We start from the raw sequence: 144,179 nt of genomic DNA on the forward strand, positions 1-144,179 counted from the left end.
GTAATTTATTCAAAATAATAATAATAATAATAATAATAATAATAATACTTACAAACATAAATATAGGGCCGTTTGGGAACTTTATAAAATAATCTAAAAGGCAAAAAATCACTAAAAAGGTCAAAAAATCAATAAATACAAAGATAATCAAAGGTTCTTTTCGATTCACTATACTTTTTACATATATTTTCATAAAAAAAATTGAAAAATCATTCTAAATATATATTTTTTTTCAAGTCATATTTTAGCCCAAAAAAATCAAAAAGTCACTAAAAAAATCTTATTTCCAAACGACCGGGAAATATAAATAAAAATATTTAAAGTGTGAGTCTGCCTGTGACAAGGGGTGATAGCAACAGGTTAGAGGTGGACAGACGTGAATTCGGGTCGGGCGGGTCGAGTCAGATTGGGCCGATGCTATATAATACGAGACATTGTGTCTGTCCAAGCCTGGGCCGGCTCTAACATCGGGCCTCTATATTTGCTTGGTCCAAAAAATAATTATAAATCCCAAGTCCATCCCACCAGGTTATATGTTAAAAAAAAAACTAAATTATTTCATAATTAAATTCAATCATACATTATACTTCGTAAATAAATATATTGATATCAATGTCATTATAAATTGAAAGATTTCTTAAATAAATTTAATTACACATCATCACAAATGTGAGTTTTAATAAAATCAACAAAAATAAAATTTAGATCCTAACAAAAAAAATATATTTTAACATGTTCTAAATAAATAAATAAATAAGTAATTAATTTAATAGCAGGTTGACTTAAGCTGAGATGAGTTAAATGTATAAATTTTAAATACAACTTATTAATATTTCAAGTTGAAAATATTGATTCAATCCCACTTTATGAACTAAATTAACTTTTTCAAACTACAAAAAAAAAAAAAAAAAAAAAAAGAAGAAGGGGGACCGGGTTGGGCGGGCCAATGGCCGATGTGTAGCCAAGGAACAAAGAATAATACTATGTAATATGTATCATGAAATATGCCTAGCATTACTCGGGAGCAAACGAACACAGGCAGGTAGCTGTCTGGTTGTCTTTAATATGATTAGGTAAGTATGTGGTTCAGCTTCGTCAGTCTTGGAGGTGTCACTCTCAGGTTTCCAAGGTCTGTTTCAATCTCTATTTGTTCAGATTGATCATGCAGATATGTATACTTTACTTGTTTTGTCCTAAAGTCAGATATTTTGTAAATGGGTCTTTGAATTTTTTTCATTGTAAAACCCTACAGCGGGACAAAAGGATGATAGTGTGCTCTTCTTAATTATAGTTTCTCCCAATTAGGGTTTATGAACATTTGGATGCAGCCTTTTTATATGGCCATGTTTCTATATTTATTTGTTTACCCCTGTTTCACATACAGCAATTCTTGCAATTGCTGGGTTTTCTTGGTTGGATCATTGAATCTTTATTGGAATGTATATTGCATAGTTCATCCCAAATCAAGAAGTTTATTTAGTGGGCTTTTAATACTGTGTTTGATCACGAATTTAGTAGTGATTTGCAGATGGGAAAGAAAAGGGGAGGGAAATGTGAAATAAAATTGAGATGATCTCCCCTCCATACTTCATATCTCCGTACTCATCTATATCCCTTTTGTGGGCTCAAATTCATACCCATGTGTGTTCTGAACCGTCTGCCTTGTAGGTCCTGCAAAGGACATCCATGCAAAAAATTAATTTAAACACAAGAACAAATCACGTTTTGTTTTATAAAATGAATGACAAATATGATTGTAAACTTAAACCATCCATTTTATAAAACAAAAAGCGATTGTTCCCGTATTTATAGTTGTCTGATAAAGCTGATTTTTTTGCATGGATAGTCTTTTTTGCAAGGCCTATGAAGTAGACTGTTTAGATCATCCGTGTCTGCTCGGTTAGAGCCTGCAAGAAGGGTATGGATGGGTATGGGGAGATGAAGTATGAAATTATCCCAATAAAATTAGTTTATATTTCATTCATAATTTTCTCTCCATTTACTTTCCCTACGCAAATTCCTATCCAGATTCATGATTCAAATATAGCCTAAAGCTTTGTGGAAAATCTACGCAGCCAAAAGAATATGGAGAAAATAAAGTGTATGATGTAGATTCAAACTTGGAGTGGTGTGGGTCACACCGAGAGTAAATCTTGTTAGCACATTTCACTTTTGGGGTAGTTATTCTAGGTGAGTAGTACTACTAAAATGTTTGTTGTGATTCTTCTTTACTTATCAATGTTGTGCTGCAATTATTTGAGAACTGGATTGATCATGGAAAAAGAGAATGGAGCTAACCAATGTAATCCTGAATGTGATGCTAAATTATTGTGTTGTGTCTTCTATGTTGTTTTGGGAGAGAAGTTGCAGAATGTGTACATTCATTGAAACACCTTTATAAGGGAGAATAGCTTTGAAGCTAATTAAAATTTCTTAATTACATTTGGTGAGAAGGTGATAAATTTGAAGCTGCACATTTATTGTTACTGAGAAGGTATGCACCTTTATGGTTACTGAGATGTCATTGAAACTACAGACCACGTAGCTAGTGGAATTTTGTGTCATATTGGCAAAGAGGCCAAAGGTTGGGGCTTCTTATCAGTCAAAAAGAAAATTACTGGAGTATGTAATCAATACAAAAAGCTAATGTAAGTAAGAGTACAAAATGTGTTCAAGAAGAAGAATTGAAGTATCCAAATATAATGAATATGAAAAAAGACGCAAATTGGTATATAATATATGGTCTAAGAGATATATTATGTCTTATAACTATCTTGATATACACAATTCACCTCTCATTTACTAACTCACTTTACATTTACGATCCCCTAAAATGTCTTTAGCATGTTGTGATTACCAGAATGTACAGTTGGCAACTTGTTTGAATGCTTCAAGGAAAATGACCCACGAGGAAAATAATTCCACGGAAATAAATTCCTTGAAAGAAGGGCTTAATGACTAATCTAATAAAAAATCAACTTGTGCATGCATGGCCCATTGAATTGCAGACAAGACCTTAAATCTTTTATCTTCTTGAAAAAGACTCATATCTTGAAAGCCTACCAAGACTAGTTTATTCCTCTGACTAAATGTTGATATTTAAAATTAGTTAATGTTGTTGGCTCCAAAATTAAACCAATAAGCCCACCTGGCTCTTTGTGTCCTTTTATTTTTTTCTATATGGTAAAAAATAGGTCATGGTGTATAGGTCAGCTCTCATAGTGTTTTTGGGATATATCAGATATATTTAGTTGGAAATTTGAGGATGAGTGACGTGCTATTGTATTGTAGCCATGTGCATGTTGAATTTGTATGATGAGAGTATATGGGTATCATGGAAAAAACTCTCTTGAAGAGTTCTAATAATGAACAACAGAATTGAATGAAAGAAGAGTGGTTTCGAAGTGGTTCATGTTCTTTCTTGAATAATGGGATCAAGAATTCAAGTATGTTTGCTGGTTATTTCCGTCCAAATTTTACTAGTAGCAGCGCAGATGAATAATCTGGACTGTAAGTTCAATTCTTGTGTCCAAGTTTTTAGTTTATTGATGTCACTACACTAGTTACATATGTTCTTAGTTTTTTTGTGTCTTGATTAATACAAACAAGAATACAGACCTGCTTGTTAGATAATGCATCCTCCAGAAACACAAATAATTCCCGCACTGAATTAATGATGGCATATGCTAGACCTCTTTCTAGTTTCTTTCTCTTCACACCATACCTTACTTACACTTGAGTTGATTGCTGATAAAAGGTGAAGAAAGACTAGAACTTTGTACATCCTAGGAAAAATTTCCACAATACAAAGTTGTAGATCAAATCTCTAGAATACATAGTTGCATATCTGCTACGCGTTAACTGCTTTCCAAAGTGATTTTTATTTTTATTTTTATTTATCAACTACCATCTTTATCTAGTTTAGCAACAAGTTCTCAGTCGCATACTGTTTTGTGGTCACTCAGAAGCAAGATTTGAAGTATCAAATGGTCTTGATTATTCAGAAATAGCCAAGATAGTACTTTGAACTAGAAAGTACTTAGTCAAACAAAATATGAGAAGACAAGTACTTTCAGCTCATCCTTTTGTTTTTGGGTTACTGGCCACTGTTGGGTTCTCATGTTCCATGCATTGATTTCCTTAATCCTCATAAAAATTTCAGTTTATGTCCGATGCAGTTGCTGCTCTGAACGCTCTCAAAGTAATCTGGAAGAACACACCACTCAATTGGGTTGCGTCAGATCCATGTGGCAACAGTTGGGATGGAATTCATTGCACCAATTCACGTGTGACATCTATGTAAGTCCCTATTGTGTTTTACCTTTAATGCTTACGGAGAGTTGCTTATTCTACTTTTTGAGAATTAAGAGGTTAACTATAAGTTTTACTTCCAGAACATTAGCCAGTGTGGGATTGACTGGTCAGCTGTCCGGAGACATTCAAGGGTTGTCTGAATTACAGACTTTGTAGGTCTTCTATTTTCATTATCCCTATTCTCTCGTAAATAGATCCAATTCCAATTAACTTACGGAGAATCATTCAATTAGTGTTATTCATTTGGGACTGCTGTGCTTCCTTGGTTATTCAAATTTCACAAGCCTTCATTCTTGAAGGAGTTTTGAGCTTAAATATCCTTGGCTGTGTGAGACGCTAATGGGAAATTGCCCCTTGCTCTTTATCATTGAACAGTGCTCCTTGTAGGCTCTATCTAATACATACTGAGCAGTGGACTACTATGGTCGTTTTTTAACTCTTTTGTTTCCTATTTTCTGCTTTTGTTTTCATTTTTTTTGGAAACTCAAAACAAAAACTTGTTTGGTATATGGTTTTTGTTTTCAAAAAAATGGAACTGATTCCAAAATGTTTGGAAACAGAAAAACGGACTTTTCACTTATTTTCAAAACAAGTTTTCATTTTCTTTTTTCTCCCCCACCACTTCGGGCCACCACCTACCTAGCAGCTTGCTGCCAGAGAGCTCCAGCAACCTTTTGGTGACTCGACAGTGACAGCACTTCGGGCCCCCCACCCACCGCTAGCCGGCTTGCAGCCAGAGAGCTCCAGCAACCTTTCGGTGACTCTACAGTGACCACCCAATCACCACCGTGACCTCCAGCAGCCTTTCGGTGGCCCTCTAGCCACCCTGACACCTTTGGCCACATTCCAGCCTTCAAGCCCGGCCACCCCCCCACCACCAGTCACCACATCCATCCACCCTCCACCATGGGCCACTACCTCCAGCAACTCACCAAACAGTTTCTCTATTTTGTTTTTATTTGTTTTCAAAACATTTTTGTATACCAAACAAGTTTTTAGTTTTTGTTTGTTACCCAAAAAAAAAAAAAAAAAAAGAAAAAATTTGCAAACAGAAAACAGGAAAATGACAACGTTAACGAATGACCCCCAATATTTCATTTTCATTCTTTAGGAGCTTCTTGCCCACAATGGAATCCATCTTCAGGTCTTCGCAAATGTTTGTTAGGACCTAAATTATTTTGTATTACAAGAAGAATATCACAACATAATATATGTAGGATATGGCACCACGGATAATAACATGGTAATTATTTGTCTTCTTGCTTTGTTGTAATGCCTACTCTCTCTCTCTCTCTCTCGCACGCGCGCACACACACAAATGCTTCATGACACTCACTAGATTGGTGTCACGGTTCATATTTCACTTAAATGCCTGATTGATGTGGTATAAAATGCTACCTAGACAGTGTTCTCTACTTTATTAATAATAACTGTTTGGAATTGTCTTTGTTTATTCTCCTCTTTACTGCTACTTCTACATAAGAATTGTTAAAAGTTACTTCTGACTATCAGCTTGTGCATATAGGGATCTATCAGACAACAAAGGTTTGACAGGATCTCTTCCTCGATCAATTGGAAATTTGACAAAGTTATCAAACCTGTAAGAAATTTTTTGATTATTGTTATACTATGTTGAATCTGTTGATTACTAAGGTCAGTACCCCGTTACAAAACAATTACTTCTACTTGCATCTCAGAATGCTGGTTAGTTGCAGTTTCAGTGGTCCAATTCCAGAGACAATAGGATCTCTGCAGCAGCTGAGAGTTTTGTAAGAATTTGGACTTTGTTATTTTTGTTTACTATGAGAATCAATATATGCGAAAGCTTAATATGGAAGTATCAGCCATTATTAGGTTCACATTCCTTGTGACATGATTCCATTCTCTGACATAATGATGAAATGACAGAAATCTAAATTAACTTGGTATAAGTTCAAGTTGTCAGATAAATTATTTAGTCCATGGTTGTTAGAATTTTACAATTCACTATTTGATTCGTGTAGTTGATCCTTAAATTGAGTGAATTTTACGATTCAGTTGTGATTCACTGCTATTCAAGCGATTCAGTTTTGCTTGCATAATGCATGAAACGGCATCATTTTCACAAAATAATAAAAGAGATCAACTAATTATATTGATATATGTGATTTTACATGTATATACATATATACTATTTAGTTATATTGATATTTATTTCATTTTAAACACTATATGTGTTTTTTTATATGTATATATGCGTATCTAAAATTATATATTATGCTAAATAAAGCGAATCATACAATTCACGATTCGATTCATGATTTAACAACAATGCTGTTAAGTGATCGACATGATCAGTAAAATGAGATGGACATTAACTACAACCTTTCACATACTTTTGACACAATGATTGACTGCTCTTTCCATAATTTGATCTTAAATATTTCCTTTACAAAATTTTGTTGAATTTAGGAAATAAGGATATTATATTTATAGTAGTTTGTATAAAATCCGTGATTGTATAAATCACAGATTTAGTGCCTTAATTATTTTGTTTCCTTGTTTGTAATATTAATTCATTATATATACATGGCTCTACCCCATTCAAAGGTAAGCCAATACCATTCTTTTCATTCTTTTTGGTATCAGAGCCAAAGAACAGAAACCCTAGCCTTTCCCTCACCTCTGTCGGCACTGCCCAGCACCACCTAGCACCATCGACAGCCTCCTTTCCTCTCCCCAAGCCTCTGACAGCCTACCCACCTCTTCTAGACCACCCAACAGCCCCTCCCCACCACTGTTTTCCCCTTGGCAAGTCTCCATCACCCCTACCAAGGCTTTAGTAGCTCTCAACCTGGTCTTTCCCTGGTCCTGAGTGCTTTGGCAACCCTTCTAGGGTGATCCGGGTTCTCCTTTTCCTGTCTCGGTTTGTTGTGAAGCACCTTCTTCTGTTCTCTTGATTCATCGGGCTACCGGGTTGTTCGGTAACATTTATTTGGATAAGCTGTTGAGTTTTTCAGCTTCTTGAGTTTTTATTCGGATTGTGTTGCTGTGTGTTGTGCAGCCTTTATCATTCCACCATGACTAAGCCACCTACTGTCATCTTTTCTGAGGTACCCACAAAATCCATTCTAGTTAGTTATGATTTTTCTCTTTCTCATAACACTCTTGTTCATCATATTACGAGTGTGGTGTTGAATAGAAAAAAGTTTACTGCATGAAGCCGTTCTCTTAAACGCTATTTAGGGGGAAAAGAGAAGGCTTATTGGCTTTTATCTATTATTACCCAACCAGATGAGACAAACAAACCCTACATATGGCCACGGAGATATTGATAATTGTTCTATCTTGGGATGGATGTTCAACTGCATGAAGGATATGATTTATCACATGCAAGGTTTCAAAATGCGGTGTTATGTAATGGTTGCGGCTGTTACGTAACAGTTGTGGCGGTAGGCACCACGCGTTACCCCCGATTTTGCTCTGTGATTGAGATTCACAGGTGTATCGGCGGCCGTAACGGCCCATTATGCACCGTTACATTCTTTTTTTAGTTGATTCTTTTCAATAAAAAGCAAAAGAAAAGGCTAAAAAACTATGGATGCTGTTGTACATACCTTTATTATGATTGAACAGATTTTGTCTTTCCTCTTTTCAGCCCGTAAAAAACTTTGAGGTGAGATTTCATAATATTCAGAATACATCCACAAATTTTGAGATCTTTAGATACTCTGCAACTGCAATTGATTCAAATATTTAGGTTTACAAATTTTCAACCATCTTTAAAAAGAGTGGTTCATGGGAAGATGAAGACAAGAGAAGAGGGAAGAGGGAAGAGATGAACCTGTGTTGAGGATGAAGAAGGAGATGAATATTCAAGGCTGCCTCTGTGTTGAAGACGAAGAACATTTGTGAAACCTGTAAGTGACTCTGTGTGGAAGACGAAGAACATTTGATCTGTTGTCTTTTTTTTTTTTTAATTATTTTTTTATTTTGTTTGTTTGGCTGCCTCTCCGGCTATAGCTTCAGAACCCTTGGGAACATATATAATCAATTGTTTTTCTTGGGTGGTCTCCAACTGGCATTTTGATTTTGTTTTTGTTTTTGTTTTTGTATTTTTTTTTTTTTTTTAACAATGATCTCTGGCTGGTATAAAGTCTAAAAATTTTATGATGATATCTTTAGTAATTTTAATTTAAATATATATATATATATATAGAGCTATGCACTTACTTTTAGCATTTTATATATAATTAGTGATTGATTTTTTTTTTTTTAAATAATATCTAAAAATCATAAGACCTATAATTATATTAATACATTATATATATATCAGTTTTTATTGAATTTTTTTTTTTCTTGCAGGTTATTCAAAAAGATAACAAATATTCAACTGATTGAACCCCAAAAAACAACTATGTATGAATTTTTTTTCTTTATAATTTTTTTTTTAATTTTTATATGATTATATTAGCATGTAAATTCCAAATGTATAAATAGTGTTTGCATTTTTTTTTATAATTATTTCATTTAATATTTAACTATAAATATTTTTTATTTTGTTATTGTAATGTGCTGTGACAACAATGTCGAAGGCACAATTTTTTTTTTTAAAAAAAAAAAAATCTTTTTAAAAGAAAAAAAAAATCAATTCCTCAAAAAAAATTCTTTATAATTTATTTTTTAATTTTTATCTGATTACATTAGCATGTAAGCTCCAGATGTATAAATAGTAGTTGCATTTTTTTAATAATAATTTCATTTAATATTTAATTATAAATATTTTTTATTTTGTTATTGTAATGTGTTGTGACAACAATGTTAAGGCCCAATTTTATTTTAAAAATATCTTTTAAAAAAAAAATAATACCTCAAAAAAAATTCTTATAATTTATTTTTTAATTTTTATTTGATTGCATTAGCATGTAAACTCCAAATGTATAAATAGTGGTTGCATTTTATAATTCTAAAAAAAACATATATGATTTTGTTCGGTAACTGCATATTGTGAAGTTTTTTGCATATCGGTAAACCCCAATAGGATTCTAAAAAATATGATTTTGTCCGGTAGACCCCAATAAATATGATTCTAAAAAAAAAATATGCGTATCGGTAAGTTTTTTGCAAATTGTGCGAAAAATAAAAAAAATTCACAGTTCCGGTAATCGCAACCGTTACGCTGCGGCCTTATACCCCGCAACCGCTCCACCGCCACTGCCACCGTTACCGTTATGGTAACCGCAACCGCTTTTCAAAATCTTGATCACATGTTGACGTTGTTTCGAGTCTATGGCACGCCTTGTCACAGATGTATGTTCATGCTCATAATGATGTTCACATCTTTGAGCTTTATCAGGATATTGCTCATGCCTCTTAGTCTACTTTGGCTCTCTCTGTAGCGGAGTATTTCGGATATCTTCAGGCTAGTTGGGAAGAATTGGCTCAGTTTGAGCTCTTAACTGAGTTATTGACGAGCACGGCCTCTCTTGTGTCCAAGCAACTTGCCCGACAGCACACTTACCAGTTTCTGATAGGTTTAAATTCTGAATTTGAATATCTTTGAATTCAAATTTTAAACACATCACCCATGTCATCTTTCTATGAGGCCTTTGCCACCATTGACAATGATGGGTGTCGTTGGCGATTGGTTCAGCCTAGCCATCCTCTGATAGCTCCAATTTTATTTGATCAGATGGCTCTTGCTGCAAATTCTAGTTCTAAGGGGTCTAGTGGTTTAGTTGTTTGTCATCATTGTGGTGCTCCTAGCCATGTTAAGGTTCGTTGTTTCAAACTTTATCCTGAGTTGAGGCAACGATTCTCTCGCACCCGAGGCACTGACGCTCCTCGCACTGCTGCTCTAGTGGAGACCACTCCTATTCCTGCCTCTCCTTGTGTCCCTCATTTACAGTAGTTGTAGACTCAAATTGGTCAACTTCAGGAGCAGCTTGGATCTCTCACTGCTCGTTCTTCTGGCCCATAATCTTCCTCTGCTACCACCCTTGCCACAGATACTTCTATTGCTTTCCATGTTCGGTTTACTAGTCCCTCATGGGTTCTAGAATTTGGGACTAATGATCATATGATAGGTGAGTTTTCCTTTCTTTCCTCTCCAGTCCCTACTACTTCCACCCAATGTGTTTGTTTTGTTGATGGTTCTTCATCCTCTATACGTCATAAGGGTATTATGTTTTTATCTTCTGATATTACTCTATTTTCTGTTTTACATGTTCCTAATTTTTCTTATGATCTTTTATCTGTTAGTTGGCTTGCCAAAACTTTTAATTGTGCTATCATATTCTTACCCTCTTCTTGTCTTTTACAAGACCTGAGTTCGAAGAGGATTTTTGGCAGGGGTTATGAGCGTGATGGGTTTTACTACTTTGGGGATCCACCAGACCAACCTTCTTTATCTACTTGAGCTAGTCTTCAGGCGTCTGTTTTGCCTACTTCCATATCTTGTGTTTTTTCAGTTCAAACTTTAGAATTATGATACGCCTGTATGGATCATGTCAATTTTCAATATTTATGTCAATTTTTTCCCTTATTAAATAAAACTTGCGGAGATTTTAAGTTTTATTGTGTAGTTTGTGAGTTATCTAAACATAACCGTACTAGTTATATAACTCACATGATACGTGCCCCTAGTGTTTTTGATTTTGTACATTTTGATGTTTGGGGCCCTTCTCCTATCGATGCTATTTCTGGTCATAGATATTATGTGACTTTTATTGATGATCACACTGAGTGTACTTGGGTTTATCTGCTTCGCCGTAAATCTGATGTGTTCCCCATTTTTGTTCAATTTTTGCAAATAGTTAAAGACTTAATTTCATACAGTTGTTAGGAACATTCATTCTGATAATTGTGGAGAATAAATTTAAAATGAATTTTGTTCCCATTTTAATCAGACAAGTATTCTTCAACAACTTACGTGCCCTCGCACCCCTAAACAAAATGGTGTTGTTGAACGTAAAAATCGTTGTATTATGTCTTTTGTGTGGTGTCTTCTTCGCGGTATGGGTGTTCCCAAATTGTATTGGCATATGGCTGTCCTTACTGCTGTCTATCTGATTAATCAGACACCTAGTCGTGTGTTGCATGGTCTTACTCCGTTTCATGTCCTTATGCTCAACACCACTTTGTTTCCTCTCTTACCATATGTCTTTGGGTGTACTTGTTTTGTTCAAGATCGGAGTCTCACTCGCACTAAGTTAGATGACAAATCTATTCGTTGTGCCTTCTTAGGGTATTCTTCCATGTCCAAAGGGTATAGGTGTTTTAATCCTGTGTCTGGTTAGTTCCACCACACTTTGGATGTTACTTTTTGTAAGGATCTCCTATCTTTTGGTACTAATCCTCCTTTATAGGCTTCCACTTCAGTTGCTTTCAGTGTTCGCTTGGTTCCTATTTTGGATGAGATTGTTTCCCCTCCTCATTCCCTACCTTCGCCCCCATCCTTCCCCCCTATTGCAAGTATACTCACGTCACCCTCACTCTTAGCTACCCTTTGCCGCCTCTCTGATCTTTGGGTCAGGTAACTCTTCTCCTTTAAATACGACCCCTCCATCTCCTCATCGTAACCCACCTTGGGATTAGCATCCTCCAGATTGTTGGGGTTATTTGAGTTGTACTAATGATCCCATTTCCCAGTATCCTTCTTATGACTGAGTTTTAGATTCCTATTGCTCTTTCCTTAGCAAGCTTGAGTTAGAGTCTATTCCTCGTTTTGTGTTAGAGGTCCTTCAGAATCCCAAATGAGTTGTGGCTATGCAAGCTGAGATGGCAACCTTAGAACATAATCACACTGGAATCTTGTACCTTTACCCCCTGGGGAGAGCACTATTGGCTGCAAATGCATGTTTACCATTAAGTATCTGGTTGATGGCCCTGTTGATCCTTACAAAGCCCGTTTGGTGGCAAAGGGATTCACACAGCTTCCTGGTAAGGATTTTAGGGCTACTTTTGTGCCTGTCGCCAAGCTTACTACTGTCCGTCTTCTTATCTCTCTTGCAGCATCACACTCTTGGCTTCTACATCAGCTTGATGTCAAGAATGTGTTTCTTCATAGGGATCTTCTTGAGACGATTTACATGGCTCTTTCTCCCGTATTCCGAGCTGAGGGGGAGTATTTGGGAAAAGTTTGTCAGTTACGCAAGTCTTTGTATGGCCTGAAATAGTCTCCACAAGCATGGTTTGGTTGCTTTAGTTTTGTTATCATCTCCATGGGATTTGTTCAGTGCTACTCAGATCATACTTGTTTCATCCGTCATAATTTTGCAGGTCAGTGTGTAGTCTTGTTGGTTTATATGGATGATATTATTCTCATAGGCGATGATTATGGCATTGGTCAAGTAAAGAAGGATTTAGGCTTTGATATCAAGGATCTGGGGTGTCTCAAATATTTTCTGGGGGTTGACGTGGCTCGTTCACGGTAGGAGATTTCCTTGTCCCAAAGGAAGTACACTTTTGATCTATTTCAGGATACTAGAATGTTAAGGTGTAAACCTAATATCAAGCCCACATTAGAGTCTAGCGAGTTGTTGCTATTTCAGGATACTGGTATGTTAAGGTGTAAACCTAATATCAAGCTCACATCAGAGTTTGGCGAGTTGTTGGAGAACCCGGGCATGTATCAGCGTTTTGTTGGCCATCTCATTTATTTGACCAACACTAGACTTGACTTGACATTTGCAGTTAGTATTGTGAGTCACTTTATGCATGCACCTTGTACAGAACATCTTGATGTTGTTCATCACATTTTGATGTATTTGAAGACTTTTGCAAGTTTGCGATTATTCTTTATAGCTGGTTCTTAATCAAGCTCTCTTGTTTCACTAATGCTGATTATGCAGGACCTAGAACAGATAGGCGTTCCACTTCTGGCTTTTATACTTTCTATGGTGATCATCTTATATCATAGAAAAGTAAGAAGCAAGCAGTTGTTTCTAGATACTCTGCAGAGTCTGAGTATCGGGCTATGACACAGGGAACATGTGAAATTCTATGGCTTCACTCCATTTTGGCAGAGTTGGGATTTGAGACTACTTCTTCCTCTTTGCTTTGTGACAACAAATCCACGATTATGTTATCTTCTGATTGGGTACTCCATGAGCATAGCAAGCACATCGAGGTTGATATACATTTTATTAGAGAAAAGGTTCAGACTAGTATTGTGAGTCCATCCTTTGTCTCTTCTTCTGAGCAATTAGCGGATATGTTCACGAAGTCTGTGGGTCCAACATTGCTCTAGTCATCCATTGCTAAGCTATGTTTGTTGAATGTCTTCACGCCAGCTTTAGGGGGAGTGTTGAATTTAGGAAATAAGGATATTATATTTATAGTAGTTTGTATAAAATCCATGATTGTATAAATCACGGATTTAGTGCCTTAATTATTTTGTTTCCTAGTTTGTAATATTAATTCATTATATATACATGGCTATACCTCATTCAAAGGTAAGCCAATACTATTCTTTTCATTCTTTTAATTTTTCATTGATAATTTGATAGTAACGCAAAATGTTATATTACTTTCCACAAATTATTTCAGTCATGTGTATTATTTGGGCTTCCTATAAAATCCTAATAGTTGCACCTTTCAAGAACAAATGCTCCCACCCCCCGACTTCTCTAGGTGAACCTACTTACTCCTTCATGCTTTCAAAAGATGAGAAAAATTTGAGCGTGGAACCATTTTTTGTTCCTTTAAATCTTGCATCAGAAACTCCAATCTTTTAATTCATATCATCATGTTTTGATTCCAGAAATTTTCTGCTGAACTGTGCATGTACTGAATGTTCTAGTTTGGCTTACCTTTTATTGTGCAGTTTGCGCCTTGGCCTATAGTTCAATTGTTTCATTCTGTATTCTACAGGTCTCTGTCTTCCAACAGCTTCAGTGGACCAATTCCACCTTCAATTGGTAATCTCTTTAATCTTTATTGGCTGGATCTGACTGGCAATAAGCTTTCTGGAACAATCCCTGTCTCTAATGGGAACACACCTGGTCTGGATAAGCTGGTTAAAGCAAAGCACTTGTATGCCTAATCTCTCTCTCTCTCTCTCTGTATTTAAGCTAACTAAAAATCTATTTGTTGTTTATTTCCATACACTAATGACCTTAGATTCTTTGTACTATTCAGTCATTGTGGACGCAATCAGCTCTCTGGTGAAATCCCACCTCAGCTTTTCAATTCAAATATGTCTCTGATACATGTGTGAGTTCCTTTGGATCAGCTATTTATTCATGAGTCTCTGGTATGCACTTGAATGACAGAACAACAGGTTATGCATTTATGCCGTTTGCTTATCTGTATGGCAAGTATAAGCAACAAGCTTTCAGGGTGACAAAGAGAACAACATTTGTTACGAGAATAAATATTTTAAATATACATTTGAATGAATTCATATATAATGACAAGTCCCACTCAATTTTTCCTTTTGACAGTTGAGAGAAAGGGTGCTCTCTTCTCTTTTTTTAATTTTCAATTTATTTAAAATATGATGAGGAATGTTGGACTTAATTTCTGGGCATCCCATTTCTCTCAATCTGGGCACTAATTTCAATATCATCTTGTGAATTAATTTGAGCAGGATTTTTGATAATAATACACTCAGTGGCAAGATTCCTTCAACGATAGGACAAGTGCGGACTTTGGAGATATTGTGAGTATATCACATACCCAATTAAAATCATAATAAGATGCTAGCTGTGAATAATAATACCCATTAAACTTTTTGATTTGAGTATGTAGTGGCAATGCATTTGCCTGGATAGGAACTCATTGGTGGACCTATCCCATTGAACTTCAACACCTTGTACATTTATTGAGCTGAGGCAGACAAATTTTTTTATTTTTTTTTATTTTTCATTTTAAGCTTAGTTAAAAAAAAAGGCTTCTATACTCGTTTCCAGGAAGTTAGCTTATCCTGCATTAGGTTTTCAGCTTTACAGCCTTTACTATGAGAGCCTTTTGATTTTTCACTTTCAGGTTCTTGTCGAACAATCAACTCACTGGCCCTTTGCCTGATCTTACTGGCTTGATTTCTCTCAACTACATGTAAGTGCTAGCAATCTTGCTGACTTAGGAAAAAAGGCATCATGATTCTCAAGCATTTCATTAGTGGATGTCTTGTTAATTCCGTCTTTTCCTGCTTCCGAAGCTGATGCTTTTTTCCCACTATCATCTTGTTTTCATAATTATGTTCAATACATGCTACTTTGACCAAAATATTTCTTGCAGGGATTTAAGCAATAATACTTTTGACAAGTCAGATTTTCCTCCATGGATCGAAACCTTACAGTCTTTGGAAACATTGTACGTCTCTCTCTCTCTCTCTCTCTCAACAAACATACATGCATGCATTCACATACAAAAACAACATAGCAGAATTTCTTTGAACTATTTAAGGTTTGCTATTGGGGTCCTTTTCCATTATTTAGCTTTATTTAGGGCCTTATATTTTGTTGCATCATAGTGGATTAGTTATCATGCCTCTTCAATCATGTGTTTTGGCCTTCTCCTTGTCTTTTGAAGTCCTTCAACTTGAAATATTTCCTTCCTTACTATTATTTCCTTGGTCTTTGCTGCAGACAACAGAAACGTTGCAGTCAACTATTGTATAATGTTCTCAATTTTGGGTGAATGAACTTGTTTCAACTTCATCCAAGCATATTGCATTTCATTTAAGAAAATTATAGAAAATGTGCTTAGGATAGCCTCCACTATATACAACAATGCATGGCTACGCTGATGACCTTATAGACCTCTCAATTTAGGCTCTGTTTGGCCACAACTAAAAAAATCACATATTTTAATAAACTATCTCTAGTAATTTTTGTTTTTAAACTTTTCAGGTCCATCTTGTTTAGGAGGATCTATAAAGTTTAAAAAAATAATAATAATAATTTAAAAATCCAAAAAAGTTTACTAAAGATGAGATTTTTAACCAATCTTTTTTTTTTGGGTTTTTTTTTTTAAATAAAATTTTCAAGTTCCTCTAATCTAGCAGAACATTAGTTGCTAAAAAAAACAATTACTAAATTCCACCTAGTCTTGTATGTATATGGTGAACTTTGTTATCAGAATCTTACAATTCACGATTTGATTTGCAATTTTCGCAAAATAGATACGAATCTATGGGTGAATCTATTTTGGAAGTGATCTCTAGTGAATCGCACGATTCACAATCGATTCACGATTCGATTCACTTTTTACGATTCATGCAATTCTTGAAACTATCATATCCGACATATTTCGATTCTTTTTTTCTCTCTTTTTTTAATTAGAATGACATAATACAACTTGTAATAGTGTTTAGTACGAAAATAACCAATTGATGTAGGACGAGTAGGGATTACTTTCCCACAATTAGTGAGGCCGGGTTAAGTATACTGGTAGCAGCAACAATAGACTTGTAGGATTGGATTTGGTGAGATTTTATGACTGCAAATGTATTTAAAAAATGGGAGTTCAAGGGTTTGTAAAAGGCTTGGGTTTTAGGAATGAAAACACAAGTGTTTAAGGGCAGTTGGGTAGTTGGGTGGTTGTTGTAAGTACTGTGAATAGTGACGTGAACAGTAACCTTGCTGGATAGAAGAAGAAGAAGAAGAAGAAGAAAGAGAAAGAGAGAAGTGCTTCACCCTCACAAGGGATAGGCCAATCACACAAATACAATCTCAAATTTTCAAAATATCAACTTTGCCTGAATCATTGAGATTACACATTTATTTAAAGGCTAAAGGCTCTCCTAATTCTATAAGGACTATAACTCAAATTTAGAAACTAAAAATATATAGCAACTACTAATATTTTAGACCAACTATGACTTCCAATTCTACTTCAATCATAATAGGAAACTTTAATGACTTCTAATTCTACTTCAATATCAAAATAGGAAACTTGAATTTTTGACCACTAAGATTATTTTACACATAATAAAATTCATATGTAATAACCCATTTAATAATTTGACCCAAAATAAAATGCATGGGCAACCTTACAGCCCATGTCCAACAAAACTGAAATTACCATAATATCCTTAACTATTAAAACCTACTACAATGACATGAAGACTCAAAATAATTCCAAATTTTTAAATCTTGATATCCTAAATGTACTTCATGTGAAATTTCAAATTTGCTCTTTTTCTTCTTTCCATGATTTTCATCATTCTTCCTTGCATTCGAAAAAACTCGACCTCGAGTTTTATAATGTTGAAGTATAAGGAATATGGATTCTTGCACTTGCAACCATTCAAATTGATTGTTTTGAATGAATGATGAGAAAATCAAAAAGTTCAATGTTGTCATCACTCCATTGACCACATCAAATTTATTAGGAATAATAATAAACTCAATTAAGGGTGTGCACGGGTCGGATTCATCCATAAACCGTTATTCATCCGAATATGATCGGTTTGAGTTTATTGGAACCATTTTCGAACCACAAAACAGTCGAAATCGACCGCACAGCATACTCGTTTAATCGGATCAGTTGTGGTCGGATCAGATGGGTTGGGCATGTTATATTTTGGGCTCAGTTGATGGTTGTGGCCGAGTTTCAACAACAGGAGCAACAATATTTGCATCAACAGGAGGAGCATCACTGAGAGGTGGATCCATTATCTAGTACCTAAAAAATAAGTTAAATGGAATTACACTCATATAAATCCAAAAAATAATGTTAAATGACTTTGAAAAGCCTAAATCAAACATCAACAAATTATTTTGATTTGAAAGTCGTAAATCGAAAAATCAAAAAAGAAAAATAAAGAAAATATTGAGTACTGGAGTAAAAAACTAAAAATCAATTTTTAGACCGAAATTAAAAACTAATCTAGAATTAAAAACTAAAAATCAAACAGTACTAGAGTAATATAGAACCACAACATACCTTGTGTTCTTGTTAGTGCGAGATTCGGGATTGTTGAACTCGATTTAGAGAGAAGAACAGGTCTGGTTCTGTTCTCTCATGTTTTGGAAGTTGTGTTGCGTGACTTCACTTCCGCTGAAAAGGAGAGAGAGAGAGAAGAAGTCATCTTTTGGTTTTGCAGAGAGAGAAAGAGATGGAAAAGGAACCATTTTTTTGGTTTTGGAGACAGAGAGAGAGGGAGAAGAGAGAGAGAGAGAGAGAGAGAGAGAGAGAGAGAGAGAGAGAGAGAGAGGAAATAGTTTTGTTTTTTTGGTTCTGCAGAGTTTTCAACTCTTGGGAAGTTGTGTGACTTTTTATTGTTAATGATAGAGTTAGGTGAGAAAATCTCAGCGTGAGAGATTACATTGGGAATCCAAACATTTGTAATATTTTATGTATATATAGCGGTTTGGATCGGGTTATACGATTTCGATAAGCACAAATTTGATGACCGAACCATAATCCGTAAAATCTATATTATTTAGTCCACAGCCGACCGTAACTGTATGCAAAACTGTCCACGTGACCTTTGGATTGGGCGGGCCGTTCAGTTGGATAGGGTAGTGCGGTTCCATGCACACCCCTAAACTCAATGTGAATTTCATTTTTCTTGTGAAGAGCAAAATGTTTAGTTGCATTCACCTCATTTTCTTTGACTTCCTTGGCTTTCGAACCTTGATCATGACAATCTTTCATGCTTTCTTTAGTAAGCAAATTAATTTTTGTCTTTGTTTCTTCAATATCCTCAATGTTAGCCTCTTTCATAGTTTCTTCAAAATCTTTTACACTATCAACCTTTTGCTCCTGGATATTAGTCTTCTGTAAAACAGCAGCCAACAGTCCTTCCATAGATGCTCTCAATCCATTGAAAGTTGTTGATAGTATGCACATCACTCTTTATTGTTACAACATCCTCCTTAATTATTGCGAAATCCTTCTTTAACATCGAAACATCTTTCTTAGGAGCTCTATAATTTGTTAATGAGGCTTCAAACTTTCAATTTAATTCAATACTTTTCAACATTGTAATAAAGAAAGAAATTTCATCGAAAGATTGGTAACGAACAAGGTAGGATCTTGAAGCTCTGATACCAAACTGATGTAGGACGACTAGGGATTACTTTCCTACAAGTAGTGAGCCCGAGTTAAGTATACTGGCAGCAACAATAGTAGACTTGCACGGCTGGATTTGGTGGGATTTTATGACTGTAGAAGTATTTAAAAAATAGGAGTTTAAGGATTTATAAAAGGGTAGGATTGTGGGAATGAAAACACAAGTGTTTAGGGGCAGTTGGGTGGTTGTTCTAAGAACTGTGAACAGTGGCTTAAACAGTAACCTTGCTGGATAGAAGTAGAAGAAGAAGAAGAAGAGAGAGAGAGAAGTGCCTCACCCTCACAAGGGATAGACCAATCACACAAACACAATCTCAAATTTTCATAATATTAACTCTGCCCGAGTCATTAAGATTACACATCTATTTATAGGCTAAAGACTTGCCTAATTCTATCAGGACTATAACTCAAATTTAGAAACTAAAAATATTTAACAACTACTAATATTCTAGACCAATTATGACTTCCAATTCTATTTCAATCTTAAGAAGAAACTTTAATGACTTCTAATTCTACTTCAATATCAAAATAACAATAAAACCCATATATAATAACCCATTTAATAACTTGACCCAAAATAAAACCCATGGGCAACCTTACAACCCATGTCTAGCAAAACTGAAATTACCATAATATCTTTAACTACTAAAACCTACTATAATGACATGAAGACTCAAAATAATTTCAAATTTTTAATTCTTGGTGCCCTAAATGTGCTTCATATGAAATTCCAGATTTCTTTTTTTCTTCTTTCCATGATCCTCATCACCAATATATATACATGATTTGTTGTTCTTTTGGAGATCCGGGAGGTTTTAATAGGATCCAATCAGATTGAGTCAAACCCAACATGTTTTTAATATTTTCTTCTCATTTTGTTTTCTTAAAAAGAAATCATAATGCATATTTTAAAGATGTTTATGATTAAAGTCACTTGAAATATAAATTATCTATTGCTATTATATTGAAAGAAATATACTTCAATATTACATGGATGAGGTCTATTAAACCTAATGGTTCTACAAGTTCTTTAGTATTGGCTCATTGTTACTTGTAAATGTATATATGCTTATGAAATATCAGCATCGTTGTTACGTTATTGTTACTTGAAAATTGAGAATTTGTCTTTGTTTACTTTCTTTATTAAGAATGATTGAGAAGCAATGTTTATAAAAAGAAAAAGATAAGATAGTGATCTTACATAGGAACTACTGTTAATGTCTTACCTACTAGACCATGTAATCATTATTCAAAATAACATTTTCATTTATTTGAGTCTAAATATTTTATAGTTATAAGATATATTTAACAATCAAGTGTGTAGATATATTTTTCTAAGTAATTTAGAAAAAGTGACCGAATCTTTATGGTTCACAATTCGATTCGATTCGATTCGAGATTCGATACAAGGCCATTTCGATTCATGATTCAATTTACGATTTGACAACTATGATGGTGAATACAATAGAGAACATGAAGAATGTTTATATCTTTTCCCTTACTCCAAGTTGCTCAACATCGTCTTAAAAAAAAAGAAAGGCAAGTAGAACATGTGTTGAGGTGATAAGGAAGGGTGATTTCCATGAACTTAACTGATGATATGACTTTAAATAGTGCCAACTAGTGGAAATTGATTCATGTAGCTAACCCCAAGTAATTGGAACAAAGGCTTGTTGAGTTGAGCTGGAGTTGGTATGACTTCTGACATGACCTGACTTTTTTTTTTTTTAATCAGCAAAATGAATCTTTGTTGATAAGAATCAAGGATAACCTTACATCATACATCAATAAAGAGGATACAAAGATCAAAGGGTAGTGCTATAAGCATAACATCATAATCAAGTTATCCCAACTAGGTTGGCACAACCGAACATGTCCAATCATTTGCAGCACCAACCGAAAACGAAGGTTGAGGAGAAATCAATCAAGAGATAGAAAACAACTAGTAACAAGGCTGAAACAAATAACAGAAAACAACTAGAAAACTTCAACTGATGCACAACTCACAGAAGGATCACAAACCATGCACCTGCTATCTTCTATGAAAACACCTTTGTCTCTAATGGAATATAGGTTGTGCACCAACTCATTAAGAAGCACCGACATGGACACATGACACAGATACTTTTAGAATAGGAAATTATATTCATATATTTTATTCTAATTGGATGTAATGGGCTGTAATGAGCTGGTCCATAATTTATGCCTTATGGTACTTTTATAATTATGCTTTATTCTTAATATAAAAGGGGATGAGGTTTCTCTCATTCTCTATCTCTATCTCTATCTTTATCTCGTTCTCTTCTTTAAATTTACATAGTATCAGAGCCCAAACCCTAGCCTAACTCTCGTTACCCTTCTGTCATCCCTCTCTAGCACCACTGTCAGCAGTCCTTTCTTCCCTCCAGAAGTCCAGTCGGCCACTGTAGACCCTTCAATGGCCACTGTGGACCCTCACCCAGCCCAAACTGAACCTCTGACAGCCTTACCCAGGCCTTCGGCCGTGCGCCTGGGCTCCCCGACAACCTATTCGGCTTAGTCGGCAGCCCCTCTGGTCTTTTAGGGGCCTATTGGCAGCTCCTCTGGCTCTCTTGGCCCCTGTTGGCTTTTCTCTTCCCTTCTAGGCCTCTGTCAACCAACCTCCAGATAGGTTTCTTCTGTCTCCTGTAATGTTTTCACCCTGGACATCGTGGTAGTTGTGTCTTTCCTTCCACTATTATCTTCCGGGTTTGTAATTGGCATTGTGTTTGAGAGTTACATAGTAGAGTATCTATGGCAGATTCCTTTAGTAAGTCCACTACTTCTCAACCATCTAAGAGTGAGAGTATCTGTGGCAGATTCCTTCCACTATGTCTGATACCCTTAACCAGAGACTTAAGATCACCACCTCTCTATTCAATGATCAGAATTATCTAGCCTAGTCGCAAAGTCTGACTATTTTTTGAAGAGCAAAGGGAAGATGTGATATGTTGATGGAAGGATACATACATTCAGTATCACGGATCCTAGTTATGACTAATTGGAAATCACCAACTCCCTAATTATGGGTTGGTTGATGCATTCTATGGTACCTGAGATTGGCGAGGGCGGCTTGTCTATAGATACTACCCAGGATATTTGAGAGGCTGTAGCTACTACTTACTCCAGGAAGGGAAACTTCTTACAGGCTTTCGAGTTACATCACTCCATTGAAAGGTCGGTCCAAGGTGAGCAGACTATCCTCCAGTATTTTACATTCCTTAGAAATGGGTGGAAGCAGCTTGATCACCTTCAAGATTACAAACCGGTCTGTCCCACTGATTCTGTTGGTTAGCAAAAATTTGTGGCGCAAGAGCATGTCTTCAAGTTCTTGGAAGGCCTTAATGTGGAGTATGATCCGGCTCGAAGCAGAGTACTTGGCTTGGATGTGCTTCCTTCTCTCCAGGAAGCCTTTGCTTTTGTGCAGAATGAGGAGAGTCACCGCTCTGCAATGCTTCCTTCTGCTACTACTGATTGCTCGGCCTTGGTTTTTGCACCCCCTCGTGATGGAGACCGTGTGCCTTGTGGTTCTCGTCCTTCCTCTGAGAAGGATAATATTTTCTGTGACTACTGCCATAGAGCCCAACACACACGAGAGACGTGGCAGAAGCTACATGGGACTCCTTCTGGTGGCCGAGGAGACCGTCCTAGTCCTCCAGGGGGTAGGTCTGGTCAGACTAGAGGTCGAGGGGCTAATGCTTGGGTACATCTTGCAAACACAGTTGAGCAACCATCTTCATCTCCCATTGTCTTCTTTGCTACTGATGTTTTGGGGTTATTTTCCTCGGATTTTGAGATTGCTCTTTGCCACTTGCTAGACCGTCGAGCCTCCACTTCTGCTACAGGTGTACCCTCTTCTTTTTTTGCCAATTCAGGTAGCTTGGCTTCCTTCACATGTGTATTGCTATCTCATATGACTATACCATGGATTATTGATTCTGGTGCTTCCAACCATATGTCTGGCTGCTCTAATTTATTCTCAGAGTATAAACTCTCCTCAGGTTAGGAAAACGTGCGTGTTGCTAATGGTACTATTTCCTCTGTGTCAGGGAAAGGTTTAATTCATGCCACCTCTTCCCTTCCTTTGTCCTCTGTTCTCTATGTTTCCAATTTTAGTGTTAATATTTTATCTTTGAGTCGTATTACTCGTGATTTAAATTGTAGCATGACGTTTTTTCCTGATCATTGCCTTTTTCAGAACCTTATCACAAGGAAGAGGATTGGCAGTGGTAGAGAGGAACATGGTCTCTACATTCTGGATCAGACAGACAAGCTGACTCATTCTTCTATTCAGTTACCATCCACCAAGGAAGACTTTGGCTGTGGCACCATCGCTTATGACATCCTTCTTTTTTGTTACTTAAGCATTTATTTCCTTCTGTTTTTGAGAAAAATAATGTGTCAAATTTTCAATGTGATTCTTGTTAATTTGGAAAACATCACATAGCCTCTTTTGCTCCTTCTATTAATAAAAGTTCAGTTCCATTTTCTTTGATTCATTCTAATGTATGGAGTCCATCTCGTTTTGTTTGTGTCTTTAAACGGTTAAAAATGGTTTGTTACTTTCATAGATGACTGTTCTCGAGCAACTTGGGTATATCTGATGAAAGATAAAAGTGAGGTGTTTTCTGTGTTTTAAAACTTCCATAAAATGGTTTGTACTCAGTTTGGGGCGGTTGTCAAAATTCTACGTTCTGATAATTTAGGAGCGCGGGGGGGGGGGGGATATATTGATTCTGGTCTTGCTAGTTATTTCGCCACTCATAGCATTATTCACCAAACTTCATGCACTAATACCTCTCAACAAAATGGTGTTACAGAACGAAAAATCACCATCTCCTTGATGTGGCCTGTTGTCTATCTTTTAAGATGCGGGTTCCTCGATCCTATTGGGAGGTAGTGGTTCTTATTGCTGCTTATTTGATTAATCGTCTTCCTATCCAAGTCTTTCACAAACAAACACCTCTTCAAATTTTGTCTGGGTCTACCTCTTCTGGGTTCTCTATTTCTCCTAAGACCTTTGGTTGTGTTTGCTTTGTCCATAATCATAACCCCACTCGTGGTAAATTGGATCCTAGATCTCTCAAGTATGTTTTTTTGGGTTATTATGCAACCAAACCAAAAAAGGTTATAAATGTTATCATCCTCCCACTCGGAAATGGTTTGCCTCCATGGATGTCACCTTCTTTGAGTCTCAGTCTTACTTTCTCACCTTCCCAGTGTCACAGTCATCCCTTCAGGGTGAGCCTTGGTGTGAAGAGATTGTTCCACTACCGCCAGTGGTTAAACAGATTGAGAGTGATGAACCAGCAGTTGTTGTGGAAAAGGAAGCAGGCAAAGTTTATGTTAGGGACAAGGATCGACAAAAAGTCACCTGGATGCAAGAGACTACTTTCTTTCTTCTACTGCCAACTTCTCTGGATGAGTGTCCTTCTCTCCTGAAAACCTAGGTACTTCTGATCCTACTGCTCTTATTCTTGAATTTTCAGGTCTTGATGATCCCATTGCTAATAGGAAGGGGGTTAGGTCATGCACTCAGCATCCTATTACTAATCATGTCTCTTATTCTGATCTATCTTCCCCATATAAAGCCTTTTTGTCTAAAATTTCTTCTTTGAGTCTACCTACCAATTTTCAGGATGCTTTCTCTAGTCTTGTATGGAAACATGCCATGATGGAGGAGATGAGAGCTCTCAACAAGAATGGCACGTGGAAGTTAGTGTAGTTATCTAGAGGCAAAAATCCCGTTAGGTGTGAGTGGGTGTACACTGTAAAACACAAAGCGGATGGTTCCATAGAGCGGGTAGAAAGCAAAGATAGTTGCTAAGGGGTTCACTCAGACTTATGGGGTAGATTATAAGGAGACATTTGCACCGGTTGCTAAGATGAACTTTGTGAGAATACTACTCTCTCTTGCTGCAAATTTGGATTGACCACTTTATCAGTTTGATGTGAACAATGCCTTCCTTCATAGAGACCTAGTAGAAGAGGTCTATATGGATATTCCCCTTGGTTTTGCGGATGATAAGTCCAAAGGTAAAGCATGCAGGCTTCGGAAGTCACTTTATGGGCTAAAGCAGTCTCCTAGGGCTTGGATTGAAAGATTTGCTCAAGCTATGCTGAAGTCAAACTGATCACACCTTGTTTGTGAAACACTCCTCATATGGTAAGACCATAGCTCTTACTGTTTATGTTGATATTGTTTTGACAGGGGATGACATTGACGAAATCCCTCAGTTGAAGGAATACTTAGCCAAGGAGTTTGAAATCAAAGACTTAGGTAATTTGAAATATTTTTGGGCATTAAAGTAGCTAGGTCCAAGGATGGCATCTTCATATGTCAGAGAAAGTATGTACTTGACTTGTTAAAGGAAACTGGAATGTTTGGAGGTAGACCATGTGATACACCTCTAGAATTGGGCTAGAAACTAAGTGAGGATCAAGAGGGGGAGCCAGTGGATAAGGGAAGATACCAGAGACTGGTGGGCAACCTCATATACTTATCTCACTCACGTCCAGACATTGCCATTGCAGTTAGCATGGTTAATCAGTTTATGCCTGCTCCTCGAACTTCCCACTTAGAGGCAGTTATGAGAATCTTGAGATACCTGAAGTCTTCTACTGGAAAGGGTCTCTATTTCTCAAAACACGAACATTTCGGTGTGGAGGCATTTACTGATGCAGATTGGGCTGGATCAGTCACTGACAGACGATCAACTTCTGGATATTGCACATTTGTTAGAGGCAACCTAGTCACATGGCAAAGTAAGAAACAGAATATGGTTGCTAGATCTAGTACTGAGGCAGAATTCAGGGCTATGGTTCAGGGTGTATGTGAGTTGCTACGAATTAGACTATTGTTGGCAGACTTGGCGATCCATCAGACCGATCCCATGAGATTGTACTGTGACAACAAGACGGCGATCAGCATAGCTTATAATCCCGTTCAACATGACAGAACTAAGCATGTTGAGATTGATAGGCACTTCATCAAGAAAAAACTCATTAGTGGCACCATATGTTCTCCATTTATGAAGACTGGGGACCAATTAGCAGATGTTCTCACCAAAGGGATAGAGAGTAAACCATTTCATAACATTTTCAACAAGCTGAGCATGAGAAATATCTTCGCACCAGCTTGAGGGGGAGTGTTAAAATAGAAAATTATATTCATATATTTTATTCTAATTGGATGTAATGGGCTGTAATGAGCTGATTCATAATTCATGCCTTATGACACTCCTGTAATTATGCTTTATTCTTAATATAAAAGGGGATGAGGTTTCTCTCATTCTCTATCTCTCTCTTCTCTAAATTTACAGATACGACACGGACACACAGACATCCCAATTTTCAAGAAAATTAGGACATGACACATGTGAGGCATGCACAAAATATATATTTATTATATGTCATATATAAATATATCATTCAAAAATAATAAAAAAATGTAATATAACACTTATTCTATAAATTTACATTGTTTTTTTTCTTTTATTATTGTATTCTAAGTTATTTAGTTCAAACTTATAATTAGTTTCATGTGTGTCTAATCCATGGAAACCTGTGTCCTCCGAGGGTCCGGATCTAAAAAACAATTTAAAAAATAGAACACGTTTTGACGAGTGTCGGACACATGTCGGGAAGTGTCCAACGAGTGTCATTGTCTAACACAAACACGACATGGACATGTCACCTTTTTAGAAGTGTCCGTGCTTCTTAGCTTGATATTGTACAAAGACTAAATTTATATTATTTTTCATTCTCTTCTATTTTTTATTTTTTGGGTGAGTCAAGTTTCTAGGATTTTGTGAGAGAAGTTTGAAAAATGAACTCACTTATTTTCTTTGTTGATGTCAGCTACCTAAAATTTTAAGGTAAAATTGATGTAGGCATCAATCTTTCAATTTTGTGCTTGCAATTTTACAAAGAGCTTCGGCTAAAATGAGAAGGTTCAAAGCACTACAATTATGTTTCTGCTAACATTTTACTTGCAGAGTGATGGAAAACACAGGACTTCAAGGTCAAATTCCAGTTGCCTTCTTCAGCCTTCCACAGTTAATGAGAGTGTGAGTATCAGTTTAATCTTATATATTGCATTTCATATAATCATCTAGAAGCAAAAGTAATAAAATGATGTAACCTCCCTGGGTTCTAACATTATTGATTCTGAGTTGTATATCTTACATCATGCCCACTGTAATCAAATCAATTTTCTTTGGCATGTCATGTCAGTGTATTGAGGAACAACCACCTTAATGGCACTTTGGATATCAGGTCCAGCTATAGCAACCAACTGCAACATATAGATTTGCAGAACAATTCCATTGACTTTGTGCCGGGAATGCGATTTAAGTCTGAGTTAATGTAAGTAGTAAGACAGTTTTGGCCATTCCCTCAGTAAGATGGTGTCAAAGAACTAAATTAGTTCCTTTTCTGGAAGTTATATACCTGTGTGTTTGGATAATGGATTTGGATAAGGATTTGGAAAGGGAAAGGAAAAGGCAAGGGAAATGAAGAAAAAATTTAGCTTATATTTCATTCACTGCTGTAATCCTACGTCAAATTTATGATCCAAACACAGCTGTAATCTATTTGCTGTTCTTTGCTCTTTTCATTTTATAACCTCACTTTTCTATTATTTTTTGTAGACTTGTAGGAAATCCAGTTTGTGAGAGAAAACAAGGGATAGAACCATACTGCAGCATTCAACAGTCTAATTCCTCATATTCAACACAACCAAATAATTGTGTGCCCGTTACCTGCAAATCAGATCAAATATGCAGCCCCAACTGTAGATGTGCCCTTCCATTTACGGGTTCCCTAATCTTGGCAGCTCCTGCCTTTGACCTAGGAAACTCAATTATCTACATGTCTCTCGAGAATTATCTGATGAGTTCTTTTCATTCCCATCAACTCCCTGTGGATTCAGTTTCTCTGAGTAAAATTTCATATAATCCCCCTGTGCTAAGATTAAAAATGTTTCCACATGGTGTAGACTGTTTCAATCGAACAGGCATTTCTGAAATTGGGTTTGTGCTGCACAACCTAACTTCCTATCCTGGGAAGACTTTTGGACCCTTAGTTTTCATTGCTGATCAATATGTGTATTTTGCAGGTATAAAGTATATACATGTGAGAGAGAAAGAGAGCGAAAAAAGAAACATACTTACATCAATGCTATGAAGCACGGGTACTTCGAAAAATATGCCGTACCCGTACCGGGTACTTACCGGCGTACCGTACCTCGTATGGTACTTCTGCATACGTACCGGATACACGAAACACGTACCCAAGTTTTTTCTTCTTAATTTTTAACGTACCCAGACGTACCTAGTATATATCCAAGCCGTACCGTACCTCAGTTGAAACAATATATTCCTTCTACTACAGAGATAAAACTCATTTCACTAGATTTCTTTTTCAGTTTTTGTTTTATGCTTAGCATGATTTTAAAATTAAACTATGGTTTGTAAGTTGTTTAATATATTGATATTTAATTTTGATTTATACTTTTCCTTTTGGCATTAAATGTTAATTATAGGTTGGACCTTAACAAATTAAACCATTTAATTATTTTTTGCATTACTCTAAATTAAAAATAAATATTTTTTTACAAGCGTACCAAGCCGTACCCGTATCCTATTTTTTTTGAATTTTACCGTATCGACGTACCCGTATCGTACCAGTACCAGTACTCGTACCCGTACCTGTGCTTCATAGCATCAATGTCTTTTTTTTTACTGATAAAAAAGTATATCTATGTGATTTCTCATTCTAATCTCTCTCTCTCTCTCTCTCTCTCTCTCATGCAAAAGGATCTACAGGCACTAACAAGTCATTGAGTAGGGTCATTATTGGAGCAGCAGTTGGTTGTTCTTTGCTTGTGATATTGTCCCTCCTTGCTGGAATTTATGCTTTTCATCAAAAGAGAAGAGCTGAAATTTCTGATAAACAGAACAATCCTTTTGGTAAAATTAGGAGTTAATCTTGACAATTTATTTCCTGCTTTTCATCAGAACAATCCTTTTGATGTCATACCCATGCAGCTTCTTGGGACTCAAATAAAAGCAATGGTGGCGTTCCTCAGTTAAAAGGAGCTAGGTGTTTCTCATTTGAAGAGCTTAAGAAATACACAAACACTTTCTCAGAAGCCAACTGTATTGGATCTGGTGGCTATGGAAAGGTTAACTTTTATTTTCTTTTTCCTTGTCTTGGTACAACATACCTCATATATTACTGGTCTCCATAGTTACAGACTGAGTTTTGTACATTTCACCTTACCCAACTCCATCCCCAATGGAGATATGCCTTTAGCACTGTAGCTTATAAGGGAAAGACATTTGTACATTGATGTAGATTATCTACAAGTATATTTCTACAGCACTGTGATAGAAGTCTCTGAATGTTTTTTTCGAGTAGAATTGTATGCAGTTTCTTATTTATTTATTTATTTATAATGAAAAGTCGGTGACTGATCTTTGAAAATGTATGAACTATCGAGGCATATCATTGATAAATCTATTAATTACTAAACTTTTGTGTACTTGCAGACTTGTTCTGAAAATTCTATAAAACAACCATATATTTTTTCTTTCCAATACATGTTGCTTTGGTTTGTAGGGCAAAATTCACTGTACCCTTTTTTCTCCTCACAGTACTTCACCCCTTAAGATTCAAATATAGGCAAAGAGCCCTATTATGGTTTTGAACTAAAGTGCCACTGTTAATTTTCCGTTAAGAATAACAGAGGTGCATTGCCCAAATTGAGAGGCGGCAGTGGAAATATCACAAGTCAAATTCAGAAATTGAATCAAATGACCAACTTCCCCCATCTTTATCTTCTTCCCCAAATTAAACCCTAACCTTAATTGTTACAAGGGTTATCATTAATAGCAGTTGTGAAAAAAAGTAACCAAAAGGAGCTACAATGAGAGTGTATCGGGAGCTATCCTCAGAACTGAGGATTGAACAGAAGATTATTATTACACAGCTTGACGAAAAATCTAGGGGGAGTATAGTGGAGATTATAGAGGAATAGAATGCAAAGTTTCTCATTGAAGATCGATTTGGGAGGAGTAAGCTGGGCTGTCCAAGCACTTCAGCAGTTGGGGTCGCACTACAAAGGAGGATCTTTCTTTAGTAAGCATCATAGCAACTCTGCTATTTTCTGTTTATAGAAGTATAAGAATGATAGGGGTGTTTTTGTTGAGATGTCGAAGTGGGAGGGAGGTGTCAAAAAAGGCAATATTATTCTTCCGCGCGGGGTATAATCGTCGTGGGTGGCTAGACATAGCTACAATGCTTCGTAAAGTCATTTGCAATGATGCCGGGGCAAATTTCAAAGGCATGGAAGTCAGGGCTAACTTCATAGGAGTACAGAGCAAGGACACAAAGGAGATGTTTATGGATAGGAAAACAGGGGCGAACAGGGGTAGGAAGTTTGTCGACTTGTTCACTGTGAATCGGTTGAGTAGTTCAAAGATAGATTTGGAGAGGGTTGTAGTATGCGCAAGATGTGACTTTTCAAGCAGCTGGGATCAAATTGAAAAGGAGTTGAGTAATTATTTAAAGATGTCCATTGCTCTACGGCCATTTCAACTCAATTGTGCTTTGTTCTGGGCTAGTAATAGCGAGGAGGGGAGTCTTCTAGGAGCAAAGGGTTTGAGATTCTTTGACAAAGGTGTGGCAGTTAGATTGGAGACGTGGTCTGAGGAGAAGCATGTTAAACCAGAGGTTATTGTCTCTTATGGAGGATGGATTGCAGTGTGCGATCTGCCTTTTACCCTTTGGAATGATCAGGTATTCCAACACATAGGAGAGAGATGTGGTGGTTTGTTAGAAGTTGATCGAAGAACCATATCTTTGGATAATCTCTTTCAGGCTAGGTTGAAAGTTAGAGGCTTCGATTGTGGTTTTCTACCGGCGTTCATGGAGGTTGAGGTGGGAGGATGATCATCAATGGTGCATTTGAAATCTTTGTCCAAGACAGTGTGCCGCCAAGTGAAAGTGTGGCCAAAGGTTTTTCGACTAGCATCTTCAAGCGAACCTATCGCCGCCGACAGGGAAGCCGAAGGGCCGGGAAGGTCAGGGAGGACACATGGAAGCATGGAAAGGGGAAGTCGAAGGAGTGAAAAAGTTGAAGGGTTTGGGGACAGCTTCGGTGCTGTTGTGGAGGTGGGGGGAAGACCAAGGGATGGGGGGATTAGAGTGATACCGAATGGGCCACAAGTGGGGCATGATGGGCCAAGTAGTATTTTGGGCCCAATTGTCTCACTAAATGTGGGCCAGGAGATTATTTATCAGAAATCCAGCTCCTTTTCTCCAATGGATGGGCCATCTTCTAAGCAACATAAGGAGTATAATGACGGGCCTCAAAGTAGTGATGAGTTCAATCCCAATGAATTGGGCCTAGTGGGTTATATGAACGGGGTTCATATCTTGGAGAAGGGAATCCGAGTTGAATTTCAACCCGACTTGCTCGACGACGAAAGGCAACCACTTGGAGAGAGAGAGGATCAACGACGGTAGTCGTCTGGGATACAAGGGGGTGTCGACGGTGAAGGCGATGTGTATTTACAGAGGGATAGTCAGAATCGACTAACAAAGGATGAGATTCAGCTTGGTTTAGCTGATAGGGTGGACGACTCCGTTGAAGGGGAGCAGAGATTAGCGGAGGAAGCAGATGAGTGGGTCGGTGAAAGGATCGAAGAGGAGAATGATGCTGAATTGTTGAGTCGCAAGGTGGATGAAGGGTGTTTCGAGCCTACCAAAGTGTTGCAAGCTTTGAATATTTATAGGTCTAGGTCTGATGAGGGTTTAGAGTACGACTCTGGTTCAAGTTGTGAAGGAGATGTTGAAGAAGAGTTTGATCTTGAGCTTATTAGTCTTTTTACTGAGAAGGGCACTATTGAGGAGGAGGAAACTGAGGGGGTCTCTGAAACAATGGATCATGTCAGTGACTCTGTTAATCATGGTTCTACAGATCCGTCATCAAAGAGGGCTCACATTGTTATTCCAGACTCTTCTTCTCTTGGGGATGGGATAGGGGGTTCTCAATGTCTTGGTCTTGAGTGTTCTGTTAGGGGAATGGCTGATAAAGGAGCCATTCCAGATATCTCAAGAGCCATGAGGGATGTTTCTACCATTAATCTTGTGTCCTATAATGCAAATATAAATGTAGGCCATGTAAATGATGCTCAAGAGGGAGTTTCTGTTAAGCATTTGCACAGCAGAGGTTGCGTTTTTAGTGGTTTGAGGGATAGTGAGGCAGAGACAGAGCGCTGGTTGATGGAGTTAAGCAAGTATGCGTCATGTCCAATTGAGGAAAATGAAGTATCTCATTTCAAGCATTTGCTTCAAGTTATGGGGCCGTCCCTAGTAAGTTTAAATGGGAGGGATGATGTTAGTGGAAAGGATAATAGTGTCACTAAGGGGGAGAGTACTAGACGAGGAGGGGCTATGGTTAGAAAGGGGGCCAGGGAGTTAAGGAATTTGGTGACTGCAATTAATTACGATAGAAGGCATGTGGAGGTTAGGGGTGACAATGATTCTTAATGAAGATTGTTAGTTGGAACGTAAAGGGTTTGGGATCCTCGAAGAAGAGGGGGGTCATTAGGGATTTTTTGAGGAAACATCAACCTGACATTGTCATTTTCAAGAAACTAAAGTGGAAGTTTGTGATAGGACGTTTATTAAAAGTATTTGGGGAGTTAGCCATAAAAGGTGGGCTTTTGTACCATCAGTGGGAAGGTCAGGAGGTATTTTAATTATTTGGGATGAGAGGGTTGTGTCAGAGTGTGAATCATTAGTTGGCAAGTTTTCACTATCAATTAGGTTCAGGAATCTAGATCTCAGTGAGTGGTGGTTGTCAGGGGCATATGGTCCAAATTGTCCTTCCAGGAGAAAGGATTGGTGGGATGAGTTATATGGTTTATTTGGGTTATGTTCTCCCAATTGGTGTTTAGGGGGGGATTTCAATGTGGTTAGGAAGGTTTCGGAAAAGCTTAATGGGAACAGAATCAATAGGAGTACGAGAGATTTTGATGGGTTTATTAGAGGGTGCAAGTTGGTTGACCCTCCTCTATTTAATGCTAGATTCACATGGTCTAATTTACGGGAAAGTCGGGTATGTTGTCGACTGGATAGATTTTTATTTTTTTTTGGGTAGGAGGGGGTTTTCCCCAATGTCAGACAGGAGGCGTTACCAAGATTGGTATCTGATCATTGTCCTGTGATGTTTGAGAGTTGTCCTTTTAGGTGGGGTCCGGCTCCATTTAGATTTGAGAATATGTGGTTGGAACATCATTCATTCAAAGAGACCTTTGAGGAGTGGTGGAATACTGCTAGATGTCAAGGGTGGGAGGGTTATAGATTCATGACAAAGCTGAAGGTGATTAAAGAGAATGTGAAGTAGTGGAATAGGGAGGTTTTGGAGAACTTGGAATCAACTAAATGTCAAGTTTTGCGAAGGATTGAGGAGATAGATACTTTGGAGATGCAAGGGAGTGAGGTTGAGGCATTGAGGGGAAAGAGGAGGGAGTTAGGTTTGAAATTGGAAGAGTTTACTCTTAGGGAGCAGATTTTTTGGGCACAAAAAGCAAAGGTGAAGTGGCTAAAGGAGGGCGATGTTAATTCAAAAAAATTTCATAGGATTGCGGATGGGAAAAGGAAGAAGTTCATTAAGCGATTGGAAGTAAGGCCAGGTGTAGTGGTGGATAGAGAGGAGCAAATAGTCCAGGGAATTTTTTATTTTTATTCAAATTTGTTTTCGACGGATGATATTGTCAAGCCTGGGATAGATAGGCTTGAGTGGCAGCCTATTGATCAGGAAAGTACGATGTGGTTAGAGAGACCTTTTGAGGAAAAGGAGATTAGGGAAGCAGTTTTTGAGTATGAAAGGGACAAGGCTCCAGGTCTAGACGGGTTTTCCATGGTTGTCTTTCAAGATTGCTGGGAGGTGGTGAAAGGGGATTTGGTAAGAGTTTTCATGGAATTTTACAAGACAGGGGTGGTTAATTGATGTACAAATGCCACATTTATCTGTTTGATTCCTAAGAGAGATGGAGTCATTAGAATTAGAGATTTTAGACCCATTAGTTTGATTACATCACTCTACAAGATTTTGGGTAAGGCATTGTCAAAAAGGTTGAGATCTTCTTTAAGGGATACAATCTCTCAGACACAAGGGGCTTTTGTGCAAGGTAGACAGATTCTAGATGTGGTTCTAGTGGCAAAGGAGGTGGTAGAGGAGTGTCGGAAATCGGGGAAGTTAGGCCTTGTGTTTAAGGCAGATTTTGAGAAAGCGTATGATCATGTAGATTGGCATTTTTTGAATTTCGTGATGAACAAGAAATGGTATGGTGCGAGATGGAGATCTTCGATTAGGGGATGTTTGGTGTCTTGCAACATGTCGGTGATAGTTAATGGTAAACCAGGGAAGTGTTTTAAGGCCTCGTGAGGATTGAGACAGGGAGATCCTTTTTCTCCTTTTCTATTCATTTTGGTAGTGGATGTGTTAGGTAGGATGGTTGATAGGGCTAAAGAGGTAGGCCTATTTGAAGGCTTACAAGTCGGTAGAGATAGGATTAGTGTGTCGCATCTGCCATTTGCGGATGACACTATTTTCTTCTCTACGGGGGATGAGTGCCAAATGGTAAACCTTTTTTCAACGGTAAGGCTTTTTGGGGCACTTTCAGGTCTTAAGGTTAATTTAGAAAAGAGTAGGGTAGCGGGTATTAATGTTTGATTCAAGCCTGATTCAGAGAGTGGCTGAGTTACTTGGATGCGGGATAGAGACATTTCCAATGAAGTATTTGGGTCTCCCACTGGGAGGTAACCCAAGAGGTGAAATGTTTTGGAATCCAGTGGTGGAAAGGATAGGTAAGATGTTAGAAGGGTGGAGTAGGGCCTTATTGTCCCGTGGGGCTAGGTACACTTTGGTTAAGACAGTGCTAAGTGGGATTCCTATTTATTTCATATCTTTGTTCAAGATTCCGGTCAAGGTAGCAAAATCCATAGAAAAGTTGATGAGGGATTTTCTGTGGGAAGGGAACGATGATGGAAGGATCATTTCGTGAAATGGGAAACGATGTCCTTACCAAAGGAGAAGGGGGGTTTGGCAGCTGGTAATATAGTGGCTAGAACATGGCTTTGTTGGGCAGATGGTTATGGAGATTTCCAATTGAGCGTGGTTCACTATGGCATGCAGTTATCTAAAGTAAATATGGGTTGCATGATAATGGTAGGGACTCTCAGATGGTTTCTAGGGGTAATGGGCGTGCTCCGTGGAAGTCAATTTCTCATAGTTATCCAGTTTGGTCCCAATTCATTTATGTGAGGGTGGGTAATGGGGACATGGCAAGATTTTGGGAGGATGTTTGGGTGGGTTCTTTGTCCTTAGCCGTGTCCTATCCACTTCTGTATAGAGTTTCTCAGTCTCATAATTGTTTTGTTGCGTCCGTGGCTGGTTCTTCGTTGGCTCCTTGTTCGTGGAATTTTAATTTTTTCCGGAACCTTCATGAGAAGGAAGTTCCCGAGTTGATATCTTTATTGTCAAGGCTTGAAAATGTTTCTTTGTCTCCAAATTTGGAGGATCGGTGGGTTTGGAATATTCATTCATCGGGCACTTTTACTTGTAAATCCTTTCTGGACAAAATCATTGATATTCCGCATGTACCTCAGTTTCTGTTTCACAAAAAGATTTGGAAGGCATGTGCTCCTTGTAAGGTGAAAGTGTTCATGTGGATCTTGGTTCATGGGGGCACTTTGACAAATGATTCATTGCAAAAAAGGAGACCTTCGTAGTATCTTAATCCTCAATGGTGCATAATGTGTTGTAAAAGCGGAAAATCTCTACATCATCTTTTTTTGCACTGTTCGGTGGCAGGGCGTTTGTGGCATAGGGTGTTTGGTTTGGGCAATGTACAGTGGGTGGCTCCTGAAGGAGTTGCTCAATTGCTATTATTTGATTTTCAAGTTTTTGGAAGGTCGAAGAGGGCTAAAGTTCTTTGGAGTTGTGTAGTCTTTGCAATCTTCTGGGTCATATGGTTGGAAAGGAATGGGCGTGTATTCGAAGGAGGAACTTGGGATATAGATTATTTATGGGATAGAGTGAGATACTTGGTGTCTTTTTGGGCCTCGGAGAGTCCTGTGATCCGAGGGATTTCTCTTTTTTTGATTGCTTTAGATTGGGTGTCAGTTTGTTTTGTATAGTCGTAGCTGGTTGTCTTTTTGTCTTTTGGTTTGGTTTCTTTTTGGTTGTCTTCTTCCTTTTTCTTTCTTGTTGAGGATGCCTTATCCTCTCTTCTTTTTGGCCATGAGCCTTAATAAAATTTATCTTTTCTGTTGCTGATCAAAAAAAAAAAAAAAAAAATCAACAACCTCAGGCCACTGTCCTCTGCCCCCTCCTGCAACTCCTCTTCTTTCCCTAGCCTCGCCACCACTTCGTTTCCCCTCCCCAGTCCCTGCTATCATCTTGTCTCCCCCTCCCAGCCCCGTCCCGCTGCCATCACTTCCCCAGTCCAGCCACCCTGCCGCTCCATCTTCCTCTCTAACCACCTCCCAGAACCCCTTCTCCCCTCATTGCGACCCCCCATTTCCCATACCTAACCCACGCCGGCATCCATCTGCTCTTCGTCAGCCCCTCCAGCATGCCCTCTCTCCACAACCCTGCCACCCTAACATCCCATCCTCCTCCCCAACCATCTCCCATGACCCCCTCTTCCCTTATCGCAACCCCCATTACTCCTCCCAGCCCCCTACCTTCTCACTCCCATCTGGTAAAAATGTTATTAAATAATAAATTGGGTTAAAAGTTAAAATTAGATTATAGAATTAGGGTGTTGGGTTAATATGTGGTTTAATTTGTTAAATATGTGATTAAGATAGGGAGGGGTGACCATTAGTTCAATGGTTAAGACTTGACCTAATAATCTTGAGGTTATGGGTTCAAGTCTTGGGACCACCACTTTATGCATTATGCCAAAGGTTAGGTGTTTACTTAATCTTTCTCCTCCCAAACACAGATTAATGTCTACTAATTAGGCGTTTAGGGAATTATTTGTATTTGAGAAGAGAGAAAGAGAATATACATCAGGGTACGAAGGTTGTTTTGCCACTGTTGTTAACAAAGTTAGTTTTGCACTTTAGTCCAAAACATAAGGGGGCTCTTTGCCTATATTTGAACCATAGGGGTGAAGTGCTCTGAGCCAAAACCAAGGAAGGGTAAAGTGAATTTTGCCCTAGTTTTTATTTTGAGCATTATTCATCCATTTTATAAATTTCTGTAACAAGTTTCTTATCCATCTTGGAATATTCTTTTTGCCAAGTATTCCTTGGTGCTGTGTAACTTGCATATTCACAGTTTTCAATTTAATTTACAGGTATATAGAGGAACTCTTCCCACTGGGCAACTGGTTGCCATCAAAAGGGCTACACAAGGATCTATGCAAGGTGGTCTTGAATTCAAAAGTGAGCTTGAGCTTCTGTCCAGGGTTCATCATAAGAACGTTGTCAGCCTTGTGGGTTACTGTTTCGAGCAAGGTGAACAGGTGTTGGTGTATGAGTATATTGCAAATGGTACACTAAAGGAGAGTCTTTCTGGTACTTGTTTTCTTATCTTCTCCACCAATATAGATACTGATGGTACTTCTTGTGCATCAATTGTTTACTATATTATTAATATAAGGGTAAATTACATTGACCTCTGTTGGGGTTCAGAGGAAATACAGCAAGCCCCACAATTTTGACGTACTTGTATTGGGTTCCCTTAAAGTTTTAATTCACATAACATTTAGGCCCCTTTTCATCAATAATTCATTAGTCATAAGGATGGAAAAATGATGTCGTTTCTTTTACATTGAAATATATATTTTTTCTTGTTTATCCTTGTGTCTTTGCATAATTTGCATTAGTTCTATCATTCTAGCCTTACAAAAAGGGAGATCGGTGTAATTATACCAAAATTGTGGGACTTTCTGTGTTTTCTCCAGACTTAAGGGGTGGTCAGTGTAATTTACCATTAATATAATGACAATTTTTTATGTGCAAGTATTCATGTTCATCATCACTCTTTGTACAAGCAAAATACCTTACCTGAGTATTATGTAGTTGAAAAACCAGTAAAAGAAAATCAGGAAAGAGTAGAATATGGGATTCACTATCGTTGAAACTGGAAAAGAAACGTTTCTCCTCCAAAAATGACTTCTCTAGTCGGGGAATGATTAGATATTTACCTAAACCGTAGGTCCTTGAGTGGATCCCACGTTAGCCCCAAGCTATAGCCTCATCTTTCTTAAATCTCAGTTCAAACTTGAATGTTTCACATACCTCCCCTAGCAAAAGGAAAGGGAAAAAATATATTAAAAAAGGGATCCCCAGAGTTAGCTGCACTAACAGACCCACCCCTATGTTTTTTTGGAATATGTGCATTCAACTGACAAGTAATAACTAAAGTGCATATTACATGTACAGGGAAGTCTGGAATCAGGCTGGATTGGATGAGGCGGCTTCGAATAGCCCTTGGAGCAGCAAGTGGTTTGCAATATCTGCATGAGCTTGCCAACCCTCCGATCATGCATAGGGACATCAAATCAAACAATATCTTGCTGGATGAATACCTGAATGCAAAAGTTTCTGATTTTGGTCTGTCCAAGAGTCTTCTTTACAGCGAAAATTATCATATTACCACTCAAGTCAAGGGGACAATGGTCAGTAAATTTCCTTCTAAACCCTAGTTTTGAAAGAACAGAAAATTACTATCAATTAGAAGTTGGATAAAGATTTTCAAAGCATCTTAGTCATAGTTAAAATCTATCAGTTCTTGAAGTTGTCAGTTCTCAGTTATGAGAGATTTTCATGAAGCTGGTCTCAACTAGTCATATCCCATTGGTAAACGAAGAACCAAATCAAATAAATTAAAGCCCCCTATTGTGTTTCAATGAAAACAAAAATTAAAACATGTATTTTTTTGCCCATTAACAGCCATTTCTTTTTAAACCCCCCTATATATATGTGTATATATGTATATATGTATTTATTTATTTTTAATAGCTGGTTGAGGGAGAAAAAAATGAAAAAGAAGAAATCACATGGAAGAATATCTTGAAGAAAAAATAGCTATAGGACATTGGAGAATGGGGATTTTTTTCATTATGAACTTTAGTATGGAAAGATATTGTGCATTATGACTTGGAACATTTTTCTACTTTTTTATCAGTCCAATCCCTTACTATGTGCTGGAGGTAACACCATTTCATAAATTTTATAAGACCTACCATCTGCTATCTACATAACTTAGCCCTTGATTGGCTACAAGGCCACTATCAAATTTGGAAATTGATGGGTCGTTTTTCCCACCAAAAATAAATATTAAAAACCAAGTAGAAACTACTATTCCTTAAAATAGCAGTTAAGACCAGGTATCATTCCAACGGGGACAAAGAGGCCAAGTGTACATTAATTTCAGAATAATTCCTACATTAATTCAAGAAAGATTCAAATGGTGATGACTAAATTAATTAAAAACTAAAAATAAACAAAAGCAATATAAAATTGAGTTTAGATATGGAAGTGCAAAGGTTATTAAATTCACCACCAATCTTGTAAGTAAGATTTTTTTTTTTTTTTGGATAAATAAACAAATATTATGAAGAAAGTATCAAGATGTTGTAAAGAATACCAAAAGGCAACCCCACATAGGGACAAAACAAACCCTAACCAATTACATCATCCAAAAAATCTAAAAAAACAAACGTATTCGGATCAACTTTCCTCTCCATCCAACTATACAAAACTACCAAAAGACGACTCTCTAACCAAGAAGCACCATGATAAACCTCTTGAAAAGTTCGCCTATTTTGCTCCAACCAAACAAGCCACATCAAGTAAGCCACATCAAGCAAAACGGGGCCAACACCCACACCCATTGGCGCCGACGTCCAATCCGAGCACCCCGCTAGCTCCGAAGCATATCCAACATCCCCTTTGGTTGAACCTAAACACTCCCAAAGAGCGAACAAATAAAACCCCATAACCACGAAGCCACTGAACAATGAAAAAACAAATGATCCACCGACTCCGCATTTGCACAACACATGCAGTACCGATTCACTAAGACATGCCCACGCCGCAGCAAGTTATCCAACGTGAGATTCCACCCTAAGGCCGCTGTCCACATGAAAAAGGCCATCTTAGACGGAACACCCAGCACCCAAGTACTCTTTCAAGGAAAAGCCCTTCCCACTTCCCTCACCAAACCCCAATAAAATGAAGAAACTGAAAACCACCCCTTTGCACCCGCACCATTCCACACCATAACATCTTGCCCCACTCTAGTAATCCCTAACCCATACAAAAATCCCCACATCTCCACCAACTGAGTAACTTCCCAATCTTGCACCTGTTGCTGAAGCTGAACATCCCAAACGACGACACCTCCGTCCCCCATATAAGATGCCACCATTGCCTCCCGATCAACCGAATTATTGAAAATCAAAGGAAAGCAGTCCCCCAATAAAACCCCACCACACCACTTGTCCTTCCAAAACTGCACCTTCCTCCCATCACCCACCCGAAATCCTACCCAATTTCAAACTCCATCCTTCCCAACCAAATCCCTTTCCATGGACCACAACCATGAGTACCAGTCACATCCCCAGGAACCCAATCCCCCCTTCCCACCCCATACTTTGAAGCCACCACCTTTCACCATAACCTATCTTGCTCCTAGGCAAAACACCATAACCACTTTCCCAGCAAGGCTATATTAAAAGTCACCAAACACCTTTAGATTGATAGATTTGCCCCCAATCAACCAAATGATACCTAAACTCATCCCCTCCACTATCCCACAAAAAATCCCTTTGAAGCTTCTCCAACCGCCGCACCACCGACACTAGAATAACGTGCACAGACATGAAGTATGTGGGATGCTGCTCAACACACTCTTGATCAAAGTCAACCTTCCACCTTTAGAAAGATATTGCCTCTTCCATCCCGCTAGATGATGCTACACACGCTCCACCACTCCATCCCACACCCTTGTCACCTTAAACGACGCCCCTAGCGGCAAGCCCAAATACAACACAGGCAAAACCAAAACCTTGCATTCCAAGACTGCTGCTAAAACTGGTAACCTATTAACCTCCCCAACCGGAATGAGCTCCGATTTCCTTAAGTTAACCCAGAGGCCCAACACCACCTCAAAGCAAAGCAAAAGATATCTCAAATATCCCACCTGCTCCACTTCAACACCGCAGAAAATCAAAACATCATCCGCATATAATAAATGTGATATACCAATAGGAGTCCTAGACAAAGATCCCACAGCAAAACCTTCCAACAAACCTTTATGCACTGCTCCAGCCAACAATCTGCTCAATGCCTCTATCATCAAAATAACTAGCAAAGGTGACAAAGGATCCCCTTGCCGAAGACTATGATATGTTGGAAAAAACCCGCTGGAGTCCCATTGACCAAAACAGATATCCGCACAGTCGAAACACAAAACATGATCCATTGGCACCAAGTCTCCCCAAATCCCATACGATCCAACACATACCATAGAAACTCCCAACTAACGTTGTCATATGTCTTCTCAATGTCCAACTTACAAATCAACCAAGGCGCCCCTGACGAGTCCGAGGATCCACACACTCGTTGGCAACCATAACTGCATCCAAAATCTGTCTACCCCCTACAAACGCATTTTGAGATTCAGACACAACATTCTGTAAAACTCCTTTAAGTCTATTTGCCAACACTTTAGCCAATAATCTATACACACTCCCCAACAAACTAATAAGCCTAAAGTCACGAACATCCTTAGCCCTCCCTCCTTTCTTAAGAATTAAAGCCAGAAAAGTCACATAAAACTATTCTCAAATTGTCCAGCCACAAAGAAAGCCTCCAATGCCGCCATTACATCTCCTTTAACCACGCTCCAACAATGCTGGAAGAATGCCATATTGAAACCATCCGGTCCTGGAGCTTTATCCCCATTCATGGCCCTTAAAGCCCAACTATCTCCTCCTCTGGAAAAGCTTGTTCTAACATCAGAATGAATCCCATCCAAACCCGGACGCCATGTCCCCTCTTGGGGTTGGAACAAATACTGATAAAATCCCACAACCCCTTCTCTAATCTCTGCATCCGTACACAGCTGTCGACCCTCCACCCGCATCTGGCTAATCTGATCAACCCGACGGTGTGCTTTGGCCATTTGATGAAAAAATTTCGTATTTCGGTCTCCATCCTTCAACCTCAAACAACGAGATTTCTGTCTAAAACAAACCTCCTCCATGCTGGAAATATAAACAAAATCCTGTCTAGCTGCCTCCTTTCTAACCACATCCTCACCAGATAGTCCCCCTTGTGCCTCTGATTCATCCAAAGCTTAAAGTAAAGACACCACCTTTGCCTTTTGGGCCTCTATCCGACCAAATACCTCCTTATTCCATTTTTTCAAATCTCCTTTAAGCAATTTCAATTTATGAGCCAACATACAACTAGGCAATCCAGTAATCCCATAACTACTCCACCATCCATGAACCAACTTTAAAAAGCCGTCCATTTGCAACCACATATTCTCAAAACAAAACGGCGTGGGACCGCAACAAATCCCCCTACTATCAAGCAAAATGGCCAATGGTCAGACACTGGCCGAGGAAGACGAATCTGAACAACCTTCGAGAAATGCTCCTCCCACTCCCCGGTAATCAGAAATCGGTTTATTCTAGACAAATTCCAAATGAAGCTTCCCCCTTGGAGAGGTAAATCAATTAGCTACATATTATCTATAAAAGAACAGAAAGCCCGCATTGAGCCCAAGACCCGAGTATTCCCCACCTTCTCCGTCGACCACCTAACAACATTAAAATCAGCTCCCATGCACTATAAGACATGCCATCGAAACGTGACATTCTCCAACTCCTCCAGAAACATTTCCCACTCTAAATTCTGCACCGGACCATACACCCTAGTAAAACCCCAACGAAAGTTCTCCTCCACACACCGAAACAAGCAAGACACAAAAAACGTCTTACCTCCTCCTCCTCCTCCTCCTCCTCCTCCTCCCTAATCACCACCCTCTTGTCCCAACAAATAAGAACCTCACCCGCTGTACCCAACGCCGACAGATATGTCCACTCCACAAATCTCCCCCCCACTCTTCTCGTACCATGTCCACCCCTAACACCTCCATCTTTGTTTCCTGTAAGCACACCACATCAGCCTTTGCATTTCGCAACACCGCCCTCACCGCCACCCTCTTGTCCTTGTCATTCAAACCCCGCGCATTCCAAGATAGAATTTTTAACTTCATTTCAACAAAAGTGGTCCCCCACGGTTTGTTCTAAAACTCCGTCCCGCATTCTTCACTCCATGATCATAATTAACAGTGCATGCTAAATTCCTAAGCTCCCAATTCCCTTTATGCCAAGATACTCAAGGCGTAACCATCCCTTTACTAGGAGTCCCTTGCTGCCATGATGCCTCCACTGCCGAAAATAACTGCAAAGCCTCATCTTCATGACTTTCAAAAGACAAACCCAGACACCAACTAACTTCATTAATGCGTTGTAGCACCCACTCCAACACTGCCTCAGCCAACGGCACCTCATTCCCATCCAACCCACCAGCATCATCCAGCACAATGTGAGTCTGCCCCTGAAACTCCTTTAGCAAACCATCCTCCACAGCTAGGGGTTGCAACACCATCGGCATTGTCTTTCCACCATTGTCGTCCCCTTATCCATCTCTATCAGCCCACGAAAAACCTCCATGCTCCTCCGCCTCTGTATGAACCTCTCCCTCTTCAAAAGCCGAGCTCTCCGATTGAGAGTTAGCCCCATCAACATCCGACACTAGCCTTGACCTGAAACCTTATCAACGACATCTCGGCGAACCACCAACTCCAGCCTAGACTTCGTCTCTAACCCTTGACGCCGATCGTCTCCCTCTATCGACTTGTCTTGACCCACAACAGGTTGATTCGCATCTGCACTTAACCTACGGAAGTCATCTTGCGACCCGACCCGACCCGACCCATGAAAGTTGGATTCAAACCTTGATGCAACATACTGAAATTTGAGCCACTGGGGCATTAAGCCCATTAGTTGCCTTAGGCCCACTCGACGAAGGGCCTGAGTCACAAAAAGCTGGCCCACCATCCATCACTTGGCTCATTTGTCTCTGCTTTGGACAATTTGAACCCATCCCTTTGGGCTCAACACCACTTGGCCCATCACCATTTTTAGACCCCACTTGTCTCTGGCCCAACTTCTAGCCGCCTCATAGCCTCACTCCCTTGGGCCTCCAAACCTGGGTTTGACCAATGCGTCCACCATGGAAACGGAGATCCTTCGTCCTCAAATCACGCCGTGTAATTTGGGACTCATTGCGTCGCGAATCATGAGTTACCATCCATGGTTGCCAATGAGAATCCAACTCTAACGACTCCCATGTCTCCACCACCGGGCCTACCTCTGACCAAACAGGTAAAAAGTAGTGCCACTGCCCCCACTGAACACATACCTTTGCCGGAGCACCTCTCTTTGAACCTCAAACCTTTATGCAAACATAGCCGAGCGTCTCCACAGCTAGAGACACTCATCGTCAACCTCTAGAAAGCCACCACAACGATCGCCGATCTCTTGAAAAACCTGCTCTCCACGAAGATGCATTGGAAGACCCAACATTTGAACCCAGTGACTCAGAGATGAAGAGGCATGTTTACTCTGTACACACAAAGCCATCGGTGACCACCATTCAAGTAGCAGAGGTCTCCCTTCCACGACCCAGTGGTCGGCGAGGATCCGAGAAGCGTCAACCCTGAACGGAAAGGCGAGCAACACATTGTCCACCAATCAACGTCACATGTACTCCCCCATTAATCTTCCACGTGCGATTTGCCCACTCTGTCAGACGCGACACCTCCATCCCCTTCCCCCCTGAAGCACTCACCCTTCTCACCAGACAGCTATCTAACTAGGATTTATTGATTCACTTCATGAAAAATCACTCTTACAAGGATAATGTTGTATTTTGGTTACAAGCCCCAATAATATCTTCAAGAATATTCATACATTCAAATCACGAGCATGAATCATCATCGGTTGGCACAAAGCGCCTATGCTAAACTACGGTCATAGGTATGCCTTATCTTCCCTAAGTATGACTCATTCGATGATTTCAGTATATGCAAAGAAATATCATTATATAACTATGTATTTAAAATCACAAAATTTAAATACATACGAATTTGAATAAAGAACTTGTTTGCATGAAAATCTATAAATGTTATACAATCATCATCATAATAAATCAAATCTATGCAGAAAATATAAACCCTTAATTACTTGATTGGGGTCTCATCAACCCCTAAGATGGAAAGTCTAGCCACTCATGGTACAGGAATCCAAAGTTTTCAATTGAATCTCCATGAAAAGCTCTCTGGATCTCTCTCTTTCTTCTCTATTATGCCTCCCCAATACTTGAGGCCCCAAAATCCTCCCCTTTCAAAAGAAACTACTAGCTTCGCTTTTTATATGTGCTAAAAACAATCCTAAAAATAATAAAATGCATAACAGGTTGTGCTAGAGCACGTCGCGTCCAATCACACGGACGCTGAATCTTTTTCTCTTCAGCAATGTAAGTGCTCAAGCACTCAGACTCTGGGCTTCAATTGTATGTTCCATCAAACTTTCAAAATCTCCAAATTAATAGCATCTTAGCATCATGAGCTCAGACACCTACAAAAAAATTCAAAAGTGCATTAGAATACATCAAATAACTAGGATTGAAAACTTAACAATGCACTTTAGGGGGGGCTTAAATGTAAACATTCAAGCACTTATCAGAAACCAGGGTGAAACCTGTGGGTCTGAACTCTTTTTGGTACAATAAATGTAATTGGTAGCTTTCTATTATTATTATTATTATTTAGTTAGGGACTAAGTAAGTATTGATTTAGTTTCCAAATACTAATAGGATTTGTTTTCCTAATTCATTTTAGGGTTCTTAGTTTGGAGTCATATTATTGAGAGTATTTTTTAGGCTCTGGCCTTTCTTCCTCTTCTTGCTGTTCTGTTCTTCATGGGATGTCTCATTCATTGTAAAAAGGGATGAACATCATTTTATCTTGGGAAAAATATCAAAAAAATGGAAATCAGTTGTACTTTCATGAATTTGCAATTACTTTTTCTACTTCCCATTTTATTGATATTTTCCCTTTTTTCTTTGATTAAAAAAAAATATCTTAAACAAATTTATGGAGTGGACCCCGGAGGATAATAGTTTGAGTTCTTTGAAGCTCCATGATATTGTTTAGTATTTTGGATTAAAAAGCAGAATTTTTTTTTATCGGTATAGGGCTACTTGGATCCTGAATATTGCATGACCCAACAGTTGACTGAGAAGAGTGACGTTTATGCCTTTGGAGTGCTAATGATTGAGCTGATAACTGCGAAACAGCCGATTGAGAAAGGCAAATACATTGTACTAGAGGCGAGGCAAAAAATGGACAAGGCAAAGGATCTATACGATCTTCATGAGATTCTCGATCCAAACATTTTGGGCACCGCACTGAAAGGTTTAGAGAAATTTGTGGATTTGGCAATGAGGTGTGTCGAAGAAGAAGGAGCTGCGAGGCCTACAATGGGTGAGGTGGTAAAAGAGATTGAGAACATCATGCAAATTGCCGGTTGGAACCCTACTGCTGACTCGGTGTCCACTTCAGTTGGTTTTGAAGGGACTAGCAACCATCCTTGTAGCGAAGCAAGCCTCAGTATTTATAGCAGGGCCTTGGCACGTTAAAAGTTAGTGCCACGGTAAGTCTTATTGAGCATTTTCGTGTAGAACATGTGTGCTTTGTGATGTTTGTACCATGTGGGAAGAACCAAACTATGTATTGTAATGAATTATTGGCTTTTCTTTCTTTTGTTGGACGGTCTTAGGCTTGTTGCTCGTCTGGTAGACTATAAAGAAGGGAAGAAGGGAAAAGTGAAACGAAATCAAAATACTGATGTACAAATGGTGTGTATAGTAGGCGAAGTCATGTGATTTTTCTATAAATAAGCTACTATTTTCTGTTCTAAGCAATCATCCCTCAATTTTCTGCTGTATTGAGAAAAGAAAATGTGATTTACTGATTCATTCTGATGAGAATTCTATATATGCTACAATTAGTAGATTTCAAGAGAGGCTTGGATTCTCACCCATGTTCTTCTTGGTAGTAAGTTTGCTGGCAATGTTTGTTAGTTTGCATGATGATAATATTTGCCTTTTTCTTTCAGACAAGGATATGGTTATAAATTATGTGTCATTATAGATTTTGTTTGGTAGTTTCCAGGGAAATTCTATATTGAACACCACAAAAATTAGGTGTATCATATACCGTTAGTTATAACATTTGTAGTCTTTGGTTATGACTCATTGTAGTGTTGATTATGACTTGGTTATGACTTATTATAGTATTGGTTATATAACTTTAGTTATGACCTATTGCGATTGTTATTTTGGTTACACTTCAAGTAGTGTTTAGTTACGATCCATTATGGTGTTATTTATGATTTGATTATGACACATTATGGTATTAGTTATGAGCTATTGTGGTTATAATTTTGGTTATGAACGAAGAAGTTATGCCTAAAAACTGTTTTGTTATGATTCATTAAATTATGACATAAAATAATTTGGTTATGACACTTCGCAATATAAGTATCATAAAGTCTCATAACTTGCATATGATGTATCCCTTCAAGAAGTGTATATTATAATTAGGGGTGATCATGGATCCATTCAACCTGTCCAACCCGACCAAATTGACTTAACCCAATTGATTTTGGGTGAGTGCTTGTCTTTCGGCGGATGGATACGAATGAAATATTTCAAAATCTGCAAATACGGTTTAGATAGCAGATCAACTATTCTGCACCCCCATAAACCCGATCCACCTGAAGTTCAAATAAAAAAAGAAAAAGAAAAAGAAACAGCTAACAAGTAACAATATATAGTATAAATAATAAAATATATTGAAAAATCTAGATTTGTGCGGAAAACTCTTTTAGAAAAACTAGATGCGTCCCGTGTTAACGTGATTATTAATTTAGGCAATCTAATTATTATTTTTTTTTTTGGGGGGGGATAAATAAAGCAATTTATTAGAAAAGCATCAAGATGATGCAACAAATACAAAATGGAATTCCATAAGGGAAACCTGATATTGAGCACTACCCAATTATATCATCTAGAAAATCTAAAAAAGCAAACAAATCAGGATCAACTATTTTCTCCAACCAACTATACAGAACTACAATAAGTCGATTCTGTAACCAAGGGACATCATGAGAAACCTCAAGAAAAGTGTGTTTATTACGCTCCAACCATACAAGCCACATCAAGCAAAACGGCACCAAGACCCACGGCCGCCTCCGTCGACAACCAATCCGAGCACCCTGCCAAGCCCAAAGCATATGCAACACCCCTCGAGGTTGAACCCAAACAACCCCAAAGAGTGAGAAAATAAAACCCCATAATCGCGAGGCTACCAGACACTGCAAAAACAAAAAATCCACCGACTCCGCACCAGCACAATACATACTGCATCGATTCACTAACACATGCCCACGCCTGATCAAATTATCCAAAGTAAAATTCTACCGCAAAGCAGTTGTCCACATAAATAAAGCCACCTTAGACGGGATGCCCGACACCCACACCTCTTCCAAAGAAACATCCCACCACACTCCCCAACTAAACCCCTATAGAATGAAGAAACTGTGAACTGACCCTTAGCCCCCACCCTAGTCCACACCACAGCATCGGACCCCACCCTAGTAAGACCCAAACCATACAAGAAACTCCACAACTCCACCAATTGAGTCACCTCCCAATCTTGCACCTGCCGTCGCAAGTGAATATCCCAAACCACCACATCCCCTCCCCCCAAATAAGACGCCACCGTAGCCTCCCGATCAACCACAATGGTGAAGATCAAAGGAAACCGAGTCGCCAATGAAATCTCTCCACACCATCTATCCTTCCAAAACCTCACCCTCACCCCGTCCCCCACCCGAAATCCTACCCACCTCCAAAACTCCACCATTCCCAGCCAAATCCCTTTCCACAACCCACAATCATGGGTACCAGTCACATCCCTAGTAATCCAATCCCCCCTACCCAAACCAAGCTTAGAAGCAATCACCCTTCACCAAAATCGATCCAGCTCCGAAGCAAAACACCACAACCACTTCCCTAACAACACTTGATTAAAAGTCATCAACCGCTGAACCCCCAAACCCCCTGTTTGCTTAGATTGACAAATCCTCCCCCAATCAACCAAGTGATACCTGAATTCGTCGCCACCACTTCTCCACAGAAAGTCTCTCTAGAGCCTCTCCAGCCACAGGGCCACTGACACTGGAATGCAACCATGATCAATATAGAGAAATAGAGAGAGAAAGAGAAAAACAATCCACAACACAAGATATTTTTTACGTGGAAAAATCACGATTGGAAATCACCAACTTGTGATAAAAAACCACGGGCCCTTGGCCAGACGAGTAATCCACAATGAAAGAAAGAATAATATCTTACAAAGGCCAATCCAGGCACACCAGTCCACTAACCGGCAAACAACTTTGCTCAATCTACATGTACCTCTACAATCTCCACTAGATATCCATTATAGTTGTTGAATTGCCACGAAGCCAATGATTTCGAAATCCACCGAAATTTACAATCTTAGAATTCATCAAGAAAGTTCACTTTTGTAAGACGTGAAGAACTTTTACAAAGACTTGATTATTAGCCTGAAACACCTAAGACTAATGAATCATCAAGGAAATAAGAGATACAAATAATCTTCACTACAAGTTCTCTCTCAAACTCTCCCAAAATGTTTTTCTCTCAAAAATAAATCTCTCAAAGACATATACTCTCTTAAGATTGGAAATATTCAGAAGAGCTTATGAGAGAATACTTAGAAAAAGCTGTGAGTGATACTAAACAAAATAGCCAGGGGGATGACTTATGCTCATGCTAGTCATCAAATAAAGATTCAACAAAATTCACAAAGAATTTCCACGTGTGAAGCTCTATTTCTTCACCCATGTGTTGCCACCAAAAGGCTGAGACAAACGGCCTCATTTAGCATCCCAAGATTTCCATTTTCAATTTCTAAAGATTCATCACCATTATCTTCAAATCTTTGACAATCTGGAGTCCAAATCTTCTCTTCACATTTTACTTTGACTCAACACAAATGATTTTAAATTTTGTTAAGAGAGGTATTGCCAAAACACTAAAACATTTAGGATTAAAATCCTAACATATATATTTTTGTGAAAATGAAAAATAATACGTCCAAAATATGCATGTGTGGTGCCATGACCCATTATAGACAAATAATATATATATTTTTTTAGATTACTAGTTATTGGAGATTGTAAAGGTTATGAATCATAATTCAAAAAAAATGTTCAAAATTTGTAAAGTTCAAATTGCCAAACCAATCGCATCCATCCACCAACTTGCACGGCTCGCTCAATTCGCATCCGTCAAACTAATGGATAGATGCATATTGATTTTTTTCAATCTGCCTAATTCTCGATCCACGATCACCCTAATTATAATAGGTGGAATTACATCCCGGTGGGACAAAAAAAAATTTCTACACAAACATTGTAAAGTGCAAGTGACATTTGCACCCCACAGCTTCTCACTTACACCCCATTATAAAATCGCTTGCACCTCACATATTTTTATAATTTTTTCCTCTGTCCTACTGTGATCTAATTCCTCCTATTATAATATTACCCTTGTTGGCATGTTTATTATATTTATAAACAACGTATCGTTATAAATTATGTATCCTTATTGTTATAAATTTTGTATTAACAAGATTAAGGTCATATGATGGACACTAATTTATGAAGAAAACTCATTTTCCTGTGTGTGTTCAATAAATTATACTTATCTTTTAATAAATTAAAGAGACATTTGGCAAAAGTTTCTAACTTTGTTACACCAACCACAAAGTACAAACGAAGAATGTGCGGTAGATCAAAATATTCTTAATTTATTTTTAAACTTTAAAATCTATAATGCTTGATACAATTGTCCATTTCAAATAAATTTGATTAGAATTCTTTTATTGAGATCTATTAAAATTACTTATGAAATTCTAAAAAAAAAAAAACATAGTGAAATTCTATTGTTCAAATTAAGATTAACATAGTACAATACAATTTTACAGCTAGTATTTTTAAATGTGAAATTTCACAACCACCACTAAAATCATAATATCACTGTTATCATCACCAAGTAAAATTTATGAAAATACTGAAAAGTAATGTTAACACACTAAAATTTTACATTAAGTGGGACATGATATGTTCTTACTTTCTTAGAGACTATTGAGTGACCAAACTCTAATATCATTTATTTCGAACTTTACATCAATTTCTCTTTTGTATTTTATGTATGATTCTCTATAACTCTAAATAATCGTAAGATCACTACTTTCAATTGTTGACGGTAGTGGTAGAGTCAAGATTTTGGCTAAAAAGGTACAAAACTAAGACTAATTATTGAGTCATGTCAATTTGAGACACTGTTAGTAAAAATTATGCTCACTCCCAATCGACAGGATTTGAACAACAATTTAAACAAACAATTGAACAAACTAATCAAGCGATTGTGTATTTTGATTCAAATGCCTTGAATGTACAAAGATTTCTTTGGAACAAAAGTTACAATCAGCAAGATCAAATAAGATAAACAAAGCAAACTAAAGATGATTTCAAGATGAAACCACCAATGTTTACAAAGATTACAAATTACAAAGAGAAACTACTACTAAATTTAGATAAAGCTACTCCTAAGATAGAACTAAGTTGTTGTATTGTTGTTGATGTCTTTTCCCCTTTTGGCACCTTCTGCTTTTATACCCCCCCATTTTTCTCTGGCACATGATTGCATGATTCCCCTAAATCCTGCAATTGCTACTGCACAACTACTGCAATTGCTCTCTCACTTTCCAACCCTTGAACTTCGCCAATTCTGCCTTTCTATCTGTCGAACCACCTCTCCTTCATGTTGCCACGTGTCCCTTAGTCCTTTGGACATTCCATCGACAGAGAAAAACTTCCATTCTGTATATGACTTTTCTTGCAAGTTGCCCACTAAGCCCATGACCTAGCCTGATAACTACTTCATCATCTGGACCTAGCTTGATAACTGCTCCATCATCTGAACCATTCAATGTATGTGATCAACCCCTCTAATGCCACCTGTCCCTTGACTGCTAAAAGACTTCATTTTGACTTCACTGCCACGTGTCATCATCCAATTAATCCACCTGTCAATAGGAATTTTACAAAAATGGGTGCAAACAAACACATAACTTAATTTAATTTGGTTTGGTGTAAAAATTAATTACCAAAATTTAAAAAATATTTTTACATCATACATATGATTATAATAGAAACAATCGTAACATTTAAATCCATAAAATCTCAAGTTATAAGAAATGAAATAAAATTGAAAAAGCTAATAAAATATACATATTAAAAGAAATTGCTTTCTTAGATTTATTTGTAAAAGCAAATAAAGAATCAATTTGATATGTGCTTGCTCCAATCAATAGTGTGCCAAGTTTATTAAATAAAAAACGAATAAGAAAAGAGACATATATTTATTTTTTTAGAAGGAAAATTATTATTTAAAAAATAAAATAAAATAAAAACCAATTTTTAAAGAGAGATTTGGCCAACGCTGGGATAGAACACAAATAATTAATAATAATAAAAAAAGAAGTAATACAATGAATCTAGACTTAACTTTCTAGAAATTATCGAGAATTATCATTTTATGATTCAGATTTTTTCAATATATAGACTTTACACTACACAAATTTAATTTATTTATTTTTGGTGTGAAAAAGTTTAGGTGAGGGGAGGCTACCCTAGTCGAGGGCCAGGGCAAGTTGCATGCCTCAACAAGGACTTACATTAAAGTTATATATCACCCACCAAGGAAGATTGTTGGCAGCAGGAATCGAACCTAAGCCTTGAAGGCGAAGAGTTTGGTCCTTACCAATTCAACCAATCCCCGTTGGCACACAAATTTAATTTCTACTATACAACCACCCTTAAAAAAATAAATAAATAAATAAATAAATAAATAAAAAATAAATCAAAATGAACAAGTATGAATTCCTAGACTTAAAAGTTGTTTGGAAGGGCTAAATAAATATATTTTTTGATTTTTTAGGAAAAGATATGTAAAAAAGTAGAGAAGTGATGCGATCTGTAAAAAATTTTAAAAATATGATATTGTAGTAGTTCTCAAACAACCTCTTATTAAAAAAAAGAAAAAAAGAAAAAAGTTCCAAACCAAAACAACCTCATTAACCAAACTATACTTATTTCAAAACTTCAAAATACTTTTGATTTAATGTTTAATAAAAATAGTATTTTTAAAATTATTTAGTTTAGATTTATCAAATAAGATCAATATTGAATATAAAATTCTTAAACAAAAAAATATTAAATTTTTGCTGTTTAGTTGAGATCTATCAAATAAAATCGATATTGAATATAAAATTCTTAAACAAAAAAATTAAAATTTAACTGTGTTGGTGGTTTTCAAAAAGTAAAATTTTATTGTATTCATTATTTTCAAAAGGTGAAATTTTAATTTTGAGGCTAAAAATGAAAATTTTATTTTACTGTTAAGTATGTTCAGACAGTATACCCACCCAAAAAAATGTTCAGACAGTAAAATTTTACTATCCCCCCTTTTTTATCACAAACTTTTATCCAAACACAACCACAACAACATTGATTTAACAAAACCATTATACAGCCTACACTACGCCCTTCTTGACTCAAGTATCATTTTAAGGAAAATGCTGAATATATTTTAAATTAGCTGAATATATGCCTTTTAAATTCCAAAAAAATTGAATCAAGAAGTTTTTCCATTAAAATTTATTGGAATTTTCTTCATCCATTATAAAAAAAATTGAAGAAAATTTTCTCCAAATCTCTCTTTTTAAAAATTTTAAAGAACGGTTCATTTCCTTCTGAGCAAAAAAACAATAGTGTAGCAAAAATGTTTTGTATGGTGAAAAAAGTAAAATCATTTTTTGCAATTCGCACCCATTTGTGATTCCTCTAAATGCACTTCAAAAAATTTATTGCACACCCTATTTTCTTAAGTCATTCTGCTTTGAAAATTGAATTTTGTTTTTATTTTTTGAACACCTCAATTAATTCCAACCCTATTCAAATACCAAATCTACCCCATCCATCTTCCCAACCCAACCCAGCAACCTTTGTTGTTGCTTCCCCTTCCCTTACACTCTGTTTGGATTGAGGGGTTTGTTGAGAAAAGAAAAGAAATGGAGAGAATTTCTCATCACTTATTTGGGTGATTAATAAGGTAAGCAATGGTGAAAAATGAAGAGAAATGGTGAGAAGACTAAATCATACAAAACTTAAGTTTTGTTTCTCACTAAAAGTAGTGAGATTTGCTGAGAATTTAAAATTACTCATTTATTTTCTTTTCTCATCTCTCAATCCAAACGAAGTATTAATGGCATCAACTCCCTCCCCTTTACTCTCACTGGACATTGCCCCTCTCATTTCCCTAACGCCCTATCCCCTCTCCTTCCCCGTCATCAATCGCCCTCATTTTTCTTTCTTGACACCTATCACCCTGCTTTCCTCCCTGATACCCCATCCACTTTTACTCCCTCTCAATGCGCACTACCCTTTCATTCCCTCTATCTTAACCTCTTTACCCACCAACAATAAGAGTAGAGTTAGGCTGTGTTTAGTTAGAAGATTTGATGAGAGAAAAGAAAAGGAAAAAATAAATGTAATCACACTTTTTGTTCAGTTATAATGAAAAACATAGGAAAAAATAAAATGAAAGGAAAATTCAATCCCATTTTTTGTCCTTTGAGTTTACTTAACCTATGTTTAGTTAGAGGATTTGCTGAGAGAAATGAAAAAAGAAAAGAAAATGCAATTCCACTTTTTGTTTGATTATAATAGAAAGCACAAAAGGAAAAAAGAAGAAGAAGAAGAAGAAAATACAATTTCACTTTCTATATTTTAGATTCACTTTTTTGTTTTGTTTTTGTTTTGTTAAACTCAACTAAGGATAACTTAAAATTCAAATTTTATTCATTCTCTCTTTTCTCTTTCTATTTCCCTTTCACTCATCAAATTTTCTAACCAAATACAACATTATACTCTTTTGTTTTTCTATTTCTCGGTTAAACATAGCATGACATTTGAATTGTACCTAGGAGTGTAAAAATGGCCGGCGGCCTGGCGTGAGCCCGGCCCGTTTAGGCCCGGGCCCGATCCAGCCCAACCCCCTGGGCCTGGGCTATCATTTTAAAGCCCGGCCTAGCCCCGCCCATGGCCCAGCCTATCGGCCCGCTTAAGGTTCACTCACGGCTAGGCCCAAGGCCTAACCTACGCCGAGACCCAGTGTCTTTTTTAGTTAAAAAATAATAAAATTTTGATAGAAAAAATTAAAAAAAAAACAAAAAAAAATGTCAGGCCCGTCCAAGCTCGAGGCCAGGCCCAAGTCCACTAACCCGTCCAAGGCCTGAATACCCATGGGCCCAATTTTTTGGCCCATGAGCCGGCCCGATACAGTCCAAATTTTGACAGGAGCCCACGAGACCTGACATGGGCCGGGCCAGGCTGGGCCAGATTTAAACCCCTAATTGTTTCAATTCTCTATCCTTTTCTTTCTATTTACTTTTTCCTTGACATTTCTCTCAACAAATGGATTTCTAGGTCAAAGCTAGGGGAACCGGTTGGAGCTAGGGTTTTGTTTTGCCCCCTTTGATAATTACATTTATGATCTAATATTCCAGTTCCAAAAAAAAAAACAAAAAAAATCTAAAATTGGATTTCTTTAATTGGAGTTGTGAAATTAAAATAAAAAATAAGAAAAATTACTATGAGTTTGCCTGTGACAAGGGGGTGATAGCCAACTGAAATAAATGGATACAGGCAGAGGTAGCAATCTGGTTGTCTTTGACGTGACTAGATAGGTAAGTATGTGGATCAGCTTCGCCAGTCTTGGAGGTATCACTCTCATGGTTCCAAGGTCTGGTTCAATCTCTATTTGAACGTTCTCACATATTTCAAATATTTTGTAAATTGGTCTTGTCTTTGAATTTTATTTTATTTTATTTTCCTGGGGTTAATTTCCCTCATTGTAAAACCTATATGATGATAGTGTTCTTCATCATTAGAGTTTTCCCCTAATTATCTTATTATGGTCCCTATGTTCTCAATTTTGATCCCTAATTATGGAGCTCTTACTTCATTCAATTTTTTTAAAAAAAATATTTATTTCCCTATGTTTTACATAGTGCTGCAATTTTTGCAATTTATTGGTTTTCTTGGTTGAAATGTATATTTTATAGCTCTTCCCAAAAGTAAGAAGTTTTTTGGCAGAGGGAAAAGAAAATGGGAGGGAAATGTGAAATAAAATTAACTTATATTTCATTTACATTTTTCACTTCATTTGCATTACTTATACAAATTTCTATCCAAATTCAAGATCCAAACACGGTTTGTGTCTAGAAAATAAAGTGTATGATGTAAATTCAAACTTGGAGTGTAAATAAAATGTATGAAGTAAATTCAAACTTGGAGTGGTGTGGGCACACTGAGAATAAATCTTGTCGACACATTTCATTTTCGGAGTAGTTATTCTACGTGCGTAGTATTACAGAAATGTTTTTGTGATGCAATTGTTCAAGAACTGGATTGATTATGGAAAAGGAGAATGGAGCTAACCAATGTATTACTGAATGTGATGCTAAATTATTGTGTTGTCTTTTATGTTGTTTTGGGAGAAAAGTGGCAGAATGTAGACAATCATTGAAAGACCTTTATAAGAGAGAATGGATTTGAAACTAATTAAAATTGCTTAATTACATTTGGTGAGAAGGTGATAAAGTTGAAGCTGCACATTTGTAGTTACTGAGATGGTATGCATCTTTATGGTTACTGAGATATCATTGAAACTACAGACCACGTAGCTAGTGGATTTTGTGACATATTGCCAGAGAGGCCAAAGTTTGGGGCTTCTTCTAACTCAAAAAGAAAATTACTGCAGCATGTAATCAATACAAAAAGTGAATGTAAGTAACAATACAAAATATGTTCAAGAAGACGAAGAATTGAAGTATGTAATCAATACGAAAAATGATGCAAATCGGTATAGTATATGGTCTAAGAGATATATTATGTCTATATAACTATCTTGATATTTACACGTCACCTCTCATTTACTGACTCACTTTACATTTATGATCCCTTAAAATGTCTTTAGCATGTTGTGATTATCAGAATGTATTCAAGGAAAATGATCCAAGAGGAAAATAATTCCTTGGAAATAAGGGCTTAATGACTAATCTAATCAACAATCAACTTGTGCATGCATGGCCCAGTGAATTGCAAATAATGACATAAATCTTTCATCTTCTTGAAAAAGACTCATATCTTGAAAGCCTACCAAGACTAGTGGATTCCTCTCACTAAATGTTGATATTTAAAATTAGTTAATGTTGTTGACTTTGGAGCCAACAATTAAACCAATAAGCCCACCTGGCTCTTGTTATGTCCTTTCATTTTTTTCTTAGATGGTAAAAAATAGTCATGGTGTATAGGTCAGCTTTCATAGTGTTTTTGGGATATATTAGATATATTTAGTTGGAAAATTTGAGGATGAGTGGCATGCTATTGTACTGTAGCCATGTGGATGTTGAATGCGTAGAATGAGAGATAATGAGAGTATATGGGTATCATGGAAAAAACTCTCTTGAAGAGTTCTAATAATGACCAGCAGAATTGAATGAAAGAAGAGTGGTTTAAAGGTAGTTTATTGTAATTCAATTAGTTCAAGAGTCTATATGGTTCTTTCTTGAATAATGGGATCAAGAATTCAGGTCTGTTTGCTGGTTATTTCCGTCCAAATTTTACTTGCAGCAGCACAGAATAATCTGGACTGTAAGTTCAATTCTTGTGTCCAAGTTTTTAGGTTATTGATGTCACTAGTTATATATGTTCTTAGTTTTTATGTGCCTTGATTAATTCAAACAAGAATACAACTTTGCTTGTTAGATAATGTATCCTCCAGAAACACATAAATAATTCGTGCACTAAATTTACAATGGCATATGATAGACCTTTTTCTAGTTTCTTTCTCTTCACACGATACCTTATTTACTCTCAGGTTGATTGCTGATAAAAGGAGAAGAAAGAAAATGAACATATATATGTATACATATATCCCTTTTTTTTTTTTGTCTTTTGTTGTTTCTGAGTGATTTTCACTAGTGGATGTCTTTTCTGAGATTCCAAATGACAGTAGATTTGAGATTCAAAGTTTGAATACGGTTTTCCCATAAGTCTTTCAGCATTCAAAGGACTAGATCTTTGTAAATTACTTACTTCTAGGAAGCAATTTTGTCTAGAGTTATCTAATTTTCCTAGGAAAAATTTCCACAATATAAAGTTGTAAATCAAATCCCTAGAATGCATAATTGCATATCTGCTGTGTTAACTGCTTTCCAAAGCGAAAATTTTTAGATCAACTACCATGTTTATCTGGTTTAGCGACAAGTTCTCAGTCTGCATACTATTTTGTGGTCACTCAAAAGCAAGCTTTGGATGTTTGAGTTCTTTAATTGAAGTATCAAATGGTCTTGATTATTCAGAAATCACCAAGATAGTACCTTGAACTAGAAAATACTTAGTCAAACAAAATATGAGAAGACAAATACTTTTAGCTGTTCCTTTTATTTTTAGGTTACTGGCCACTTTTGGGTTCTCATGTTCCATGCATTGATTTTTCCTTAATCCTAGTAAAAATTACTGGTGAACTTAATTTATGTCCGATGCAGTTGCTGCTCTAAACGCTCTCAAAGAAATCTGGAAGAACACACCACTCAGTTGGGTTGGGCCAGATCCATGTGGCAACAGTTGGGAAGGAATTCGTTGCAACAATTCACGTGTGACATCTATGTAAGTCCCTATTGTGGTTTACCTTTAATGCTTATGGAGAGTTGCTTATTCTACTTTTTGAGAATTTAGAGGTTAACTATAAGTTTCAATTCCAGAACATTAGCGAGCATGGGATTGACCGGTCAGCTGTCCGGAGACATTCAAGGGTTGTCTGAATTACAAACTTTGTAGGTCTTCTATTTTCGCTATCCCTATTATCTCATAAATGGTCCAATTCCAATTAACTTTGCGGAGAATCATTCAGTTAGTGTTATTCATTCGGGACTACTGTACTTCTTTGGTTATTCAAATTTCAAAAACCATCATTCTTGATGGAGTGTAGAGCTTAAATATGCTTGGCTGTGCGAGACGCTAATGGGAAATTTGCACCTCGCTCTTTATCATTGAACAGTGCTCCTTATAGGCTCTATCTAATACATGTTGAGCAGTGGACTACTATGGTTGTTTGTTAATGCTTTTGTTTCCTGTTTTCTGCTTTTGTTTTCATTTTTTTTGGAAACTCGAAACAAAACTTGTTCGGTATATGGTTTTCATTTTCACAAAAATGGAAATGATTCCAAAATTTTTGGAAGAAAAACGGAGTTTTCGCTTATTTTCAAAACAAGTTTTCATTTTCTTTTTTCTCCTCCACCACTTCAAGCCGCCAAGCACCGCTGGTCGGCTTGCTGCCAAAGAGCTCTAGCAACCTTTTGGTGACTCTACAGCGACCACTTGCTCACCACCGTGACCTCCGGCAACCTTTCTGTGGCCCTCTAGCTCCCCCGTGACCTTTGGCCACACTCCAACCATGAAGTCCGACCACCCCCCACCACCAGTTATCACATCCATCCACCCTCCACCATCGGCCACCACCACCGGCAACTCACCAAACATGTTTCTCTATTTTGTTTTTATTTTTTTTTTCAAAACATTTTTGTATAACAAACACGTTTTTTGTTTTTGTTTCTTACCAAAAAAAAAAAAAAAAAAAAAAGAGAGAATTTTTGTAAACATAAAACAGAAAAATGACAATGTTAACAAATGACCCCAATATTCATTTTCATTCTTTAGGAGCTTCTTGCCCATAATGGAATCCATCTTCAGGTCTTCGCAAATGTTTGTTAGGACCTAAATTATTTTGTATCACAACATAATATATGTAGGATATGGCACCACAGATAATAACATGGTAATTATATGTCTTCTTGCTTTGTTGTAATGCCTACTCTCTCTCTCTGTCACGCGAGTGCGCGCACTCACACACACACACACAAATGCTTGGTGGCACTCACTAGATTGGTGTCACGGTTCATATTTCACTTAAATGCCTGATTGATGTGGTATAAAACACTACCTAGACAGTGTTCCCTACTTTATTAATAATAGCTGTTTGGAATTGTCTTTGTTTATTCTCCTCTTTACTTCCACATAAGAATTGTTAAAAGTAACTTCTGACTATCAGCTTGTGCATATAGGGATCTATCATACAACAACGGTTTGACAGGATCTCTTCCTCGATCAATTGGAAATTTGACCAAGTTATCAAACCTGTAAGAAATTTTTGATTGTTGTTATACTATGCCTAATCTATTGATTACTAAGGTCAATACCTCGTTACAAAACAATTACTTCTACTTGCATCTCAGAATGCTGGTTAGTTGCAGTTTCAGTGGTCCAATTCCAGAGACAATAGGATCTCTGCAGCAGCTACGCATTTTGTAAGGATTTGGACTTTGTTATTTCTGTTTACTATGAAAATCAATATATGTGAAAGCTTAATATGGAGGTATTAGCAATTATTAGGCTCACATTCCTTGTGACATGATTCTATTCTTTGACATAATGATGGACTGACATAAATATAAATTAACTCAGTATAAGTTCAAGTTATCAGATAAATTGTTTTGTCCCCGGTTGTTAGAATTTTATAATTCATGATTTCATTTGTGTAGTTGAACCTTAAATTGAGTGAATCTTATGATTCAATTGCGATTCACTGCTATTCAAGCGATACAGTTCTGCTTGCATAATGCATGAAATGACATCGTTTTCAAAAAAAAGAAAGATAGGAAAAAAGAAGAAGAAGAAACAAAATCAACCAATTATACTGATATACGTGGTTTAAGATATATATACTTATATACTATTTAGTTATAATGATATTTATTTCATTTTAAACACTGTGTATTTATATATATATATATATACATATCTAAATTATATATTATATTATGTTAAATAAAGTAAATCTTACAATTCACGATTTGACAACAATGCATTCGAGTAATTGGCATGATCAGTAAAATGTGAAGGACACTAACTACAACGTTTCACATACTTTTGACACAATGATTGACTGCTCTTTCCATACTACTACAAAAAAAATTTCATTGATAATTTGATAGTATTGCAAAATGTTATATTCCTTTCCACAAATCATTTAGGTCATATGTATTATTTGGGCTTCCTATAAAATCCTAAAAGTTGCATCTTTTGGGCATGTTTGATTGACAGGTTAGAGCATGAGATTGGTATTATTAATCCGTGAGCTCAATAATCTTGTGTTTGTTTTGAAATTTTGTTTCAGGATTATTAATCCAATGGATAATTAATCCAACAAATTTGTAGGATTATTAGTAATGGAGTAGGGGTGAGATTATATATCCTAAGTTGGGAAATAAAATAAAAAGACTCTTTTACCTTCATATGTTTTCCTATTCAATGCAAATTAAACAATGGACAAAGGGATAATTTATCCTACTAATCAAATTGGATAATGAATACCACACTAATTTGATGAAATTATTAATACCTTCACTATTAGTCTTGTGAACCAAACATGGCCTTTAAGAACAAATGCTCCCACACCCTTTGACCTCTCTATTGTGGAACTAAATCAAGAAATGGATTTCATTAGAGAGTACAAGAGCTCTCAACCTTTGAAATATTCAATATCAAAATATCATTAACTGAATACTATTGAATATAGAAATTAGAGTATATGAAAGCTTTTTATTTTTAGTATTATGTATATAATCTGTAATTGTGTCAATCACTGATTTAGTATTGTTTTCTTATTTATATTGTTTCTTAAATTGTATCATGAATCTATTATATATACATGGCCTCTACCTCATTCATGTGCTATGAAGCATGGGTACTTCAAAAAACATGTCGTACCTGTACCGGGTACTTACTGACGTATAGTACCTCGTATGGTACTTCTGCATATGTTCCGGGTATACGAAACACGTATCCAAATTTTTTCTTCTTAATTTTTGGCCTACCTAGACGTACCTAGTATATACCCACACCGTACCGTACCTCGATTGAAACAATATTTTCTTCTACTACAAAGATAAAACTCTTTTCACTAGACTTCTTTTTTATTTTTAGTTTTATGATTAGCATGATTTTAAAATTAAACTATGGTCTGTAAGGTATTTAATATATTGACATTTAATTTTGATTTATACCTTTATTTTTGGCATTAAATGTTAATTATAGGTTGGATTTTAACAAATTAAACCATTTAATTAATTTTTGCATTACTCTAAAATAAATATTTTTTTACAAACGGACCAAGCTGTACCTGTACCTTACTATTTTTGAATTTTACCGTATCGACATACCAGTATCGTACCAGTACCAATACCAGTACTCGTACTTGTACCTGTGCTTCATAATTCATGTGTAAGCCAAGTAATTCTTTTCATTCTTTTTGGTATCAGAGTTAGGTACCTAGTAATTTTGCTTCATCAGCGGGCAACAGCCTTGCCTTGGCCGCCAGTCGGACCTTAACCCATTCCATTACCATATTTTCTCTCAGTATCACTTCGTGGTGATCTTTTCCTCTATTCACTAGTTTATTCCTATCCTAAATATCTCTATCATATTTTTTTTTACTCGCAATCCATTTTTTTGTGTGTTTCTGCTCCACTTTGTCTTTCCCTCTGTTTCAACCCCAAGTAGGTTTCTATCTTCAAATTTATTTGAGTTTAAGGGGGTATTATACCTATGTCATGGTGAGCATGGTGATATACCATGTGAACCACTTAAGCCGCCCCACCTGGTGCATAACCTAAGTCGCCTCTTCTAGCACACAACCCAAGTCGCCTTCTTGGCGCAACACCTAAGCCGCCCCCCTTGGCACACTTTCTAATAAGCCGCCCCTTGGTGCACTCCGTCATCTGTTGCCACTATCGTTCAACACCACGTCATAAGTTATGTGTGCCACGCTTGCTAATTCAACATCCAGTTCTCTACATCGGTCCGGCAAGACCCCTTTAAACTATCTCGACATTGATTCTGGTTAGTCTCTACAACGGTCCGACATGGCCCCTTAAACTATCCCGATATTGATTTCGGTTAGTTCCTACATCGGTCCAACATGATCTTTTAAACTGTCCCGATATTGATTCCGATCAGTTTCTTCTAGGGCAGTTCAGTCCCTGTTTTTCCCCCCCCCTTTCTAGGGTGTGGTGCTGATGTATTAAGCACTTTTTTGGCCTTTTTTATTTAGTGGACTACCAGATTTATTTGGTAGTATTTATTTGGATTAGCCGTTGAGTTTTTTCCGGCTTCTTCCAGTCATTCATTGGCGAGTTGCGATTGTTAAATATCTTCACACCAACTTGAGGGAGAGTGTTGACTATAAAAATTAGAGTACATAGAATCTTTTTATTTTTAGTATTATGTATATAATCCGTGATTGTGTCAATCACTGATTTAGTATTGTTTCCTTATTTATATCATTTCTTAAATTGTATCATGAATCTATTATATATACATGACCTCTATCTCATTCATGTGTAAGTCAAATAATTCTTTTCATTCTTTTTAGAGGAGCCTAACCACCTATTTATAGGATAAAGACCCAACTCTAACTAACTCTTATGGTGCTAAACATAACCATACTACTTCTAACTACATGAAACTTCCCTTATGAAGAAAACAACTTGTCCTCAAGTTGGGATTACAACAAAATGACTCAAGGCAACAAAATCAACAAAATGACTCAAAACAATGACTTATGGAATGATGGACATGCAACGGCAAACAAGACAAAGTAGTTGTAAGTCCTTATTCAAAATCATCCTAGCAAACATCCTTCCATCAAAACGAGTTCTCATTTATGGACATCAACCAAAGCCATGTTGAGGTGTGAATAAGCCACGCATGTAGCATGCCGTTTTGAAAGCAAAATGTCATCAAACAAACGCTTCTCGCATGGGCCCAAAATAAAAGCTTGCTTCCTCCATGAAGCTTGGTTGGGTACCGAATCAACACAAAAGCATAAGAGGCATTTCTTGGGAGCAAAGTTCATTGAACACCCAAGAAACTTCAATGTCATGACTATCCACCATAATTTTCTTGGAATCGAGAAAAGGGATAGAAGTTGGGATTAAAAACCACTTCCATCATGGGAAGCAATGTAAGTTTAGCAAAACTTGCTTCATCTACAAAACTTTCTTCGTCTTCTATGACACCTTCATTCTCCACAAGAAAGTCATCTTTATCATCATAGTGGTCAAAGATTTGAGCTCCTTCATATTTACAAACATCAACTTCCTCATAAGCCAACGCCTCACTATCGTCGTCAAAGATGGCAACATCTTGACCAGAATCTTGTTCCACATCTTGATCAAAGATTGGAATCACAAACATTGTTGTCAAATCATGAATCGAATCGTAAGATTCATTTTGTTTAATATAATATATAATTCTATATATTAAAATACATATGAAAATATATATAGTGTTTAAAATAAAGTATATTATCAATATGACTAAATTATATCTATATACATACATACATATAAAATCATGTATACAATATAACTAATTAATCTCTTTTATATATCTTCATAGTTTGGTGAAAACTATGTTATTTCATGCATTATGTAAACAAAAATAGAAATAGAACTGAATCGTAAATTGAATCATACGATTCACTCAATTTCCGATTCAACAAGACGATTCGAATCGTTTTTGTAGAAACTCGTATTGAATTGTATACTAAAGAGCATCTTATGATGATATCCATCATCAAAAGTCTCTTTCCTTCCAACACTAGTTGAATAACTAACTTGGATATAATCATAGAATGATTGTCTAATTGCAAAGCCTTTTTGGTATTAATGTCTGGAACTTGAAATGTCCTTCTTTTGTTGCTTCTCAACCAACAAAGGTGGAAGGCGAGAAGTGCTCCTTGAGCTTCTTCCTCATCTTCCACTCGCTAACATTTTCTTTGCCTACCAACTTGTAATTGTTTCCACCAATCAGAGGCACGACTTTGAGGCTTCGAGAGATCAATTTCACCTTTCTTGCTTCCGACACATTGTAACACTCCAAATGACTCTCAATTATATTCAACCATTCCTCGATCACATCAGGAATGTAGCTTCCATGGAATTTAAGAAACACTAAATCCTTGACGGTGTGCTTCCATTTAGAATCAAACACATGTAAATATGCTCTGTGCTTAAGCTGAGTACCGAAGGAATTATCAACTTGATGATCCTTGGAACCATTACTACCTTTGAAAAGAAGTTGCAAGTGTTACACTCTTCCCACTAAGTTAGCCGTTTGTGAACTCGACTTTTCAATCTCATTCCTTTGGTCTTGGTTTTCAATGTTCCTTTCAATTGAGGGATTCATCTCAATTTCTTCACCTAAATTCAGAGCATAAGCCCTAGCACGGCCACCCCTTTGACCTCTACCTCTTTGAGCCATACACAAGCAATAGTGAACGGCCCCAATATCAAATCAAGACCCAATATCAATTGCAAATTTCAGGATTCCTAACTCAAGAGAATGAAACCAGTCCAATTCAGAATCAAGAATCAAAATCAGGAAATGAAAGGAGATCGAAGCAGTTACCTCAATCAGGTGCCAAAAAAACAGATCCAAACTCGAACAAGAATTAGACCCAAATCACCCTCGCAATATCCAGACGTAGTCGATCCAAACCTGCGAATTCCATCGACCAGACCTGCAAAAACCAATCGCAGGTGTGAAGTCCAATCACGAGTTGATTCTATCTCGATCGATTGCATTACAAGTTCGAACTGTGACGAAAACTGGATTCAAAGTCGATGTAGTTGAATCACGATCAAGAATCAACCCACGGACAACCAGTTCGCAAAATCAATTCCAGTAGCAAAAAAAAAAAAAAAAAAAAAAAAAAAAAAAAAGTAAGGTCACGAACTCAAATCTAGCTAGGTCATGACTATCCAGACGATTGCGAACTCAGGTCGCAATTGACTAGGGTCGAAATGAATTACCCAGGTTTTGCAAACCAGAAACGAACAATGGTTCTTCTTCAATCCGTCGGATTTGATGATCAGATGGCAAAAAAAAAAAAAAACAGGTCAAGTTCTTGTTTGATACCAAAATGATGGAACCAAATCAAGAAATGGATTTCATTAGAGAGAGAGAATCCCAAAATGGGTACAAGAGCTCTCAAGCTCTGAAATATTCAATATCATCAAATGAATACTAGAGGGCCTAACCATCTATTTATAGGATAAAGACCCAACTGCTAAACATAACAACCATACTAGTTCTAGCTACATCAGTTGTTCACTCCTCCATGCTTTAAAAGAGGAGAAAAATTTGTGTGGGATCATTTTTTGGTCCTTTAAATCTTGCATCAGAAAATCCAATCTTTTAATTCATATCATCATGTTTTCATCCACAAATTTTTTACTGAACTATGCATGTACTGAATGTTCTAGTATGGCTTAGATTTTATTGTGCAGTTGCATGCCTTGGCCTATATTTCAATTATTTCACTCGGTATTCTACAGGACTCTGTCATCCAACAGCTTCAGTGGACCAATTCCACCTTCAATTGGTAATCTCTTTAATCTTTATTGGCTGGATCTGAGTGTCAATAAGCTTTCTGGAACTATCCCTGTCTCACCTGGTCTGGATATGCTGGTTAATGCAAAGCACTTGTATGTCTCTCTCTCTCTCTCTCTCTCTCTCTCTCTGTTTAAGCTAACTATCCCTGTCCCCCCTGTAAGTCTGTATTTAAGCTGGCTAGTTTGATCTATTTGTTGCTTATTTCCAAACACTAATGACCTTAGATTCTTTATACTATTCAGTCATTGTGGGAGCAATCAGCTCTCTGGTGAAATCCCATCTCAGCTTTTCAAATCAAATATGTCTCTGATACATGTGTGAGTTCCTTTGAACCAGCTATTTATTTACGAGTCTCTGGTATGCACTTGAATGACAGAACAACAGGTTATGCATATATGCAGTTGCTTACCCATATGGCAAGTATAAGCAACAAGCTTTCATGGTGAAAAAGAGAACAACATATGTTACGAGCATAATATTTTAAATATACATTTGAATGAATTTGTATATAATGACAAGTCTCCCACTCAATTTTGCTTTCAACTGGTGAGAGCTTGGTTTGTTGGAACTCGTCTTTTGATATGGGCAGACCTTTGGCCCCTCGATGTGGCTTCATCGTGCTGAGCTTGAAATCTTAATCTGGGATATTTTTTCTTTTTTCTTTTTTCTTTTTGATACAATGAGGAATGTTGGATTTAATTTCTGGGCAGCTCATTTCTCTCAATCTGGGCATTAATTTCAATGTCTTCTTGTGAATTAATATGAGCAGGCTTTTCAACAACAGCGCACTCAGTGGCAAGATCCCTTCAACGCTAGGGCTAGTGCAGACTTTGGAGATATTGTGAGTATCTCCATCACATACCTAATTAAAATCATAACATTATACTTGCTAGCCGTGAATACCCATTAAATTTTTTGATTTGAGTATTATAGGATTGGCAATGTCCACCTTGATAGAAACTCATTGGCAAACTATCCCATCGAACCTCAACACCTTGTAAATTACTTGCTAGCTGTGAATACCTGATTTGAGTGTTATAGGATTGGCAATGTCCACCTTGATAGAAACTCATTGGCAGACTATCCCATCGAACCTCAACACCTTGTAAATTTAATGAGCTCAGGCAGACAAAAAGAAAAGCACTTTGCCAATTTAAGCTTCTACACTTCTTTGCCAAAAAGAAAAAAGAAGCTTCTATACTTGTTTCCAGGAAGTTAGCTTATCCTGCATTAGGTTTTCAGCTTTACAGCCTTTACTATGAGAGGCTTTTGATTTTTCACTTTCAGGTTCTTGTCGAACAATCAACTGACTGGCCCCTTGCCCGATCTGACGGGCTTGAATTCTCTCAGCTATGTGTAAGTACTAACAATCTTGCTAACTTAGGAAAAGGCATCATGATTCTTAAGCATTTTATTAATGGATGTCTTGTTAATTCCTTGTTCTCCTCCTTCTGAAGCAGATGCACTTTTTCCACTATCATCTTGTTTCCATAATTATGTTTAATATATGCTACTTTGACCAAATTATTATTTGTAGGGATTTAAGCAATAATACTTTTGACAAATCAGATTTTCCTTCGTGGTTTTCAACCTTGCAGTCTTTGGAAACATTGTACGTCTCTCTCTCTCTCTCTCTCTCTCTCTCTCTCAACAAACATGGATGCCTGCAGTCACGTACAAATAGACAACTTAACAAAAATTATTTGAACTATTTAAAGTATGCTACAGGGGTCCTTTTCCTCCATTTAGCTTTATCTAGGGGCTTATATTTTGTGGCGTCATAATGGATTAGTGACCATGCCTCTTCTCACAGTCTAAATCATGTGTCTAGCCTTCTCCTCGTCTTTTGAATCCATTCAACTTGAAATATTTCATTCCTTTCTGATGTTTCCTTGGTCTTTGCTGTAGACAACTGAAACATTGCAGTCAACTATCATATAATGTTCTCAATTTTGGGTGAATGAAATTGTTTCTGTTAAAGCATTCAGCTCAAAACCACTTGGCAATTAATAGAGGGGCCTCTCAAGTATATTAACCAAGCTTGGGTGGTTTAGAGAGATGATGTGTGACAAGTCTAACACTTTCCCGCACATGCAACCCGGATAACATGTGGAGGTGATAGAGAGATGAGAGGGGAGAGATTAGACTTTGGGCCGAGACTTACCCCCCAATACCCATCTTTGATACTATGTTAATGTGTCTTACTCAAAGCCAATTTGCAATGAGTGGAGAGGCCTCTCAAGTATATTAACCAAGCTTGGTTGGTTTAGAGAGATAATGTGGGACAAGTCTAATAGTTTCAATCAATCTTTTGTTCTCTACCACTTATTCATCGACGCACATTGCATTTTAAATTTCAGTAAATGTGCTTTGGATAGCCTATATTATTGTCACCAATTTTCCCAAAAGCCTAAGCTGTTAGGAAATGGGCCCAACAATGTATCTCAAGTTATCTAACACCCTCCCTATGTGCAAATCGGTCTTGCATGTGGAGAGACAAACAAAGAACCCCAACAATGTATATCAAGTTATCTAACACCCTCCCTCATGTGCAAATCGGTCTTGCATGTGGAGAGACAAACAAAGAACCAAACAGAAGGAGAAACAAACAACCAAATAGAGAGGAAAAAACCAAATGGGGACATAATTCCAAATGCAAACGGAGAGACTTGAACCCAAGATCTCTCTCAACTAGAGCTCTAATACCATGCTAAGTCACCAAATTTCCCAAAAGCCTAAGCTGTTAGGACATGGACTGAACAATGTATGTCAGGCTATCTAACAATTATATACCATAATGCATGGCTACCCTGATAACCTTAAAACCTTTCGATTTAGTTTTATATGTATATGGTGAATACAATAGAAAACGCAAAAAGTCTAGGCGCACAGACGACCAAACATAGATCCGAACACAGAAACTGTGCATCTGGACGACCGGCTAGAGCTTGTTGACCACGGCTGTCATGGTGTCTACCGCGGCTGTCATGGTGTCTTCTGGTCGTCCGAGCGGTCATCTAGCCAGTCGTCCGGTGGAACAGTTTCTGTGTTTGGTCCTCTGTGTGTGTAGCATTGTTGCTAGAAAACATGAAGAACATTTGTCTTTTGCCTTACTCCAAGTTGCACATCCTCTTAAAAGAAATAAACACAAGGAGAACATGGTTTGAGGTGTTAAGAAAGGATGATTTCCATAAACTTAACTGATGATATGACTTCAAATGGAGCCAACTAGTGGAAATTGATTCATGTATCTAACCCTAAATAATTGGAACAACAGGTTGTTGAGTTGAGTTGGAGTCAGTATGACTTCTGACATGGCTGAGGATGACTCAATACTGTACATATACAAAATTTCAATTGTTTATCATTTTCTTCTGTTTACTTCACTTATTTTCTTTGTTGATGTCAGCCTCCTAAAAGTTAGAATTGATGTAGGCATTACTCTTTCAATTTTGTGTTCGCAATTTTGCAAACAGCTTGTCAGCTAAAATGAGAAGTTTCAATGCACTACAATTATGTTTCTGCTAACATTGTACTTACAGAATGATGGAAAACACAAGACTTCAAGGTCAAATTCCAGATGCCTTCTTCAGCCTTCCACTGTTAATAAAAGTGTGAGTATTAGTTTAATCTCATATACTGCATTTCATATAATCATCTAGAATTCAAAGTAATAAACAAAAAAAATGGAACCTCCATGGGTTCTAACATGATTGATTCTAGTTGTTTATCTTATGTCATGCCCATTATAATCAAAGGAATTTGTTTTGACATGGCGGGTCAGTGTATTGAGGAACAACAAACTTAATGGCATTTTGGTTGTCAACTCCAGCAATAACAACCAACTGCAACTTATAGATTTGCAGAACAATTACATAACTGGCTATGTGGTGGGAACGCGATTTAACTCTGAGTTAATGTAAGTAGTAAGACTGTTTTGGCTATTCCATCAGTAAGATGATGTTAAAGAACTAAAACTAGTTCCGTTTCTGGACATGCAATCTATTTACTGTTCTTTGGTTTATCATTCTATAACCTCATTGGTGTACTTTTCTGTTATTTTCTGTAGACTTGTAGGAAATCCAGTTTGCGAGGGAGCACAAGGGACAGAACCACACTGCATCATTCAACAGTCAAATTCCTCATATTCAACAGAACCAAAGACTTGTATGCATGTTACCTGCAAGTCACATCAAATATCCAGCCCCAACTGTAGATGTGCTCATCCATATACGTGTTTCCTATTCTTCGGAGCTCCTTCCTTTAATGTCCTAAACTCAAAAATCTACACATTACTTGAGAATTCTCTGATGAGTTCTTTTCAGTCCTATCAACTCCCTGTGGATTCAGTTTCTCTGAGAAAAAATTCAGATGATTCCCCCATCATACTAAGATTAGAAGTTTTTCCATATGGTGTAGAGAGTTTTAATCGAACAGAAATTTCTGGGATTGCGTTTGTGCTGACCAACATGACTTTGTATCCTACGAAGCGTTTTGGGCCCTTTTTTTGGTTCCCATATTTTGCAGGTATAAAGTATATATACATGTGATTTGTCATGTTAATCTCCCTCCCCCCCCTCTCTCTCTCTCTCTCATATGTAAAAGGATCTACAGGAACAAAGAAATCATCAAGTACTGGCATTATCGTCGGAGTGGCAGTTGGTTGTTCTTTGCTTGTGTTATTGTGTCTCCTTGCAGGAATTTATGCTTTCCGTCAGAAGAGAAGAGCTGAAATTTCTGAAAAACAGAACAATCCTTTTGGTAAAATTAGGAGTTAATCTTGATAATGTATTTCTCGGTAATCATGTCTTATCTTGGGTTTTAGTTATAACTTCGATGTTGTACCAATGCAGCTTCTTGGCACCAAAATGAAAGCCATGGTGGTGCTCCAAAATTAAAAGGAGCTAGGTGTTTCTCATTTGAAGACGTGAAGAAATACACAAGCAATTTCTCAGATGCCAACTGTATTGGAGCTGGTGGCTACGGAAAGGTTAACTTCTGTATTCTTATAGCTAGAGAATAGATTGTTGAAAGGTGAACTTTTACATTCTTTTTGCTAGAGAATAGATTGTCTGTGATTCTTTTCTCGTCTTGGTACAACATAGCTCATATATTACTAGGTTCCATATTTACAGACTGAGTTTTGAACTTTTCTTCTGTGACAGAAGTCTGATTTTTTTTTAAGAGTACAATTATATGCAGTTTCTTTTTCTTTTTTTTTCTTTTCTTTTTATATAAATGAGAAGTAGGTGACTGATCTTTGAATTTGTATGAATTATTTCCGGCATATCATTGATAAATATATTAATTACTAAACTTTTGTGTGCTTGCAAACTCGTTCTGAAAATTCCTATAAAACAATCCTATGTATTTTCTTTCCAATATATATTGCTTTAGTTTAAATTTGGAGCATTATTCCTCCATTTTTGAACTTTTTCTTGAACAGGCTTGTCATCCATCCTAGAATATTTTTGCATAGTATTCCTTTGTGCTGTGTAACTTGCATATTCACAGTTCTTCGTTTTATTTACAGGTATATAGAGGAACTCTTCCCACTGAGCAACTGGTTGCCATCTGCTGGAAATTTGTGATAATGTATATAATATGATAGTGGTGTTGGTGAAGGATAGTGGCATGTATAGAATATGATAGTGGTGTTGGTGGTAGATAGTGGCATGTATATAATATGATAGTGGTGTTGGTGAAGGATAGTGGCATGTATAGAATATGATAGTGGTGTTGGTGGTAGATAGTGGCATGTATATAATATGATAGTGGTAGATAGTGGTAATATATAATATGTAAGTGGCATATAATGGGTTATAATGATGTTTGTAATATCTCCTATATAAGGAGTGTCATTTGGTCTTGTAAGATAAGAAGTTTTGAATATAACACAAATATATTCCTTCTTCCTCATATTTTCGGAGTTCTTCTTCCTCATATTTTCTAAGTTGGTATCAAAGCAACAACAAACACAGCAGCCCTAAAACCGTCATAGCCATGTCGGAAGTCACGTCCGAAACCACTTCAACCCCTGCCGCTGCCATTCCGGTGAAAACGTCCAACTCTCACTCTGTCCAAATCACCACCATCCGCCTAAATGGTGATAATTTTCTCCGCTGGTCACAATCTGTCCGGATGTATATCCGTGGGCAAGGAAAGATCGGTTACATCACTGGTGACAAGAAGGCTCCTGCTGTTAATGATCCGCTGTTCGACAGTTGGGACGCTGAAAACTCCATGGTTATGACATGGTTGGTCAATTCCATGGAGGAGGATATAAGCTCTAATTACATGTGCTATACTACTGCACAAGAATTGTGGGATAATGTTAGTCAGATGTATTCTGACCTAGGAAATCAATCTCAAGTTTTCGAATTAACTTTGAAGTTGGGAGAGATTCGTCAAGGAGATGATTCCGTCACCAAATATTTCAATTCGTTGAAAAGGTTGTGGCAGGATCTTGACATCTTCAACACATACGAATGGAAATCGGTTGACGACTACAACCACCACAAGAAAACTGTGGAAGATAGCCGTATTTACAAGTTTCTTGCCGGCCTCAACATTGAGTTCGATGAAGTGCGAGGAAGAATTATTGGCAGACCTCCTCTCCCATCCATTGGCGAAGTATTTGCCGAAGTCAGAAGGGAAGAGAGCCGAAGGAGCGTCATGCTTAAGAAAAAAGGTACTGGTGAATCAATTGAAATTTCTGCTTTAATTAGCGATGCTGCGGCCAACAAGGCTGCAAATTACCAGCGCAGGTTTGATGATAAGCCACGGGTCTGGTGTGATTTTTGCAACAAGCCTCGCCATACACGCGAAACGTGTTGGAAGATCCATGGCAAACCTGTCAACTGGAAAAGCAGCAAACAAGGAGAGAAAAATCGTGGCTTTCCTACCGCTAATGAAGCCGATTCAGGTCCCTTCAACAAAGAGCAGATTGATCAACTCTTAAAGCTGATAAAATCCAACTCCTCATCCGGTACTCCTAGTGTTTTGTTGGCACAAACAGGTAGAAATCCTAAAGCCTTCTCTTGCCTAAACTTCTCTCCGTGGATCATAGATTCCGGTGCCTCCGATCACATGACTAGTTTTTCTCATTTATTTAGTACCTATTTCCCTTGTTCTGGTCATGACAAAATCAGAATAGCCGATGGTAGTTTTTCATCTATTGCAGGAAAAGGATTTATTAAACTAACTGAGAAAATTAATCTCAATGCTGTTCTTCACGTCCCCAACTTAGCCTGTAACCTTTTGTCTGTCAGTAAACTATCTAAGGATTCTAATTGTCGTGTTACATTTTTTGAATCCCATTGTGAATTTCAGGACCAGAACTCGGGGATGATGATTGGGCGTGCTAGGATGCTTGAAGGTCTTTACTACTTTGATGAAGTACCTGCTAGTAATAAAAAAGCTCAGAGCTTTAATAGTACTAGTTCAATCTCTGTTCAAGAAAAAATAATGCTATGGCACTATAGGCTAGGACATCCTAGTTTTCTTTATCTGAAACATTTATTTCCAGAATTATTTAAAGGGATTGATTGCTCTTCTTTTCATTGTGAAAGTTGCATTTTTGCAAAATTTCATCGCTCTACTTATTTGCCGAAACCTTACCAGGCTTCCAAACCTTTTTATTTGATTCATAGTGATGTTTGGGGCCCTTCTAAAATCACTACTCTTTCTGGTAAAAAATGGTTTGTTACATTTATTGATGACCATACCCGCTTATGTTGGATTTATTTGATGAATAAAAAATCTGACGTGAAAAATTTATTCATAAATTTTTACAATATGATTGAAAACCAATTTCAAACCAAAATTGGTATTTTACATTCTGATAATGGAACAGAATATTTCAATGAGCAGTTGGGTGAGTTTTTGGAAAAAAATGGGATTTTTCATCAATCTACATGTCGGGATACCCCTCAACAAAATGGCATTGCAGAACGAAAAAATAAACATCTACTTGAAGTAGCACGTGCTATAATGTTTTACATGCATGTTCCTAAATATTTATGGGGTGAAGCAATTTTAACAGCCTCTTATTTGATAAACAGGATGCCTACAAAGGTGTTAACATACAAAACACCTTTTGATTGTCTCAAAACTTTTTTTCCTGACACGAGGTTGTTTTCTGATTTACCCGCCAAAGTTTTTGGATGTACTGCCTATGTTCATGTTCCCAGTCAATTTCGTTCAAAACTTGACCCCCGTGCTATAAAATGTGTTTTTTTGGGTTATTCCTCAAACAAAAAGGGGTATAAGTGTTTCGATCCTCAAACCAAGAAATTTCATGTGAGTATGGATGTGTCATTTGTGGAAACAAAATCCTATTTCCCCAACACTTCTCTTCAGGGGGAGACAAGTGGAGTAGAAGACCGTTTTTGGGATATTTCTATCCCGCTCCCCAATGTCATTTATCCTACCCAAAAACCACATCTGTCTGATAGTGATCACTTAGGAGAACCAAGTTCTATGGTGCCTAGTCAAGAAGATTCTTGTTTAGGGGGAGAAGTACTACAAAATGATCTAAATCCTGAGCTTCAGGTTTATACTAGGAAGCGATTTCATCTGAGGAATAATGACCCGAATGTCCATCCTAATGACCCGAATGTCCACCCGAGTTCTGGCATCAAAATTTTAGGTAATCCTATTCCTTCTATTTCCGACCTTGATGTTCCTATAGCAATTAGGAAAGGTGTCCGAAATTGCATTAAACATCCTATTGCAAATTACCTCTCCTATCAAAGACTGTCTAAAAACCATAGAGCTTTCACATCTAGGATTTCACACTTGTTTGTTCCAAGGAATATACAGGAAGCATTGGATGATCCGAATTGGAAATTAGCAGTCATGGAGGAGATGAATGCTTTAAGGAGAAGTGGTACTTGGGAGATAGTTGATCTACCCAAAGACAAGAAAACAGTTGGGTGTAAATGGGTGTTTACGATAAAATGTAACGCAGATGGAAGCGTTGAGAGATACAAGGCGAGACTGGTGGCTAAAGGCTTCACTCAAACTTATGGGATCGACTATCAGGAGACGTTTGCTCCTGTTGCTAAAATAAATTCCATCAGAGTACTGTTATCTCTTGCAGTAAATTCAGATTGGCCTCTACATCAACTTGACATTAAAAATGCATTTCTCAATGGTGATCTTGAAGAGGAGGTGTTCATGAGCCTACCGCCGGGATTTGAACAGAGACTTGGAAGCGACAGAGTATGCAGATTGAACAAGTCATTATACGGACTCAAACAATCACCAAGAGCGTGGTTTGAACGCTTTGGGAAGGCAGTTATCAGTTGTGGCTTCTCGCAGAGTCAAGCAGATCACACAATATTTTATAAACATTCAAAAAACAGTAAAATTGCAATTTTGATTGTTTATGTTGATGACATCATTTTAACTGGTAATGATGAAGCAGAGTTAGCAGCCCTCAAAGAGAAACTCGCAAAAGAATTTCACATTAAGGATCTGGGAGCCCTCAAGTATTTCCTCGGAATGGAATTTGCAAGATCCAAGGAAGGAATATTCGTTAATCAGAGAAAATATGTTCTTGATCTCCTTGGAGAAACAGGTATGCTTGGTTGTAAGATGGTGGAGACTCCGATCGAGCCTAACTTGAAGTTACAAGCTGCTAAGGCTGAAGAAGTCAAAGAGAGGGAACAATATCAGCGACTTGTAGGGAAATTGATTTACTTGTCTCATACGCGGCCTGATATTGCCTTTGCAGTCAGCATGGTAAGTCAGTTCATGCACTCACCAGGGGCAGAGCACTTTGAGGCCGTTTATAAGATCTTAAGATATTTGAAAGGAACTCCAGGGAGAGGCTTACTGTTCAAGAAACATGGGCATCTTCAAGTTGAAGTATACACAGATGCAGACTGGGCAGGAAGTGTTACAGACAGGAGATCAACATCCGGACACTGCTCCTTTGTAGGTGGGAACCTAGTTACATGGCGGAGTAAAAAACAGAATGTGGTAGCTAGAAGTAGTGCAGAAGCAGAGTTCAGAGCTGTTGCCCATGGAATCTGTGAAGCAATGTGGATTAAAAGAATTCTTGAAGAATTAAAGCTTTCTCACCCGACACCTATGAAGGTCTATTGTGACAACAAAGCAGCTATATCTATAGCTCATAATCCAGTTCTACATGATCGCACAAAACATATAGAAGTGGATAAACATTTCATCAAGGAGAAAATCAATGCTGGCATAATCTGTATGACCTACCTTCCAACAGGTGAACAATTAGCTGATGTGCTAACAAAGGGACTACACAAGAAGCAATTTGATAAGCTGACTAGCAAGCTGGCTATGGAAGATATCTTCAAACCAGCTTGAGGGGGAGTGCTGGAAATTTGTGATAATGTATATAATATGATAGTGGTGTTGGTGAAGGATAGTGGCATGTATAGAATATGATAGTGGTGTTGGTGGTAGATAGTGGCATGTATATAATATGATAGTGGTGTTGGTGAAGGATAGTGGCATGTATAGAATATGATAGTGGTGTTGGTGGTAGATAGTGGCATGTATATAATATGATAGTGGTAGATAGTGGTAATATATAATATGTAAGTGGCATATAATGGGTTATAATGATGTTTGTAATATCTCCTATATAAGGAGTGTCATTTGGTCTTGTAAGATAAGAAGTTTTGAATATAACACAAATATATTCCTTCTTCCTCATATTTTCGGAGTTCTTCTTCCTCATATTTTCTAAGTCCATCAAAAGGGCTAAACAAGGATCTACGCAGGGTGGTCTTGAATTTAAAAGTGAGCTTGAACTTCTATCCAGGGTTCATCATAAGAATGTTGTCAGCCTTGCGGGTTTCTGTTTTGAGCAAGGCGAACAAATGCTGGTGTATGAGTATATTGCAAATGGCGCACTGAAGGAGAGTCTTTCAGGTACTTACACTTGTTTCCTATTCCACTCCACCAATATGGATACTGATACTTGTGCTTCAGTTGTTTACTTTATAATTGATGCATATAGTGACAATGTTTAATGTGCATGTATTCTTGTTCATCGTCACCGTTTGTACAAGCAAATACCTTGCTTGAGTTGAATGTAGCTGAAAAAGAAGTAAAGAAAATCAAGAAAGAGTAAATTATGGGGTTCGTTCTTTCAAAATGGAAAAAAAAGGGTTTGCCCCAGCCCACTTTACCTCCTAACATTTAAATATGCAAGAGGCTCTCACCACAACTGACTTGATCTTCCACCTCCCCACCTCCACCCCCCTGCTTTGCCAGCCACCTCGCCACCATCCCCGCCACCTTTACCACCTGTCTCACCTCCTTCCTATCCCCCCACGACCCCGCCTTCCACCTTATGCTCCCTTCCAATTGTATCCATGGGTGTGTTGTTGAATCAATTCAAGATTTATAAAATAATAAATAAAATAAATAAATAAATAAAACAGTTGAGATTGATGTAAAACATATAGTGGGTTTGTCGGCAAGGTTATGTAGAACAGATCTATGGTGAAGTGGGTGGGTTGATGTGCCTGAGGTAGTGGACAAGTGGGTCATGCCATTGTAGTACATATACGTATGCATATACTTATATACATATATGTGTGTGTAATTTGATATGTGATTGTATATGGATTAAAAATTAAATTAGCAATTAAGTAAAAAGCAAGGAACTTTGTGTTAATGCGTGGTTTGATTTATGTTAATATGGTTTAATTTGTCTAAAATGTGATTCAAGATAACAGTTATGTGCAAAGGGGACCGTTTGGGAGGTGGACCTTTTGAAAAGAATGATAAGAATTAGTTGGCTTACCTATGAATGAGGTAGAGCCTTGTATTTATAATGAAACAATATTACAAAATAGGAAACGAAGAAAAAAAAGACATTAAATCTATGATTGACATAATCACAAATTTTATACACATTACCATAATTACAATATCACTATACTACCATAATTATAATATCACTATTTCCTAATTCCAACACTCCCCCTCAGGCTGGTGTGAAGATATTCAATAAACGCAGCTTGCCGATAGGCGACTGGAGTAATGTTGAGCCTACAGACTTAGTGAACATATCTGCAAACTGCTCAGAAGAAGAGACAAAGGATGGTCTCACAATACCAATCCGAACCTTCTCTTGAATGAAACGTATATCAACCTCTATATGCTTAGTACGCTCATGTACGACAGAATCAGAAGGCAGCATAATAGCAGACTTGTTGTCACAAAACAAAGACGCAGGAGCAGTCTCCTCAAATCCCAACTCTGCCAAAATAGAACGTAGCCATAGAATCTCACAAGTGCTTTGTGCCATAGCCCTATACTTAGCTTCTGCAGAAGACCTAGAAACAACTGCTTGCTTTTTACTTTTCCATAATATAAGATGATCGCCATAGAAGGTATATAAGCTTAAAGTAGAATGCTTATCCGTTCTAGATCCTGCATAGTCAGCATCAGTAAAACAGAAGAGTCCAGATTGGAGATCAGCTGTGAAGAACAATCCCAAGCCAGGAGAGGTCTTCAAATATCTCAAGATGTGATGAACGACATCAAGATATTCTGTACGAGGTGCATGCATGAATTGGCTAACCACACTAACTGCAAATGCCAAGTCAGGTCTAGTATTGGTCAGATAGATGAGACGCACAAAAAGACGTTGATACATGCCTGAGTTCTCTAGTAATTCACCATACTATGATGCGAGCTTGACATTGGGATCCATAGGAGTAGAAGCAAGTTTACACCCCAACATACCAATATCTTTAAGTAAGTTGAGAGTGTACTTCCTTTGAGATAAGAAAATCTCTTGCTGTGAGCGAGCCACCTCAATCCCTAGAAAATACTTGAGATTCCCCAAATCCTTAATATCAAAGGTGTGTCCCAAATCACCGGCGAGAATGATATAATCGACATAAACCAACAAGACTATACACTGACCTGCAGAATTACGACGGATGAAGCACGTGGTCTGAATGGCACTGAACAAAGCCCATGGAGATGATGACTGAGCTGAAACGACTAAATCAAGCTTGTGGAGACTGCTTCAAGCCGTACAAAGACTTGCACAGTCAACATACTTTTCCCGAATACTCCCCCTCAGCTCAAAAACCAGGAGGAGGGGTCATATAAATCGTCTCAAGAAGATTCCTATGTAGAAAGGCATTCTTGACATCAAGTTGATAAAGGGGCCAAGAATAGGATGCTACATGGGAGATGAGTAGACGAACAGATGTAAGCTTGGCAATTGGGCCAAAGGTAGCACCAAAATCCTTGCCAGGAACTTGAGTGAAGCCCTTGGCCGATAAGCGGGCCTTATAACGGTCAATGGAGCCATCAGGTAGGTACTTAATAGCAAAGACCCATTTACAACCCACAGTACTCTCCCCATAAGTTAAAGGAACCAAATCCCAAGTATGATTCTGTTCTAAAGCTGCCATTTCAGTCTGCATGACTGCTACCCATTTTGGATTCTGAAGGGCCTCTAACACAGACCGAGGAATAGACTCGAACTCAAGCTTGCCAAGGAAAGAATGATATAAGTCTGAAACCCTGTCATATGAGGTACTGGAACAGATAACCCCAACGGTCAGGGTGATGTCGATCCCGGGGAGGATTACGACGAGGAAAGGAAGGAGATGTATGTAAAGGGGAATAATTACCTAACCCAAGATTCGGAGAGGTGGCAGAAGGGGGCTGCGAACGAGGAAAGCGAGAGTATACCTGCAATGGGGGGGGGGAGGGAAGGAGTCGAAGGTGGAGGATAAGAGAGAGGGGGGCAATCTCATCCGCAACCTCATCTAAAATGGGAACCGGGCGGACACTCGAAGTATCTGAAGGGGAAACCTACAACGGGGGGTTAGGAATAAAAAAAAGAAGATCCTTACAAAAAGTAACATATAGAGTGTGGTGAATGTGACGGGACACAGGATCAAAACATCTATATCCTTTAGACATGGAAGAATACCCCAAAAAGACACAATGAACAGACTTTTCATCTAACTTGGTGCGAGTGGGACGTTGGTCTTGAACAAAACATGTACACCCAAAAACACGAGGTAAAAGAGAAAAAAGGATAGTATTAGGCATAAGAATATGGAATAGGGTAAGGCCATGTAACACACGACTAGGAGTCCTATTAATGAGATAGACAACAGTAAGAACAATCATGTGCCAATAAGACTTAGGCACACGCATACCACGAAGAAGACAACGTACGACAAACATAATATGATGGTTTTTATGTTCAGCTACACCATTTTGTTCAGGGGTACGAGGATATGTAAATTGCTGAAGAATACCCGTTCGATTAAGGTGGGAACAAAACTCGTTGGAGATATATTCTCCACTATTATCAGAGCGGATGGTCCTAACAACTGTATGAAATTGTCTTAACCATTTGCAAAAACTAAATGAAGATGGAAAACACATCAGACTTGCAGCGAAGTAAATAGACCCAAGTGCACCTAGTGTGATCATCAATAAAAGTCACATAATAACGATGACTTGAAAAAGCAGGAACAGGAGAGGGACCCCAAATATCAGAATGAATAAGGTCAAAAACACTAGGGGCCCGTGTCATATGTGGTATATAACTAGTACAGATATGTTTAGACAACTCACAAGTAACACAATGAACTTTAGAATCCTTGCAAGCTTTATTTAATAAAGAGAAAAGTTGACATAAATATTGAAAATGAACATGACCCATACGGGCGTGCCATAACTCTAAAGTTTGAACAGAAAAAACACAAGATATAGAAGGAGGCAAAACAGACGTCTGAAAATTAGCTAAAGTCGAAGAAGGCTGGTCCAGTGGATCCCCAAAGTAGTATAGCGCGACGGGCTTATATCCCTTGCCAAAAATTGTCTTCGAACTCAAGTCCTGTAGAAGACACGAAGAAGGTAAGAAGATGACAGCGCAGTTAAAGGTTTTAGCAAGATGACTAACTGATAAAAGATTATAAGCAAACTTGGGAACATGCAACACAGAAGATAAAGTGATGTTAGGGGATAAAGACACAACACCCTTATGTTGGACAAAAGAGCGAGAACCATCAGCAAGACACACAGATTGGGCAGCAGTGGTGGGTTCAGGAGAGGAAAGAAAAGAAAACTCACTAGTCATATGATCATTAGCCCCAGAATCCAGAATTCAAAATCCATGAAAGACTAGCAGATCGAACATGGAAAGCAGTAGAAGTACCTGTAGTAAGGGTGGCAGTAAAGGATGATGGACCAAGAGAACCAATGGCGAGGGACCCAAGTTGAGCCTGAAGTTGACCAATCTGAGTCTATAACTGCTGTAGATTAGGGACATTAGGAGGCTCAGAAGCAGGGGCAACGTCTACCAATGCAACAGTGCGAGCAGAGCCAGAACCACGTGGGGCAGGACCACGAGGACGAGAAGGGCGTTGCCTCAACTCAGGATGAAATTTGAAGCAACGGGCTTTGACATGTCCAGGCGCACCACAATAATGACAAGTAACAGAATCGGTGGAACTCCCAGAACCAGAACTCGCAACAAGAGCCATCTGATCTGCTAAAACTGAAGGGACTGAAGCAACACTAGGCTGAACCAATAATCGGTGACGCTCATCACTATCAATAGTGGCAAAAGCCTCATAAAGAGATGGCATGGGTGATGTGCTTAGAATTTGAATTCAAAGAGATTTAAATTAAGAGTTTAAACCCATGAGAAACTGCTGGAAATTTGTGTTAATGTATATAATATGATAGTGGTGTTGGTGGAAGATAGTGGCATGTATAGAATATGATAGTGGTGTTGGTGGAAGATAGTGGCATGTATAGAATATGATAGTGGTGTTGGTGGAAGATAGTGGCATGTATATAATATGATAGTGGTAGATAGTGGTAATATATAATATGTAAGTGGCATATAATGGGTTATAATGATGTTTGTAATATCTCCTATATAAGGAGTGTCATTTGGTCTTGTAAGATAAGAAGTTTTTGAATATAACAGAAATATATTCCTTCTTCCCCATATTTTCGGAGTTCTTCTTCCTCATATTTTCTAAGTTGGTATCAGAGCAACAAAAAACACAGCAGCCCTAAAACCATCATAGCCATGTCGGAAGTCACGTCCGAAACCACTTCAACCCCTGCCGCTGCCATTCCAGTGAAAACGTCCAACTCTCACTCTGTCCAAATCACCACCATCCGCCTAAATGGTGATAATTTTCTCCACTGGTCACAATCTGTCCAGATGTATATCCGTGGGCAAGGAAAGATCGGTTACATCACTGGTGACAAGAAGGCTCCTGCTGTTAATGATCCGCTGTTCGACAGTTGGGACGCTGAAAACTCCATGGTTATGACATGGTTGGTCAATTCCATGGAGGAGGATATAAGCTCTAATTACATGTGCTATACTACTGCACAAGAGTTGTGGGATAATGTTAGTCAGATGTATTCTGACCTAGGAAATCAATCTCAAGTTTTCGAATTAACTTTGAAGTTGGGAGAGATTCATCAAGGAGATGATTCCGTCACCAAATATTTCAATTCGTTGAAAAGGTTGTGGCAGGATCTTGACATCTTCAACACATACGAATGGAAATCGGTTGACGACTGCAACCACCACAAGAAAACTGTGGAAGACAGCCGTATTTACAAGTTTCTTGCCGGCCTCAACATTGAGTTCGATGAAGTGCGAGGAAGAATTATTGGCAGACCTCCTCTCCCATCCATTGGCGAAGTATTTGCCGAAGTCAGAAGGGAAGAGAGCCGAAGGAGCGTCATGCTTAAGAAAAAAGGTACTGGTGAATCAATTAAAATTTCTGCTTTAATTAGCGATGCTGCGGCCAACAAGGCTGCAAATTACCAGCGCAGGTTTGATGATAAGCCACGGGTCTGGTGTGATTTTTGCAACAAGCCTCGCCATACACGCGAAACGTGTTGGAAGATCCATGGCAAACCAGTCAACTGGAAAAGCAGCAAACAAGGAGAGAAGAATCGTGGCTTTCCTACCGCTAATGAAGCCGATTCAGGTCCCTTCAACAAAGAGCAGATTGATCAACTCTTAAAGCTGATAAAATCCAACTCCTCATCCGGTACTCCTAGTGTTTTGTTGGCACAAACAGGTAGAAATCCTAAAGCCTTCTCTTGCCTAAACTTCTCTCCGTGGATCATAGATTCCGGTGCCTCCGATCACATGACTAGTTTTTCCCATTTATTTAGTACCTATTTCCCTTGTTCTGGTCATGACAAAATCAGAATAGCCGATGGTAGTTTTTCACCTATTGCAGGAAAAGGATTTATTAAACTAACTGAGAAAATTAATCTCAATGCTGTTCTTCACGTCCCCAACTTAGCCTGTAACCTTTTGTCTGTCAGTAAACTATCTAAGGATTCTAATTGTCGTGTTACATTTTTTGAATCCCATTGTGAATTTCAGGACCAGAACTCGGGGATGATGATTGGGCGTGCTAGGATGCTTGAAGGTCTTTACTACTTTGATGAAGTACCTGTTAGTAATAAAAAAGCTCAGAGCTTTAATAGTACTAGTTCAATCTCTGTTCGAGAAAAAATAATGCTATGGCACTATAGGCTAGGACATCCTAGTTTTCTTTATCTAAAACATTTATTTCCAGAATTATTTAAAGGGATTGATTGTTCTTCTTTTCATTGTGAAAGTTGCATTTTTGCAAAATTTCATCGCTCTACTTATTTGCCAAAACCTTACCAGGCTTCCAAACCTTTTTATTTGATTTATAGTGATGTTTGGGGCCCTTCTAAAATCACTACTCTTTCTGGTAAAAGATGGTTTGTTACATTTATTGATGACCATACCCGCTTATGTTGGATTTATTTGATGAATAAAAAATCTGACGTGAAAAATTTATTCACAAATTTTTACAATATGATTGAAAACCAATTTCAAACCAAAATTGGTATTTTACATTCTGATAATGGAACAGAATATTTCAATGAGCAGTTGGGTGAGTTTTTGGAAAAAAAAGGAATTTTTCATCAATCTACATGTCGGGATACCCCTCAACAAAATGGCATTGCAGAACGAAAAAATAAACATCTATTTGAAGTAGCACGTGCTATAATGTTTTACATGCATGTTCCTAAATATTTATGGAGTGAAGCAATTTTAACAGCCTCTTATTTGATAAACAGGATGCCTACAAAGGTGTTAACATACAAAACACCTTTTGATTGTCTCAAAACTTTTTTTCCTGACACGAGGTTGTTTTCTGATTTACCCGCCAAAGTTTTTGGATGTACTGCCTATGTTCATGTTCCCAGTCAATTTCGTTCAAAACTTGACCGCCGTGCTATAAAATGTGTTTTTTTGGGTTATTCCTCAAACAAAAAGGGGTATAAGTGTTTCGATCCTCAAACCAAGAAATTTCATGTGAGTATGGATGTGTCATTTGTGGAAACAAAATCCTATTTCCCCAACACTTCTCTTCAGGGGGAGACACGTGGAGTAGAAGACCATTTTTGGGATATTTCTATCCCGCTCCCCAATGTCATTTATCCTACACAAAAACCACATCTGTCTGATAATGATCACTTAGGATAACCAAGTTCTATGGTGCCTAGTCAAGAAGATTCTTGTTTAGGGGGAGAAGCACTACAAAATGATCTAAATCCTGAGCTTCAGGTTTATACTAGGAAGCGATTTCATCTGAGGAATAATGACCCGAATGTCCATCCTAATGACCCGAATGTCCACCCGAGTTCTGGCATCGAAATTTTAGGTAATCCTATTCCTTCTATTTCCGACCTTGATGTTCCTATAGCAATTAGGAAAGGTGTCCGAAATTGCATTAAACATCCTATTGCAAATTACCTCTCCTATCAAAGACTGTCTAAAAATCATAGAGCTTTCACATCTAGGATTTCACACTTGTTTGTTCCAAGGAATATACAGGAAGCATTGGATGATCCGAATTGGAAATTAGCAGTCATGGAGGAGATGAATGCTTTAAGGAGAAATGGTACTTGGGAGATAGTTGATCTACCCAAAGACAAGAAAACAGTTGGGTGTAAATGGGTGTTTACGATAAAATGTAACGCAGATGGAAGCGTTGAGAGATACAAGGCGAGACTGGTGGCTAAAGGCTTCACTCAAACTTATGGGATCGACTATCAGGAGACGTTTGCTCCTGTTGCTAAAATAAATTCCATCAGAGTACTGTTATCTCTTGCAGTAAATTCAGATTGGCCTCTACATCAACTTGACATTAAAAATGCATTTCTCAATGGTGATCTTGAAGAGGAGGTGTTCATGAGCCTACCGCCGGGATTTGAGCAGAGACTTGGAAGCGACAGAGTATGCAAATTGAACAAGTCATTATACGGCCTCAAACAATCACCAAGAGCGTGGTTTGAACGCTTTGGGAAGGCAGTTATCAGTTGTGGCTTCTCGCAGAGTCAAGCAGATCACACAATATTTTATAAACATTCAAAAGACAGTAAAATTGCAATTTTGATTGTTTATGTTGATGACATCATTTTAACTGGTAATGATGAAGCAGAGTTAGCAGCCCTTAAAGAGAAACTTGCAAAAGAATTTCACATTAAGGATCTGGGAGCCCTCAAGTATTTCCTCGGAATGGAATTTGCAAGATCCAAGGAAGGTATATTCGTTAATCAGAGAAAATATGTTCTTGATCTCCTTGGAGAAACAGGTATGCTTGGTTGTAAGATTGTGGAGACTCCGATCGAGCCTAACTTGAAGTTACAAGCTGCTAAGGCTGAAGAAGTCAAAGAGAGGGAACAATATCAACGACTTGTAGGGAAATTGATTTACTTGTCTCATACGCGGCCTGATATTGCCTTTGCAGTCAGCATGGTAAGTCAGTTCATGCACTCACCAGGGGCAGAGCACTTTGAGGCCGTTTATAAGATCTTAAGATATTTGAAAGGAACTCCAGGGAGAGGCTTACTGTTCAAGAAACATGGACATCTTCAAGTTGAAGTATACACAGATGCAGACTAGGCAGGAAGTGTTACAGACAGGAGATCAACATCCGGATACTGCTCCTTTGTAGGTGGGAACCTAGTTACATGGCGGAGTAAAAAACAGAATGTGGTAGCTAGAAGTAGTGCAAAAGCAGAGTTCAGAGCTGTTGTCCATGGAATCTGTGAAGTAATGTGGATTAAAAGAATTCTTGAAGAATTAAAGCTTTCTCACCCGACACCTATGAAGGTCTATTGTGACAACAAAGCAGCTATATCTATAGCTCATAATCCAGTTCTACATGATCGCACAAAACATATAGAAGTGGATAAACATTTCATCAAGGAGAAAATCAATGCTGGCATAATCTGTATGACCTACCTTCCAACAGGTGAACAATTAGCTGATGTGCTAACGAAGGGACTACACAAGAAGCAATTTGATAAGCTGACTAGCAAGCTGGCTATGGAAAATATCTTCAAACCAGCTTGAGGGGGAGTGTTGGAAATTTGTGTTAATGTATATAATATGATAGTGGTGTTGGTGGAAGATAGTGGCATGTATAGAATATGATAGTGGTGTTGGTGGAAGATAGTGGCATGTATATAATATGATGGTGGTAGATAGTGGTAATATATAATATGTAAGTGACATATAATGGGTTATAATGATGTTTGTAATATCTCCTATATAAGGAGTGTCATTTGGTCTTGTAAGATAAGAAGTTTTTGAATATAACAGAAATATATTCCTTCTTCCCCATATTTTCGGAGTTCTTCTTCCTCATATTTTCTAAGTGAAACTGATAAGTGTGCTGTCAAGCAAGCCTCTTGGACACAAGGGAGGCGGCTTCTGGTGACAGGTCAGTCAAAGGCTCATATTGAGTAAGTTCCTTCCAACGAGCCTGAAGATATCCAAAGAATTCAGCTACAGAAAGGCCAAGAGAGAACTGAGAGGCCCGGGCTATATCCTGATAAAGCTTGAAGATGCGTGCATCATTGTGAGCATGAGCGAACATCTGCGACAATGCTTGCTGCAAACTCAGAACTGTATTGCAATAAAGGAACATATGATAAATCCGATCTTTTATAAAATTGAACATTCATCCCAATATAGTGTAGTTATCGATATCCCACTGAGCACGTATAGGGTCTATCGTAGCTGGCTGGGTAATAGTAGATAAAAGCCAATGAGCCTTTCCCTTTACCCCAAAATAGGGTTAAAGGGAATGGCTCCAAGCAGCAAAATTTTTCTCATTCAACTCGTAATACGATGAATACGAGTGTAATGGGAAAGGGAAAAATCAGTACTTGGAATAGGCACAGGTTTGGTGGAGACCGTAGTAGATACCTCAGTAGGAATGGCATAAGATGAGTTATCCATGGGAGATGATGAGGGTTGAAATAGACAGCAATACTGCAACACAATCCAAGTAAATGTTGGAATATGGATCTTCTTAGGGTGTATAAAGCCTGTATAACAGCCTGTTGTTCTTTCTTTATTAGTTGTACTCATTTATGTTGGCTAGAATTAGGTTGTTTCCTTATTTAGATTCTTAGAAGTCAACTTCTTGTACTTCATTTATAGCCCTGTACAGATTATGTTTGAAATATATGAGAAGAATTATTCTCTTCCAAACCTTCATGGTATTAGAGCAGGTTTAGAAACCCTAACCCTAGCCGCCTCTTAACCTAGCCTTCATTGCTAGGATTATTCAGCCTTCATAGCTGATTCACTGTGGCCTTCATTGCCATTCAGAATTTCTGTTATATTCCTCTGATTGTTGCTGTCTTTTGCCATCTTGGATTCAGAAGAATAGTTAGTCCCTTCTACAGCCTCAAAAACCTGTTTATGTGTCCTCTTCAGATCAGTTTTTGTCTTGCTGCCCACTGATTCCTTCATTGAATCATGTCTGAGGTTACAGATGCATCTTCTTCAGCCCCAAAAGCCCTTACAACATCTGAAAATTTGAGCCTCCAAATTGCTTCAACAAAACTGAATGCGACCAATTACCTTGAATGGTCACAATCAGCAATGTTGACAATCAAAGGTGGAGGGAAGTTAGAATATCTCACAGATCCTCCACCAAAGCCAACCGATCCCAATTTCAAGACTTGGGATGTGGAGAATTCCATGATTATGTCATGCCTACTCCACTCTATTCAACCAGAAATTGGGAAGACTTACATGTTCCTTTAAACGACTAAGGACATTTGGGAAGCTGCTGCCCAAACTTACTCTAATGTAGGTATGAAAGCTCATATCTATGAACTGAAAACGAAGATTCACAACACAAAACAAGGATCTTCCAGTGTCATTGAATACTACAATACCATCAAGAGCCTTTGGTTGGAACTAGACCATTATCAAAGGATTGAGATGGTGTGTAGCATGGACGCTGCGAAGCTGCAAGAAGCACTTGAAGAAGAAAGAATATTTGATTTCCTTGCGGGGTTAAATGGTGAATTTGATCAGATTAGAGGCAGAATTTTGGACAGGGAGAACTTATCATCCCTGAATGAGGTTTTCTCAATTGTTCGAGGAGAAGCAAGTAGGCAGGTGGTGATGCTGGATAAGCCTACTAGTGAGAATTCGGCCTTGGCTGCATCAAAAGCTGCTTGGGGAAGGAATGAAGGAAAGAAAAATCTGGATAGAAAGAAGATGTGGTGTGATTACTATCACAAACCACGCCACACCAGGGAGATGTGCTGGAAACTGCATGGAAAACCACAAGGCTTGAAGGGAATTGGCAGCAAAGGAGGAAGTCAGGCAGAAAAATCAGGTCCAGCTCATCAAACTGTGGCTGGAGATGACTATAAGGAAGCTATGGGGTTCAGCAAAAGTGAGGTTGAAAGGATGAAACAGTTGCTAAATCAAGTTGCTAATCAAACCACAAACTTGACTCCAATTTCAGGTTCTTGCTCCATGGTCCAATCAGGTAATAGCTTTGCCTTAATCACCTCTAAGAGTGTCAATTCTAGTATCTGGATAGTTGATTCTGGTGCATCAGATCACATGACCAGCACCTTCAATTATTTTTCAACATATATCCCATGTTTAAGAAAACAAAAAATCAAAGTCACTGATGGTTCCTTGTCCTCCATTGCCGGAAAAGGAAACATCCAACTATCACCCACTTTGTGCCTAAAATCAATCCTCTATGTTCCAAATTTATCTTATAATTTGCTGTCTGTAGGAAAACTCCCTGACAATTTAAAATGTTCAGTTTTATTTACTTCCTCTGGTTACAATTTTCAGGACCCTGCTACGGGGAAGATGATTGGTCATGCTGAATTGAAGGACGGCTTATACTTGGTCTCTACTACTTTTCAACAAAAAGATGATCAAGTTTGGCTCTGGCATAGACAATTAGGACACCCTCCTTTTCCTTTGTTGGAAAAAATGTTTCCTTCCTTGTTCATGAATAATAAAGTGGGGAAATTTCATTGTGAAATTTGTGAATTGGCCAAACATCATCGCGTATCCTTTCCTTTGAAAACTCCACAAATGTTATCTCCATTTAGTTTAATACATTCGGATGTTTGGGGCCCTTCTCGTATTCCAAATATTTTTGGTTCTCGGTGGGTTGTCTCATTTATAGATGATTACACTCGTACTACTGGGTCTTTCTTATGAAGTCCAAATTGGAAATTTCCACTCTTTTTCCTCTATTCCACAAATTCATTAGCACTCAGTATGGGACAAAAATACACACAATTTGATCTGATAATGGCAAGGAATACTTCAATCAAGATCTCATTACTTATCTTGCAAATGAGGGCATCCTACATCACTCATCTTGTGTTGACACACCCCAACAAAATGGAATTGTAGAAAGAAAGAACCGACATCTTCTTGAAGTTGCTAGGTCCCTTCTTTTCCAAACGAAAGTTCCTAAAACCTATTGGGAGGAAGCAGTACTCACTGCTGCATACTTGACAAACCAAATGCCATCAAGAGTTCTTCAGTTTCAATCTCCCATGAGTAAACTCTCTTCCTTGTTTCCAGATTTCCAAGGGGTTGGGTCCTTATCTCCAAAACTATTCGGATGTACTTGCTATGCGCATGTTCATAGTCATTTACGGGGTAAACTTGATCCTACGGCTATCAAATGTGTATTCTTGAGGTACTCTCCTACTTAAAAGGGCTGTAAGTGTTATCACCCTCCAACAAAAAGGAAATACACCACTTCGGATGTTACCTTTGTAGAACACCAACCTCATTTTGGGGACACCTATCTTCAGGGGGAGAGTTTAGGAGAAGATAGCTGGTTAGAGGTTGATCATTCGTTGCCTATTCCGAGTGTGGTATCTATTCCCATACCAAGTGCTAGTTCTGATTTGCCTTCTTCGTCTAATCCAGATAGTCCTCCTACTTCAAATATGTCTTCTCCTAAACTAAATGTGAGTCCTGAATAGAATCCATTGAGCACTATAGACTCTCCAGAGACCAAGGATTAGAGACTCAAGACACCTATCACCAAGGTATATTCCAGAAGGAAGAAGCTCAAAATCAGCTCACATGATCCAAGCATTGATCTTGAAACAAGTAATGAAATTGAAACTCAGGTTTTTGATTCTCATGAAGACTTGGAATTGCCTGTTGCCATTAGAAAAGATGTTAGAACTTGGACTCGTCACCCTATATCTTAATTTGTTTCCTTTCAGCATCTCTCGCCTTAGTATCAAGCTTTTGTCACCCAAATGTCTTCCCATGAAGTTCCCAATAGTGTCCAAGAAGCTATTAAATTGAAACCATGGAGGGAAGCCATGAATGAGGAGATGAGAGCCTTAGAGAAAAATCAAACCTGGGAGATAGTAGAATTGCCAAAAGGAAAAAAAAAAAAAAAAAATGTGGGGTGCAAGTGGATTTTTACCATCAAGTACAAAGTCGATGGAACTTTGGAAAGGTACAAGGCCCGATTAGTGGCAAAAGGGTATACCCAGACATATGGGATCGATTACCAAGAGACTTTTGCACAGGTGGCCAAGATGAACACTGTCCGGATCATTCTCTCATTGGCAACAAACTTTGATTGGCCACTACTGTAGTTTGATGTAAAGAACGCTTTCCTTCACAGAGACCTAGAGGAAGAAGTATTTATGGATATCCCAACTGGGTATGGAAAACAGACATGGTCAAACAAGGTGTGCAAGCTCAGAAAGTCTTTATATGGACTTAAACAATCTCCTTGGGCTTGGTTTGGAAGATTCATGAGAACTATGGTGAAAAGAGACTATCGTCAAAGTCAAGGTGATCATACTTTGTTCATTAAACATTCACATCAAGGGAAGCTTACTGCATTGATTGTTTATGTTGATGATATTGTGGTCACTAGAGATGATCAAGAAGAGATTATGGGACTGAAAGCCTACTTGGCTAGGGAATTTGAGATTAAAGATTTGGGTAAACTTCGGTATTTTTTGGGAATTGAGGTAGCAAGATCAAAACAAGGGTTGGTGATTTCTCAAAGGAAGTATATACAAGACTTGCTTAAGGAAACTGGCATGGTTGGATGTAAATCAGCCGCGACTCCTATTGAGCAGAATCACAGATTGGGAGAGGCTAATGGAGATCAACTTGTTGACAGAGGAAACTATCAACGGTTGGTGGGAAAGCTTATTTACCTATCACCCACAACCAGATATTGCATATGCTGTTAGTGTGGTAAGTCAATTTATGCATGCTCCACTTAAATCTCATTTAGATGCTGTATACCGAATTTTGAGATATTTGAAGGCAGCTCCCGGAAAAGGTATATTGTTCAAGAAAAGTGAAGATTTAAGGTTGGAGGCCTACACAGATGCAGACCGGGCAGGTTCTATTGTGGATAGACGATCTACTTCTGGCTATTGTTCCCTCTTAGGTGGAAATCTTATTACTTGAAGAAGCAAGAAACATGTGGTGGCCCGTTCTAGTGCAGAAACAGAGTTTAGAGCCATGGCACAAGGCATATGTGAACTTTAGGTAAAGATGATCCTTAAAGATCTTAAGATTGTGTTTCAGGAACCTATGGTGCTTTACTGTGACAACAAGGCAACCATTAGCATAGCACACATTCCAGTTCAGCAGGACCGAACCAAGCATGTAGAGGTGGATAGACACTTCATAAAAGAGAAGATTGATAGTGGTCAAGTGAGAACTCCACATGTATCATCCACCAATCAACTAGCTGATATTCTCACTAAAGGACTACCTAGCCTAAGTTTTCAGCGAATCACGAGCAAGCTGGGAATGCATGATATCTACACACCAGCTTGAGGGGGAGTGTTGGAATATGGATCTTCTTAGGGTGTATAAAGCATGTATAACAGCCTGTTATACTTTCCTTATTAAAGGTTGTATAGCTGTATTCATTTATGTTGGCTAGAATTAGGTTGTTTCTTTATTTAGATTCTTAGAAGTCAACTTCTTGTACTTTATTTATAGCCATGTACAGATTATGTTTGAAATATATGAGAAGAATTATTCTCTTCCAAACCTTCAGTAAACAACCAGAAAAGCAGGAAAAAACTCAACGGCTAAATGCTACCGAATAAACCTGGTAGCCCACAAAAAGAAAAGGCAAAAAGAGGTCCAGAAAAGTGCTTAAAGTATCAGCACTATACCCTGTAAAAGAGAGAAAAAGGGTTTGGACCACCCTAAAGAGGGTGTCGAAGTACTCTAGGCCAGGATGAGACCTGGTTAGCAGCAGCAAAGCCCTCAGCAGGTGTAATACAATCCTGCCGAGGGGTATAGGAGGGTGGGTAAGTGGTTTCAGGTGGTCTAGGAGTGGTGGGTTAGGCTGTCAGGTGGTCTAGAGGGGAGAGGAGGTCTGTCGAGTGCTCGAGGAAGAAGAAAGAAGATGAAGAAACTACTAGGCAGTGAAAAACAGGGGCCGACAGGGAGGAGGGAGTGGTCTAGGGTTTCTGTGTTTTGGCTCTGATACCAAAAAGAATGAAAAGAATTATTTGGCTTATCTATGAATAAGGTAAAGCCTTGTATTTATAATGAAGCAATATTACAAAATAGGAAACAAACAAAATAGGAAACGACGATAAAAAAAGTCATTAAATCTATGATTGATATAATCACAGATTTTATACACACTACCATAATTATAATATCATTATTTCCTAATTCCAACATTTTGGTGGGTCAATAGGTGGACCTTTTGGGGTTTTTGATATGGTTTACGTTATGAGGGGAGAGACGAGGATACTTTGGTCTGGGTTTATCTGGGGTCTAAAGGGGTTTTCTCAGTGCCTTCATTCTATCATTTATTGGTGGGTGGGGAGGTTGGGTTGTTTCCTTGGAAGTGTGCCTGGGTGCCTGGGAGTCCATCCAAAGTAGCTTTTTTTGTCTGGACAGCGGCTTTAGGGTGTATTTTGAATATTGATAATTTGATTCGGCGTCGTTATATTTTAGTTAACTGGTGCTATATGTGTTGTGGGGACACGGAGTCGGTAGATCATTTGTTTATTCATTGTCCGGTCACTTCACGGCTGTGGATGTTTATTGTTGCGACTTTCAGTTTGGTTTGGGTCCAACCAAGGTCGGTGATGGAGGTGCTGCAAAGTTGGGCTGGGGGGAGGGTTGGGAAGAGGCGTCGGAAGGCGTGGTTACTTGCTGGCCAGTGTTTAATGTGGCTGGTTTGGTTGGAGTGCAACAGGTATACTTTTTACGGTGTGTCTCAGTTAGTTCCATGGATGGAGAGGCGTTTGTTAACTGTGCTTCATAGTTGGATTACGGTTTCAGTAGATCCAGATGTGTTGGCCTTTGTAGATTTTGTAGATGACTTGATTAGTTAGCATTTCGTATATTATTTGGCCTTAGTTTTGTATTCTTTGCATCATTTTGATACTTTTTCAATAAAGTTCGTTTATTTATCGCAAAAAAAAAACAGAGATGAGAGGGAAAGAGAAGATAAGTAAAAGAAAACAATGATGGCATAAGGTTAATCCGAAACCATGAGATAGCTATTTGCATATAATTAAATGTTAGAGAGGTAAAGTGCTCTGGGGTTAAAACCACAAGAGGGTAAAATAGATTTTGCCCCAAAATGAAAATGTTTTTGTAGTTTATCTTTCTCAAACCTCAGTCGAAACTTGAATGTTTCACATATCTCCTCTAGCCAAAAGAACAGGAAAAAAAGTATAATAAAAAGGGGATCCCCGGAGTTTGTAAACTGCACTACCAGACCTATGTTTTTGGGCACTTCATGCATCCGACTAAACAGTAACAATTAAAGTGTGTATTACCTGTGCAGGGAAATCTGGAATCAGGCTGGATTGGATGAGGAGACTTCAAATAGCCCTTGGAGCAGCAAGAGGTTTGCAATATCTGCATGAGCTTGCCAACCCTCCGATCATACATGGGGACATCAAATCAAACAATATCTTATTGGATGAATACTTGAATGCAAAAGTTTCTGATTTTGGTCTGTCCATGAGTATTGCTGACCCCAAAAACTTTCATATTACCACTCAAGTCAAGGGGACAATGGTCAGTAAATTTTTCTCTAAACCCCAGTTTTGAAAGAACAGCAAATAATTGTAAATTAGAAGTTGGATAAAGATTTTCAAAGCACCTTAGTTATAATCAAAATCTATCTGTTCTTGAAGCTGGTCTCAACTAGTCATAGCTCTCGATTGGTAAACGAAGGACCAAATCAAATAAATTAAACCCCCTACTCTGTTTCGATGAAAACAAAAATTACAACAAGTAATGTAATTTTCCCCCATTAACAGCCATTTCTTTTTAATATGTAAATATATTTTTTTTCCTGGGTGGTAGCTGGTTGAGGTACAAAAAAAGGAAAAAGAAGAAATCACATGAGAGAATATCTTGAAGAAAGGATAACTATTGGACATTGGAGAATGCAGATTTTTCTCATTATGTAAAGATATTGTGCAGTATGACTTGAAAATTTTTCTACTTTTTTTTCAGTCCAATCCCTTACTGTGTTGGAGGTAACACCATTTCATTAATGAGAAGAGCGTCAAAGGTTATAATCCCATAAATTTGATAAGACCAACCTTGTAACGCCCTCAAAATAATAACATTAAACCCAACAAATAAGACAAGCGTTGATAGATAAACTAACCACCTTCTATTATTCATTAGAATTCCGTTACATAAGTATTACATGTTAATCTCATAACAAAATGCCCTACGGGCTTACAGCTTTCCAAGTTAACACTTGGTTACAACAAAGAGTTCTAACTCGTTTACACATTAAGCCCTTGGCTTGAAATTACATGTAATACATCAAAAGTAAAACGACAAAACTATGCCCGCCACTAGCCTCCCAGCTATGTCCTTGGAGGTGGCATGCTTCCTGCACCTGAAAATGATATTCCCATATAGGGTGAGCCACAGCCCAGTAGAAATACACTAAACCAACCATGGACAATGACTAAAACATTAGCAATTGATAGTTGGTCAACACTGATACAATCACATAAATTACATATTTATGTCAACGACTTACAAGTCCCAATTACTTTTCATTTTCCCTTTTTCAACAGATAAGCATGCTAGCTCTATCATTATTTCCACAGATATGTATAAAAACTATATCTCACATTCAGATAAGCATAAAAGCTATATCCACATTCTCAACAGATATGTATATCAACAATATCCACAGATAAGCATACAAGCTGTATCCACATTCTACAACAGATATGTATATCAACAATATCCACAGATAAGCATACAAGCTGTATCCACACTCTACAACAGATATGTATATCAACAATATCCACAGATAAGCATACAAGCTGTATCCACACTTCACAAAGATAAGCATATGAGCTCTATCTTCACTTCTCTAGACAAGCATATGAGCTCTGTCTACGGAGTACATCCCCTATCTCCTCCAAATACCTATCCGGTTTAGAGGTACATCCCCTATCTTCCCCTAAACCGCGGAGTACATCCCCTATCTCCTCCTCTACACATAACGTATATAAACACATTGGTTCTATATACAATCACACAATACAAACAATTAATGTATTCCAGCAACTGTCAAGTTCCATAACACATTCCATTGATTAGTTTCAGTTTGCCTAATCAACATACATTGTCTACAACAATCACGACTATCCTCCACCGATAGCCCAAAGCAGTTATTTCTAAACAGAAAATAAATGCACAAATGGATATTCAATCAACATTTCTTTTCCTCATTTCTCACCAATTAATTATCCCAATTAATTAAACAATGTAATTAGGCCATTTTCCATAATTACCATTTCAACCCTTAGGTCCCATTTTCTTCAATGATTCAGCAATCATTCCATTTTTTTCATGCTAAACATGCATCTAGGTTTATTATGAATAAAACCCCAACTTTTGTATAATTGCACAAAAGCCCCAAACTTTCACAAAATTACCAAACCAAGCCCAACATCTCAAAATACCAAAATTTAAAGACAAAACCCATAGAGAGGAGTAGGTTATCCCTACCTCGAAGTTTAAGCCAAAAAGGAGATGAAGGCCCGAAGATCAACTTGCTCCAAATCCCACCTTTTTCAGATTAAAACGAAGCTCTCAACACCCTCTATCTTTTTAACAAAGGCCCTAGGCTAGATTCACACTCTAGGGAGATGAAATCTTAGAGAGAGTGTAAGTTTAGAGAGAGAGGGGCTCGGATTTAGGTTTTGCTCAAAGAAAAGAGGTGAAAAAGTGATGTTTTAGACGCTGCTGTCCGCTGATATAAAACACGCTCGCTCGAGCGAAGGGTTGGTCGCTCGAGCGACCAGACACAGAAAACTCTCGCTCGAGCCAAGAAGTTCTCGATCGAGCGAAGAAAAACCCAGACCGCTCGAGCCACGAAAAGCTCGCTCGAGCCAGAAACTACAACTCTCAGGTCCAGAACCGGGGCAACACTACTCTCGCTCGAGCGACAACCTCCTCGCTCGAGCGAAGGACCAAAAATCTGGGCAGCAACACTAGGCTCCCAAGCACAACCAACCTGTAACAAACCTGCCCAACACATCCCATAACCCAATATACAAAGTAAAGAGGATGCAAACTAGGAAAGAAACAACTACCAACATTCACGGACACATGTCCGGATCACTGTACAACAAGGGTAGACTCGGGATCGCTATAAACCTAGTGCCTACTATCTACATAGCGTAGCCCTTGATTGGCTGGTAGCCCACTATCGAATTTGGAAATCCAGGGTGAAACCCATGGGTCTGAACTGTTTTTGGTCCAATAAATGTAATTGGTGGCTTTCTATTATTATTATTATTTAGTTAGAAATTAAATAAGTATTGATTTAGTTTCCAAATACTAATAGGATTCGTTTTCCTAATTCATTTTCGGGTTTTGGTCTATATTTAGTAGTCTTTTGACATTGTATTATTTAGTTTTCGAGTTATATTATTGAGAGTATTTTTTAGGCTAAAAAATGATGCACATAATTTTATCTTTGCTAAAAAGAAATCTTAAACAAATTTATGGAGTGGACAACTGAGGGATAATTGTTTTGAGTTCTTTGAAGATCCATGATATTGCTTAGTATTTTGGATTAAAAAGCAGAATTTTTTTTATTGGTGTAGGGCTACTTAGATCCTGAATATTGCATGACCCAGCAGTTGACTGTGAAGAGTGATGTTTATGGCTTTGGAGTGCTAATGATTGAGCTGATAACTGCGAAACAGCCGATCGAGAAAGACAAATACATTGTAAGTGAGGTGTGGCAGAAAATGGACAAGACAGAGGATCTATATGATCTTCATGAGATTCTTGATCCAAACATTTTGGGCACTGCAGTGAAAGGTTTAGAGAAATTTGTGGATTTGGCAATGAGGTGTGTCGAAGAAGAAGGAGCTGCAAGGCCTACAATGTGTGAGGTGGTAAAAGAGATTGAAAACATCAAGCAAATTGCCCCTAATACTGACTCGGTGTCCACTTCAGTTGGTTTTGAAGGGACTAGCAACTATCCTCATAGCAAAGAAAGCCTCATTATTTGTAGCAGGGCCTTGGCACGTTAAAGGTTGGTGCCCCAGCAAGTCTTATTAAGCATTTTCGTGTTAGAACATGTGAGCTTTTTGATGTTTGTACCATGTGGGAAGAATCAAACCACGTATTGTAATGAATTCTTGGCTTTTCTTTCTTTTGTCGGACAGTCTTAGGTGTGTTGCTTGTCTGGTAGACTATAAAGAAGTGAAGAGAAAAGTGAAACAAAATCAAAATATTGATGTACAAATTGTGTGTATATTAAGCTAAGTCCTCGTGATTTTTCTATAAATAAGCTACTATTTTCTGTTCTAAGCAATCATCCCTCAATTTTCTGTTGTATTGAGAAAAGAAAATGTGATTTACTGATTCATTTATGATGATATGCAACAATTAGTAGATTTCAAGAGAGGCTTGGATTCTCACCCATCTCCTTCTTGGTTTTAAGTTTCTTGGGAATGTTTGTTAGTTTGCATGATGACAATATTGCTGTTTCTTTCACACCATGGATATTATGTGTCCTTATTATAGAATTTTTTTGTTAGTTTGCAGGGAAATTCTATAATAATGGGTGTACATGTGCTCAAGTTACAACCTTGATGATATTTACTTGTAACTCGGTGTTGATTATGATTTAGTTATGATTCATTGTAGTATTAGTTATGATCTGTTGTGATTGTTATTTTGGTTACACCTTAAGTGATGTTTAGCTATGATTCACTGTGATGTTATTTACGACTTGGTTATGACACATTATGATGTTAATTATGACTCAACTATGACCTATTGTAATTTTACTTATGACCGAAGAGATTTTTAGTTATGCCTAAAAGGTGTTTGGTTATGAATTGTTAAATAATGACGGAAAATGATTTGATTATGATATTTTGTGATATCAACACCATAAGTGTTGTAACTCGCATATGATGCATTCCTTCTTGAGGTGTGTGTATTATAATGTTACCATTGTTGGCATGTTTATTATATTTATAAATAACATATCGTTGTAAATTATGTATCATAATTATAGATTAAGTTGGTAGGATGGGCACTAATTTATGAAGAGAGTTCAATTTCATGTTTGTGTTGCTCAACAAATTATACTTATCTTTTAATCTACTTCTGAATGTTTTCTACCTTTTCATTGTCCCACAAATACCCTTGTCAAGTTGATGAAATTATATATTAACTTGCATCCCCACCAACAGTTGCAGTCCTGCACCAATATTTCACTCAGTTGCTGCTATTACGATTCACAAATTGTAAAATCTGACTGAAAAATCAAATAGAGAAACTACCCCAATTAATTCCATTGTCTCATTTCTTGAATGTATGTGTGGTTATGGCGTGTTGGAATGCTTCAGAGGTTCCAATCAGATATGAAAAGTTAATCAGATGGAAGTGAAGTGAGCAACCATGGTGGAGGTTTGGTGAGTTGATGGTTGGTGTTACTGTCAATTTGAGTTGGCCTGTTATGATGGTTGCATTTTCTGTTTTTGCTGTTGGTAGAGAGAAACAAAAGGTGAGATGACAGAGAAGAGAGGCAGGAGAGGGAGAGGTCTAGAGAGAAAAAAATTACAATTCAGTCTTTTGACAAAATATTTAGAGATATATGAAAATGTTTAGAATTTTAATTATTAATATTGTTCAAAATTGAGATTGAGCTTCTGTCGAGGATTCATCATAAGAATGTTGTCAACGTTGTTGGTTATGAGTTCGTTGAAAAGAAAAAGAAAAAAGAGAAAATGTGTAAAAGTAGGTGAAATATAAGTGTATTTTATTTACATTTCACTTACCTTTTCTTTTCATTTTTCAATTACCTTTCCAAATTAATGAACCGAACACAACCTAAAGAAAAATCTTTCAGGTACTTCCATTCATTTCTGGGCTTTCTGTATCTAATCTAAACACTTTATTTATTGCCTTCCTTGGTCCCTATGGCATACTTTATGAGTAATAAATTGAATGGCTAGCATCTAGGGGAAGAAATGAAGACAATAAAACAATAGTGCAGAATATAGGTTTATTTGATTTAGCAATGTGCCAAAGGCGTCGGAAAATTAACTTGGAATAAGATTGTGTTGCTTCACTTGCCTCATGTAAACTTAACGCTTGAAATTTACATAGATGTGAGGGTTAATTACATTTTGAGTCAATTTTGTGTCATTTTGATTTCTAATTGTTTAAATTGTATCGATTTAGTTCCCAAGGTATCAAATGTGTTCCAATTTGGCCCCCATATGCAACTCCATCAATAGATGTCGTTATGATACACACATCACATTTAATAAGGACTAAAAGTGTAATTTTTTAAATGAATTTTCACAATTATGGTATAGGTCATATATTTTAGAAATTAAGAGTGTAATTTTTAAGTGAGTTTACACATTTATCCCTGACTTTAACGACGCCTATTGATGGAGTTAGGTTGGGGGGGGACAAATTGAAACACTTTTTATACATTGGGGGACTAAATTGACACAATTTAAATATTGAGGATCAAAATGATATAAACAACATACTTCGGGGACCAAAAATGTAATTATCACCCTCCAGAGAAAGGAATAATTATGGTATTATAGCAATAGTACCATGCCAAAATAGATAATGATTAGGGCCAAGGGCCTTGTTGTTGAAACCTCATCCTCTCTAGCCCTGTTGTTTCGAATTGAAAACTAATGGATATAGTATTTGTTTTGTCCCCCTACAAGATGAGCTATTGTTGGAACATAATTCAGTTTCTTAATTGAGAAAACAGGGATATGTGTAAGTGTGATCTCTTATGATAATGCAATGGATAATCTTTGCAGGGAAGTCAAGATTCTGTTGGAGGTCACCCCATGTGAAAGGGGTGATCCTCATGCTGTAGGCCAATTATTGTTCCAACTCCATGCAAGCAAAGGAGAGAGTCAAGGAAGGATGGCATGCAAAGACTTCCACCTGAGGTGAAGTGAAGGTCTAAGCTGGGTACTTCTCCCTTCTCTTCCCGTTGTAGCCATTGTTGACTCTCACCATTAAAGAAGGTAGAAAATGGTGGTGAGTTTGTCTCCTCTCCCTCACTCTCCTTGTGTATAAATACAGAAGAGAAGTGAAGAGCAGAGGCAAGCAGTGAGTGTGTGAAGAACAGTGTATACTCTGTGTGTTATCAGAGTGAGAGAGAGAGTAAGCTATATAACAGAGAGAGTGTGAGTTGAGTGTGTGATCTCCTCTTCTTAATATATAGTGTTATCGCTCCCGTGGACGTAGGTTGGATTGCCGAACCACGTTAAAATTCCTGTGTTATTGCTTGTTTGTGTTCCTGGTGTGCCCACAATCCCCAACAGATTCCAATTGGATTGGACAATGAGACTTTAGCATGGCGCTTGATTCAGCCAGAGGCTAGTTTGTACAGATTATCGCAGTCATAGAAAAAAATTCCCAATTATAAGAATATGCCAGATTATATGAGAAGTTGGTTAAGATTGGTGTATTCACAAAATTTTCCATTCATTATGTCAATAGCTAATTACATAGGCATAATGGAGCCCCAAGTAATGTTTTGAGGGAAAAAAAAAGTCCTGCAAGCATATGTGACTTTTTGGGAATCTGGTTGTTGCCTTTTTTTAATTTCATCGCCTATGAAAAGTTGGCGTATTTGATTTCGTTTGCCATGACGCGAGAGTGTCCATGACGCAAGAGTGTCACATATGGTTCCTTTGAGAAGGGTGTGGCCTAGAAAGCTAACTATTGAAAGAAGTTTATGTTTTTTTATTCTAGAAGATATTCTGATTTTGATTTCTAGTTCTGGCCCGTACAAACACACTCACATTCACACAATCTTCTGGTTTTGGCCCATACATACATGTACATACATGTACACATACACATAATCTTCTTTGACACGGTGTAATGTCGACACTACTGAACTCAAATGTTGGTGCATTTGCTTGTCTTGATAAAACAAAATATTTTCATGATTTTTGTACATCTCTTGTTTCTTGAAGTTATCTAATTCATGTCCTATGAAAGCTTTGAGTTCATTAGTTTATGCTACAATATTTCCTTTGATTTACACTTCCAAAAATTTGATTTTTTTTTTTCTTATATATAGGGATACATGGATCTTGAATATTACATGACCCAACAGTTGACCAAGAAGAGTGACATTTATAGCTTTGGAGTAGTACTGTTGGAGCTAGTGACTGCAAGAGCGTCGATAGAGCGGGGAAAACACATTGTGAGGGCGATGAAGGAGGCAATAGACAAGTCAAAAGATCCATATAACCTTCACGACATTCTTGGCCCGGCTTTGGACGCAACACTAGACGGCTTGGACAGGTATGTGAAATTAGCAATGAGTTGTGTCAAAGATCCAGGAACCGAGAGGCCTACAATGGGTGAGGTGGTGAGAGAGATCGAGAACATCATAAAATTGGCTAGTTTGAACCAAAACACTAAATCAGCAACAACTTTATCAAGTTATGAAGGAAGCATTCACAATCCCTATAGTAGTGAAGATTTCTTTGATTATAGTGCTGGTTTTTTACCTTTGGACATAGAGCGGTAGTAATCGAATTATTTTTATAGAAAATGATATACTCACAAGACGGTGGGATCTACATAAACAGTCTGGTTGAGTTGGAGAATTGTTTTAAGTACGGTTACTTTTAGTCAAACATATTTGTGTAGATCCTTTTGTGATCTTTGTATCATGTTCTCTCTATAATATAATTAAATTTTATCTAGGTTATGAATGTTACAGATCCATCATATGATTTTTTTTTTTTTTTTTTTTTCTCTCCTTGAAAGTGTGATTATTATTATTTTTTGTTGTTGTTTTGTTTTGATTATGTAAATTCATAAGAAAATATCAAAGAATCAAGTAAATTGACTGATTAAGCTTGACTAATAAATTGATGCTGTTGTTTGTTTTAAATTAAAAAATTTATTTGCTATTCTTTTTTAGTATTAATAACATGCTTTAGCTTGAACACAGTGACCAAGCATGATGCCCTTTGATGATAGGAATAAACTAGTGGATAGAAAAAGAGATCACGATGAAGTGATATTGAAAGAAAATATGGTAGTAGAATGAGTTGAGGTTCACAGGGCGGCCAAGGCAAGGCTGTCGCCTGCCGGTGAAGCAAAATTATTAGGTACTTAACCTAACTTTGATACAAAAAAAAAAAAAAGAAAAAGAATTATTTGTCTTTTCCATGAATGAGATAGAGACCATATATATATATATATAATAGATTCATGATACAATTTGGGAAACGATATAAATAAGAAAACGACATAAATAAATAAATAATACTAAACTAGTGATTGACACAATCACAGTTTATATACATAATACTAAAAATAAAAAATTTCTAAATATTCTAATTTCTATATTCAACACTCCCCCTCAAGCTGGTGTGAAGATCTTCAACAATCGCAGTTTGCCAATGGATGACTGGAAGAAGCCGGAAAAAACTCAACAGCTAATCTAAATAAATGCTACCGAACAAATCTAGTAGTCCACTAAATAAAAAAGTCCAAAAAGTGCTTAATACATCAGCACCACACCCTAGACAGGGAAAAAAAAACAAGGATTGAACTGCCCTAGAAGAGTTGTCAAAGCATCTATGGCCAGGAAACACTCTGGTTGGCGTCCAATAAGACCCTGGTCAACATCAGAGGCTGGAGTTAATGTCAGGAGATAGTTTATGGTCATGCCGAACCATTCTAGAAACTGGTCAGAGCTAATGTTGGAACAGTTTAAGGTTATGCTGGACTGTTGTAGGAACTGACCGGAATTAATGTCGGGATAGTTTATAGGGTCAATCCACAAAGTGAACTGGACGGTGTTGTTGGGCCTGTGGGACCCACCACGGGTCCTGTTTCGATAATCTGAACCGTTCAATATGTAGAGCTCGTTAAGTACTTTATCTTTATAAAAATCACATTGTTTGGATATCGATAACTACTTGATCGAAGCAGATTTTTGTCAACAATTTATTTTTATATTTACCGTTGACAGAAATCTGATCCAATCAAGTAGTTATCAATATCCGATCAACGTGATTTTTTACAAGCATAAAGTATTCGACGATTTCTACATATTGAACATTTATATTAGTATTTCTTGATAACATTTTGGATAAATTTTTTGGGTGTGTTGTATTGCTCTAAAAGTTTTACCACCTATCTTTATGAAGTTTAAAACTTCCTAGAATCCCAAATCAGACCCATTGCAAAATATATCCATGCTTTTCTTAAGGTAAAAAAAGAAGTAAAAAAAAAGAATAATTAGGTAGCATACAAGAGCAAATGAGGCTATTCCATGAAACCAACACATATTTGAAATTAGCAATTTATATCTTCTTCTTGTTCTTCTTTGTGTGTGTGTGTGTGTGTGTGTGTGTGTTAATGGGACTGGTCTCCCCTACATTAATAACTATCAAAATGAATGCAAATATATATATATGGAACAATGTCCAGATTAATTTATATCGGGTAACGTATTGTACCGAGTGGTGTATTATTTCTTATCATTAGTATGCAACGATTTGGTACCACTGCATTTTGATGTATGATTTTGAAAATTATCGATGTAAATATTATATATTTATCAAGTGTTTTGAATTTATAAATATCTTTTAAAAAAAATCAACATGCCTAAGTGGATCAATTACTTATTACATGATTTTATTAATTATTACAGAATATGCCACTATTACTTTTAGATAATGTCATTTTTACTATTCAATTGTTTGTAACACTTGATGGTACAACAATGCACACAAAAGTAATATGATTTGTAACATAATGTAATATTTACAAAATATCTATAAATTTTAGTACTCAACAATTTTTATACAATTTATTTTTTAAAAATTTACTTCACCTTATTATTTTTAAATTTTAACTATTTACATTTTTGAATACTAAAATTCACTAAATACTAATTATCCTAGTATACCAGTACTATTTAGAATTTGCTAGTACCGATATAGATCGTTATGTTTTAATTTGAAAAATTGAGCAACATAGAATGATCTCCTTTTTTGTACTGCTTTCTTTCTAGCATAGTATGTACTTATAAGCTTGTATGGTATGCAGGGCCGGCTCAACCACATGTGAGGTCTAAAGTGAAATATCAAACTGAGATATATTTTTTCTTAGGGGCAAGAACATATAAAAAATTAATACATAATTTTGTATAAAATGATGTGATTCAATGTGGATAGAAAATGATTCTTGTAATATTTTTTGTATGAATTGAATTTTTCTTTCAAAATATGTTAAGGTTTACGTATACACATGACCTTAGTTGTGTAAAAATACATTAAAATATAATAATAATAAGTATATATGATCACTTTTTTTGCCTTCATTTTTTATCGGAAAAAGTTAGTCACCCAGATTTATGGTTTCAGAATTTATCCAGAATCAATTTGTGTGGTAGAGATCAAATTGTTGAAGTGTGGGGTCCATGAATGAAAAGAATTTGAACTATTGATTATTATTTCTGAATAAATTCAGAGTAAAAAATTGTGGGTTTGTAGTCCCTGTCTTTTTGATCTGCTATATATGGCCTTTTTTTCTCCCATTCTTTTGAATGTAAAACTAGTGTCCCTTTCCTATTTTAGATTGGAAAAGCTACTGGTTATTGTGTCATTTTAATCCCTACAATTTCAATTAATTTGATTTTTATTCTGAATTTATGATTTTGTCTCAATTTAATCCAATTGGTTACAACGTTTAGTATTTTTTTATGAAAAATACACATAAGTGTCATGTGCCATATTTTTAAGGCAAAATTATAAACTTACTTAACTCAGTGAGCTAACTTTAACGAATTTAGTGATAATTGTTTTTAAAAAACACTAAAAATATTATCAATTGGACTAAATTGACTCAAAATCTAAAATTAAAAGTTAAAATCGAGTCAATTGAATGTATAAGAACCAAAATGACATAAGGAATAAAATATAGGAATCACCGACAGGAATTTGCCCTAGTTTAAATTAACTACATGAGACTTCACTTCAAAATTGGGCCTTCTTCAAACTCGGTACCTATAACTAGCTTAATTTGCCTTCCCCTTCAGCCGGCCCTAATGGTATGTACCCACCGGAACAAGTTGGTACAGTATGTTATTCACAACACTGGTTGGACATATTTCATTTGCAAATAATTTTTTAAGGTTGTGTGTGGATTTTGTGAAGGAAAAAAAATGAAAAATGTAGGGGAAAATGAGGTAGAAGTCTTTCTTCTTTTCTTTTTTTTTTTTTTGGTCGGATTAGAAAACAAGAAGAAGAGAGAAATGAGAAGAAAACGAATATATATATTTTCAAAAAGAAAAAAAAAACTATTTTTTGTTTAAGTTATCTATAAAAATTAGAAACATTTACTAATGAATCCTATATCCATAATTTATGGACCATTTAGTTCCATAAATATTTTTGTTAACTCATAAGTATTATCTCACACTAAAATCTTTCAAATGAAGCATACCCACATTTGGAAACATAATAAGACAATAGTGTACACATTAGAATGATTTTCCATTGTCACATGTTAAGAATGATAAATTTGAAAAAAGTTTAATAAGACAATAGTACACAAATGTCCTATTGTCACATTTTAAGAAAATGACACATTTGACAAAAGTAAGGCAATAGTACACGCATTAGAATGATATCTCATTGTCACATTTTAATAATGACACATTGGCAAAAGTTTAATAAAATAATAGTGCATAAATGTCCTATTTTCGCATTTTAAGAAGAATGACACATGTGATAAAAATTTAATAAAACAATAGTATACACATTAGAATACTGTCTCACATTGTAACTTTCATATTGTGACATTTTAATAGTACACAAATGAAGCATACCCAAATTTAATGAGACTTAATAGTCTACAAGAAAAATTATGAGACTTCTTGTATATAGTTTTCTAGAATGAGACTCCTGTATAAATTTTCCTAAAAATTATGTATAAATAGTTTTTTTTCTTGACAAATGTAACATTCGAAGATAACTTAAAAAGAAAAGGATAAAGGATTTATATAAAATAACTAACTATTTTTATTGAGTGACTTAACCATTCATGAATTAACAAATATTATTCACCCAAAAACAAAAATTAACCAATACTCCTGAATTGCTAGCAAGAAGCTTAATGAATTGTAAAAATGAGTCCAGAGTTGTAAATTAATTGGTCATGGCTTAATGAAATGAAGTTTGTAGATTATTTACTTTTTTTCCAAAATAAATTAGAATATAAATACTGAAAAAAATCTATACTTTCACTTTTCTCTTCTTTTTTTTTAATCCAACTTCTCTAAAATGTAAAGAAATCTCATTCAATCAGAGAAATTAGGTTCAACTCTTTACCCAAGTCCGATTCTAAGTTGTAGTGCTCTGATCCTACCTAAACAATTAATAATAAAATTTAAAATAAATAATTACCTATATAAAAAAATTACTAAATTTACCATAGTAGCTTAGTGGTGTGAGTCTTTATTCATTGCAATGAAAAAACATGTTTATGAGTTTAAATTTTCAATACATATACAAAAAATTTAAATGTTGGATTGATTGAGCAGGGTGTACTATCAAGCTTGCTAGCTCCAGTAAAAGCTAACCAATTTGGAGCATCATGTGGCAAAGACTAAACAACTATGTAAATGAGACTCATAACTGGCCATTGCCCAGGCCCTCTCAGGTTAGGGCTTAGACTTGGGCTCGAGTTTAAGCTTGGGCTTGGACTCGGACTTAGGCAAAGATTTCTAAGCCTAAACTTGACTCTATTTTTCAAAAATAAGTTCTACCAGTAAGCTGGTCAAATGCAACTGCTCACAAATTGGAATATCTATCATCAAGTATTATTTGAGTGGATTTTAGCATGCTTGCTTTTGTAGCTTCCACAAGAACATTATTATGGGTTAACACCAATTTTCTTCAATATCTATACTAATTCCATGGTTAAATAATGAATTTGAACTGTCTACTTGTTGGGTTCTATGAATAAATCCTTGAATTTGTTTTAGTAGCATCATGAGAATGACCCTTGTTTTCCTCATTGGTGTCTTATAAAATTTCACAAAATCTGCTTAGTGCAATTGAAATAATCTCCATTATACATTGGCCCGTTTGGTAGAGCTGTGAGAAAGTGATTATAGTTTATAGCTTATAGCTTATGACTATGAACATAAACTGATTTTTGACTTATAAATTAAGCTTTTCCTCCCCACTCAAAGAATAAATTGATTTTTGACTTACAAAAAGCTATAAACTGTATTGTTAAGCTGAACCAAACACATCAAAATAGTTTAAATTAAGCTAAAAGTTGAAATAAGCTGGAAATAAGCCCTTCCAAACGGGGCCATTATTGTAATGGAGTTTTCATTTTACCATTTAATTTATAATAGTTGTGAAAAAGATTAAAAGAAATATTCTAAAAATCAAATGTGTTGATTAGATTTGTTTTGGGAGTGACTCATTCTAATATAAATTTATACCATACATCTTATTTTTTAAAATACTTTTTCAAAAATATATGTATAGTTTCTTGTTAAAAACTTCCAATTTTGAGTCAAAAAAATTTATTTATTGACAATGTTAGTATTTTTGACAAGAGAGACATTTAGAACATTTTAAGTAAATTGTCTTAACCTAGTCTCATTACAAAATGGAACTCCAACAGAATAAGTAACACAATAGACATATGGTCTCATACTTTCTTGAGCAACTGCATTCAGAGAGTTTTGAACGTAAAATAAATCAATTCCAAAAAATAAAGTGTATTGGTAAAATGATCAATTCTTAGTTGTGTTTGGTTGGGGGATTTGGAGAGAAATTTGGAAAGGAAAAGGAAAAAAGTGTGTGAAATGTAGGTATATTTTATTCATATTTCACCTACCTTTTCTATTTTTCTTTTCAAATCTCTTCTCAAATTCTCCAACCAAACACAGCATTAAGGTCCGACAAAAGCTAACTCGTATATCATGGACTAGGCTTAAGCTAAGGTTTTGGAAATTGGTCCTGCCCAATCTAGCAGACTGGTTTTACAAAAAAATTATTCAATGTTTCTGGAATACATCTATGTGGTGCTCTAATTTGATAATCATTTGTCTAAAATGATAACGTCCATCACTTTTGTGTTGATGTTTTAAATATGGGTTGAATTTTTCTCAAATTTAAATTTGAATTTGAGAGAACTGTTTAGACCCATGAGGTATGTCTTGTTTCAATTATCAGAACCGTTTATTTTATAAGGTATCACTCATGAAAAGGATTAGATTGATTCAATAATCGTAATACATTTCATTTTATCACATTTGTCTCCAAAATAATAAACAATAAATGTATTTTTTTTAAATAGACTACTTATTTTTTTAGAAGCAAACACGATAAAATGAAAATGTTATAATTATCGAATTAATTTAATTTTTTTCAAGAATGACATATATGAAGGACTTACATAATTAAACGATTCAAATTATCGAAATAGAACTTGCGATAGACTCCAGAAATTTTCGAAATTTAATAACTAAATTTAAGAGAAGACCTGCCACTAAAAAATTATGAGAGCATTGTTGAAAAATGCCTAATGAATTTTTTATTTTCCATTCCACTAAAAGAAAGAAATTTGAAGTGGGGTGACCCCTTCACTAGCTTGGATGGGTTGGTGAAAAATGGAGACGCATCGTCATTGGGCAACACGCAAGCGTGCCCTTCGGTTTCGACAAGTGAATTAAATTTTGTGGAAATTGATATGTGGTTGTCAAAAGTAGCGTTACATCAAAGGTAAATGTTAATAAGTGCGTCTTACGCATCTAATCTATCTATATATATTATATAAAGAAAATGAAATTTTTAATCCACAAATCTTGTGAGAATTTTAATATTTTAATCTTAATTTTTTAATTTTTTGATTAAAAATAAATAAAAAATCTCAGCATTAATTGACTTTTCTTTTTCCAACCCGCAAGTTTTTTTTACTTCTCTCATACCTACTACTGCACCATTTTCAACTTCTCCCATACATTATGGTTAGTGATGAGATTGTTAAATTATTTTTATAAAAAAATCTAAAAATTAATTTGTATATTAAAAAAATGTTTAAGACAAATATAAATTTTAATTAAAAAATAAAAGGTTGTCATTGCGAAAAAAAAATTGCATTGTGCATTTCATTAAAATCTAAAAAAAATAATTTTTATATTAAAAAATATCTAAAATAAATATAAATTCTTATTAAAAAATAACAAGTTGCAATTGCGAAAAAAAAGAAAAAATTACACCATAAAAAATAATTTGTATATTACAAAAATATCTAAAACAAATACAAATTCTAATTAAAAAATAACAAGTTGTAATTGCGAAAAAACAATTACACTATGCATTTCATATATAATGATCAAAAAATTTGCCAAGTATTTGTGTAAAGACTTAACACGTGTCCACTTTAAATTATCAAGTGAATATAGATGAAATCAAAAAATTCAGTTTTAATGGCTAACAAATATTGAAGCCCGACTATGAAGCCTAATAACTATTAATTAATAGCATTCAACAATTGAAAGGTCTCAAACCATATCTCTTTGTCTTCTCAAATATTCATTTTTTTTTTTTTTGGTTCATGCATTCATTCTAATATTGATAGAGAATTGGACGCGTGGAAGAGTGAAAGGCATTAAAATTATATATTGAGTTATGTAATTGTTGTGATGCAAAAATAAAAATTGTCTTCCTCTTCTACAGCGATTTATCTGGTTATACCTCCAATTAAAACGTCAGATGTGCTTCTATATCATCATTGAATGGAGTTATTCTAGCGATCCCAAATAATCAACTAAATTTTCTACCAAATCTCTCACATGGGTGTGGGACCCACACACATGTGGGTCTTGTGGATCCCACACCCATGTGAGAGGTTTGGTAGAAAATTTGGTAGATTACTGGGAGTGCATAGTGTCACGACCCAACCCTAGAGGTTTAGGGCTGGAATCGCAACTTACTAATTAATTTTGATTTTAACAAATTAAATGGCGCAGACAAAGACAGAATGGAAGTAAGAAAAATAACTACACAAAAAATTTACTTCATTAATCATTCTATTGCTAAGAAAATACATCCGTAGGGCCTTTACTATTTTATTATGTGGTGACAGAATTTTAGAAAAAGAAAAAGAAAAGAAAAACAAAATGTAACAGGTCGGCATTAAATTCCGTGCGGGTCCCACTACGAGGTTATAGTTCTTCTTTATATCTCAACAGCTAAAAGGGGTAACAACTATAACCACGCAACAAAGTGAGAAATATTATGCCAAGAGTATAGGGAACACAAAATAACTATGGATAGTTATTTAAGCTAAAACATTAACATAACTTAATTTGAATAAAAAAATTATTTAAGTGACAGAAACTGAAATATAGAAACTATGTAAATAAATAACCATAACCACGGTATAGAACAGAACAGAGGTCACTAGAGTGATAGTCAGAACATAGGTCAATAGATTCACAACAAACAGAGAGTTAGAAGGTGACCAATCAGAAGCCTATGGTTTATTTAAGTCCCCCAAGGCATGGGACTCTCGTGGTGGTATTTATAGAATAATTATTAACATTTAAACAAACATATCCATGGGTTTCAATAAATAGAGTTCAGAAAATAATTAACGTAATTAAAGTATTAATATAATTTATAAAACACAAATGTTGTGATAACTCAAAACATACGGAAAATATATTATAGTGACTCAAAGTATAATATAACTCATCTTAATATTAACCCTTTACCCTTACTTTTCCGTTCACGAAAACACCCTTCTTTACGGACTGATTACCCTTATTGTATTTCCTCCTCCTTGCCCAAGCCCCATTTATTGGGCGCTAGTGCATCACCCTTGGATCAAACTGGCCACGTGGTCATGCGACGTGGTAGTCCCTCAATCCAAGCTTGTCACCTTATCCTTTTTCTTTTCTTTTTTTTGTTGTTTTTTTGTTTTTGTTTTTGTTTTTGTTTTTGTTTTTTTTTTTTTTTTGAGCTTATCCATTTAAGCTTCTCTACATGAGCTTATCCATTTTAAGCTTATCTACAACTATTTGTTGAATTTGACATTGACCCTAGTTAATAGAATAATTTCACAATAACTCTAGAATAATTTCACAATAACTCTAGAATAATTGCATAATAACTCATAATGTAAATTAAATTACACTTTATAGCATACCATCATAGAATTAATTATTTTATGTTACTATTACTACCACTATTATTATTATTATTATTATTATTATTATTATTATTATTATTATTATTATTATTATCATGATTGGTTGTGGTGTCAATTAAATATTTTGGATGTCACATTTCTCCCCTCCTAAATAGAAGTTTGTCTTCAAATTTGACGTACCTTGGTTTTCAAAGAGGTGCAGGTATTTGGCTCGCATTTGACTTTCAATTTCCCATGTCGCTTCTTTGACTCGATGATTTCTCCGCAAGACTTTTACAAGAGGTATAGTCTTGTTCCGGAGAACCTGATTACGATGATCGAGAATCTGCACTAATTATTCTTCATCAGAGAGATCTTTTTGAACTTCCAGGTTCTCATAATCAACCACATGCTCTGGATCTCGAAGATACCGTCGAAGAATCGAAATATGAAACACATTGTGGACATCGGATAGTTCAAGGGGCAATGCAAGGTGATATGCCACAGGACCAATCCTTTCCAATAGCTCAAATGGCCCGATGTAACGTGGGTTTAACTTGCTTCGCTTTCCAAATCGGATAACCCCTCTTGTTGATGAGATCGCTAGGAACACATGATCTCCTATATGAAATTCCAAGTTTCGTCTCCGTGTATCTGCATAACTTTTCTGGCGGCTCTGGGCAGTACAAATTCCCTATTGGATGAGTTGGATTTTATCACTTGTTATTTGCACGATCTCAGGGCCTAACAGTTTCCTGTCTCTGACCTCCGTCCAACACAAAGGTGATCACATCTTCTTCTATACAGTGTTTCGTACGGTGCCATACTGGTGCTTGCTTGGTAACTGTTGTTAAAGGCGAATTCCACTAACGGTAGGTGCTCATCCCAAGTACCCTTGTGGTCTAGCACGTAGACATGTAACATATCTTCCAAAGTTTGGATTGTTCTTTCGGATTATCCATTAGTTTGCGAGTGATAAGTAGTGCTAAACTTTAGCGTTGTTCCCAAAGCTTCTTGCAATTTGTTCCAAAAGTGAGACATGAAACGGGGGTCTCAGTCAAACACGATTGAAATTGGGGTACCATGCAAACAAATGATTTCCTTGATGTATAAAGTGGCAAACTTATTAAGGAAGTATGTGATTTTGATCGGCAGAAAATGCATCGATTTTGTCAATCGATCTACTATAACCCATATTGCATCATTTTTCAAAACTGACTGTGGTAGCCCGACCACGAAGTCCATAGTAATGTGCTCCCATTTCCATTCAGGAATAGTGAGTGGTTACAGCATTCCTATAGGTCTCTGATGTTCTGCTTTAACTCTTTTACAATGCAGACATTTAGAGACATGGCTTACTATGTCTTTTTTCATTCTTGTCCACCAGTAGTGTTCTTTCAGATCATGATACATCTTCGTATTGCCAGGGTGGACCGCAAACCTCGAGCTATAAGCTTCTACCAATATCTTCTTCTTGAGTTTTGGAAGATCGGGTACGCAAATTCGATTTCAAAATTTTAGCATCCCATTGCTTACAGTGAAGTCAGGATCGAGCGTACTTCTTTGCTCCTCATACTTCTTCTTTAAAAGTTTATCTTCACATTGGCGTACTTTAATTTCTTCAATCAAAGTGGGTTCCACGGTTATATTGGCGAGCAAACAATTGATCTAGCAGGAAACCGAATGCACGCCAAACTTCTGGTCGTCTTTTGGCTCAATGTGCTTGCCACTACGTTAGCTTTGCCTGGATGGTGATAGATCTCTACATCGTAGTCTTTCATAAATTCTAGCGACCGATGTCGCCTCATATTCAGTTCCTTCTAGGTAAACAGATATTTAAGACTCTTATGATCAGTGTAAATCTCACAAGTTGCACTATAGAGATAATGGCGCCAGATCTTGAGGGCAAAAATCACCGCAGCCAATTCTAGATCATGGGTTAGGTAGTTTCTCTCGTGAATCTTTAGTTGGTGTGAGGCATACGCAATGACTTTTCCAAACCATTGTATGAGGCATCACTATAAATTACGAACCTATATGTTCTCGCAGGAAGTGCCAATATAGGAGCTGTCACAAGTCTGTTTTTCAACTCTTGAAAGCAACGTTCTTGTTTGTCAGTCCATTCAAAGGGTGTGTTCTTCTGAGTTAGCTGGGGTCAAGGGTGATGCTGTCTTCGAGAACTCTTGCATGAAGCGTCGATAATAGCTAGCTAGACCTAAGAAACTTCGAATTTCTAACACATTAGTAGGTCGTGGTCAGTTCACGATTGATGCGACTTTTTGGGGGTCAACCGAGATGCCATCTTTGTTAATGACGTGACTGAGGAAGTGTACACTAGTGATCCAAAATTCGCATTTCTTTAACTTGGCATAAAGTTTGTGATCACGTAGTATTTGTAGAATCATTCGCCAATGCTACTCATGGTCTTCTAGTGACTTGGAGTATATGAGAATGTTGTCAATGAAGATAATGACGAACTCGTCAAGATAGGGTTTGAACACTCGGCTCATGAGGTCCATGGAGACCGCTGGAGCATTTGTGATGCCAAATGGCATGACGAGAAACTCGTAGTGCCCATAACGGGTTCTAAAGGCAATCTTTTCGATGCTTTCCGTTTTGACTTTTAGTTTATGGTAGCCAGAACGCAAGTTGATTTTTGAGAATACTTGGGTGCCTTGAAGTTGATCGAGAAAGTCATTGATTCGTGACAGAGGGTACCGATTCTTGATGGTGACCTTGTTCAGCTCCCGGTAATCTATGTATAACCTCATCGTGCCATCATTTTTCTTTACGAACAATACTAGAGCTCCCCAGGGTGAGGTACTAGGTCGAATGAAGCCTTTGTTCAGTAGTTCTTGAAGTTGGGTTTTCAATCCTTTTAATTCCCTCATTGACATGCAGTAAGGAGCTTTTGAAATCGGTTAAGTATCAGGTTGAGTTTCAATGGTGAATTCGACTTCTTGGTCAACTGGGGTACCAGGTACATCTTCAAGAAAGACATCTGGGAATTCTCTAACCACGGGGATTGCATTAACGGTGGGGGCCTCTTTTGTGTATCGATCACATAACAAATATAACTACGACAACCCTTTCTTAGAAGTCGTTGGGCTGTCATAGAGGAAATTTCGGTTCCATCAAAGACAAGCTCAAGTTGGTTTGGTAGCTGGAAGGAGACCTTTTTGGCTTTACAATCGATAGAGGCGTGGTTGGCAGCCAGCCAATCCATCTCTACGATCACATCAAAGTTCCCAATACAGAAGGGAATCAAGTTTACGTATAAGGTTTTGCCTTTTAAGGATATAGTACATGATTTGTACACATCAGTACTAAGGGCAGAATTACCAGAAGGAAAAGACACAGACAATGTATATCCTAAGGGTTCGCGTGTTGATGTCAACTTGGCAGTAAAGTGTGGCACAACAAAAGAATGAGTTGAACCCGAGTCAATGAGAACATGAGCTAAATGACCACAGACAGAAAGTGTACCTGACACAACGTTTTCGATAACTTTCGGTTTTCCAAGTACCAAGGCAAAAGCCCTTCCTTGGCATTTTTGGTCCTTACTCTCTCCTCTAGGTCCTGCGGGTTTTCTGACTGGTCTAGAGGGGCCGACTGTAGGATTAGTAAGCTTTGTACAATCCTTCAACAAGTGGCCAACTTGACTGCATTTAAAGCATGCTTCCGTGTCTCAATGGCATTGTCCTCAATGAGCCTTCCCATAAGTAGGACAAGTTGGAATAGTGTCACCTCGGGGGTTAGTAAGGCCTTGATTACCTGAACTAGTTGTGCCCGTATTTACCCTCTTGGGAGGCGCAACACCAGATCGTTTATTGTCTCTTTCCTAAAATCGCTTCTTTTGGCTTGGTTCCCCGAAACGCTAGGCTTTCATCCATTTTTCTGCAATGTATGCTCGGTCTACCACTTCCGCATAGGTTGGTAGGTTCAAAACCAAAAGCCTATTTTTGATTTCAGTATCCAATCCTGCTTTGAATTTCCTTACTTTTCTAGCATATGTCGCAAATCGAGCGAGTTGTGTGAACTTGCTCTCGTATTCGGCCACCGTCATGGTTCCTTGCTTATGAATTCCGATGCCTTTTGTTCCCGCAGGGAATCTGGAAAGTATTTTTCATAAAATACTTCCAAGAATCTTGCCCAAGTCACGATTTCTTCTTTTTCTAGGGTAAGAAGCCGCCATTCTTGCACATTATCTTTGAAAATGAAAGTGTCGAAAGTTACCTTCCATCTTTCAGTGCAGGCTAAGGTGTGAAATTTTTTTTTCATGTCTTTAACCCAAGCGTCTGCTACCATTAGGTCTGGACTGCAAATAAATATGGTGGGTTTCAGTTCCTGGAACTGTTTTATGGTAACCGGCTCTTTTCACCGTTCTGGCATCCCATTGTTTATGTTGGTCTGCAAGGCTTGCAAAAAGATGGTAACCGCTCTCTCCATGATTCTTTCCATCGACTCAGTGCCACTGACCGATGAGTCACTTCCGTTACCATTATTAGCCATTCTACAAAGTAATAAACGAGACATTACATTCATAACGCGGCATATATATCGCAGTATATCTATGAAATACCAACTTTACTATGTTTACAAATATAATATTGCATCCTTGTCCCAAAAGTCAAAATTATGTTAGAGTCTCATCCATATGGTACAAAAACAAAATAGGGATCTGAACTCATCATGGTTAGCATGGTTAGCTTACAAAAGAATTTTCTTCTACAAAATCTAGATCGGTGGATCAAACAACCATGGGAAGTAGTGTTGCATAAAAAGCTCAAATTCCCATCATAACTGTACCACACCAAAACAAACCAACGCTGTCTGAACAGTATAAATGGGGACAGACTGTAGGTATCCCCAGAACGCTCGATCAACAATCCAGCCGGGTGTCTCGACATATGTTAAGTCATTGCTAAAATCAACATTCTGAATATTAATAATTTCCAAAGGGTTAGGGATGGCGGTGAATATGTAGTCTTCGGGGTAAACATTTCCCCGTCTTTCAGCAAAATCTAGGGGCAAAGGGCCAATTATGTAGTGAGGGAGGTCATATCCTGGGCAAGGCAGAGTATGCGGGTAGGTCCAAGATATTGTCCGCGTGTGTAGGCATAGCTCTGCCTCCACGATAAGTATGCTACATCATCAGGATCGGCCTGCACATATATTGGCTGACCTATCAATCGAGCAAAGCCTAAATGTAGTCGCCTAACTATGTCTTTTAAGTCTCCCCATCCTTCCGATGAGGTGGGGCGTAATGCTCTGCTAAGATTTCTTCCAAATTTATAGCTCTGAGCTCCTCTTAGAATGCCTCATGAAGATTAAACTCGGACATTCCTACATCACCAGAATTAGTCATAGTACAAATGTGAGATTTTACATAAAAGGGCTAAGGTCGTAGGTAAATATTTATTTCTTAATTTATTATTTATTTATTTATTATTAAAACCATTGCTTTGATACCACATTTGTCATGACCCAACCCCATGGGCTTAGGGCTGGAATCGCAACTTACTAATTAATTATGATCTTAACAAATTAAATGGCACAGACAGAGGCAGAATGGAAGTAAGAAAAATAATTAAACAAAAAATTTACTTCATTAATCATTCTATTGTTAAGAAAATACATCTGTAGGGCCATTACTATTTTATTACGTGGTGATAGAATTTTAGAAAAAGAAAAAGAAAAGAAAAACAAAATGTAACAGGTCGGCATTAAATTCCTTATTGGTCCCACTACGAGGTTACAGTTCTTCTTTACATCCCAATACCTGAAAGGGGTAACAGCTATAAGCACACAGCAGTGTGAGAAATATTATGCCAAGAGTATAGGGGACACAAAATAACCATGGATAGTGTGGGTGTCAATTTCTGACCACACTGCCAACTAAGTACTCAGCTAGAGAACACCGGCAGAATAGATTAAGCCCGAACAACCTGCAACAGAAAAAAGAGATTCCGGCGGTGGTTCGTCCACCCAGGGGCACTCCGACGATCAAGTCAGTAAAATATCTCTCAAAGATAACCAATAGTGCTGAACTCACTAGACAGAGCAAAAAAAGCATACCTTAGACCCATGGGGGTGCCTTTCTTTTATAGCCAACATAATCCTAGTCCTAATAGAAGCCTAGCTCCAATGGACTTAGGATTACTGCTAATCTTGGACTCCTAGTAGGATTAGAATAAACTCTCTAAGAGTCTTATCTTTACCCAAACTGAAGTCTTCTCCCATTCTAGGACTCTTGTCGCTTATCCGTTTATCCCGGATTCCAGTATTCTCGCAGATGACCTCGACCTAGCCGAGATCATCTCGGCATCATGACTAGGACATGTGACACCTCGGCTGACACTTCGGTGTCACCTCGGCCACGTGTTTGTCATTCAAAAATTATGTCCCCACAACTGTCCCCAAGGTTCTATTACCTCGGCATCCTGAGGTGATGGAACCTATATCATTTCTTCTATTTAGCACGTCGGCTAAGCTCCCTTCATCATCCATTGCCGAAGTCATAACTCGTCAGCTCAATATGACCAAGACCTATAGTCTGCTTTCATCAATGCCTTAGAACCAATGACCAAGTTCGTTCAAGTTTCTCAGCCGAAACCATCCTCCTAGCTGAGGTATTTGCTTCATTGAATCAAGAACTCCAAGAATTCCAGCATGCGTATGAGCTGGTACGCACAGTATTTCAACCGTTTTTACCATGCGTCTTTCCCCTACTGGACCGTACCTGATACGTGCTATGAAGTCGCATCACTTTTGCGTGCGTTGTCTGACAAGCACATCGTCCAAGGCACCATATTTTCCATTTTGCTACCATTTCATGCTTTTGATCAAAATCAACTCTCTCTCCGTCTTTTCACTTCTACATCTTCGTTCTTGTTCAAACTTTCTCTCTAAAATCCTCCATTGCTGCTTTTGCAAAGCTTTCTGCAACCAGTTTCACTCTCTCCCTCTGGTGAGGCTTTCGTTGCACTTCTTTGCTTACTACCACCATCTAACACCGGCGTACTTCACATCGGCCTTTTTGTAATCTTAACTGTGCAATCTCCTCGGGGTGTAACACCTCGGTTGTACCCATTAATCGGTTTATCTCAACCTCGGCTTAACACTTGAAAATATTTTTTACAATATTTTAACTTGATACTTCACTCTTAGCAAGACTTCTGTTTTCAAATTTCTTCCAAGTCTTGGCAACATGGTAATCTCGGCAAGTATGTAAATATTTCTTTCAACATAATCTTGGCTTAACTTGTAAATTTTTCTCAAAATTTCAACAAGTGTTTAGACCAATCTTCTTTTAACATAACCTCGGTTAACTTCAACTTGTAAACTTAAATTTCAACAAGCGTTAAACGTGATCTCGGTTTAACTTCAACTTGTAAACTTAAATTTCAGCAAGTGTTAAATGTGACCTCGATTTAACTTCAACTTGTAAATTTCAATTTCAACAAGTGTTAAACGTGACCTCGGTTTAACTTCAACTTGTAAATTTCAATTTCAACAAGTGTTAAACACGTCCTCAGTTTAACTTCAACTTGTAAATTTCAATTTCAACAAGTATTAAACATGTCCTCGGTTTAACTTCAACTTGTAAATTTCAATTTCAACAAGTGTTAAACACGACCTCGTTTAACTTCAACTTGTAAATTTCAATTTCAACAAGTGTTACACACGTCCTCGGTTTAACTTTAACTTGTAAATTTTAATTTCAACAAGTGTTAAACACGTCCTCGGTTTAACTTCAACTTGTAAATTTCAATTTCAACAAGTGTTAAACTTGTAAATTTCAATTTAAACAAGTGTTAAACACGACCTCGGTTTAACTTCAACTTGTAAATTTCAATTTCAACAAGTGTTAAACACGTCCTCGGTTTAACTTTAACTTGTAAATTTCAATTTCAACAAGTGTTAAACACGACCTCGGTTTAACTTCAACTTGTAAATTTCAATTTCAACAAGTGTTAAACACGTCCTCGGTTTAACTTCAACTTGTAAATTTTAATTTCAACAAATGTCTAAACCAATCTTAGTTTGTGAAATTCCAACTCCCAAGCATCATTCTTCAGCCCTTTGCCCCCCTAATGTGAACTTAAGTTCCACTTAGGTTCTCATTAGGCACGTGGCTTTGACCTCGTCGCCGATGTAAGATTTGAACAAAGACTGGCCAAGGTTATTAACCTTGATCTCTTTACTAGGGCATTTAGCTCCCATCTATGTCTGATTTTGCCGATATAACAAGTCCAGGTTAATCCAACTTAGTTCAACTTTAATATATACAAGTAAAGTTTCTACTCTGCTATATAATAAGTCTAAGTCATTCGTCATGTTTCAATCAGAAACATCGTCATAGGACTGGTCGGTCCATCGCACATATTTCAAAAATCAAACTAGCACTTCAGCCGTTATGCCCCATTGCCGGCAACCTTTCTCAGGCTGAGGTCCCTAACTTTGAACTCTCTTGGGCTGACCTTCTTGTTATAAGCCCTAGCAAGTTGTTACTGGTATGCCCCCAGCCGAATTGCTATTCTGTCGCACGTTGCAGGTGGATTTCAAAGCTTTTTCATGCTTTTTTACATAGGCTTCAGCTTCCTTTTGCATGTAAGGCCAAAAGAATCCCTACGATATTGCTCTATGGGCAAGGGATCTGCCTCATGCGTGGCTTCCATATACTCCTTTGTGGACCTTATATAAAAATTCTTTAACTTGGGCCAAGCTCTTCTCTTCTCGGACTTAATCATCTAGGCCGAGATCTTGTCTTCTGGGATCTGGGATTTGAGATCTGGAATCCGGGATCTGCTCACTTGGGCTAAGCTCTTGTCTTCTCGTATCCAATGTTATCTCGATTTTGCTTTGGCGAACCATTTCTCTTCTCTTGTTTGGACGCCTTTGTCCCTGGCGTGTCTTCCTCGGCTCTGGCATACTTTTCTATCCTGGCCATCAGCTCCTCCATGCTTTTCGACAATGTCTTTGCCAGTGATTTTCGAAGCATGCAGTCATCCTTCAAGCCATTTTTAAACGACACGACCGCCACCTCTTGGTTGCATCCTGGTATTCGGTTGAATACCTCATAATACCTTTTGGCATAGGCCCTAAGGCTTTCATCCTCGCCGATCTTCAGGGCCATTAGGGCGTTTACCCTCAATGGCTGAAGCTTCTTTGTTACGAACCTGGCCACAAACATCTCAGCCAGGCCTTCCCAGGTTTTCACAGTTCCTTTCGGCAATTTGTGAAACTAGTCCGATGCAATTTCTCCGAAGGATGAGGGAAACACCTTGCAGAGCAACAGCTCGTTCCCAGTGTACAACGCCATCGAGTTCAGGTACAAGCTGACGTGAAGGTTGTGGTCCGACTTACCGTCGTAGATCTGGAATCTCGGCATGCTAAATCTCTTCGGGGCTTCGAATTTGTCCAATTCTACCTCGGCTTGACCGGGGAGGTTACCTCGGCATCTTGTTGCTTCCTCTGTAGGTGATCTACCAGATCTTCTTTGGTCCGTCTAGGAGCTTGGCTATCTCCTAACTTCAGCCTTTTTGGTGCACTACACCCAGTTTCATTATGGGTCCTTTTGGACTTCCCTCCATTGGTTGCGTCGAAACACAACTCCTGCCCTTGAACATGCCGATGTTCTTTGGGGTCGGCTTCTTTGGTGCGATGCGTCCTCCTCGATTCTTCCCTTCTTGACTCTCCTCGCCCGACCTCCCTTAAAGGCCGGTGACAGTGTTTTTCGGTCCTGGTGTGTTGGGGGACTGTAGGGACTGTTTTCTGCCCCTCTTTTCGGGCATCCTCCTTTGTCGCTGGAATCGGCGTATCTTGTAGTGGGAATGGCGGCTGCATGACGTTCTTCTGCATCATGAAATTGACCACTATTTGTAGGTCCGCCAATTTGTTCACCATGGCCTTTACCTCATCGTCCCTCCGTAGACATCTTTCTTTACATACCTGGAGGTCGTCCTCGTTGTAATACCCGCTCCGGTCCGTTTTCTTTGGTACATCGCTCTCCTGGCCGACATCCTTTCCTTCGTGATTCTTATCATGAGTCCCATCGTTGCAGTTGACTTCTTCGACGTCAGAGTCAATATGTTTCTCATTCTCAGTAAGGGTGTTGTCTCCAACCTTCTCTTTCTATCCGTCGTTGACCATCTATTCTCCTTTCTTTCCCACAGACGGCACCAAATTGTGGGTGTCAATTTCCGACCACACTGCCAACTAAGTACTCAGCTGGAGAACACCGGCAGAATAGATTAAGGCCGAACAACCTGCAACAGAAAGAAGAGATTCCGGCGGTGGTTCGTCCACCCGGGGGCACTCCGACGATCAAGTCAGTAAAATATCTCTCAAAGATAACCAATAGTGCTTAACTCACTAGACAGAGCATAAAAAGCATACCTTAGACCCATGGGGATGCCTTTCTTTTATAGCCAACATAATCCTAGTCCCAATAGAAGCCTAGCTCCAATGGACTTAGGATTACTGCTAATCTTGGACTCCCAGTAGGATTAGAATAAACTCTCTAAGAGTCTTATCTTTACCCAAACTGAAGTCTTCTCCCATTCTAGGACTCTTGTCCCTTATCCACTTATCCCGGATTCCGGTATTCTCGCAGATAACCTTGGCCTAGCCGAGATCATCTCGGCATCATGACCAGGACACGTGACACCTCGGCTGACACTTCGGTGTCACCTCGGCCACGTGTTTGTCATTCAAAAATTATGTCCCCACAGATAGTTATTTAAGCTAAAACATTAACATAACTTAATTTGAATAAACAAATTATTAAAGTGATAGAAATTGAAATGCAGAAACTATATAAATAAATAAACATAACCACAGTACAGAATAGAACAGAGGTCACTGGAGCACTACAAGAAAAAGCACATTCGCCGACCAAATTTCCCAACTAAAAAAAATTTGGTCACTGAAAGTATAGCTTTCAGCGACCAAAACAACATTAGTAGCCAAAAGTAAAGATTTTTGGCGACTAAACATTTTTAGTAGCCAAAAGTCTACAATTGGCAACTAAAAATAAGTTTGGTCGCTGATTATATGGTTTTAGTGACTAAAAACGTTTTAGTAGCCAAAGTCTACAATTGGCGTCTAAAATTAAGTTTGGTCGCTGATTATATGGATTTTACCGACTAAAAAAATTTTAGTAGCCAAAAGTAAAGCTTTTTGGTGACTAAAAAAATTTTAGTAACCAAAAGTCTACAATTGGTGACAAAAAAATAAGTTTAGTCGCCAAAAGTAGTCATTTTTAGTGACTAAAATTATTTTGGTCACTAAAAGTTAATTTTTTATTTTTATTTTGCTACTAAATAGTTTATTTTACATAAATTATGTAATAAAATAATTATGTTTATACATATACTTTTATATAAATATGGGTGCATGTACTATATAAATAATATATGTCACATATACAATCATGTGGTGCTATAGAGGCGTAGAGGGAAGAGTGTGGTGCATAAAGTTTATGGTGCGGGAGGTTGGCGGTTCGAGTCTCCGCAAAAGCGGATCAAATTGTTCTACAATGAATTTTTTTTTTTTTTTCACATTTGAAGCTTTTGGCGACTAAAGGTGTTGGTCGGCTATTCCTTAACTATTGGCGACTAAAACATTGGTCGATAAATGTATAATTTTAAAGAAATACAATTGACTATTGGCGACCAAAATTTTGGTCGCTAAGGACTTGCTTTTTGGCGACCAAAGGTTTTTTGGTTGGCAAAACCTTTCTCGACAGGGTTTTGGCGACAAACGTAGCGACCAAAATTTTTGGTTGCAGAATGTCATTGGCGACCAATATGTTAGTCGCTAAAAGTGACTTTTTTTGTAGTGGAGTGACATTCAAAACAGAGGTTAATGGATTCATGACAAACAGATGGTCATAAGGTGACCAATCAGAAACCAATAGTTTATTTAAGTCTCCCAAAGCATGGGACTCCCGTTGTAGTACTTACAGAATAATTGTTAAAATTTAAACAAACATATTCAAGGGTTTCAATAATTAAAGTTCAGAAAATAATTAACGTAATCAAAATATTAATATAATTTATAAAACACAAATGTTATGATAACTCAAAACATACGTAAAATATATTATGATGACTGAAGATATAATATAACTCACCTTAATATTAACCCTTTACTCTTACTTTTCCGTTCACGAAAACACCCTTCTTCACAGACTGACTACCCTTACTGTATTTCCTCATCTTTGTCCATGCCCTATTTATATGGCGCTGGTGCATCGCCCTTGGATCAAGCTGGCCACGTGGTGATGCCACGTAGTAGTCCCTCAATCCAAGCTTATCACCTTATCATTTTTTTTTTTTTTTTTTTTTTTGAGCTTATCCATTTAAGCTTTCTCTACATAGCTTATCCATTTTAAGCTTATCTACAACTATTTGTTAAATTCGACATTGACCCTAGTTAATAGAATAAATGCACAATAACTCTAGAATAATTGCACAATAACTTTTAATGTAAATTAAATTACACTTTATTCCATACCATCATAGAATTAATTATTTTATGTTGCTATTACTACCACTATTATTATTATTATTATTATTATTATTATTATTATTATTATGATTGGTTGTGGTGTCAATTAAATATTTTGGGTGTCACACATAGCATTTTCCTCATTGAACGTTGCTTTTATTTTTTTAAAGATATTTTGCCTCACAATTGTTTGTGTTTTGTGTTATGAAATTATTTCATCTATGCTTGCTAAAGCTATTAGATGGACCTAATGCAAGAAGTGCAAACTATTTCAATGTCATTCTCCGGATTAGAAGTACAAAAAACATACAAAAAAGTATATGAATAGACAAGATTTTACAAAATTTATTTATGAGTCTCACTTCTTGAAAATCTTATAATTCATTTATTTTTTGTATTATATTTTATGTTTAGTTTCTATACTTTTTTTTAATATAGTTTTCTTTGTTTTCTTTAAAAGTGTATTTTTTAAAATAAATAAATCATTTTCTATTTCAAATAATTTCATTTTTGTTTTTATTGTTAATTTTTTCTTAAAGTAGTTTTAGTTTTGGGAAATTACTTACCTTTATATATATACTAGTGGTCACCCGTGCGATACACGGGATTTTAGAAAGTCAATAATCACTAAAACAAATTTGTTATTTGATTGTATTTCTTAATATTTTTATTTAGTTTGTGTATAAATCTTATATCACATCGTTAAAAATATTAAATATATCACATTATTACAAATTTTAAAAAACTATCATCCATTAAGTAAATCATAACATATATAATAGCTAATTTATCTAAGAATTATTTCAGACAATCAAAAATAAAGTAACAAAGGCATATTATAATTAATCACAATAACTAATATATTAAATAAAAGTAACACTAATTTTGTTTAATCAATAGTAGATATAATATAATAAATTAAAATAAAATTAATTTTAATTCCCATTATATTCAGTTAGTGGTTAAAATTTTTTTGCATGCTATTTGTTTTTTGGTTATATTGATTCATTAAACACAAATGGTTTGGAATGATTAAAAAAAAAAAAAAAGTTTGGAAATGCGTTAAACTTGAATTGACAAACATAAAGAATATAAATATTTAAATTATTCAAAAAAAAATTAACATTTTAAATATGAGATATTTTCCATTTGCTCAAACTCTGAATCTAAATAAAAATAAAAATAAAATAAAATAAAAAAAGAAAAAATTTGTGGTTTGGTTCTCAAAGGAAATGAGTTCCTAAAAATAAATTTAATCATAAGTTATTTTAACAGGATAATCAATAATAAAAAATCAACTAATGAATACATTTAAAGTATAAACCCATATCCAATAAATTTTGATGTGTTCTTCATTTTCAATCTAACATCTGCACCAAAAAAAATTAAACACAAATAATCAATAAGTGAGAGTTACAAATTGATAACAGTAGCGCTTTTATAAATATATTAAAAAAAATCTCAATTAAATGATACATTATTAACAAAAAGAAAGAAATAAGGAAAATACAGATTGTAAGAAAAAAATTTAAAAATAAAATAATAATATCCATTTACATAAACTCACTTTCTCACTAATGCAAAAACTCATGTAAGTACACAATTCAAATGTAAAGCAAATATTTAAGATTTTTAGGCACCAAAAGGGATCAGAAATGGCTCAATGTTGGTTGTTTTCCTCCCAATCTTCTGTTCATGGTTTCTTTTGCAGGAACTTGTTTTTATATTGAAAAGATTATGCTTAAACAATATATATATATATATATATATATGGAATTCTATCATATTTAAAATTTGTATGGATAATTAATTGATGGTTTTAAAAGATAAATATTAAGTTGAAATATATGAAAATTCTATAACAAACTAACAAAAGATAAATATAGATCGTTAAAAAAATTATCTTCTTTTTTGGGATATTTATATCCCAATCTTAATATTTTTATTTAAATATTTTGTTATTTTTTATTTGAATTTTCATTTTGCAGTTCAAATCTAAATAGTTATATTTTTATTTTTGTATATTTCTTCATCTCTATTTTTTTTTATTTGACTCTTTATATTATTGTGTGGTTGAAATTTGAATAGTTATCTTTTTAATTTATTTTACTTTTTATATTTTTTCTCTACCTCTTTGTTGTTCATATCTAAATATTTATCATTTTATTTAAATATATATAATCCTTTTGGCTTTTGCGATTTAGATAATTGACAAATGATTAAAAATTAGGAAAAGTGGGAGGGGAGACTTGAGAAGTGACACATAGGAGAGAGAATCCATAAGAATTTAGTATTAAGATTTTGAAAAATTCTCATACTTCACTACATTTAGTATAGATTCAAAATAAAAAAGAATAATATGTGACAGAAGGAGAAAAAAATATAAGTAAATCAAAACAAAGATTTAGATAGATATGTTTTTCATAGATAAAGATTAACAAATCATATCTTTATTTAAATTTTATTATTTTAATTTTTTGTAAATCAATTATTTAATCTTTATCTTTATCTATAGGCCACGAAATTAATTTTTATGAATTATTTATCAATTTTTATATGTTTATTTATCTATAAGTCATGAAATTAATTTTTTAAATAATTGTTTTAATTTTTTTCTTTATCTCTAGGTCATGAAATAATTTTTCATAAATTATTTACGAAATTTTATATGTTTATCTTTTATTTTTTTTAAATCAATTTTTTAACCTTTATCTCTAGATCATGAAATTAGTTTTTATAAATTATTTATCAATTTTTATAAGTTCATTTGCGGGAAGAAATTTTAAATTATCTATAAGTTGTGAAATTAATTTTTTTAAATTAGGTATTTAATTTTTATCTTTATCTATAGAACATGAAATTAATTTTCATAAATTATTTATCAGTTTTTATATGTTTATCTATATGGAGAAATTTTGAAATTCAAATCTTTATCCATAAACCATGAAATTAATTTTCATTTTAATTAATCAAACAAATAGAAAATAGAAGAAAATAGAAAATATGAAAGACAATTAAAGAGGGTTGCCACGTAGGAAAGAGAGAGTTTAAAAATTATGAGAATTTAATAATGAATATTTAGAGACTTTTTCCAATGCAACTATTACAAAATGAAGGGCCAAAAAAAAAGAAAGAGTAATTTCATTTTTTTAAATCAATTTTTTTAACCTTTATCTGTAGGTCATGAAATTAATTTTTATAAGTTATTTATCAATTTTTATAAGTTCATTTTTGGGAAGAAATTTTAAATTATCTATAAGTTGTGAAATTAATTTTTTTAAATTAGTTATTTAATTTTTTATCTTTATCTGTAGACCATGAAATTAATTTTTATAAATTATTTATTAATTTTTATATGTTTATCTATATGGAGGAACTTTGAAATTCAAATCTTTATCCATAAACCATGAAATTAATTTTCATTTTAATTAATCAAACAAATAGAAAATGGAGGAAAATAAAAAACATGAAAGACAATGAAAGAGGGTTGCCACGTAGGAAATAGAGAGTTTTAAAATTATGAGAATTTAATAATGAATATTTAGAGACTTTTGCCAATACAACTACATTTGATTGAAATTTTAAATTATCTATAGGTTGTGAAATTAATTTTTTAAATTAGTTATTTAATTTTTTTTCTTTATCTGTAGACCAAGAAATTAATTTTCATAAATTATTTATCAATTTTTATATGTTTATCTATATGGAGGAATTTTGAAATTCAAATCTTTATCCATAAACCATAAAATTAATTTTCATTTTAATTAATCAAACAAATAGAAAATGGAGTAAAACAGAAAACATGAAAGACAATCAAAGAGGGTTGCCATGTACAAAAGAGAGAGTTTTAAAATTATGAGAATTTAATAATGAATATTTGGAGATTTTTTCCAATACAACTACTACAAAATGAAGGGCAAAGAAAAGGAGTAATTTCATTTTTTTAAATCAATTTTTTAACCTTTATCTGTAGGTCATAAAATTAATTTTTATAAGTTATTTATCAATTTTTATAAATTCATTTTTGGGAAGAAATTTTAAATTATCTATAAGTTGTGAAATTAATTTTTTTAAATTAGTAATTTAATTTTTATGTTTTTCTGTAGACCATGAAATTAATTTTCATAAATTATTTATTAATTTTTATATGTTTATCTATATGGAGGAATTTTGAAATTCAAATCTTTATCCATAAACCATGAAATTAATTTTCATTTTAATTAATCAAACAAATAAAAAATGGAGGAAAATAGAAAACATGAAAAACAATCAAAGAGGGTTGCCACGTAAGAAAGAGAAAGTTTTAAAATTATAAGAATTTAATAATGAATATTTGGAGACTTTTGCCAATACAACTACATTTGGTTATATATATAGTATATATATATATATATATTTTTTTTTTTTGTAATATTGTGCATTTTAAGTGTATGATGTTTTCACTTATACACTCTGAGATGCACTATGAAAAAAATATCATGCGAAAATCAAGCAAAAAGAATAAAAATAAATAAAATAATATGGTGAATTTGGAGCAAAGATCAAAGATCAAAACTTCCAAAACAAACAAGCAAATAGAATAGAATGTTTAATAATAGGCATTTGAAAATTTACAACAAAATTTTATAACTTTTCTTTTTGCTAAGAAATTTTTATTTGGTACTAGCTAAATAAAATACTTTTAAAATAGTTTTTGTTTTTTTTTTTTTAAAAAAAAATTGAAATTAAAACTATAGTAAATTTATGCAAACATGATTGCTAACCACTTTTTTTACTTCACATATAATATTTATATTAACTACCTTTTTTAGGTTTATTTTTTTAAGTATTTATATAGAAGTAAAAAAAATTCGTTAGGAATAAATTTTTCCTTAATTTAGTTATAAATTTTGTCAGTACATTATTTTTAAATTTTGAATAAAAGCAAACAAAAATAATTGATTGAAGATATGCTGCATTCGTTATATTCTTTTTTCTGTGTGCAAAAAATAAAAATAAAAATCACAATGAACACCAGTAATAATATTAGAAAGTGTGTAAAAAGTGTTTTTAAAATACATAAAAATATAAAAGAAATGTATGAATTTTAATAAAAATGCATTAAATTTAGCAAAAAAAGTACTTAGCCAGAAAGGCTTGATCTCACCCAAGTGAACAAGTGAGCAAAAAAGTACTTGGCTAGAAATTAAATAAGAGGGATGTATTCATTTTTTCTCATTTAATGATTCCCGAAGGACAAGCCCGAAGAAGCAAAAGTAAACAGAGGAGGAAATTGCGCCAGTGACTGAGATCTCGCTTGTCTCTTGCTCTGATATGTACTATCAGGGCTCATGACCTGCTATCATCCATACTTGTGTCTACCTCCATAACTCCTCCACCCTTAGCCATCTAACCACAAAATCACCAATTTCCTAGGGTGCGGGGCCACAGCAAGGGTTGTTGTTATGCCGCACTTTTTATTACCCGAATAGCATTACCGTATCCATTAACATAAATCCATTTCCATTAAAAACATGCTGAACTATACGTACATTGAATCCATAAATAAATGAAAGTCGTCTCAATCGTACATATATGAAATGTAACAGGAATTACATTTAAATAAAATATCCGTAGGCTTACATCGTTGCAATAAAAGTAAGGATTTAACCCTTTTACAATAATGTCATTCTGCCAACAAGTATAGGCCATGTGGCCAACAATTAAGGAAGATCACAGATCTTGATCCATCTCTCAATGTGCACTTGAAAAATGATTAGCAACGTAAAATGAACATAAAGTCCAGTAGAGATCCCAACATGATCCTAAACAATAACAACATATATATATCTATGATCATGAATGCACCATGATGTACAATATAAATAATGTGACAATTTAATATTCAAAATATACTTATATAAGTACACTTTCTCCAAAACATCCATTTGAACACCACAATTGTTTTCTTTCCAGTTATCCAGTTTAGTTCCAAAAGCATTCCTTCACGCCACATCCTTGGTAATTTTATAGCGATTCCAGTTTTGACTCGACTCTTGTTGTATCCCGGACTTGGGTTTAATGGTTTCATATTGTTGTTTACATCTTGTTTCCTTTGTATCTCCTTAAATTTGGCTTTAGGATTATTATGGTTACGTTTGGAACAGGTTGGTTGTTTAGTTTTCAAACTCTTGTGGCCTAGAATTTTGCCCTCCGCTCAAGCAGTACTTATTGCGCTCGAGCGGGCTTTGTAAACTTTCAATACTTTTGCAGGTCTACAAAACTATTGGGAGAGTGTATTCTACGCTCGAGCGGTCCGTTCTACACTCAAGTGGGTTCAACTTAAGCGGCCATTCTTGAGCTCGAGCGATTGGTCTGTTGTCTGCAAAATTACTAGGAGTGTGCATTCTGCACTCAAGCATCACTTCTTGCGCTGAGCGAAAGAACTTATTGTGTCCGACGCTCAAGCATCACTTCTTGCACTCGAGTGGACTGTGCATATAGCAATTCGTAACAGTCACTTTTTACATCAATTTTTCATCTCTTTCTCTCTCTAAAATATTTCAAAACCCTAGATCTTGATTTTCTTTCTCTAGAACTCACATTCTCTCTACATTTTCATCTAGATCCATTGGTTTCTCTACCCTAATGTCTTTGGAAAAAAGGTAGAGCACCTCAAGGGTTACGTTTTGATCCGAATAAACCTTGGTTTTGGCATCTTTGGAGTTACTCCATTGCTTTGCATGTCATCTCACTTTGAGGTTAGGACTTTCTACACTCTTCTATGACTTTTAACTTAGTTATTTGTTGATTGTGCAAAAAAATGTTAGGATTGGGGGATTTTAGACAAACCTAGGGTTTTTGTTTAAAATGTAAAGGGGGATTTTCAAATGAAGGTACTGAAAATGGTTTTGGGTGTAGACATGAGGATGTGTTGTGTTGAATTTGTTGATTTTGACACATGGGTTGGATTTGGAAGAAAATGTAGCTTACCCTAAAATATTTCAAATAATTATTTTGTATAAATAATGAAATTGGTATTGGGAATGTGAAATTAGATGAATGTGTATATAAAGGGTGGAGTTGGATGTGTATCATCTCTCACCTATGGGAATTTGGATAATTTATCTATCTTGGAGATTATATATCTGTTTAGAAATATCTGTTTTGGGCTATCGGTGGAGGATAGCTATGATTGTTGTAGAAATTGCATAAGGATTAGGTGAACTGGAACTAATCTCTTATTTATTGTCATTGAATATGGTTGTGTTTTAAATACATTGTATATGTATGATGTTGGGAGGAAAAAGGGGATATACTCTATGTTTGGGAAAAGAAAGGAGATGAACTTCATTGAATTAAGTTGGCCTGTGTGTCCAGGGTGAAAGTCCTGAAAACCGTGTGTATATATGGGTGCCAATCCCGCAGACAGAATTTTCATAAAATGACAAATTTGAAGTGTTTGTGTAATGATTGTATTGGTTAGAGAACCACTGAGTTGTAGTTTCTGTAGGGTTGTTTGGATAACAATGGACTTGACTCATGGATGGAGGTGAAATGAATTGTAATGAAATGAATTAAGATAAAACGGCTTGAAATATGAAACTTGGCATATTATGATCTTGTAAGAATATGAATGACTTTATAATAGGCACTATATATGCATGTCATGCTTATATCTTTGTTAAGAATCATACAATGTGTTAGATTGTTTTTACTAGGCTTTGGCTCACCCTATTTGGAAAAACCATTTTCAGGTGTTGGGGACAGGCCTTCGCCAAGACAATAGCTTGGAAGGAATTGGAACTGAAAGCTTATTTTGTTTATTCTGTTATCGTTTTGATTTAAGCCAATGGCTTTATATGTATTGTATTTGTATCTACTTTTGTTGTAACCGGGTATAGTCTCATAACTCAATGGCTTTATATGTATAGCATGTTTACATATACGAGACATAACACAATCTCATAACTCAACCCACTACACACACTTATGCAACAATACATTTACTATCTTCCCTAGCCATAGGGCCAAGGGCAAGGAATACCCCTAACAGGATACCGAGAAACATTTATTTCTAAATATAAATAACTGAATGTAATACATACTTCCATTTCCACTAGCCTATAGTATGGATGGCAAATGATATAACACATATAACACAACGCTTTATCGGTCTCACCTGGAGAGAAACGACTGCAAAGTCATACTTTACCGGGCACAAATCGGAAGGGAGAGGAACTTATCTCAAAGCACCACACTTTACTAGCCCCCCGAAGAGAAGCAAACCTCAATTTCACACTTTACTGGGCGAAAACCAAAAGGGCTCTGTCAAGGCGCTACGCTTTACTGGCTTAACTAGAGAGAAACGAACCTCCAACCACATCACTACATACTAGATCACATAGCTACCACACAAGTGTATTACATACTCATAATCTATTCAACAATGTTATCCTCTACCGATGACCATGGACAAAACCTCTAACATTTAAATACAAGATTCTTGTAATTCGATTTCGCAACTAATTCCACCATTTCAAATCAACCATTTTCCATTTCATTAAACCAAAAGAATTACCAGCATAGTTTTGTTATCAAGCCCAACCCATTGTTCCAAAAGCCCCCCAGCACCTTTGTTAAAACCTTTATTCCATTAATAGAACCCTCTTTAAAATATTCAGCTTCAAACCAACTCAACGCAATACAAACAAAGCAATTACTAGGCTTAGTTAATCCCTTTTAGTAACCAAAGCATTAATACAATCCGCTAAAGCATTTGTTAAATCTCATAACACATAACCCAATTATCACCCAACTTTACCCATTTTTGTTTATAAATTCTTAATAATAAATTAGGGCTTTTTGCCACAATCAACATAGACATGATTAACTACCTTCAAACATGTCAAATCAACCAACAATCATACAATTTCAACTCCTAACACTCAAACCCCAAATCTCCTTTTATGCTTTTGGAAAATCCCTTAACAAACATATTTTTAAATGCAATAAAAATTACCACATGTCTATCTATAAAGAGGAATTGAAGTGGAGCAAAAGAATCCCTACCTCTTGAAGGAAAGATGAGACAACCCAAAAATCACCAGCGACGAAACAACGATCCACTTAGATTAAATGGAAACTCTCGTTGAGCTCCATGTTTTGGTATATGGAACTAGGGATCAAGGATATTTAGAAATAGATGAAATCAAGGTTAAAGAGCTTGAAAACTCAAAAATGGCAGAATGAGATAGAGAAGAGAGAGTGAAAGGTTAAGAGATTTGACCCAAAAAGTGAGTTTTAAATATCTAATTCTGGGCAAACCGCTTTAGTGGTCAAAAGTGCGCTTGAGCAGTGAATCGAGGCTTCTAGTATCTTAGAAAATCTTGAAAAACAAAGATGGAAGGGTCTATGGACCGCTTGAGCGGTGAAAGTTGCACTTGAGCGAACTATGCACACAGTATAGATTCGCAGACTTCAAACAGGTACAACTCTCTTGTCTGGACTCCATTTAGGTTTGTTCTTGTGTCCAAATTGAAGCCCCGAAAGTAAGCTTTCCAATGATTCTAGCCTCACATCAAGTTTCAAAGTGTGGAGAGAGAAAATGATAAAAGAATGAAGACTACTCAATAATAACTATTCGAATTTGGAGTTTTTGATCCAATCTCACCCAACAACTATGGTAACACCTCAACCAAGGCTCAAATATTTGACTACGAAGGTTCCCAACTATGATAATCAAAAATTCAAATATAATTTCATTATACCAAAAAGTACGGAGTGCTACAACCTCCCCACCTTAGGAAATTTCATCCCTGAAATTAAGAATACACCGAAACACAAGGCAACCTAACTACAAAAGGAAACACAACCACTAACCCAAGCCTAGATCCATACTTGGGATAATTTCCCGGATCTCGATCCTATACCTCGGGGCCCCAAAGACACCCAAACAATAAGAATACAAGAAAGATGTCACAAATGATTATTTGACCCACACAACAAAACTCTTGGTCAACTCTCACAAAAAAAAAAAGGACTTACCATGAAAATACGGCCCAAAAGACAACGCTCCCGCACAATAAGTCCCAACAATGCCAAACCTTCCTCAAAACAAAACACCTAAACACACGAATAGCGACCCAGGTTAAGTCACCACACAAACCAACCATGAAAGGTGACCTAATTCACAACACATCCATTTTTATTTTTTTTAAAAAAAAATTTCCCTCATTTTCTCTTTTTCTTGAAAATCTCACTCTTGTATATAATTTTTTTTTTCCTAAAAAGGTGCTCAAACTTGCATCACCCACAACCAAAATACGTTTTCGATTTTCATGTAAACTTAAAATTTTGCAACCATCCTCCGAAAACAAAATAAAGTGTTATTCAGAACACATAATCATTCATATTCTCATAATTGGTTAGATTTAGCTTTTATTAAATCAATTAAATTACGCATCGAAATCTTTTATTATCACTTAGATTAAATCCACAATATTACAGTTCAACATTGCCATCCGAGGCCACAATACAAGGAAAAATTCATTTTTTGAATTCGTTTCTCATCATGAAACAACTAGTGAACCTCAACCATCACCCAACACTACCCATCACTCTTATTTTAATGCCATAACACCAAAAATAATATTTCTATAACAATAAATTAATAGAAATAACAACCGTACTAATAATACAGGAAAGCACAAATAAAGTTTAAATATTCTTGGGAGCCTCATCCCTTCACCATCTATCAATCACACAACGACAAAAAAATGCTCATAACACAAAGGTCTCAACATGTAACCCCAACTGGTTACCACCAGCTCACACCAACTTTACATTTACCTACACGAGACTTAACACTCATAAGTCCACACTAAAGCTTTGCTCAACCTTACAACTCTTATGATCAGTTCCAAGCTAGTCTCAAGGTGACTAGATGTTAACCTACTTTCGACAACAACCAACTAACTAACCAACTCAACAACCCTCAACACTTGACACCAAACACCAACATGCTACCAAACACTGTTTACTCCAAAATGGAGTTTAACACACAAACCCATATATTTCTTGAATCACACCGGATTCCTTAAGATTAGACCACACTACTCTTACTTCTCAAACAAACCACCATTTAGATGTCTATATAGCAAACACTTTCATCCCACCACGCACAAAAGACCGATACGGTCAACAGAAATTCACATACTCTCGTATACACAAAACGATCATCACCAGCACTACACTCCTTACCTAAGAATACAACTCCAGCATCTAACAAATAAATTCCCCTCACATAGCAATGCCACCCAACACCTAAGTATCACAACTCAAATCACATCCACACACAACTATCAATTCTCAACAAACCACACACACATGCACTGCCCTCATCATTAAAAGATACAAGTCTCACACTCCCCCCAAACATTATCACAATCCCCTAGGTAATTCCTACCCATCTTACAGAACCCTAAGGTATCACACCAGCCTAAAACAATCAAGACTAGTAAAAACAATAAACAAATCTCTACTTCTCAATAAGCAACTCTAAATCAATCCAAGGCATCACAAGCCAACACATGCTTAACTCAGAAAAATAATACAACATAATAAAACTAGGATTCCTAATCCTTACAACACTGCTCAACACAATACAAGCAAGTTCAAGATTAATTACATAACCATATCATTTGAGTTCACAACAACACATACATACATATGTAACATCTGTAGGCATATGGCCCTAAATAAAATAACATCACATTACATTACAAACTAATAAAACTCTATCACACCATAACAACACCACTGCCCCCGCTTAGACCACTGAAACTAGCTCTGCCCACGCATAGGGCAACGACACCGAACATGGCCCGACTGACCACACCTAGAACAACTAGGTGTCCTCTATTCCGTGATTGACTCGAAAAAGCCTGAGTCTGATTAGATCTCCCAAATGACAAGTCTGAAGAAACAAAAGTGGATTAAGGCGACAACTACGCCTGTGCTTGAGATCTCGCTTGTCTCTAATTCTTACTAGGTCTACCACCTCTCCGAATAGTCGAAATTGTAGATATGGCCTCTTTCTCTCCATCCTGACCAACCTCAAGAATAACAACTTCCATATGAGTCATTGTCTTTATAAGTGTGTGATAATCTCTATTCACAGCCTCGGCAAATTTTCCCCTAATATCATGACACAACCTTCCCTCAAACTCAAAACAACAACGCTCATCTATTGCAACCAGCTCTGGATCGAACCATGACAAACTGGCTAACCTCGCCTCAAACTGTGCCAAAGGAGTGTCGTCCTAGCGTAACTTAACAAACTGTTTCCTCAATCTTACTCAAGCGAAAGGAGGAAAATACTTAGCCAAAAAGGCCTTAGTGAAAGCAACCCAAGTGGTGCCCACAGAAACCCTCGTAGACTTCCACTAATAATCGGTGTCTCCCTTCAGTTGGAAACCAGCCAAAATAATCCTCAACTCCTCGTCCTCAACTCTAAGCATATCAAGAGTCTTAGTAATTTGTTCTAACCAATCTTTTGCCTCCAACGGTTTATGCTCTCCCAAAAACTCAGGTGGATTGAGGCAGAGAAACTCCTTAGTAAGCTTGAGGGTACGACCATGGTCCTCCATATTGCGAGCTAGAGCGTCTTTTACTGCCCTTACAATCTATCGTGCAACTTCCTTGCCCACAGTCGATGCCGCAAAGGCAGGTGTTAACGGAACTGTTATGCCCCTACGGATAATTCTACTCCCAACACGACCTCTACTCCTTCGTGTAGACATCCTATAAACCAAAAAAAAAACCGAACTTGGTGAACAACACAACGGCCTTCTCCAAGACACACACTCACCACTGCTAACCTATAAGACACATTTAATACAAAATCACACAATCCTATTCACATAAATAGTTAAACATTTAATCATATAATTGAATCAAGTCCACAAGGATAGCTACTTGTCTTGAAACTCTCAAGGAATTCTCATTAGAAACCACGTTGATCAAGCATGTTTCCAATAAGACCTCAAAGCAAGTTCACCAGCTACTAGCACTATCCATGAAACTAAATCCCATGGTCACATAAATACAACACATAGAGTCTTAACACTTATCCTAACTATATGCAAACGTTCTCACCAAGCATAATAAACCAATTGCGGTAAAAACCACTTCCCACGAGCCCAAGGTATTCAAACCCGGTTAGCTCTAATACTAAGTTGTCACGCCCTACTTTTTATTACCCGAATAACATTTCCATATCCATTAACATAAATCCATTTCCATTAAAAACATGTTGAGCTATACATACATTACATCCATAAATAAATAAAAGTCCTCTAAATCGTACATATATGGAATGTAACAAGAATTACATTAAAACAAAATGCCTATAAGCTTACATCTTTACATTAAAAGTAAGGGTTTAACCCTTTTACAACAATAGTGTTCCACCAACAAGTATAGGCCCCGTAGCCAACAATTAAGGAAGACCATGGATCTTGAATTATCTCTCGACTTGCAGCTAAAAAATGATTAGCAACGTGAGATGAACATAAAGTCTAGTAAAGATCCTAACATGATCCTAAACAACAACAACAATATACAGATATCTATGATCATGAATGCACCATGACGTACAATATAAATAATGTGGACAATTTAATATTCAAAATATACTTATATAAGTACACTTTCTCCAAAAACATCAATTTGAAAACCACAATCGTTTTTTTTCCAATTATCCAGTTTAGTTCCAAAAGCATTCCTTAACACAACCTCAATTATTTAAACCTCCACGTCAATATAAAAGACCTCCATCTCCATATTTGCTTTGAAAGCATGTTCGCATATACGAGTAATAACCCGATCCCATAACTCAACCTACTACACGCACTTATGCAACAACACATCTACTATTTTCCTTGGCCATAGGCCCAAGGGCAAGAAACACCCCTAACAGGATATCGAGAAACATTTATTTCTTAATATAAATAACTGAACGTAATACACACTTCCATTTCCACTGTCCTACAGCATGGATGGAAAATGATACAACCTACATAACACATAATGCTTTATCGACCTCACCTGGAGGGGAACGACCCTAAGGTCACACTTTACCGAGCACAAACTGAAAGGGAGAGGAACCTATCTCAAGGCATCACACTTTACCGACCTCCCAGAGAGAAATAGAGCTCAATTTCACACTTTACAGGGCACAAACCAGAAGGAAAAGGCACCTCTATCAAGACGCCGCGCTTTATCTATTTAATCAAAGGGAAACAGACTTCGAACCACATCACAACATACTAGATCACATAGCTACCACACAAGTGTATTACATACTCATAATCTATTCAACATTGTCATCCTCCATCGATAACGAATGAAAAAACCTCTAACATTTAAATACAAGACTCTTATAACTTGATTTCACAACTAATTCCACGATTTCAAATCAACCATTTTCCATTTCATTAAACCAAAAGAATTACCAACATAGTTTTGTCATCAAGCCCAACCCGTTGTTCCAAAAACCCCAACACCTTTGTTAAAACCTCTATTCCATTAATAAAACCCTCTTTAAGATATACAACAACCCAACTGAACGCAATGCAAACAAAGCAATTACTAGGCCCAGTTAATCCCTTTTAGCAACCAAAGCATTAATTCAATCCCCTAAAGCATTTGTTAAATCTCATAACACATAACGCAATTATCATCCAACTTTACCCCTTTTTGTTTATAAATTCTTAATAACAAATTAGGTTTTTTTGCCACAATCAACATAGACATCATTAACTATCTCCCAACATGCCAAATTAACCAACAATCATACAATTTCAACTCCCAACACTCACACCCCAAATCCCCCTTTCATGCTTTTGGAAAATCCCTTAACAAACATATTTTTAAATGCAATAAAAACTACCACATGTTTATCTATAAAGAGGTATTAAAGAGGAGCAAAAGAATCCCTACCTCTTGAAGCGAAAATGAGACAACCCAAAAATCACCAGCGACGAAACGACAATCTGCTCAGATTAAATGGAAGCCCTTGCAAAGCTCTACGTTTTGGTATATAGAACTAGGAGTCAAAAGATGTTTAGAAATAGATGAAATCAAGGTTAAAGAGATTGAAAACTCAAAAATGGCAGAAAGTGAGAGTGAAAAGTGAAGAGATTTGACTTGAAAAGTGATTTTTAAAGATCTGATTCTAGACAGACCGCTCAAGCTATTAAAAGTGCACTCGAGCGGTGAATCAAGGCTTCCGGTATCTCAGACAATTTTGAAAAATAGAGCTGGAAGGGTCTATGGACCGCTCGAGCGGTGAAAGTTGAGCTCGAGCAAACTATGCGCACAATACAAATTCACAAATTTCAAACAGACATAACTCTCTCGTTCGGACTCCGTTTAGAGTCATTCTTATGTCCAAATTGAAGCCCCGAAAGTAAGATTTACAATTATTCTAGCCTTATATCAAAATTCAAAGAGTGGAGAGATAAAATGACAAAAGAGTTAATACTACTCAATAACAACTATTTGAATTTAGAGTTTTTGATCCAATCTTATCCAACCACTATGGTAACACTTCAATCAAGGCTCAAATATCGATTAAGAAGGTTCTCAACTATGATAATCAAATAGTCAAATATAATTCCATTATACTAAGATGTACGGAGTGCTACAGTTGTGGCTCGTACCAAGTCCAAAGGGGCTTCCTTGGCTCTGCCTATGTAACCAAGGCAAGTTCTTGACCTGGAAAAATGGAAACAGAGTCCCTTATTTTCGGGCTACCCTACTTTCATTTTCATGGGGTCACTGTGGTATACTAGTATCTTTGGCACCTACTATTGGCTCCAACTAGTGAACTTTGGGGCTTGCTATCAACACCAAGCTATATGTAGCTGAAGACTGCTATCAATGCCAAGTATTTGTGTGTTTCATTGTATAAAGGAGGTCTCCCTTAAAGGCTACTATCATCTTGGAGAGCTGTGCTGTAGAAGTTAGTTGCGGCGGTTGGAGTTGCCTCAGCTCTTTTCACCTCAGCAAGTGTCAAAGGCAACACTACAACAAAATGGCAGCACTAAGGTGGAGTTTGCCTCAGCAACTAGGCCTTGGCAAGTGGTGTCTCTGCGAGTTCTCTTGGATACTTTTACTCTTGGCCTATTTGGCCCAAGTAGGTCGGATCTGGTTCGATCTTCTGATTGACCCATTTCTCTTAGATTTTGACCCATTTTCATTTAATGATACTTTTTCACCTAACTGAGGCAACTTTAATGATTAAATCAATGTCTTAATTTCTTTCCCTCAACACTTTCAAACCCTAATCCTCATCTAAATGCTTTTCAAAAATACTTTCCAAATTTATGTTTTTGATGTAATAAAAATTACCACGTATCTGTCTATAGCAAAACATTGAAAAGAAACAAAGAAATTCCTATTTCTTGAAGCGAATGGGAGAAAAACCCAGAAATCCAACTTTGACAAAAACATGACCTGCTCAGATTAAAAAGAAACCCTCATTGAACTTTATATTTTGGTATAAAGAACTAGGGGGTCAAAAGTGAATAAAAATAGATAAAACCCAAGGTAGAAGAACTTGAAAGCTTGGAAATGGTAAACATGAGAGAGAAGAGAGAGAAAAGATCTGAAAAAATGACTTCTTGACACACACACAGACTTATATAGACAAACCATCACGGGCGCGATGCAACACACCGCAGGCGCCCATGTAACAGTCGTGGGAGTGACCAGTCTAATCGTGGATGGTGGTCACGGGCACCAGATTTTGCGCAGAGGAGATACCAGGAGGTGTTTATGGTCGTGGGCGTGACCTCAAAGACCACTGGCGTGAACAAGCTCAAGTAGAAAAATTGGGTTGCTATTCCAAACTATCCCAAGGTGTTCCTAAGTCCGAATTCAACAAGGTAAGGTCAAAATCAATCGAAACAAGTACAAAATCCAAACAGAAAGACAAAAGGGTCATATTTTATACTATTTAGATTGTTTCACTAATAAACAATTGCCCCAAAAATAAAAATAAAAGAAGAAAGCATAATTGAGTGCCATGTTGAATTATTTTATACTATATCATAGTTAAAGTTGAAATTACCATTCCCACATAGGACAAATGCCATTGGTGCTTTGTCTCTTTAGCATGGGAAAGACAAAAGTAGCATCTCCAAGGCATAGAACAAGAAATTGTTTATGGGGAACCCCAAGCACAAGCGACAAATGCATAGTGATATCATAATCCCACTAGCAATTCAAGTTTGAAAATTTTGCAATGGATAAAGAATAATCTAATAGGTGCATTATGATAATGCTTGAATTTATTTATTTTTAGAATAAATTACATTTTCTATTCTTATATTTTATACTTAGTCTTATTTTGTTACTTAATTGTGTCAATCAATTCCTTGAATTTCAAATCAAGTTACATTTAAGCTCAGTCATACAACGCTATTTCAAAAATTAATGGAGAAACTAAAGGAGATTTGATAAAAATACAAGAATGTTAATGACTAAAGTAGGGAGATTAAGGAGTTGGGGTGGGTGCACAGCAGGCACTGCTGTGCGGCCCTATGGGCTTATTTCAGGGTCCGTTTTGATAATCTGAACTGTTCACATTTTAGAGTATATTGAGTAGAACATACCTGTAAAAAATTAAATTAATCGGATATCATTAACTCTTTCGTCCACTCACATTTGTATCTTCAAAAATAAATGACATTGTGCTTTAAAGTATTAAAATGAATACAAATGTGAGTGGATGAAAAGGTTAACGATATCCGATTAACATAATTTTTTACAGATATGTTTTACTCGATGTACTTTAAAATGTAAATGGTTTGGATTATCAAAATGGATCTCGAAATAAGCCCATAGGGCCGCACAGCAGTGCCGGCTGTGCTGGATGCACAACAGGCACCCCAACTCCGGAGATTAAATAGAGACTTTAATAAAAGTGTAGGACAATAAAATATAATTAATACTACCATGTGATTGTTGTTTGTTAGTTTTCGAAATAGAGATATCTAAATGAACCTAATTGCCACTTGATTGGAAATCTGGGAATTGATTGAGACAATTAATAAGTTAGGGATCAAAATGAAGTTAGGCATAAAATATAGGGGAAAGCACCATTAAATCCCTAATTTGGGAATGTTAACCAATTTAGTCCCGACGTTTTTTTGTTGGACTAATAGGTCCTATTTTATGTGTAAAGACATTAGTACCCATTTTTTTACGCGTCTGGGTCAGTAATTGAGGGGGTAATTTTGGATTGGTGTTTATGTGTAATTTACCGAATTGCCCAAAAA

The 144,179-nt window shown here is 36.7% G+C and overlaps 4 protein-coding genes and 2 long non-coding RNA genes across 55 annotated transcripts; 4 read left to right on the forward strand and 2 right to left on the reverse strand.

Moving 5' to 3' along the window:
• Nucleotides 1-923: 923 nt before the first annotated feature.
• Nucleotides 924-47,429, forward strand: LOC114272984 (leucine-rich repeat receptor protein kinase HPCA1). 50 transcript variants are annotated; one of them, XM_082868559.1, is made up of 20 exons: nt 1,019-1,129; nt 2,076-2,190; nt 4,163-4,299; nt 4,395-4,466; nt 5,840-5,914; nt 6,012-6,083; nt 8,659-8,712; nt 14,167-14,328; nt 14,434-14,508; nt 14,885-14,956; nt 15,283-15,351; nt 15,535-15,609; nt 27,333-27,404; nt 27,571-27,702; nt 27,987-28,453; nt 29,154-29,306; nt 29,385-29,521; nt 37,719-37,980; nt 38,809-39,044; nt 46,705-47,429. In XM_082868559.1, the coding sequence occupies exons 3-20, from the start codon at nt 4,166-4,168 to the stop codon at nt 47,146-47,148; spliced, it is 2,763 nt and encodes a 920-aa protein (XP_082724685.1). In that variant the 5' UTR covers nt 1,019-1,129; nt 2,076-2,190; nt 4,163-4,165; the 3' UTR covers nt 47,149-47,429. The 50 variants fall into 50 exon arrangements, with proteins under 50 accessions (XP_082724717.1, XP_082724722.1, XP_082724726.1 ...); XM_082868560.1 differs by having other exon boundaries at nt 1,026-1,129; nt 2,029-2,190; XM_082868557.1 differs by lacking the exon at nt 2,076-2,190 and having other exon boundaries at nt 984-1,129.
• Nucleotides 17,160-18,579, reverse strand: LOC114272989 (uncharacterized). Its single transcript, XR_003632905.2, has 2 exons — nt 18,187-18,579; nt 17,160-17,925 (listed from the first exon to the last, which is right to left on the reverse strand). It is a non-coding gene; the product is annotated as an uncharacterized LOC114272989 (long non-coding RNA).
• A 9,749-nt stretch (nt 47,430-57,178) lies between the features above and the next one.
• LOC114272988 (uncharacterized) lies at nt 57,179-66,876 on the reverse strand. The gene is made up of 3 exons (XR_003632904.2): nt 66,592-66,876; nt 66,264-66,375; nt 57,179-57,486 (listed from the first exon to the last, which is right to left on the reverse strand). It is a non-coding gene; the product is annotated as an uncharacterized LOC114272988 (long non-coding RNA).
• On the forward strand, nt 58,161-99,453 carry LOC114272986 (leucine-rich repeat receptor protein kinase HPCA1). Its single transcript, XM_082868619.1, has 19 exons — nt 58,161-58,385; nt 59,282-59,402; nt 59,498-59,569; nt 60,857-60,931; nt 61,028-61,099; nt 67,193-67,342; nt 67,493-67,567; nt 68,020-68,091; nt 68,538-68,606; nt 68,788-68,862; nt 70,793-70,864; nt 71,035-71,169; nt 71,320-71,777; nt 71,865-72,011; nt 72,104-72,240; nt 72,784-72,819; nt 77,984-78,167; nt 95,429-95,664; nt 98,739-99,453. Exons 1-19 carry the CDS (start codon nt 58,307-58,309, stop codon nt 99,171-99,173), a joined length of 2,700 nt encoding a protein of 899 aa, XP_082724745.1. The 5' UTR covers nt 58,161-58,306; the 3' UTR covers nt 99,174-99,453.
• On the forward strand, nt 89,282-90,617 carry LOC145790549 (uncharacterized). Its single transcript, XM_082868617.1, has 2 exons — nt 89,282-90,118; nt 90,439-90,617. Exons 1-2 carry the CDS (start codon nt 89,431-89,433, stop codon nt 90,471-90,473), a joined length of 723 nt encoding a protein of 240 aa, XP_082724743.1. The 5' UTR covers nt 89,282-89,430; the 3' UTR covers nt 90,474-90,617.
• A 2,592-nt stretch (nt 99,454-102,045) lies between the features above and the next one.
• LOC145790550 (leucine-rich repeat receptor protein kinase HPCA1-like) lies at nt 102,046-103,860 on the forward strand. The gene is made up of 2 exons (XM_082868618.1): nt 102,046-102,174; nt 103,229-103,860. The coding sequence occupies exons 1-2, from the start codon at nt 102,169-102,171 to the stop codon at nt 103,682-103,684; spliced, it is 462 nt and encodes a 153-aa protein (XP_082724744.1). The 5' UTR covers nt 102,046-102,168; the 3' UTR covers nt 103,685-103,860.
• Nucleotides 103,861-144,179: the final 40,319 nt, after the last annotated feature.

The sequence above is a fragment of the Camellia sinensis genome, chromosome 5, assembly GCF_055761805.1.
Source record: "Camellia sinensis isolate YWXY chromosome 5, ASM5576180v1, whole genome shotgun sequence".
Lineage (NCBI taxonomy): Eukaryota > Viridiplantae > Streptophyta > Magnoliopsida > Ericales > Theaceae > Camellia > Camellia sinensis.

Excerpts from the sequence above, each read along its gene's own strand:
- LOC114272986 (XM_082868619.1), top strand. The coding sequence starts at position 58,307 with ATGGGATCAAGAATTCAGGTCTGTTTGCTGGTTATTTCCGTCCAAATT. Across the intron at positions 71,170-71,319 it reads CGATTTAACTCTGAGTTAAT|ACTTGTAGGAAATCCAGTTT; the intron begins GTAAGTAGTAAG and ends TATTTTCTGTAG. Across the intron at positions 95,665-98,738 it reads CTCAAGTCAAGGGGACAATG|GGCTACTTAGATCCTGAATA; the intron begins GTCAGTAAATTT and ends TTATTGGTGTAG.
- LOC145790549 (XM_082868617.1), top strand. The coding sequence starts at position 89,431 with ATGAAAGCTCATATCTATGAACTGAAAACGAAGATTCACAACACAAAA. Across the intron at positions 90,119-90,438 it reads TTGCTCCATGGTCCAATCAG|GACCCTGCTACGGGGAAGAT; the intron begins GTAATAGCTTTG and ends TACAATTTTCAG.
- LOC114272984 (XM_082868552.1), top strand. The coding sequence starts at position 3,429 with ATGGGATCAAGAATTCAAGTATGTTTGCTGGTTATTTCCGTCCAAATT. Across the intron at positions 14,509-14,884 it reads AATATGTCTCTGATACATGT|GATTTTTGATAATAATACAC; the intron begins GTGAGTTCCTTT and ends TAATTTGAGCAG. Across the intron at positions 28,454-29,153 it reads TCAATATGTGTATTTTGCAG|GATCTACAGGCACTAACAAG; the intron begins GTATAAAGTATA and ends CTCATGCAAAAG.